The sequence below is a fragment of the Lathamus discolor genome, chromosome Z (assembly GCF_037157495.1).
Source record: "Lathamus discolor isolate bLatDis1 chromosome Z, bLatDis1.hap1, whole genome shotgun sequence".
NCBI lineage: Eukaryota > Metazoa > Chordata > Aves > Psittaciformes > Psittacidae > Lathamus > Lathamus discolor.
The window spans coordinates 82,531,125-82,675,303 of NC_088909.1; the positions used below are offsets into that span (position 1 = coordinate 82,531,125).

Below are 144,179 nucleotides of genomic sequence, written 5' to 3' on the forward strand. Positions count from 1 at the left end.
TTAGTGAACTTATTTCTCTCCTATGGTCAACAAGTACTTTTGCTAGCCCTTTTGTGAACCTACAGAACTTAAGTAATGTTTCAGCTTACAGTTCAAGTCCCTATTAAAAATCAAAAAAGTATTTTTTGTCTTCAGGAATTTTAAAATATTTTGGAGGATGAGCAGAAGGGAAAGTAAGAAACCAGTCTAAAAATCTTTTTATGAAAACTTAGCATTTTGTGTTTAACCTGTTGTGACCTCTTTTCCTAGGCATATCAAGGATGAGGGGGTCATTAAGAACAGCCAACATGGTTTTATGAGGGGGAAGTCATGTATGACCAACCTTATAGCCTTCTATGAGGAAGTGACTAGGTGGAGGGATGATGGTAGAGCGGTAGATGTGGTTTTCCTTGATTTCAGTAAGGCATTTGATACTGTCTCCCACAGCATCCTCATAGATAAGCTAAGGAAGTGTGGGCTTGACGATCAAGTAGTGAGGGGGATCGAGAACTGGTTGAAAGGAAGAAGGCAGAGAGTTGTGGTCAATGGCGCAGAATCTAGCTGGAGGTCTGTGACTAGTGGAGTTCCTCAGGGGTCGGTGCTGGGACCGGTGCTGTTTAATATTTTCATCAATGACCTGGATGAGGGAACTGAGTGCACCCTCAGCAAGTTTGCTGATGACACAAAACTGGGAGGAGTGGCTGACACACCAGAGGACTGTGCTGCCATTCAGCGAGACCTGGACAGGCTGGAGAGTTGGGCGGGGAGAAACTTGATGAAATTTAACAAGGGCAAGTGTAGAGTCTTGCATCTGGGGAAGAACAACCCCATGTACCAGTACAGGTTGGGGGTTGACCTGCTGGAAAGTAGCGAAGGGGAAAGGGACCTGGGGGTCCTGGTGGATAGGAGGATGACCATGAGCCAGCAATGTGCTCTTGTGGCCAAGAAGGCAAATGGCATCTTAGGGTGCATTAGAAAGGGAGTGGTTAGTAGGTCAAGAGAGGTTCTCCTCCCCCTCTACTCAGCCTTGGTGAGGCCGCATCTGGAATATTGCGTCCAGTTCTGGGCCCCTCTGCTCAAGAAGGACAGGGAATTGCTTGAAGGAGTCCAGCGCAGAGCCACAAAGATGATTAAGGGAGTGGAACATCTCCCTTATGAGGAGAGGCTGAGGGAGCTGGGTCTCTTCAGCTTGGAGGAGACTGAGGGGTGACCTCATCAGTGTTTACAAATATGTAAAGGGTAGGTGTCAGGATGATGGAGCTAGGCTTTTTTCAGTGATATCCAGTGATAGGACAAGGGGCAATGGGTGTAAACTGGAGCATAGGAAGTTCCACGTTAACATCAGGAAGAACTTCTTTACTGTAAGAGTGACAGAGCACTGGAACAGGTTGGCCAGGGAGGTTGTGGAGTCTCCTACATTGGAGATATTCAAGGCCCGCCTGGACAAGTTCCTCTGTGATGTACTGTAGGTTACCCTGCTCTTGCAGGGGGGTTGGACTAGATGATCTTTTGAGGTCCCTTCCAACCCTTGGGATTCTGTGATTCTGTGATTCCAGTCTGTGAGTTCAGCAAACCCTATTGTCCAAGAGTTTTAATGAAAAAATTTATGCTAACTTACGCATAATAGAGCTATCAATGCACTCCTTGGGTAGCTGACAGGACTGAGCATGTACCAACAGCTTAATAACTGCACACTCTTCAAGGCTTACTACTGCATCAGCTGTGCCTTTGCCTCACAGTGCACAGAAGCTGCGGCAGTGTTTGCCATGACAGACCCTGCCAGATCTCTCCGCTTCAACAATCACTGAACTGCCAGCTTTATGAATGAGCTGAGTGAGTGCAGAGTACAACCCCAGGGCCAGAAAAGTGGGGATGGAGGAACACCCTGGCACTACTATTCTAAAAGTAGTATACATGACAAGGAAAACAAAATTATATGTGGTTCTGAAAACAGAGCCAGTGCAGTACTTCACATTGAGGACCAGACACACTTAAGCAGGAAGCCATTTATACTGCTGAGCAAAAGGTTTTGCATTTTCTTTGTTTCTTTCAGAAGGTATGTGAGGGGAAAAGAAAGAATATTAACAGCATCTGAAAGGTATAAAAGCTGTTAGATGTTATGCATCTGGCCCACTTACATCGCTACCTACTTCCCATGAGAAGCAAATGCAACAAGAAAACCTCCTGCCACTTACTTCACTTTGCTTTCTCAGTGCCCAAGCTGCACCATTTCCAATTTTACAGTTTTCTGAAATTAAGGTAGAAAAGGAGTTAATTTCCCTCAATATGGATTGTAGCATTGTGCTTTTATTTGTGTACTGTGCGAAAGTTATTCCAGGTGATTTCCATGTCAATTTTTACTAGACAGGGAATCCAGTAAAAGGGGAAGTGGGCTTCCACCTTTAACATGGATTTCTACATACATTAACAAAAGATTTCCTCCTCTTTTCTTTGGTAAAGATTTTGGAAGGTTACATGTATTAACAATTTACCCAGCAACCTTTTCTTCATAGAGTAATGTGCTGAGATTACCAGGAAAAAATCCTGATATTGAAAAATGAAGTAAATTTATACAGAGAAAGAAAAAGATAACAATAAAAAATTACTCTGGGTAGAAACAAATTCAAATCGTAAGTAAAGTAACAGGACCAATTTCAGCAGAGGCAGAGGCATGAACTGGCAGTCATAAAGCAATTTTAATCTAATGATAATTGCATTTATTCTTGAAACTCAAAGGGAAATTAAAATATTTTGAAATTACTTAGATCTGATAAAACAAAACCTGCAGCTAAGAATTTGAATGTTTTCCATCATTCAAAACAATATACTCATATGGCTTACAGTTACTGACTAAAAAAGAGTCATCTTTAATTTTTAACAGAAATGTTCGGTCTTCTTAGTTCATTTTTACTCTCCAGGTGAACACTCATCTGTAAATAATGAGTTCTTGAAAAATAAATCAAACTGGGTCACTGCAAAGTCATCAGGGACTCTGGGGATTGGTAATATGATACTGTGCCTTTTACATCTAAACTGCCAGTTTAAATCCAGCCTAGGTCAGCAGTGACTGAAGCCTACTGCTCAGTGTTTCTTGTCATGCATAATGAGTTGGTAGACTTATTTCAAATTGCAGTGAAAAAATAACACTTACATATGGTCTTATGAAACTCACTGAAGACAGAATGGCTTCTGCAAAATAAACTATCCCATATTACAGAATCATAGAATGGTTGGTTGGAAGGGACCTCTGTAGGTGACTTTGTCCAACCCCTCTGCACAAAGAGGGACACCCAGAGTCAGCTGCCCAGGACCATGTCCAGATGGATTCTGAGTATCTCCAAGAAGAAAGACTCCAAAACCTTTTTGGGCAACCTGTGCCAGGGCTCAGTCACCCCCACAGAAAGAAGTTCCCTCATGTTCGCAGGGAACCTCGTGTTTCAGTCTGTGCCCACTGACTCTCATCCTGTCACTGGGCACCAGCAAAAAGAACCTGGCTCTGCCTTGTCTGCACCCTCCCTTCAGATACTAACTGTGATGAAGACACATACAGAGAAATACACTGTTCAGATAACAAGGAAATGCTCTGTTTATAAATCAGATCCTAAGCTTCCGTGTTTTCCACTCAATATATGCTCAGATCTAAGAAGTTCTAATTTTTTGGAGTAGCAACATTAACTGTAGATATGTAGTTCAAATGTTTACACTACCACATCTTAGTGCATCACAACCCTGATACCTCAAGATAATACTTAAAATAAACTGACTTATAGGTGGGCTGACTGCCTCCATAAGTAATTGTATTCATGCCCACTGAGGCCTACGGACATACATTTCCTGAAAGAAAAAGAAATGTTTATTTTATTGCTTAATCACTTCTATTGTAATTACGTAATGAACTACACATTTACTTCAAGGTATTATTTTACTACTTCCATTTTACTGTTCTTATTTTAACATGTAGTACGTCTCTTCTCTTGTCTCTGCAAATATGTCTATGCTATTTGAACGAGTTACTTTACAATCAGGACAGACCACAGTGGACCTCTCTACAGGAGACATTCCTGCCCTGTCATCCTTACTATAAAAAGATTTTTGTGAACTCCTAACACTAGACCGCAACTACAGAAACAAATTATCTCTTTATTAGGAAATCACCAACACCACATTCTTCAAAATTACTGGAATTTTATTTGCCTCAGGCTTATGACTTGCAACCAAAGACATTGTGCAAAGAAAGCAAAGATTAAGTACACTTTAGGGAAAGGTGATAATCCACATTGGTAACATAGAAGATCAGTCTGATGAAAGAAGCCATCCATTACACTATATAGATTGCAATATTCAATAGCATTTTTTTAACCCAACTTTTTTTAATCAAGGAGAAAAAGTTAAGCAAAGTTTACAGTAGACATAATTTTGATACAATTCAAAAAGCATTTTTCTGAAGATCATCAAGCGTAAAGTGTAAAAATGCATATGGGACAAAGTGGATGAAGGCTAACTACTGTACATTTATAAGCTATTAAACAAAGTTGCATATATGTACCACAGTGTAAAAATCCAATACAGAACAAATAAGAACTTTGAAAACTGCCTGATGAAAAATAAAATAACCAGTGGCTTTTAATGGCTTTTCCTGGTTATCAATGCTACAAAAGACTTTTTTTTTTTTTCTCTCTGATGCCACTGAAAAACATTCTATCAAATGATAAAACCAGGCACAATCAAACCATTACCAAGTTAAAACCAGCCCATAGAAATATACTATCAACCCACATTTTCCATCAAAAGCTTTTTTGCTGTTGTTTTGTTCTTAAATCTTTTACGGCCCATTTGGTCACAGTATGTTACATTTTTTGCTTTTTTACACCATGATATCATATGTTTGTCTGGCACTATCCTAAAGCTAATTTATAGAGAGTAAGGATACAGAAACAACCCAATGTCTATTTGACAAAATGTATTCACTGGGTGTAAAATAGGAGAAGGGAGAAGAGAAGGGGAAGGGGTCAGTTCTGCCAAGAAAATAAACCCTATGGATCACTCATCATCACTTCCGCTTGCTTCCGACTGGTCCTAGAGGTAAGAGACACAAGACAAGTCAGAAATTCTTTGCCAGCTATGCTGTGGAATTTGTTAAAGAAGGAAAAAAATGAAAAAAAGAAAGAAAAAAAGAAAGTAACAGGAAGAAAAATTACAATTAAACTGTCAAATCAAGATAGCCTTAAGAAAAGTATGATGTTATATAACATTTCTTTTTCATGACATTTCATTAAATTGCTGTCGACTTCTTTAGAGAAGGGAAGACACAGAGTCAGGAAACACCAGATCTTTCTTTCTATGCAGACATTTAACAACTTGGAAGAGCTCTGTTTTCATTTGTTGCAATAGTAGAAGCACCCACCAAAGGAAAAAAAAAAATGTCAAGCCATCAGTTTTTCATCTGTGGACAAAAGCAAACAGACCGTGAGGTTTAAAGATTCAATGAAAAGTAGATCAGCTCCAAGAAATGAGCTCTGAATTTCTTTGACTTCTTGTCTTTCAGCATTTTGACCAGATCTCATAAGCACACCCAGGTACAGTTAACACCCCTACCTAATTTTCTCACGATGATCACTACGATTAAACATTTGCTTAAGCATGAATAGTTGAGAACTCTTACAGCAAGCGGGACAGGGTAAAGACACAATCACTGTAACCACTTCCACACTCTCAGTGATCAAAACTTACATTTTCATCTTGATCCTCATCACTATCATCATCACTCACAACAGGCTTGGCTTTTGCTCGGCTTTGCCTCTTCTTGCCTTTTCCCTTCTCCCGAGTTTTTTCCTCCTTCTTATTTAACTTGATTTTGACTTTCACGGATTTTGCTGCAAATATTTTAAAAGACTACATTTAACTTTTCACTTTTAAATACTGTCTCTGTTTACAGAAATTCACTCCTGGTAGCAGCCTGATACTTCCCTCTGTCCTTTAACTGCACTCTGGAACAATGAAGAAGAGGTATTTGATATTATTTCTCTACTTCTGTACAGTTTTAAAAATCATCTGTATCAAACTATAAAGAATAAGTTGACCATGTGCATTCTTTTCATTCTCAGAATGCAGTGTCTACAGGTCCTGCGAGAAGATACACATCTAAAAATATTTTCTTCCTTGCACATAGAAATATTTATCTTTTGTACAAACAGACATTTTATTTAAATTACAGAAGTGCTATGTGGAGGTGACTGATTGGAAAATCATGAGTTGCATGCTTCGTAGACCTGTGTGACATATTTGGAAGGGGAGCTCAGGGCCAAATATTACAGTTTCTGTAATCAGACAGCTATGGTAGCTGGACTAATGGGCAGATCTACTGGGTGGCAGAAAAGGGAATAAAGGGATCTCTCATTTTCCATTGTATCATGTTTCTAAGTCTCCAGTGACTGACAGAGTGTCACCTCCTGCTTCTGAAACAATACGAGTTTCAACTAGGCCTTGTCAAACTGAAGAACATTTGCAACGTCTTCTGGTTCTTAACCAGTTAGTGAGTTTTGTATGTCACACCATGCCTGAACGATGAGCATGGAATGATGAACGATGGATAAAGACTGTTTCTAGCTTTTCCAGGAACTTCTATTTACAAATAACATGAACAAGACATATATTTCTACAAAGCATCTCCGTGTTTCTGGCTTAAAAATAGTTTACTGTACTCTAAGGGGTATAGGCGGAACATACAGCCAAAAGACTTAAGCTGACTGTTACCACCCGAAGTAGCAAACTTAGTAAGTTACTCTTGCCAACAGGAAATAGAACCTTATATCAGTCTCCATGCAGAAACTGTGGAAAACCTTGCCTTCCGTCCCTAGATGTACTCTTATTTCAGTACTGAGGAGGGGACTCACATTCTGATTCTGATTCTTCTTCTTCTTCTTCTTCTTCATCATCGTTACTTTCATCCTCGCTTTCTTCTTCTTTGGCAATCTTCTGTCGTGCACTTTTGAACACAGACTGAAGAACAATAGAATCCTCATAGATCTATGGTATGAATACAAACCTATGTCAGAACTGTAAAGTCAAGAAGTATCAAAAATTTACAGCACGGACCTTCATTTCCAATGCAAACCCACAGAGTATGCGGCCTTTTCAAATACTGAGTAACAATGCTTGTTGCATCAATTTTACAAGAAATGCCAACGTTAAATTTTCATGTTTTAAATTAAGAAATTTGTCAACAGAGAGCACAAAAAATTCAGCTTTTAAAATGTATTACATATAAAATGTCCAGTTAAGAGTGTTTTTATGATAATTTTTACTACCACAGGAACGATTGTGTGTTTTCATTAGATCATCACAGCTTTTAAAAACTGCCAAAGCAACAGACTTCACCAGAAAGCACCTTAATTTAAAAATGGGTCACAGTCTAGTGATACCGTCGATGACAGTCGCTAATTATCCATAGTTATTTTCTGAAATCTGAAGTGGCCACAAGGAAAATAATTTATCCCAAGCAGTTCAATCCTTCCTTCTCTCACATAGACAAAGTACTTGTTCTATTTTTAGCACCTGTTTTCAAACATTCTGTAGCTTGCCACATATCTCTGGTACCTCAGATCTTCTCTTTAAACTCAAGCAGGAAGGGACTCTCAATGGTGAGAGGACTACATTAGACCTGTAACACACTTCACGGATTAACATGCTAAAATCTTGTTGCCTTGCTGAGTATATGGTCCTTCGTAATCACCTTAACAAATGAGCTTGCACATTTCGTTGTGTAAAATGTCAGGAGCCAAGCCCTGGACAATTTAGCACTGAACAATTAAGAACAGTTAATAGAAGTGTATAGAGTCATGGAATCACAGAATGGTTTGGACTGGAAGGGACCTTAAAGCTCATCCAGTTCCAACCTCCTGCTACAGGCAGGGACACCTTCCACTAGACCAGGTTGCTCCAAGCCCCATCCAGCCTGGTCTTAAACACTTCCAGGGACGGGGGAGCCACAGCTTCTCTGGGCAACCTGTGCCAGTGTCTCACCATCCTCTCAGTGAAGAATTCTTTCCTAATACCTAACCTAAATCTCTTTCAGTTTTAAGCCATTCTCGCTTTTCCTGTCACTACATGTCCTTGTAAAAAGTCCCTCTATAGGTTTCTTGTAGGCTCCCTTTAGGCACTGGAAGCTGCTCCAAGGTCTCCCCAAGAGCCTTCTCTCCTCCAGGATGAAGCCCAACTCTCAGCCTGTCTTCACAGCAGAAGTGCTCCAGTCCTTTGAGTATCTTTGTGGTCTCTTCTGTACTCACTCGAGTATCTTCACACCCTTCTTGTGTAGGGGACACCAGAGCTGGACAGAGAACTGCAGGTGGGGTCTCATGAGAGCAGGGTAGAGGGGTAGAATCCCCTCCCTTGACCTGCTGGTCACACTCCTTTTGATGCAATCTCATCCACCAACACCTCCAGCAGCCCTTCTCCTCAGAGCTTCTCTCAATCCATTTTCCACCCAGCCTTTAGCTGTGCTTGGGACTGCCCTGAACCATATGAAGGATCTTGCACTTGGCCTTGCTGGACTTCATGACCACCATCACCTGAACCACCTTGGCTTTAATACTATTCCTTTGGCTATATTACATACTTGCTTGTATAAAAGGACATTGGGTATTTTTGAGAAAGATAATTGAAGTTTTTTGGCAGCCATTATATAATCTGTATGTTAAAACTGCTCTAATACTCGGCAGGTTCAACAAAATTAATTAGATAAAACTTTTTTTTTTTAATACTTCACATGAAATATGCAATCTCCCTTCACTTGACCACCATGTCTCACTGCAGGTTTTTCCCCATTCTGTAAGTACTGCTGTACATTTTCTTGCAAGATGTTTGAATGCTCTTGACCATGATAAAATTTCTTGACATATATGATCATGAATGTTTTGAAAAGTTTTTTCTCCTATTGTCTTACGACATTAGTGGGCTGTGAGACCCTACAGCTTCCTTCCTCTAAGTCAAGTGATTATTGATTTTTTCTTATGCCCACTTCTTTTCAAGTCAGCTATTGATAGAAGCCTCTCAGTTCCTCATGAGGACCATTTATTTTTCTTACACACAGGCTTAACATATTCCACTGCTCTTAGGAATGGCTCTTTCAGCTAACCTTTCTGTCCTTTCCCAGAACAAACACTTTTCTAAGGCAAAAAGAATTAAGGACACATACGACATTTCATTTTTTAATGCCGGTCACTACATATTTGAAGTATCACTGTGACCTAGACTTTTAAATAGGATCTCCTAGGGAAATAAAGAGGTTTTAAGAATTATTTAAACTTAATGTGGAATTGTTTGTAATATTCAGTATCTATTATGATCCAGAAAAAACCTTGCACTGCTTCAGGAAAAGCTAAGCAAATAAAAGTTTTCTTATTTTGACTGAAATCCAGTTCAAGCAGGTTTCAAAAAAATAAGTAGCAATGACAGTTAAATGGGAGAAGAAATGACAACAGAACTTCATTACAAATGACAGCCTGAATAACAAATCTTCTGTTTCAATACATGTAATATTTTTAACCCCTTACATGTCTTGTGTTTCATTTGACCATTACAATATGAAGAATGTATCAGATCACTGAGGTTGCACTGAGGACAAAATCCTCAAAAGGCATCCTCTCTCCCTGAAACCCTCATAAATTTCCAGCTCAGATGGAACTGCTCTGTGCCAAAGAAAAGCAGCATGCATCATACTAGTAGAACAACTCAAGTTTTACTTGAAGTCACTGTGTACTTAAACAAGTACCTGAATTAGCCTGCTGGTTTTGGGTGTGCATGCAAATAATCTAGTTTACTGAAGTGAACTGGTATATCAGAGGAAAGCTGGACACAAACTATTGCAAAGTACATGAAGTAGCCTTAAATACTGGACTGCTGCAGAAGTGTCCCACAATTCTCTGGAACACGAATGGTATGAGAACTTACTAGAAATAAACCTAAAAATGATACTTACAAGTTATCTGGGCTTCAAACTATAAATAAGTAATGCTAGTTCTGGTAATTAATGTTCGTACACTGGAACAGAAAATAATACTGCAACACTCTCATATAAATTTGATTATTTCCAAACAGAACAGCAGTATCTACTCAATGTTTCTACCCACTCAGGATTATTCCTGTCAATTCTACCACCTCTGCTTAACAGGAGTCCAGTTTCCCATTAGCAACTTGAGTCGTTCTCATGAGACTAATTTCATTATTATTCCTATTTAGCTACTACTTTGATTTTTACCTCCTCTACCAACTTTTACCATTCTCTAAAGTCTCAGTGACAGGTTTTGGTAGTATCATCTTTCCTTCTCCATTTTTTTTTATTAAGTGATTATCATTAGATATTTATATCTGTTTTACTGCCATGGGACTAAGCAGTAAACTGCAGCTTACACTTGGACAGGTAGCAAATTTTTTGTTGCACACTTCCTACCATTATTAATCTCCATATTAAAATATATTTTTAGCTGATGTGGTTGTTTCCATATAACTGAAGACAGTAAAAATACTGCATATATTGCAGAAAACATTTTATGTCTCCAGATAGCAAAAATAATCACAAAATGATGAGCTGTATTTAAGAATCCTCCATAATTAATTGCATTCTCATTTTAATTTTTAATTCTTTAATTTTAATATAAACTCTCCAGGTCAGCTTAGGGTCATCAGTCATGTTTAGGAATTTGAATTATGCATTAGTATTGGCAGCATCAGTCTTCGGCTTTTTTACTTAGGCTTCTTCTAACACAAATTCTTCCTCTTACACATTACAGGAGGTGACTTCATGTTCTCTATTTCAATTTAATATTGTGTTTGCATCACACGATTTGGACTTCATCTATGAAAACAATCATCCAAGACCATGTTTCATGGTATTGTGACAGCTTTCTTATCTGTCATCCAGATTTTGTAGTCAGTCCTTCCTTTTCTGCTAGTGACCTGTTCCGAATTCACAGCACTAAGTACATTCTTTCTGTAACACATCTGTTTGAGACGAGATATCTCACCTCCTAAACCTCTCATCTGGGGTTTATTACTACTGTCTCTTAAAATTAACACCTCTACACACACAGCCTTTTACCATAGATTTAAACAGTCTTAACAGCAGCTGCAACGACACAGATCGGAAAAAAAAAAAAAAAAGATCTCTCAATCACAATCAAGTAATTTTTACTGCATGCACAAACTGCAGCTGTGTCAAGTGAATTCTGGATGATTTTAGGAATCTGGTCATTTTTCTCTACTCAAAATAAGAATTAAACCACAGGATTTAGATATAGAATATAAAAATCCACAAGCACTGAAAACATTAGGTAGGGAAAACCTGTATGTTTAACACAAAGTGGTTCATTCAGACCTGCGATCCCTCCAAATTGAATGTCTGAGCATTGTGGCACAGCAACATGACATCTTTCTCCAAGTCTCCAAGACTTCGATATTTATGATTGCGAATTCTTTCCTGTTGCATTTGTGAAGGAAATGAAGTATGGATGGGCAGTGCAGAAAGAAAAACAACATCCAGAATACTAAATTAGTATTTGATTTCAACATATTAAAAGCTTTCTCTTAAAAAAAAAAAAAAAACCATCAAAGCAAACCAAAACAAAAACCCAAGCATCAAGACAAGTATCTGTTTAAAAACAAAAAAATAAAGTCTTAAAATGTATTGTTAATATACTACTCAAGAAAATACACCAGGATAATAGAGTAAAAAACTAAGCAATTGCTGCATGAACTGGAAGGTACAGAAGCAACAGAAATGGAGCTCTTGTGGTATATGGAGTTACAGTTTCTTCTTTTTAGCACAGAAAGAAAATAAGCTGTGACATGAATCAGTATCTGAGAGTTAAGACACTACCGAATATGCAACAAGTTGCATAAATCCAATCTGACAAACTGTATTTGGATCTGACTTAGCTGTTCCAAGACGTGATGCTAATTTAGGGGTGACTAAATTCCCCTAGAACCATTAAAACTTTTCAAACTGTGTGTTTTTATCAAAGATGTGCTTATACAGATTTGCAATTAGGTCTTTGCAAAAAAGACACTGAGATGCCATCTCTGGAGTGTCATTCACGTCACACGGCTTCATTTTAATTTGACTTTGAAATTATAGTAATATACTGCAATATACACTAAATAAAATTCCTAACAAGGTTTGTTACAATGTTTAAAATCTAAGCCACAAATACAGGTAAATGCAATATTCACATTCTTGTAGTTTTAATGCAACTTTATAGTCACCCTTTTATATAACACAGAAATGGAGGAATCTCCATTTCCAAAAAAGTTTACCTTTATTTTTTTGAAGTCGACTGGTTTCCTAATCAATTCATAATACTCTGGTAGTTCTTTCCTAGAAGGGAGCTGAATGAAGACTTCACTTAGCTGCCGTCCTGAACTGTTGATACAAACAAACCCATAATGTAAAGAATTACTAGAAGTTTCTCACAAAACACACACACATACAATCTAATCATATGAAAAAAAAATCTTTCAGAAAATCAGAAATGGAACCTTGCTCTGATTTTTTAATTAATACCCTTTGTGCTGTAGCTCTAATTTATCACCATCATAGGATCCTATGTGTAGAAGGCTTTATATAAGCAGGATCAGGACTTGAATCCGAATTCCATAGTAGTTCACAGTCTTGCATTTTTCAGTTTGTTTGAGTCTCGGCTAATTTTTAGCAAGTATCCCTCCTGTCACTGTAAGTTTACCTTCCTGGTCATTTTGTAGTTGTTTTGTACTTTTCTGTCATAGCAAACCATTTGTTCTTACTGATTTCCACTATACCAGACCCTGATTGCTATCAAACTTAACCAGATGTTACCACAAGAACAACAACAAAAAAAAGTAACTTTCATTAATGACTGCTGGGTTTCCGCAAAGATCACTGTAACTGTATTGAAAATCATACTGCCATTTGTACTTTTCCAGTCATCTGAAATAAAGTGATGGGTTATCTAAAAGCCCTTCATACTCTAGGAACATTGCCTATCACTTACAGGTGTTCAGAATTTCTAAGATTTCCAGATTTCCCATTGTTCATCCCTTACAGCTGTTTCTACAGTTCCAAATTGAGGTTTGCTTCTTTTTTTTTTCTTTAAATCTTCTTATTTGTGGCTTCCCAAATAATACATGGCTATAAGTCAACTGGAGAGGCAATGTGTTGATGGCACTTACAGGTTTTCTTTTTTTATCTTACGTGTATGTAATTTTTTTCACAAAGTAGCAGAAAAATGCTCTGCTGAGAAGAACTAATTCACGACACATAGCATTCACAACCAGTTCCCAGCCCACATTCACGTGATTCCTGTTCCCACAGATACTCAAAAAAGCTTTCTCTGTTTCCCCATTTTCTCATTTGCATCTTCAGATGGTAACTTCCTGGTCTCCACCTGAGCTTGTCCCATGCTGTAACCCCCCACAGTAATGTGCGATCTTATCAGACACATTAAACTAATACTAAATCGAAGGTTAACTGAGGCAGTTCTGTCATGGAGGGTAAGGATGACAAAAAGCACAGAACTGCTCTGCCTTTTATGTCATGAGTACCTACTATATGTTAAGCATTTCTTGATGTCTGATACAGCATCAGAGTTTGAGCAGATACTATTCTTCTTATGGACCTGAACCAATGAATAAGAATAAACAGAATTTCCTCATTTCCTACATTTTCAAGTAGCTGTTGATCACCTAATCCAAGATTTCTTACTGTTTTCGGTTTTGTCCCGGGATACTGCTGTTCCTCATATGCCCTGCATCAGAGGACAATAATGTAAACTTTCTGGTTGCAGCTTGCTAATCAGTGCTGTCCAACCAACACCCTGGGTGCCAACTGGCAGCTAGAGTATTATTCCATCCAACACAAACCTAGAAACCAAAAGCCTCTGTCTCGTCCTGACAAATTCTGTCTGACTTGCAGCAGCAGAAGCCATTCCCTTTGCCTGCTTAGCAGTTAACTGCCAGGCTGCCTCCTAGATTACAGCAAGATTGCGGCACATGTATGTACACACTTGTGCATGTTGCCCCTGCACGGTGAGAAAAAACAGCCCTGCACATCTCTGTCAGAGAACAGTGATCTACTCCATCCAGCTGTTGGCTTAGATACCCTGAAGACCACCTGCACCTCATACTCGAGGTAGTTACTATCGATTTCACCCAACAGATCCAATTTATTTGGGAAGCACCGTGTTTCTGAAATAGAGGAAGTCATAAAATGACCGGATAATTGTCATTCCAAGACTTACTATTTCTTTCATGCCAGCAAGTAATTGTGGAACTCAGGCCACTGCACCTTCCATCTTCTTTGGTACTGAGTCACACCAAAGAGATAGATTAATTACTTTCATACTTCCCCTGTCAAAGTGGGAGGTGTGCATACTATGGATTTAAACCCACCAATCTTGTTAATGATCTATGTGAGTGACTACTTCGTGCCATCTGACAGAACTTGTCTTCATCTCAGACTGTCCTCTCAAAGACAAACTGAAAGCAACATAACAAAAAGCAATCCATTAAGCACACACTACACAACCGACTAAATCAACATGTGTTTCTACTTATTTTCAAATCTAGGTCTGTATTTTACTTTCTTTTTTTTTTTTAATCCAAAGAAGTTTTGAGCCCTCACAGCTGAAACTGAGATCAATTAAATTTGTTCTGAACCTACAGAACTCTTAAGTACTCTGCGGAATCAGACCTCTAGTGTCCAAAAGGGGTACTCCTTATTTCTCATTTGCAAAGAAAGGATAAAATGTGAAAAAAAAATCTGTATCTACACAATATTAAGACTCCTTCTGAGCATTACAGAGAAGCCCAGGGGGAATTCAGCCATTCATTCATTATGTGATCAGCATTCACTTTGTACACATGCAAGGCACTGGTCCTCTGGAAAAGCAACAAAAAGCAAGGTAGCACCCTGTCATGCAATTACACACTATGCTGTAACAAACCTTCCTGAGGGAATTGCGTTAGGTTTCTAACTTTTGTTTGTTTTTTTGTTTTATCCTATTGTTCTGTGTGCTTGATTTTACAAACTTAGGTTATTTTAACAAATCTGTGCAATATACTGACATAAGATTAAGATGTAAGCTAATCCTTTGGAAAGTGTGACAACTTGCTTTCAAAAATGTGTGCAGTATGAATTTGGATTTTCTATACAGAAGGATTGAGATATCACTGCTGTGTTTTAAATTTCAGCAGCTTTCCTTTAATGGAAGAATCTATTTGAGAAAAATTACTAAACCACAGCTGATGGTATTGCTTCAACTATGCTTCAGAGCCTAACAACAAACAGAATGATTTAAATACAAAGAAAATACTCTAATTTTGATCAAATTTTAAAACATATTCAGCATATTTGTCCTATTAAAAAAGCTCCTGATGATTATAGAGCTTTCTATCTAATGGCTATGTAATTTTTTCCCCTTTATTTTTCACACACCACCCACCCTCAGGTCGCATTTTATATTAAAAATATAGCAGCAGTAAATTATTAAACAGCAATATCCTATTTTCAAGATAGAAATCTAGCCAACTGTGATTTGTTCACAGATTCTTTTAAACTAAGAATGTCATAGAAAACCTTCAAGCTTTTGCTTGAAACAATTAATTACCAAGAATCATTTAAGGCTGTGAAAGAAAAAGCATTAAGGGCATGAAATATTCAACAGACAGAAGACTACTGCCTGGTTTTGTCTACTCAGATCAATAACAGCTTATTCTGTTCTACCATTTTTATAGAAACTCCTCTCACAAAGAAATATTATCTTCTGCTCCCTTTGTATATGTGCATCTATACTGTAATGTGAACTTTTCCCACATAATCTCAAATGGTTGTGTCATGGATACAACAGGAGAAATTTGGCAATTATTAATGCAACTCTGATTTTAATCCCCATCCCCACTTTTGTAATTAGAAAATAATAACCAAAACAACTACCACATAAAAATCATGCGCAGTAAAAATCACTTACGGTTGCCTAGCAACTAGGAGGCTACGTGCTGAAGGGAAGAAGGACCAGAATAAATTAAGAGAGCCAACTGTGAAAGAACCGCTGAGTGACAGTTCATTGCTACTGCATCAGCTCCACATGCTAGTCCTAGGCGTGCACACACGAAAAATTCTTGCATGTTGTGTGAGTTAATAGTCATACAAAAATACAGCTGATTTTTAAGACATTTTTGCTTAGAAAAGTATTTGTGCTCAATGTTTCTGATTTTATGTCATTTTTGTCAAACTGCTTACAGGGTGCATACAAGCATACACTTCCACCCATTTAATCAGTATTACCTTCAGTGGAATTAAATGCAGGAACAATTAGACCTCATTTGTACAAGGGTCCTCCTGTGTTTGTTTTCCCTGGCAGTATGTGGCCAGAAGCAAGTTGCCACTGACTGGTCAAAAGCATTACTGCTATCGACACCCTTTCTCCTTTGGATTCAAAGACAAGAGACAACTATGAAGCTGAAACTGCAAGACGTTCTCACATTTCTGGCAAATTTCACACTTCTAACAAATACTGAAATTCAGTTTAGAGTGGGTGGAATGGAGAGTCCTGCCCTAGTCAGAGCACTCACAACCAGAACCCTGGTGTGCAATTACAACTCCTAATCAAATATAACTCACAAGGACGCTCCTTAAACAAAGGCGTACGCGTGGGAGGAGAACTAGAAGAGCTCACAGAGCAAGGTGGTTCCTTGGTATTTAACAACTTCCAACACTAACACAGCTATGTAGGGAGTTGATTCATTTTCATTAAATGTATTTAATAGTTATTGTTTTTTGGAACTGACTGCAGTAATACATGGTGGACCTGTCCCTATCACTGAAATGAAGTGGGTCAAAATACTTAAAAACATAATTCCTGGTTTTGACATAAGGCTGTGTATTCCATTACTCTGGTTTGGCTATAAATAAGAATTATTTGCTTTGCGTATTTGAATACTCAAGAGTACCAGTTGGCAGAATTAATTACTAGTTAGATTAGCAATGGCTAATTACATCACTCACCATTTTACAACAGCTAAAATCTGGCAATTTGAGAAACATGGGGAAACAGTCTGAATAAAATCCATTTAATATAAAGAAAAAAGAAATTCTCTCATTCAGCTATGTCCTGTAAGAATACTATGGCCACAAATATAAACATTTTGGCTTTAATGCTGGAGTGATTAAAATATTAAGCACCACAGAGAGGGGAAGTCTCTTGCTATGCAGGAAACACAGACAGGGCACAACAACCCCAACCTTAATTTTCTTATCAGCTTATTAAAATGTGGTCAATGGCCACATGCTACGGGGAGGAGGCTTTGTGAAGTTCGCCGGTACACCATGCGTGTCCTTACTGTAAGTCTCACAAACAGCAGAGAAAAGCTGGTCATAAATTAAAATCACTGTATATACTAAAGCTACCAGCATCTTGGGACTCCTGAACTTGGTTGTGGCTATCTAAACAAAGGTAATGCAAACTAGCAAACTGGCACCTAGATAGGAACAGTCAAACTCAACATAATGCCAAAGAGGACAGTGTACTGTAAGAAAGATGAAGGATTACAAGGTATGAAGTATCATTCTTTTTCTCCACTTAATTTTAACAATCAGAGAAGGGAAGCTACACTTACAGCTTGTATTCCTCTAAAGTAAGACACAAAGGAAAACTTTCAAAAGAGAACAAAGATAGTTTGGGGGACTAAGTCTGCATGTGCATGATGCAAAATCAATAGCTGGGGCTCAAATCTGGCATACAAATTCCTTATTACAAAAAGAACACCGAACTCTAGTAAAATTGCCACCATTTCCAAATGGCAACAAACAAAACTGACATACAAACTCATTTTGCTTTCTCATAACATACATATTAAACATATGATTCTGCGATTATCCATTTCTGTGGGCATTCCTAATCTTGGAGGAAAGACAAGTTAAATGCATCAGAACTGGAAAAAAAATGTGACAATAATGCTGGACTGATGCATTTCAACTTTCTGTCTTGTAAACAGCTGTTGTACACTGCAAGATTACAACAAAGTACAAGGCTGCAAAGGGACCTGCCATGGGTGGGCAGAGACATCTACTCACTCCGTCAGGTGATCCGATGCCAGAGGATTCTGACCATCTTTTCAATCTTACTTTTGCTTCATTACAGATTTATTCTCCTTTCTAAGACATTACAGGTGAAACCTAGATTAACTCAGCTTCACCTATGGTGGTGAAGCAGTGTAGAAAAAAAAAGGCTCTGCATCTGCAGTACTGCTCTGTATCTACAGCTGGCAAAATGTTTTACAGTATGATACTTAAAGCTGAGTAGTAAGAGCACAGGTGCAGTTTTAAGAAGATAGCACTGAATTCAGTAAGCATTTTTACTTCATAATGATCTGAGGTGCATATCCCACAATTCTTCAAATTGAGGTACAGCTGTTTGGTTCAAGATTAACAAAGATAAACACAAAGATATGATAAAGAAATGTCTATCAACATGAAGAAAAGCTCAAAGCACATCACCCAATACTATCATCTGAAGCAGAGCAGCCTGCAAGAAGCAAGTATTGTCATCTTGACAAGGACCTCAACTGCTCTCACACCAAAGGCATCCAAACAGTTGAACATTTTCACAGTGCCTCATATCTCTGTCCTTTTCTCCATTTTTACTATATCCTTTATTTCAAGGGGAACACCTCAGGTACCAGAATTCCAAGAAACTAATGCAGTTAGGCTGCCAGTCAAGTCAAATTTCAGCATAAACACTGAAGGTTTATCTCCTTTAGTGTGTTCCTAGTTCTCTAGGAAGAACTTTGGTTCTGTATAGCTTGTAGCTATAAATTGCTCTGTAAGAATTATTAAACTTATTGTTAATGGAATGTTGCATTAAAATCAGTACCATGTTCAGATGTGGGATGGGAAAAAAGTAAATACTAGAGTTGCTATACACTATGGCATAAAAGAGGAAAATCTGAAGAAAAAGCTTGAATTTGCACTGAGGATATGACAGAAATAAACAGTAATTTGACTTCATCCTATCTTCACTGTCCTGCATGGAGTTCTTTACTGGTGTTTGCAAGTAGTTACAGAATCACAGAATCCCAAGGGTTGGAAGGGACCTCAAAAGATCATCTAGTCCAACCCCCCCACAAGAGCAGGGTAAGTACATCACACAGGAACTTGTCCAGGCGGGCCTTGAATATCTCCAGTGTAGGAGACTCCACAACCCCCCTGGGCAACCTGTTCCAGTGCTCTGTCACTCTTACAGTGAAGAAGTTCTTCCTGATGTTAACGTGGAACTTCCTATGCTCCAGTTTACACCCATTGCCCCTTGTCCTATCACTGGATATCACTGAAAAAAGCCTAGCTCCATCATCCTGACACCTACCCTTCACATATTTGTAAACATTGATGAGGTCACCCCTCAGTCTCCTCTTCTCCAAGCAAAAGAGACCCAGCTCCCTCAGCCTCTCCTCATAAGGGAGATGTTCCACTCCCCTAATCATTGTGGCTCTGCGCTGGACTCCTTCAAGCAATTCCCTGTCCTTCTTGAACAGAGGGGCCCAGAACTGGATGCAATATTCCAGATGCGGCCTCACCAAGGCTGAGTAGAGGGGGAGGAGAACCTCTCTTGACCTACTAACCACTCCCTTTCTAATGCACCCTAAGATGCCATTTGCCTTCTTGGCCACAAGAGCACATTGCTGGCTAATGGTCATCCTCCTATCCACCAGGACCCCCAGGTCCCTTTCCCCTTCACTACTTTCCAGCAGGTCAACCCCCAACCTGTACTGGTACATGGGGTTGTTCTTCCCCAGATGCAAGACTCTACACTTGCCCTTTGTTAAATTTCATCAAGTTTCTCCCCGCCCTACCTCTGAATTTCCTTTACAAAGAATTATATGCTCCATGTCTCTACACTGAACATGTACCTCAAATTTTGCTAATTTGTCTGTTTATTCTTATTTGACATTTATACAATAACTGTGTAGATCAAACTTGAGTTTACTAGAGCTTATTCCTTGTATTACTGTATCCTCTAGCTTTCCAAGACACAGGCAACCCAGCCTATTTTGTTGGATGCTTTTTAAATAAGGAAGGGATTGTACTAGTCCCCGAATGCCTGCAAGGGAAGTCAAATATAAGACACTAATGAAGGCATATAAGGCCAGTCCTTTCCTGTGTCAACATCATATGGAATCAAAACACAAAAGCAGCCAACTGGAACTCTAGATTTTTGTGGGGGCTATGGAAAAATGTTTTTTTAAAAAGAAAGGTTTTAATCAGAGCACAGAAGTGATTCTGCATTTACAAGGAGCGTTTCTCCAAAGCCAGGGGAAGCATGAGAGAAAGCACACAGAGATTCTTGAAAAATTTTAACAATGCATTCTCTTGATTAATTTTTTTGTTTTATTTTCTTTTTGCCTGCTGGCTTTTTAACTGCAACAAAACTTACAAAAGATTTAAGAATTGGTTTTAACAAAGCAACTCAAGACAAAGTCAGTAAGATTTTGCATGGGTATTCCCTGATCACCTTTTGGGACAAAATCAGCTCTCTGTGGTCTGGATCAGCCCTCTGGACTTTCATAAAATACAGATTAAATACCCATTAGCACTGAAAATCTAAGCTAATGACAAAGATGATTTCAAGCATTCGAGTACCAAATACATGAAAAACCTTTTTTTTTTTTTTTCCCCAGATGAAGCTCGTGGCCTACTTTCTTTCAATAAACCTGTCCCTTTATACTTGCCCCAATTGTCTTTACACACACAAAAGCCCAGAGCTGAACAAACATGAAACCCCAACAAAGCTGAGGGGTTCCAATGCCTAAAACCCACTTAATCCTAAAGCTGAAAATCATTCAAAATGTTCATCAAACTCCAAAACAACTTTAACCCCATAGCTTTTATGATATTAAAGTTTCCTGATGCCCAAATTTGCTATTCTGTCACATCCCAGTTGTCATAGGATTGGGTGGTTTGATGAAAGCTCACAAAAAAAAAAAAAAATCAGAATAAAGAAACTTGGAACTCTTCTGTATAGCTCATCACACTGAAGAGCTCAGTTTAACAGTCATTGTTAATTCCTGACAGAATAGAGCTCCATACACTTCTTAGAGTGGGAACTAATTCTGTCTTGCACAAATGTGGGCTCCCGGGTGAGGCAACAGTATACTTCGTCATTAAGTAATAGCACAGTTGCTAACTTTGACACAGATTAGGTATGAACTTCCTGGGGCACAAGTGACAGGCAAAAATCCTCCAACTTCTCCAGTAATTATCAGTAGCTAAAACCTACTAGCAGAAGTAACTTTGCTTGCTATTTTAAAAAGGAGAAGTAGGCACATGATCAGAAATGCTTGGCTTCAGGAGAAATCTCAAAGCTGGGGATACAAAATGAAGAGATGATTCCTTGTAGCCCCAACTGAAATACGTGAACTTAAACACTGTTTCCTTCTCAGCTATTGTTAGTCCAGACTCACAGCAAGCTGCATACACTGAATTTGTAGTCAGTTCCTTGCTCATCATGTCCACTTCTGTGAATCCTGTTCTGATACAATAAACTTTTTGATGTACTCTATAGAGAGGCCAAAGATCACAGAATGCTTCAACAGCTGTGTGCCAAAAAAGTCAGGCATCACAGCTCTGTGTGCTTTGCCACGTACAGCCTAAATTAAACTTGTACAAGCAGACCCAGAACAGTAGTTGCAGAAAAGTAAGGAGAGCAACTTGCCATTTTAAGTGACAGACTGAAAGCTGTTTAAATGCAGGAATTATACTGTTACAACTGCGTGGGTCACCTAATGCAAATACTTTTTGATTCTCTCTGAATGCCCTTAATATTCATTTAGCTTGTAATTTCTCTTTATATGATTTAAGTTATTCAATGTACAGCAAAGAAGGGGTAAGTACACAAGAAGGCTTTCCTGATTTTTGGCAAATATAAGTTGAGTTAAAAAATATAATTTCCTCAAACAAGTCTGATTCAAGATGCTATTAACTAATTCCTCAGTTTCTTCCTCATGAAGTATAGATGATTTTCAGTTTGAAAACCTGCAAAACTGAAGTATTCACATTAGAAGCACTATTTTTGCTAAGGTCCAGAAGTTCAGCCTTTTGTCATGATAAAACCAGGAATTTCTTGACAAGCAGGCTTCCATCTCAGCTCTGGACAACTAACTATGCTCAGTTTTAACTTTGGCAGCTCAGAGGCTCATGATAAGAGTCTGGTATTTTTTGGACAGTCTTTCCGGTCATAGCGAGACCCATGTCAACCTGCATTAATAAATCTGTAGCTGTGTATTTGAAAAGATAAATCTTCACACACACTGCACCACTAAACTGAAGAAAAATTACACTCAAATTAAATGTTCTTAAGTACACTTCCTGAGCAGAATGACTCCATTTTTAAGCAGAAGCTCTGTGACTACTTTTTTGTGTTTTGAGTTTCAACAACTTCCTATCAGATGGATCTTTAAAAAAACCTCTATAAAAATTAAGACTTACAGGACCTGGCCCTAAGAGGAATTACTTTTCAGAAATACTCTCTCAGCAAACCCTTCTAACCACTGAAAACAAAAATGAAACCATTAAAAAATGTACAGAGAAATGTCATCAGAAGGAGACAGCACATGAAACAGAGACCATCTGCAAGCTCACCTATCCTTGTAGTTTATCACAGTATCAATGATTGCATTCATTTGTTTTGTCAGTTTGGGTGGGTTGGGTGACAGCTTCTCTGCAGGAGGTCTCCCTCTTCTTTTCTTTGCTTTCTCTCCCTCCTCCTTTCCAGAATCTTTATCCACATTTCTTCGTCTCTTCCTTTTTTTAAGCCGGACTTCCTCTTCCATTTCTTCCAAGTTGCCGTCTTCAATTGCCTGACAAACATGGATTCAAAAAGTATGATTTTTAAACAAGAGATATTACAAAGGGAAATAACAATCTCTATTAAAAACAAAACCCCAACTCCACAGGATGCAGATAATTCAATTAAAAATATTCAGCTTATTTCTAAACAAGAGAGCTTGTTTATACACACGAGTACAAGAAGAAACTGAGTTACTGGCAATCACAGAGACACTAAATTTTAAATTGTTCTGAGAAGCCCATTATCATCTAAATATATGAATGTTTATCTGAACCTTGAATTCCACACCAAATCAGTTTCACACACAATAATGGCCTGTGGTACTATGTCAGTAAATGTACAACAAACGTTCATTTGTTCATGTCAGTAGCAGTTCTGGCTTATGTCGCTCCATGCAAAACAGACTTTGATCTCACATGTTTTCCAACAGGACAGTCTAAACGGCACTCAGCTCCCAAAGGCAGATCACACACAGTTCTTCGTGCACACAAACAACACACAGATACTTTATGCAGTAACGACTCTTCTTTTCCAAATAGTTTAAGCAACTTCCAGATTGTCTTGAGGGTTAAAACCATTTCTAAAATGGTATAGTAACCAGCATAGTAACCAACAGATAGGCAGAAGCACTGACAGTACGGTGTTTTACTATAAAAAGCACTCATAACATGGGCTGCAAAAAAAAAAAGGCAAACAAAAACCAAAACTGCACACACAGTCACGAACAATGGACACTCATTTCAATTACCTGAATGTATGCTTTTAACCAGACCCAGCAGCACTATGCAGAGGGATAAAAAAAATTGCTACAAAAAGCCAAACTACGAATAAAGGGAACCTGCTCACACACTACAAGATCTATGTGAAAAAGCAAGAAGCTGAACTTTTCTTGATTTGGGCTGGCCAATAAAAGACAATAATCAGAAATACCGGGTCATAAGAGAACTGAAATTAAAGATACAAAAGTAAGGAAAAAAATCTTAAAACTAGGCTTTCTGATTAATGCTTTCTCAGAACATAACTGATGTTGATATTTGTCCCTTTTGCCTCTCAATATTGCCTTGAGTACATGCAAATGCTAATCAATCCTTTCTCGTAGCTGAAAGAGCTCTAATCATAAGCAATTACCTTCATTTCTCCACAGCACTAAACATGGCTAATATTTATGATCATGTGAGCATAACAATCAATATAAAAAGAGTGATTACAGCCCAGACATAATTTTTCTCAATTGTGCACAATGTCTCTTGAAAAAACATTTTGTGAACAAAACCTCATGCACAACACAAAACAACCTGGCATGTTAAAACCAGTGGGATTTATAAACCGGTTTCCTATGCATCCTCCGACGTGCAAATCCACAGAATAAACACGAACACAGAATCCTGAGGGACAGCCTGAAACTAGGCCTTAATAATCAAAAGACAATTTACATCATGCTTCTACAGCGTTCAGATAACCACTATGAAGGAAGCTTGAGATCTGACGAGTTAGGAAGAAAAAAGGAAAAAAAGAAATCTGCACACAAATTCATTAATATTAATTTGAATAAAGCTGGACACCCACTAAAAACCACTGCAGCTAAAGAAGATTAAGAAAAGGAAATTTCTCTGCATTATCTTAGAAGCAAGAAAAGCTAATAATAAATACAGCAAGGCTGTCAACAATTAATGTCACTGCTCCCCTTTAGTACTCAGTTGTACACTGAAATACAGAGAACACTGACTTCTGATGTGTTACACACCTACGCATGCCTGTGATGTAGTTCTACTGAATCTTCAAGACGGCAATGAAAAAGGATATTTACCTTACCACTATCAGCAGGCCGACTATCGGAAATCACAGTTAGTGGGGATAAAATTAACAAGCCAGCAAAGCAGCGAGCTGCTAGTCTCTTCATCAGCTGATCAGGAAAAAAAAGAGAGCTGGGGAAAGGCTATGTTTTCATATACAAGTAATGTTATTTTACTGAAAATTTAATACTGAAAAGATTGTGGATACTCAAATCTGCTGTTTCATTCTACCTACTACAAGGCCCGAAGCCTTCCTCCTCCAGCCTGCTTCAATATTGACAACTACTTATCATATTTCTCCCCTTATTATTCCAGGCATCCAAATTAGATTTTTAGCTGGGCAGTAACTGATTCTTGTTAGCATTTTAATTATAACAGCACAATTAGACAATTCCATGCACTATTTTAAAGCTGAAATAAATTGCATGCATTTTAAAAATGCATTTATTGTAGAAAATGCATTCTTATTGCTCCACAGTGAACAGATCCTGTTTTGGTTACTAACACTGATAAAAAAATCTACTCCGATTTGTAAGAAATTAAGAAGAAAAAAAAAAAAAACAAACAAAAAAACCCCACACCACCCACACCCTCCCCCACCAAAAAAAACCCCAACCCCCCCAAAAAACAGTTAACTTATTGTTTTGTAACTTTAGTAACATTTTGTGGTTCTTCACAGAAAACTGCTACTCAGTTGACTAAAATATATTAGTATTTTTGTTTGCTTTACCAAAAACCAAAGTGGTGCTGTCCTGAGAGTTTACTAACATCTTATTTTAGAATTCTGCATAAAATCCATGTTTGCATTCAGTAATATTTTGGAAAAAAAACCCGAGGACTAAAAAGATAAAAGTAAAAACTCTTTTCTTTTTTTTTTTTTAAATAACACATGCAGCAATGTAGTAAAGAAAAAAAAAACCCACCCTAAAATCCAAGTAAGCTAACATATACTCTTGCACTCTCAAAATTAGTGACCAGCAGATAGCAAATTAATTAACATACTACAGATCTGCAAAGAAATACATAACTGCCTACTTAGCTAGTAATGTATCAGTTACTATACCCAGCTTTCAAAATTTACAACCATGAATGTAAAGTCAATTTTCCTTATTTTTTAGTGACACCACTTGAAAATCAGTGTGACAATACCAGCAGTTCAAAACTCTTGCTATTGTGGCTCCTAACATTAGTTCTCAAGTGAAAATTTATATTTTGAATATAAACAGTAATATTTAAAACTAAACCTGTATGATTTATGCTTCCTTAAAATATGGCTTAAAATGGCTTAAAAAAACCTCGTATAAATCAATTATCAGAAGATAGATTAATGCTCTGTGCCTATGTCTAGAGATATGATCCATGCATGTGTGTATTAGCAATAAAGTATTTACTAAACTAATTCATCTGACTGAGCTCTTTGTTAGAAAAGCTTACTATTCTAGGCTGAAGTGCCACACCGAAAAGAATGCCCTTCCAAACCTTCACCAGTACGATAATGATACAAATCCCAGAAACAAATCTCTCAGTTCCAGATGATGGGCTGTGCAAGACTGCCAGATAGCACAGACATCTCCCATGCTCAAATGCCTCTGGATTAGTGAGGTGAACAGTAAGGGAGTTGAGGAAAACAGTACACAAATAAAAATTTAACACTTTCCTTCCCTTAAGGAAACGGGACATGAGTACAATAAAGTTTGGAGACTCCCTTTTTTGAAAGAAAGCTCTGAAAATTTAATGTCAAATTCTGCAAAGGATTGGGCACCTCATGAAAGACAGTGATGCCAGTGAAAGTGTGAGGACCCAGTGTTAAGCCTAATACTAACAAAATGTTCCTTCTTTTCTGAATTTATTGCTGCATCCTGGTCCACGTACAAAAAGCAATTTCCTTGCTAAAGAGTTAAGAGCACAAGAATTTTTAAGAAAGAACATAATGACCACAGATTAAAGAGACAAACTGCCTTCCTCCAAAAATAAGTTCCGTGTCAACCCCCCCAACCCAAAAATGGATTTTTTTAGGAGGCAAGTGTAAGTTACTTCTGAGACCACTGGCCTTCCTACGGCTGCTTGCAATTACATTTTCCTCTTCAGAAAGGAAATTAGGTGTCTCAAGTACTCTTAGAGAACACATATATAGCTATACCACCACAGAAACAAAGCAAAGATCAAATGGAAGCTGTTTTGTTTCTCCATTTGAAGACTGGGACATATAGATGTATCCTTCACTTCCGGGGAGCATAACACAGCGCCATAACTGAGCATCTTTTCAACAGAGAATTATGGACCTAAGTAACCACTAAAAGCTATAGCTCTGGGTTTTGTCTCATGAGTTCAACAATTGCTAGTTTTATATTAGTTTTGAATTCATTTTACAGGAATCGGGAGATCCAAGTGTGGTCAACACGGTGAATCAATAGGCGTGCTCAGCATAAAATCAGTTTTGGTGTCTAAAGCCTGTCTCTGAGATTGCAATGAGACAACATTGTAAGACAGTTATTTTCCTTTTGATTGGAGATTAACTACAGTATTGTTATTAGAGAAAGTTAAGGCATAGCAAAAGCTATTAATACAACTTATAGTCAAAGAAAGAGTACCCACAAAATAAAAGTGAAACCATGTAGTAAGTCTGCTTCATAATGCTGAAAGTATGTTCAGGTTAAATGGGAAACGAACAGAACACAAGATCTCTTCCTGTATCCCTCCCTGATTTTATCTTAATGAAATGAACATTAAGATGGCTTGGCCCCTTCCCTCCAGACATCAATGCACCATATACAGGATTAAAGCTTTTATCCTCAGTGTTTCCTTTCTGATTTGAGAAACCAACCTAACCTAGGAGCAGCAGAAAGAGGCTGCGGAGGGGTGAGGGGCTGGGTGGTGGAGAATCCAAACAAATTCTGTGCCAGAAACTATCGATTTCAAGCTCTTACTCTTTCTCACTCAACTGTTTTGTTGTGGCGGGCTTTGTTTGGTTTATTCCTAAATCTTCCCACCTTCTTTTTAGATGGCTAGATTACCCGCTGAACAACTCTTGCACGTGGAGTAATAGCCTGTTTCTGAACACAATGAAAAAACTCCCTCATTCAAGACCAGAGAAGAATATATTGTGGACTTCTGATACACTGCACATGAAAGTTGCCAGATGATAAACAAATATATTCTGAAACGGATGTTATAACAGCATATATACCACATATACCTATATTTCATGTATCTGAAATAGATGGCATCCTCCACATTTCAGATTGCCTTCAGATTGCTCAGAACCTTACAGCATATTGATGACTCAAAGAGTTAAGAGCGTTAACATTCTGGCATTGGAAATAGTTGCAGTTATCTTTGGAAGAATAATTAGAAGTAAAATTCACAGACTGAATGAATACAACTAAAGAAAGACACTGCAAGGCTATCACTTATGAAAATACTGCAAGCAAATAAATGGGGAAAAAAATAACAATCTTTACAGACACACAGTTATAAAGAAGTACACTTAATATGACCAAAGCTATCCTTCAAGACTAATTTAGCAGAACTAATTTTAGTTTGCAACTGTAACCTCAAATAACTAAATGACAACAAAACAGGAAATAACTATGATTGAGCCATGGCATGTGCGGATTTTTAAAAAGTTATTATTATATATATAGTTATCTATACATACTCAGTTTTTAAAGTATAAATTCAAATTTTCTGGAGAAAATTATCAATTATTTAATGTGCATGTATGAATATTCAGTGGATATAATCAAGACATATAAAAATGGCTATTTACTTTTGTATATTTGCTTTTATCTACAAGATTTATAAACAAAACTATTAAGTCATGAGTGGCTACACTTCTTCTGTACAGAAAGTCCTGATTTCTTCAAGTATCCCTTGCTAACAGTGAAACAGATCAAAAAATAAAGATGAATATGTCAAGAAATAAAGAATTCTAAGAACCTCTCAACAAGCTTGGTAAGGACAGCTGAAGTGCGTGCAGTTTTGATACTTGCAGGTGCTGGAGGCTTGCTTAAGTAAAATGGATGGGCAGAAAATCCAAGAAAACCTCTTGAAAGGAACTTAAGTAGGAAACATTATTTCATACTAATCGTGGAAAGGTTCTGTTTAGGGAAAGACAGCTCTGACTGCCAATAAGTCTTCCCTGGTACCTGTTGCAGAGTTTCCATTTGTGAATGATCTATTGCATGCATTTCTTACCAGCACAGAAAAAAAGCTGATGGAAGATACATGTTCTCTGGCTTCAGATTCACAAGTAATCCATCCTGAAGTAAAATCTATCATGACAAGATGCCTCATTTTTCCCCCTTTATCTTGTTCTGTATGACAGAGATGCATATGTTTGTTGCATGGACATGATTCTGGAGCATTTAGTGACTATTTTTTTCAGTGAGGAATAGTGGAAGAGGAATATTTTCTTCCTTTTTTATTTTTGTCAGCATTTTCGATGTGACTTATCCAGAATTCTGACTCAGGAAAACCTATTTCAGCAGTGTAGGGGACTGTATAGAAACACAGAATAATAGAATGGTCACGACTGGTAAGGACCTTAAGATTGTCAACCCCGCTGCCATGGGCAGGGACACTTCCCACTAGACCATGACAAGGGTGTTGTAAGACAATCAGTATTCCAGTTATGCTTTTTTTTCTTGACCAAGTACACATCTTCCTTAAAAGAGGGGGCAAGGAAAATTAATTCCATGAGAAAACTACCTTTGCTGAGGGGTGCCAAGGGAAGATTACTTTTCTCCCTTTTTCCTAAATTCCTTTAAAGTAATTAGCACAGAATTTAGTCAACAGCATAACATTTGGGGTCCTACAACAGATGTTCTATTTTCCTTGCCATCTCACCATTTAGAACGAAAATAAAATCGAGGCTGCTATGGCTCAGTTTTTACTGTGGGATTCACTTCCAGGTCTTCCTTCTTCGGTAAATAGTATTTTACTGGAGGGATATATCCCACTTCTGAGATAATTTTTTATTTCCATTTTTTTTAGGATTTGCTAAAACAGTTGATTAGAACTTACAAAAAATTTTAAGACAATTTAGTAAAGCTGCAGTGAAGTCATGAAAATACTCAACAATAAAGACCAGATCCCAAATAAATAAAAAAAAAAAAAACAAAAAACCACCATGAATTCTACAACATTCCTCTGATTTACTGTCTCCCAGTCTGATAAGGAGATCAAGAATACAAAAGCTGATCAGAAACACATTTATATCTGACCACTAATAAACACTTAAATAGGATGGCTTCCGAATCTTGAGCCAAGGATTTTCTGTTACTGTTTACCTTGTCTTTCATAAAATACTGTTGCAGTTGCCAAAGGAAGCAAACTACCTAAAGTCTTCCACTCATGACATGCTGAAGATAGGCTGAGTTCTTCAGGAAGTTTAGTCTGAAACTTTCCTGTTCTTTCATAGTTAATAAGTTATTACTTCCATATTTGTTTACATGCAAGAAGAGACATACTGCTTTCATTTGTGTGTTTCCATAAAAGCAGCAGTGCTCTGTGTATGTACACTGATCCTGCAAAAGGATAACTACTACTGCCTGTTGGGCCAGCTGCATGGAAAACATTGCTGTGAAGCTTCCCATCACCTACACAGGTGACTCTTATTCAAAAGTTTGATTAGGTGACAAAATGTCTCTTACTGCATATGACCTATCACCATTACTGTCAAGGCATGTCAGAGAACATAACAATACAGTGGACCAAGTATTGAAATATTTACTGCTTCTCTTTCTGCTGCCAAATGCCCCTAGCAACAATGATGTTTCAAACTTTCGATGCAGACTTTCTTTTTTTTTTTTTTTGTGGATTTTGTAAAGTATTTAATAGCTGCTTTTGTTTCAGTTTTGGAAGTTGATCTGAACGTTGACCTTCCACACAAAGAGTACTGTGGGCATCTTAACCACACGGCTGATTTTTTTCATGCAAAATTTAACATTTGAAACAATAATAATATAACAATGGCTGAAATCTAGAGTTTTAGCTCATGGTTGCCAGGCTATGTAAACATGGTACTTCAGAAAAGTACAGCCATTTCAAAGAAAATGCAATTTATTTTAGTCTAATGTTAACAATACTGCTCATATCTCTTATAAATACAGAAGGGTATTCATATGAGACTATTACACTAATGTTTTCTACGGGAGAATACATGCACAATTTCAATCAAAATTGTGTTAATAATATTTATTACTTTACATGCAACATCATATGGACGAAATCACAGACTAAAAAAAGAATCATATGAAAATACAGCAAGATGTTTTACTGATAGCTACTCCTCTGAAATATGTAGTCAGATTTCCTGACTTGAGGTCTTTCTAACACAAAAACTATTTTTGAAATGCTAAAAATTGCTTTATTAAGAGTATCTCTCAAATACCGAAGAGACATTTCAAAACACTTTGTTAGTTTCCAAATTAATACTCTCAATCCTGCCTCTAGATTCTGACAAACACGTCTTGCCAAAACAGAGAACCAAAGCTATCAGGTAGATAGCTTTAAATTCCCTCTCATACATCAAGAGCCATGAAAAGCCCCTTTCCTCTAAACTGCTTCACAAGTTTTCACACTACTACTTAAAAGTAGTCTTTTTTCCTTTTCTTGAATAGATTCTGAACAGAATTTCCTGAAAAGGGTGTGAAAGACAGTAACAGAACACAAGAATGGCTTGGTTTTGTGAGACCTTAAAGTCATGTCCAACTTCCTACAAGGAATCAGCTTCCCCATGCATAAAATTTGTCAGCCTCAACTTGCATATTAGAAAATGGTACTTGGGACATTCTGATGGTTGCTCGTCACAAAACAGACAACACCCCGAGATGGCGGACTTTTTAAGCTTTCAGTGACAAAGTCTTTTAGATGTGACTTGTTTTCCCTAGAACTTATCAAATTCAATTGGTCTTGCACTTCAACACTACAGAGCAAAGCTGAGATCAGAAAGCAATTTTCTTCAAACGCCCTGGGTAAATACTCAACTGTTAAACAGATTTGGCAGCAAGTCAGGAAACTTTGCAATTGTAACCAGAAATGCTACAGCGGAGTTAAGTAAGAGACAAAACCAGGGGTGGGGAGGCATTGTGTACATGAACTTTCTCCTCCTTCATGGAATCCCAGCCCCTAGTATAAACTATAAAAAACTCCATTACAACCAACAGATTAAAAGTGAAGGTAAAACAATTATCAAATCTAATGCTGATTTTCTGTACCGCTATTTCAGTATTTAATTAGACTAAGACTACATTTCACTACCAAAGTTTACCAAACCACGTCTTAAATATCTTCTTAGTATTGACACTAAAGTTGTATACATAAAATTGAAGGTTTACCAGAAAATACAAACTTAACTGAAAAGTGTTCAGTAATTCGTGACAAGTTGTATAAACAAGCTGACCCAGCTATACTATTTCTGGTGCCAGATTTTTTAACTGACTATTAGAGAGTGTCTACAAGCAAAAAGTTATGCAGTGTTCAAGCTGATGAGGAAACAGCTGAAAACACATCCAATGTTTTCCTGCTAGTAGTTTGATTTATTAAACAACACATTCACCTTACCAGCAAACAAAAACAAACAAAAAAAAAAATAAGTCACAGTTTTGTTTAAATGTATTAACCAGATATTCTGCAGGTGTGAAAACCACCACTGATTTTCTTTAAATTCAATAAACTGACCAAATGCTAGAATTTCACTTACAATTTTTGTATCAGCAAAACAAGTAGCCCACAATAGCTGATGTGCTTGCATGTCTGCACGAGGCAAATGACACTGTTCATTTTGGACTCAAGTGTGTTTCCCTGGCCAACATGGTAAGCTATTTCAAATAAACTCCACAACTAGGAAAGAAAACTTTATTCGTATCACCTATGCAGCAATTAAATTGAGTTAGAAGCTGAATCCAGGTGCAACTTCTTTAAGGGTCTTGTAACTACTCAAATCCTGATTCTTGAAGCCTCTCCTAAGCAATGGAGCCCTTAGTAGATGACCCCTCTATAAAACAATCTGATATGGGATCCAGCAAAGTATTCTGCAATCCTGTTACAAGTGGTGAAGGGACAGAACCTGCTAAAGCATGAAATACTTCAAGATTACAAAAGCTTCACAGGATCAGGAAGCAAATTCCTCCTTTCTGTTTTTGTGTGTGGTTTCTGTGGGCTTTTTTTTGGTTTGGTTTTTTTGTTTGTTTTGTTTGGGTTTTTTTGTTTGTTTTGTTTGGGGTTTTTGTTTTTGGGTTTTTTTTTTAGGAAATACGGTTGTCATGCCAACAACTACAGAACAGCAGGCTGCAGCGACAGCTAGTGATGAAGCCGTTTGTGTCTTACAGCTTCCCTGGAGGCTGTTACAGAATTACAGGTTGCTCAGGCCAGCAGCACAATCTTACTAAACACTGACTATGTTCACAGGTTTGGCTTCTGTAATTATTTTGTCTTCTCCTTCCAAACCCAGATACTTGACCTCCTAGCAAGGAGGGAGCTGATACACTTGGTCAGCATACATGCGTGCATACAAACCTTGAGATGTGTGGCAGAATCTGTGGGGATCTGCCATGACCTTAACTAAATATTTCAGTGTTGGGTGCATCACTAGAGGGATCAGGATCTAACTGAAAAGGAGCAGGCAGCTGATCACCACAGTCCAAGCTGTGGCTGCTGACTGAGGCAAAACTCCCCAGAAACGAAGAGATCTAATCAACTTCCGTAAGACATAGTGAAAAAGAGACAGCTGAGGACTGGATATCAGTATTACAAAACCAACTTACCATTCAGAAATGCAAAGTTTTACTCCAGAAAACCCCATGAGAACACAGCTATAAAGCTGTAAGAGGAGCCATAAAAAAAGAAGAAATGAAGAGCATCACTTGCTGCTAGTACACAGATCTCATTCTTCTGTACATTGCAATAAAATAGAAGTATTTATAGTTGTTTTGGAGAGCGCATGATACAGAACATCAGGTAAAAAGGGTATTTTATGAATTAATGTACTATTCTTAATTCAGAACTTGCCAGCTCTTCTCTTTTTTTTGCAGTTTTACTGACCTAAGTAGTTCACCGCATCCAAGTTAACACAAAATAATTAATTCATAATATTGTTGCAAGTTATAGTGACAAAACCACAAGTTACAAATGATCATAAATTATGTACCACGATTTTGTACGTTTCTATGAAGACTCCACTGAAAACGTACGAGACTATTACTGCTTCTTCTACACCTTCCAGAGAACGTACTACAGAAAAAGACAAACACATTCTCAAAGACATAAAAGTGATGGTCATGGGAGGCCAATAGGTGGGACAAGGAACTCTCATTTCTGTGTGTCTTTTACACACACATACAAACACATAGCAAATAAAGATGAAAAACCTCAGAAAACTTGACCAGGATTTCAGTATCCAGCCACTGTAGTTTTTATTCTGAACCTGCATAAGCAGTGGTACGTCATAAATATAATTCCTCTGAAGTCTAAAAGTACAAATAGTTCTTACAATTGCATTTGTTTCAACATACTCTCAAGTTCACCTGAAAATGTAAGTATGTATAAAATAGACTCACACTAGTGACTGCAATGCACTGTGAAGCAGTATGACTTGGCTTTAGCTTAGCTAATTTGAGAACATGCTTACTAACTACATAGGGAGAAAAAGGAAGACTAATTTTTCTCAACAGAATAACAAGCCATGTTGAAAAAGGTGCAGTATATGTATCATCTGGACTAGCAAGTTTTCTGACCTGGCCTCACTCAACAGTCTCAGAAGCAAACAGTGAAAACAACTGCTATCAAATACACAGAGAACTGGTAAGAAATTGTTTCCTCAATAGTCCTTAATGGCTCTTTATCAAATGGTGCAGCATTTTTCAGTGCTCTTAAGTATCTGCAGGAAGACAGAATCGGAAGTATGCCTACTAAATCTACAAAGAACACCAAGCTTGCCAGGAGTTCGCCTGAGGACAGGCTTAAAATTCAGAGTAATTTTGGAGAAGAAAACTTGGATATGTTTCAACAAGGGCATATGTTAAACCCTCTTACTAGGAAGGAAAGATCAACTACACAAAATATGATTCTGAAAATCTGGCCAGCAAGTAGATCCACAAAAAAGGATTAAGGGGTTATACTGGATCAAAAATATAACATGAGTCAAGACCTTTAGTATTAAAAAAATAAAATACTGAATTATAAGGCGTAAGTATCCTAGAAATTACGCAAGAGAACTCCACCTCCTCGTTCAAACGGCACTGCACCTGGAATTTTGTTGCCTAGCTTTTGGCCAAGCTTGTAGAAATGCGTCAGTCACACATAGAGCAGCCAGGGGAAATCAGTGAAAACAATCAAGAGATCTAGAAAACTGCAATTATGGGAGAAGACTGAATGAGCAGTGGTTGCTAATGTTAAGAATTGACTGAAGAGGGAAACATCTTTTCTAAGACATAAAGAAATGTTGAAAAAAGAAAAGCAGCAGCCTGTTCCGCATGACCAGAATGATCAGAACAAGAAGTAATTGGCTTAAAAGCCAAGAGGAAAATTCAGATGAAATATAAAGGAAAGCTGAATAGGTAAATACACTCCCCTTCGAAATTCACTATTATGGAAGGCTTGAAAGAACAGATGAGTATCTATTATAAAGGATACAGGAGTGGCTGATTCCACCCTAAGTAGGAAGACGGGTTAGATGATATTTCAGGGCTGGCATTTTTGACAGTGAAGTGCTTAACACAAACATCATAAGCAACTCAAGACAAAAAAAATATAAAAGCCAAAGCTAAAGTGTATGTTGCCATAGTGAGGGTATTCCATCATTAAAAATAATTAGCTTAAAATGACCTTGAGTAGATGTACACTATACTGCAATCAACTCCACTGCAGGAGTAACGGGTAATGGGTAAATGTCCGAGGTGAAAGTTTATGTTTCTAGGTCTTTCTTCTCCACTGACTACTTGAAAATATCAAGTATCAAACTACTGTAGTTTCATAAACTTGCTTAGACTTACAGCTGATGTATAACACAAAACTTGCTCCCAAAGCAGCAGCAGAAACTCAATTAGCATAGTTTTGCACAATGCACTCTCAAAATCATCGTTTATAACTGAAGTAGGTAAGACTTCTACGCATTTTTAGGAAGTTATACACAAAAACTACACTGTACATGTTGCATTAGGTCTGTAGTTACGTTAATGACAAAACTCACCACTATCGATGTAGACTAGTTTTGCACATACAGTATTTTACATGTACCTTTTGGAAATCATAACATTATCATAGAATCACAAAATGGTTTGGGTTGGAAGGTATCTTTAAAGATCATCCAGTTCCAAACCACTGCCATGGTCAGGGACACCTCCCACTAGAGCAGGTTGCTCAAAGCCCCGTCCAACCTGCTGTGAACACTGGCAGGCTTTCACTGGCCCATCCCTCCAGCCTATCAAGGTCCCTCTGGATGGCATCCCTTCCCTCCAGCGTACCAACCAAATCACACAGCATGGTATCATCAGCAAACTTGCTGAGGGTGCATTAGTCCCACTGTCCGTATCTCCAATGAAGTTGTTGACATACATTAAAAACAGATTTCCTGGTTTTGAAAAGACTTTCCAACAATCAACCCTCACCTCCTTACCACCTGTTACTGTCATTCTGAAAAGGTACATGCATTAGAGTTCATCAGATGTGTATTTCACAGAAGAATAGCTGAAATCCTCAAGTACAACAAAATCACAGATGTGGTGTGAGTTAAGTTTAGGATCTTTATTTAAATTCTTGTATGATTTATCAAGAGTCTTAATCTCAAAGGAGCTAAGAAATGCTCCGGACTTGGAAATGAAACGGCATGAGAGAAAAAAGATTGGTCAAAGTTTCCAAATTCTTAAGAGGTGTTTAAAAACCGTAACAAAATTAAGCTTCTGCAGCACAGAAAGCTGTAATATACCCAGATCATTGGTCTTATTTCACTGTGAAAGCATTCTTGATGTACCTTTAAGACAGCACTTACAGAATTAAGATGTAAGAAATATGTCAAGATTCATGGCGATAGAATAATTACATGAAAAAGCTATCCTGATTCAGCATTTAATAACACTGACTTAAGTTTCAGCAATGCAGCTTAAAATCTACTTATGCCTTCAACACAGCAGCAGAAGCTGAATAACAAGAATATTTAGGCCTTGACTATAATATTGTGCTTTTTCTTCCTGGTGCAACTGCAGTCTTCAAATAGGAAAAAGAAACAACACAAATGAATAAATTTCAACTGTAAAGGAAAAAAAAGGGCAACCTACCCGCAGCCACTGTTTCTCTGTAAGAGCATCACTGTAGTCCACATCCCTGCGTTGACGGGACCCTCTTCCGAATATCTTCTCTTCTTCTTCTTCACACGTAAGCCTTTCAACTTCAGCATCATCCTTAATAATCCAAGATGGTAATTCATCTTCCTCCATCAAGCGCGGCTTACGCTTGGGGTTTCTTGCATCCTCCCTGCGACGGTCCATGTCCATGCGCTGCAATGGCAGTTGGAAAAGGATAAAATGATTTCAAGGGCAAATATTAAGTGGACCATGGAAACCCCTGGCTATCTAATGATACTTGAAACTTTAAACCAAGTCATTTGCAGGTATTCCCCTTCCATAAGCTTATAAATACTTTTTAAATGCAACTATAAAAAGTAGCTACATTTTATGATTTTCAGTTCATTATTCCGTAACTAGCTTTTAGTGAGGTAACTGAGACAACTTAGCAGCAGCTAAATGATACAAGCACTTGTGTTAATTAAACACATCTTTTCCTTTTCAGCACAGGTTTTATGGTTTCTTTGTATTCATAAATGTGATCTGAAGGTAACTAATCATGCCTTTAGAACATTCCCATGAGGCGTTATGTAACTAGAAAGAATAACTGAAAACACACTAGGTTTGTGAGCCTGGATATCAGAAGGAAAAAAAGCTATTATTAGAAAAAGGGAATTGAGAGAAGAATTCAGAGAAAATCTTGCCTACACAGTGCCAGCCATGCTTAAAGCAAAGATGCTTAAAGCACTGAATTTTTCCTGATCTTACTGCTATACTAGGAAAAAAAAAAAAAAGAAACAACAAACCCAAACCATACAAAAATGTCAGGTAAGATTAGGTAAAGTGTTAAAAACATCTGAAAGTAATGTTAAGATGTTAAGCTGAAGTTGAAATTATCACATAAATTAATTTCAAGTGTGGTAAACAATCACCTCATACAACAGATATGGACACTGAGGACACATTTAAATTACCTACTGTAGATTTGTCAGTGAGGTGCTTTATAATCCTCTGAGGGAAACATCCACCTCTCTCTATCGACTATACGCTGACCTAGGCTTCTACGGTTCTGTGAATTCCATTTGCATTTTTTTAAGTAGCCCATATCAGGTAATATGAATAGCCTTTTAAATAGGCCTTTTGAAGTACTGAAACAGCAGTAAGCTGCTAAGCAGAGAAAATAAATAGGTGGTCACCAAGCACTTAGTTTCCATATTTGAAAAATTAACATAACTAGCCTGGCACCAGAATTGGCTGTAGCATCACAACGGGCTACCGCTTTGGCCCACAAACATTTGTGAAAAGCATTCTCAGATATGCACAAACCCCTTGTGTGCATGATGCTGCGCTTATACAGGATGCCAACTAGACATATCATCCTTTCATACATCCAGCCAAGACATAGATATGCATAAATTCAGAGATACTATCTATCTATAGAGGCAACTCAAATCCAGACAAATTTACCAACTGAGGTTTAACGACGGCACTGTTCAATATGCTCAATCTTCTCTCATCCTGACACTTCTCAAATACAAAGATGCCTGCAATACTACCTCAGGCACCTTACAAATGGTCTTTATTATCTTGTCTGGTGCCCAATCTGATTTCCAAATTCAGTGAAAAGCAGAATGCAAGATGCGCACCTTCAGTCTGCAGGTCCAACTACATTCAAGGCACAACTACAAATGCATGTGGGTTTTCACCATCCTTCATTACCTCAGACAATGATGAATGGGCTGTATAGCCTTTAGTGTTTTATAGAAGACTTCCATATTTCATCATTTAAAGAACATCTCATTCAAGCTGAATTAATTTCAAAAAATGTCTCATCACAGCCAGACATGTCGCTTGGTTTATTGTTAACTTGGCAACCAGCAAGCTGCACTGAGAGAAGGCTCAAATTGGATAGATGGGATAGATTTCTCTATTGTTTACCAGGGAACTTCAGTGAAGTCAGGGACATTGTATTATAGTAAGTACATGAAATGAATGCTGAACTTCTTTATTTTTTTTCCCTGATGACCGTGTTTATGTCTCTAAGACAAATACTGAACACTAAGGCAGTATATGTTAATAGCTGTTTTCTGAAATAAAAGCACTCAGGGAGAGAAACCAAACACATTCTCAGACTGAGACTAAAAGATACAACCATTTATTTATTCTTAGGATATTACTCAAACTACTTTTATCTCTGGAAAACCTCTGGTCCTGTACTCCCATATCTTACGAAGTATTTTTTACCTATTGTTATATACTTCATTGTCAAATAGTCCACTTGCACACATCCTCTTTCTGAACACTGTATTCAGCTCTACAGCTACATTTCAAGATCTACACCAAAAAATACTTCTAACATGTAAAGTGACCACAGAACAACCTCTGAAGGAACTTATCTACTCTCTTGCCTACTGTTTTGGAACTGTCTCCACTTTAAATAAGCAAAATACATGCTTTTACACCTCTAGGCTTGGTTAAACAAACAAACCAAAACACATAGTGAATGCGATGCCACAAATATCACTGAGGTAACGAGTATACAAACCTATCTTTGTGACCTTTATCTGACTAAGCAAGACCTGAAATACTGATAAAAGACAAACAACCCTGACTGTCAAACCTATTCGTCAGACTTTTCTAATCAATTTACTAAAATAATAATAAAAAAATTATTAACAATTAAGATTATTTTTAGCCATTAATATTTAACTTCACTGTTTCTATCAAGTATTTTCAAACCCCTGGCTTTCAAAGCATGCTAGCTTTGCATCCTCAAATTTTTATTACCTACTACTAACTCTTTACTCTCCCAGAAAAACTTTCATGTAAATTAGTATGAAAAGCATAAATTCAGCCCACACAGCGCTAAAACTGTCTTCACGCTAGGCCCTCAACTGTTTAACTGAATGGTTGTTAACAGCCTTCAAACTTGATCCAAAAAGATAACATTGCAGACCTTTGCTGCAAATAAACAAATTCATCAGGTGCTTTCAATCCACGGATTAGTTCTTTCCTTCTGGGTCTGAAGGTGAAGTACTGAGAAGCTTTTTACAGCAGCAGATATGCTTTCATAGAACTCAGGGTACTTTCAGCAAATAATCTGGCTGAAATTTATCATTTTGGATGAAAGGGCCACTTCTTGGTTTCCTTGCCTGCAAATCACTGAAGGAAAGTTTTAGAAGCCAGGTGTTTGTAAGCACTTCTTTTCTGTGCAGCCTAGCTTTAGGGATTTCAGCTCTTTCGAGGTAACAACCAGTGAAACTGCACAAGAGGGCTAAACTGTCAAGTCAGCAATGATGGAAGACACTGGCCACATGGGGGACACATAGCCTTTGCCAGCTGTGCACCTGAACCAACAGGTCCCACTTTGGTTTGTTGCCACTTCTGTAAAAAGGACCCCTGCACACTTGTGTACAGTGACATTTTACAGGCGAATCCCGGAGACATTAAAAACCTGTTGTACTATCAATGGTTGTTTCTGTGGATACTACCCAATATACTTTCATTCATACACACATGAGTATCTTTCTTATTTCGCTTTGCAGAACAAAGCAGCCCATGTAGTATTAGAGGGATGGTACTTAAAAGTATAATAAATAAATATAAATCCCTAAAAGTATTCTTCTATTGCTGTGTCAGTGACGCTCAAAGGTCTTCCAGCAATCCCCACACTGTACACATACTAAAAGGCAAGAGCCATGCCTATGCTGACATTTTAGTAATTATTCCTTCAGTACTGTAGCAACACTAACAAAAAGGGAAGTGCTAATAAAAGTGCACTGCTTTCATCTGAACCAGTCACTAGCTCTACTCCAGTAACTGTTCGACAGCTGTAGCAGCAGAGATGCAGCTAACTGGGCCTTTGCCAAAATCATCAGCAAACCCAGTTAGCTCACAAAGTCAGCCCACTAATCACTGATCAGTCTACTCATTTACTATCCTGTTAAGTCCCCACCTCTGTCCTTGCCAATATCATAGACCAGAAGTCAGAAGAAATGTTGAGAAATAAAAGTATATTGTAGTATTAGCAAGCCAAACTGGGACTATCAGCTTTGCACTGTAATTTCTCAGGTTGTGCCAGGCTCTTCCTCCAGACTGGCACTGTTCCACTACACTGTCTGCAAGGATCTCCGAAGTCTTTTTGTCCTGTGAAGAATTCTTTATTTAAGCAGACAACCATCGTTTCTTCAGAAAAACAATGCAAATAAACAAAACCTATTCCTCCAACGAAGTTTTCTAAAATTTGCATGACAAAAGGGTAAGGCCTTTGTCAAAAACACCACAGAAGATACTACACATACGATCATATAACCCTTACCATAAAGAGATCAAATTCCTCCTCTCGTCGAGCAATCATCTGATTCAGAGTCTCATCATCAGGAACTTCATCTTCCTCCTGGTTACACACATGGGTAAAGGTATTAGAAAGAAGCTACATGCAATTTGAAGTAATGGCCTCCATCAGGTCAGTCTCACTGACCTTCCTTCTGTCACAAAACCTGTGAAAATTACAAAATAAACCTAAAGCTTTTAAAGTATTCAGCAAGTCAGAAGTAACACAAAATGGACATAATCAGAGAGACAACTGTGACTTATTACCACCTTCATGAATTCAGAATGAGGAAATGAGCAAATACGCAATCAGGAAATTTTGGGTTGTGGTTTTCCTGGGTCAGAAGCACAGCTAGTGCTTCAGCTAAAATATATGCATTTCCGTTCTGCTGTTTTACAGTACTCCCTCAGAAATACCATTCTGCATCTTGAGGTCTTTGCTGTCAAAGCAAGAAGAATGAAAAAGTCTGGGTTAAATTAAAAAAAACAAATAAAAAAAACCACCACCACCAACAACAAAAAAACACACACACAAAAAACCAAACCCAAACAAAACATGTCATTACAGTGGAACAGACTGGTTCCTGCATAGGGCTTGCTGAACCTGTATTACAGTTTGCTGCAGACTTCAAATTTTTCATGAGAACTCATGCTTTGTACACTGTGAGAATACAGAATGCTGCATATGGCACCAAAAAAAAAAAAAATAAAGGTTATGTAGCTTTTGTGTTTTCCAGGAATAAACAGAAAATGCCTTTACCTATATCCACAAACCTCATTTTCCTTCTACTGGCAAGATTTCTAAACCTCAGAAAAAAACCATAGTTCTTATTAATGCAATTTGCAACAAATGCCTCTAGCTTCACGTACATGTAATTTAAATTTTAACATGGAAAAAGTGACTGGGAAAATGGTAGAGAGCTAGTTCTTCCCATTTCTAGTTAGTGCTCCTTCAATGTTCAAATAAGGAAATTACACAGTTACACACTGAGAGAAAAAAAGAGTACAGATCCTTGTTTTTATGATCAGTGAGGAATGTAACCCTCATGAAAGTTTTACATGCTTCCTGTCACTTCAAACAGAGCAACCTGTGACCTGAAAAAAATAAGGGATCCCACAGCAGAAGCCACAATGTCAGCATCATCTGTGGTTAGTCTGACTAATCCTGCTGCCAACCAGGAAGACTTGGCAGAAGAAAAATTAACACCCATTCCAAGAAAAAATGCCTCCAAGTTACTTCAAATGACCAGTCATACATTCCTATCATTCCAATATATCTTTCTAAATACACACAAATCACCTCCTTGCTTTATCTAGTACTGCTACCTCTCATTCGATACTCAAACTTTGTTTTCAGTGCTGTTGCAATGAAGAAGCAATGGCTCACCAGGGCTGAATGGTGCAAATTCAAACCCTCTTACTCCATTGGCATTTTCAGTGTTTGCTCAAAGTTTTGCATGGTCTCTGTTCACAAAGAAATTTTATTGGAAAGGTTCAGCTTCAGCCTGTTAGGAGTCAGACTGCAATACCAATGCTTGGTTTAAAGACTGATGCTAGGTTATGGCTATCAAACCTTTGTTAAATCTGCACTTGCTTCAGGACGGCAGATTAAGCGCATCTGAACAACACATAAGAAGCAGATTGCTCTGAAGCCATCTATGAAATAAAGCACGTCAAGTAGGCCTGAACCACAGTTCTAACTTTTGAAACATTTTCAGATAAATATTTTCGAGAGCTCTGAAAACATATTTATGTCAAATTTAAAAACATATCCACAGGCCTACTGAGAATTTCTATTGGTTTCAAGTTCATCTATCTACTCATATAAATGGTGTTTGCTGCTTGAGAACTACAGTTTTACTTGATAAAAAATGATACATCTAAATCATCCCATTCCCGAATTCACACCTTAAATAAAAGACAATTGCTGGTAAACTGTTTCTCAGCCGTCTTTAATTTCTTATGAAAAATACTAAAACAATACAAAATTCTATCTTAAAGATGTACTAGCTTTCTCTAAATTCACAAGACAAAAAAATTACACAAAAGGAAAGGTTTAACTACTGAAGAAGTAAACTCCTTGGTCTTTGAAACTTTACATAAGGAAGGATGCCTGTGAAACACAAACTATAGAATCTTCTTTTCTTTCAGCGTGTACCATATTCAGACATACAAGGCATATTCAGAGGCAAAATCAGGCTTGAAATCTTTGTGTCTTTAACCAGTACAGGACATTTTAACTAGTATAGGGGGGGAAAAATGTCACTGCAGAATGGATTTCTTTTGTGTATGTCTTCATATAATTGATACGTTAATACACTCTCTCTCAAATGCACCTGTCATACGAATACTGAATTCTGTTTACATTAAGAGAAGAGTCTTCAGTGACAAGCACAAGAAGGGACTTGCCATTCCACAATCACAGTTCCAGTGAAGAACGCAATGAAAGCACAGGCACATACAGTCAGTGATTCTATCACCTCACTTCCCACTATTATAAGGAAAGACTTGATAGCTGTTTTTATACAACTAATTGTTTCTTAAAGAGGAAGTGGTAACCAGAAGGCCAGGTTGGACAACAGTTATTTTCCTGGCTTGTCCTAACCTCAAAGCACGTCAAAGCAGATTTTTACTCTTACCCAGTACCTAAAAGAAGCATAGTAGGCAGTGTCTTTCATAATTGAACCTAAGGTAATACTAGTTGTTCAGCACGTCTGAAAATCAGATTACTTAGTTTAACATACAAACTGGATTTAGGAACTGTTTTAGAATCTGTTAAGGAAAAATTCTTTGTCTGAATAAAATTTTTTGCCAAAAATATTAAAGGGTGGAATTGGCTGAAGTTACACTAAATCATAACCATTACATCACAATCATTACATTATAACCCATCAGTGTGACAAGGAAAAAAAAAAAAAAAAGGAGAGAGAAAATACGAAGTTGTTTCTTTGACTGGACGGTAAGAATATGATAACACTTCTAATTCCAAAGGAGATTACAATCTTTATAACTGATGAAAAAAAATCACTTAGTACTTCCTAAAACATCCTCTTACTGATTATTTCTAACTACATTACCTCATTTTCTTCTTCGTGCTCTAATATAGCCTGTAGGAAGGCTCTCCTTTCATGGCTTGAAGATTTCTGATCAAACATTCCAGCCTGAATGACTTTTTGATCTACGTTCAGCTTATACTTTGCAGCAGCAAGTATCTTCTCTTCCACACTGTTCACAGTGCATAGTCGCAGGACCCGAACTTCATTCTGCTGACCAATTCGGTGAGCTCTGTCTTGGGCTTGTAAGTCCTATTAAGCAGAGAACACAGAGAGTGTTTTATATTTTAAGTGTGCTACTGCAATTGTTCTCTGCTTAAAGGATATTATAATGCTGGGGTTTTTTGGGGGGGTATAAAAAAAAGAAGTACTCGAAAGACAGTCTACACCATAGTTCACATGGTTCATGGTTCCACATTGTCTTCTTTCTCAAAACTTCATCAAGATGCAGGCAGAGGGAGAATTGAAAGGAAAAAACAGTGACATGCTCTGTACAGTGTAAATGCAGTAAGCTAAAAACTTGGTGAAAGCATGTGCAATGACTGAAAAAGGCTGATGTACCTATTTTTAACCCTTGTATTCAAAGATCATGGCTTGTCAAACCAGAATGAACCCTAACTAAAATATTTCTTGAGTGCAGTAAAAGAAAGCAACAAAATTACTAGGAAAAACCCATAAACAAACTGATCTACTAAAGGTTGTAGATTATTCTTAAATATGTTAGCTTAAAGTTATTTAATCTGTTGAATCGGCTTTTAAATTAGAATACTTGTGTGTGAAAAAAGCTTAAATATGATCCTACTGACTTAAAGTTCATTTATACAAGAATGAGAATCAAAGTATTTTTCTTTGGTCAGGTAATTGCACTTAGAAATAATGGAAGTGGAAAGGACAGAGGTGAAGAATTTCTTTTGTTAAATCAAAATTTTATCTATTTTCTTTGAGAAAAAGCGAAATCCATTGATTCCTATAAATGATAAATTTCTAATGATGCATTTCTACTTCAGCATAGTCAAATAATGAAGGGTACCTAACCTCAAAATACTATCACAGTTTTGTGCCACCTAACAACCCAGAAATTTCTTAATGTAGAGGAAAAAAAAAGAAAACTGGCAATTAATTTGCCTATTTTGGTCCGGCACCTTGCTTTTGATACCACTGTTAGCTCTTTCCTTCCCACAATTCCCTCCTCAAGCACGACATGTGATGCAGCTGCTGCAATCTAAAGGTTTATTTGAAGTATGCATTAAGAGTGAAGATGATGCCACAAGAAGAATTTATGTAATAATTCTCAGAAGTACAGGAAAATGGTAAACCAAGGAAAAAGAAGTTTTCATTTCTGTTTAGTCTCACTTCCCTTAGTTTCACATGTGGCTATTGACTACGATGTGATTTGTATATATTTGCACAACAGTTGAAAACACACAAACTATATACTTTCAGAAGTATCTAATTTACTGTCGTGGTTTAAGCCCAGCTGGTAACACAAAGCCACACAGCTCTGCTCCCTCACTCCCCGCTTCTTCCTTCCCTGCTCCCAGAGTGTCAAGCAAGAGAACTGAAAGAATGTAAATCTCATGGGTTGAGGTAAGAACAGTCCAGTAACTAAGGTATAATACAATATAGTAAGGTATATACACAACTAAGTCCAATATAACACTACTACTACCACCAATAATAATAATAATGGTAAAGGAAATAACAAGGGGAGAGAATATAAATCTAAAAGGAGAAAAGCAAAAGAAAACAATAAACACAAGTGATGCACAATACAATTGCTCACCACCCGCCGACCGATACCTAGCCCAGCCCGAGCAGCAATGTGGGCCTTCCAGTAACTCCCCCCACTTTATATACTGGGCATGACGTGCTGTGGTATAGAATACCCCTTTGGCTAGTTTGGGTCAGGTGTCCTGTCTCTGCTCCCTCCCAGCTTGTTATGCCCCTCCTCAGTGGCAGAACATGAGACTGAAAAGGTCCTTGATCAGAGTAAGCATTACTTAGCAACAACTAAAAACATCTGTGCGTTTGCAGCACTGTTCTCTGACTAAAGCCAAACACAAAGCACTGTACCAGCTACTAAGAAGGAGAAAAACAACTGTTACAGCTGAACCCAGGACATTAATATAAGGGAAAAAAAAAAAAAGAAAAGACATTAAGTGACAAAGACTTCAGTTACCTCTTCTGGCTTCCTGAAATAAGACAGAGTGGTTTGATACCACCTTTTCCTGATGATGTGTATTCACTATTACCCACCCACACCAACGCACAGTGCAAGGTCAGTGTTTCAGGCCAAGACTGCTGCACTGATACGTCCTGTAACTTCCTGAGACAGACAGTACTCTACACAGCCCTTACTAAAATATTCCAACCTACCTAATGAAGACTCAACGGGGAGCTACTTATTAATGTCCTAAGGTTAAAGAATAAGTACAGTTACATAAATGAAGCAGGTTATAAGGTTCCTATATAATATACATACACAGACACAGAATTACTTCAGTGACTGAAACCAAAAAACTTTGTGATTTCATCAGTTTGCCTTGCTAATTCTTCCCAAAGCAGCACTTTATGACTTCCCTGGACTTATTCCTTTCCCCCTTACCCCCCCACCTCCACCTCCCTGGCTATATCCCAAATTTAAAGAAGCAATCCAAAAAGCATCATGAATTATTTGCACATTTCATGAAGATAAGTAAATAGAAGTAACCTGGTGAGGATTCCAGTCACTATCAAAGATTATGACAGTGTCAGCAGCCTGGAGATTTAAGCCTAGCCCTCCAGCCCTTGTACTTAGCAAGAAGATAAAGTACTGTGACCCAGGTTCATTGAATTTCTTCAAAAGAGCAGCTCGATCCTCCGATTTTGTTGTGCCTGAAAAGAAATAAAAAACCCCACAAACCTATCACAAAGATGTGAATTGACATAATAGAAATACAATGTCTGTTACTAAACGTAAACGTGGAAGAGAAATTTTAGCTCGCTTGCTCTTTGCTATCTTTACCACATTTTCTGTAATACAGAATAAACACTGGCCATGAGCGTTTTGGTCCATCGGCTATCACTTCTAAGACTTGTAAATACCTCTTTTAAGTACTTCCCTTGACATTCCGAAAGTGGACTTTAAAATGCTGGATAACATTGTTATACCTTGTTAGGACTCACATAAATTCCAATTCAATATACACAAACAGAAGAAAGCTCTGGCTTGATTAATGTCTTCTGGCCACAAAGCACCTAATTATTTTTAGAAGTTACCTTCGTAGAGATTTATCAAGATGTCTGTGCTGGCCTTCAGAGTGATAATTAATACAAAAGGATTGAGAACTCTTTAAAACTTCTTATCTTAGAATAGTTAGGGTTGGAAAGGACCTCGAGATCATCTAATTCTTGATTGTGATGATGCATAATGGCAGAGTGAGAGCAGGCAAGGAATTCAAACATGGTGAAAACATAGACAAAGGTCTAAGTAAAACCCAAGCTCTGTGCGCTCTGCTGACTGGATGAATTCCATGTGCTTTGACAACAGCCTGTATGCATCACCTTAGCCTGGTCCACTGTTTGCCTTTTATTTGTTATACTTCTACCTGTAGTAGAAAGCCAAAGAAATTCCGCTATTTTTATTCAGGTATGCACTGAAGATGAAGCTTTTCTATTACTGTAGTGGGTTGACCCCAGCTGGCTGACAGACTTTCACTCAATCCCCTTATTCATCCATATGGGGAGAGAAAATCAGACAGAAAAGCTCCTCGGCTGACATAAAGTCAGCTTTATAAAAGAAAAAGCTCTGCATGCAAGCAAAGCAAAAAGAGAAATTTATTTTCTACTTCCCATCAATAGGTAGCTATCCAGCCACTTCCTGGAAAGCAGGGCCTCAGCAACTGCAATGATTGCTTGGGAAGACAAATGCTGTAATGAGGAATGTCCCTGCATCTTCTTTCATTTCCCTTAGCTTTTATTGCTAAGCATGTCCTTAGGTCAGTCTGGGTCATCTGTCCCAACCAGGTCATTGCTCACCCCCAAGCTACTGGCCTTCTGGGCAGTGGAGTCCTTTGGAGGTAAAGACACTCTGCAACCACTGCTCAGCAACAGCCAAAATACTGGAGTTTTACCACCAGTGTGTTATCAATCTTGCCTAGCAAATGCAAAGCACAAATGCAAAGCACAGCACTGCATCAGCTGCTAGAAGGAAAATTATCTTCATCCCAGCCAGACCAGTACAATCACACAGCCAAACTGCTGACCCACAGAAACCCATTCTCTTAAAAAGCACATGACTTGGGTAGGAAACACCTTTATGTGAGAAGACAGCTGGACAGAATCTACATACACATGCCAGCACAGAATGATGATAATGTATCATCACAAAACTAATTTAATGAATTACCTGCAAAACCTTAATGAAATGAAGGAACTGTATTTATTATACTGTATATTTCTATAGACATTATACATGAAAAAGAATTAATTTTAAAACACATGATGTAAGGCAATTTAAAACATTTTAACTGTAATATAACTAATCTTTCTTGAATGGAAGCATTAAAACACCTATAGGCCAGAGGCGCAAGGAGGGTTTTGCTAACATAGTGCTATATTCTTCTGCCAGTTTTGACAAAAACATCCTATGGCATGGTGAGAGAGCTCATTTTTGTCTGAGTTTCATTACTCCATTTTACATTTGAGGATAACAGCATTTCAACTTTTGTTTACCTTTTCTTCCAAATGAAGCATGAAGCAAAGAGTCAACTTGAAATGTTGTAAAAAGAATATTCAAAGGGCCTTAAACTCTCATTTTAGTCATGTTGTTCTTCAGATTTCTATTAATCATTGTTTTTCTATTAAAAAGTTAAGTCTGATAAATGCTGCTGGCCCTATGTAATTACTATAATGTGTAAGATAAACACATTAAGTAAAAATAATCAATATTTAAGGTCAGTATGAGGCAGAGATCATCAACATGGAAGAAGGCCAAAAAAAAATTTCTTTCAAACAGGTTTAAGCCTCACATAGGATACGCTATTTTTAGTTATTCTCCCTTCAGTAATACTCCACTATGTTTCTAAATAGTCTTTTCATTCAAAGGTAATAAAACATATCTACACATAGAGTAATTGAGGCTACTGACCCTGCTATGAAATTCAGGAAAACTACAAGTACTTTACTTGTCACTGAAATTCAGTTATCCTGTGGAGAATAGCGGTTGAAGTTTAATCAGGTACAAATTAATTAATTCCGCTAGAATCTAGGCAAAACATTGGCATTATCATCTCTCATCATGAGAATACTTTCAGCAGCTTGCACAGTGACAACTGATTGGACCCTTGGATTTCTAAACCTTGTCTGAAAAAGAGATCAACCCCTGAACATCAAATCTCTACATAATCTGCATTCCAGGAACAGACCTGAGTGTCCATCAAAACAATCCCTCAAACAAATGGTTTGCAGGTTAAACAGATAAAAGCGTCAAAAAGCCCGAACTAATGAAGCCTGCTACCTCCTAACTGATTATTTATCTCTCTGTTGTGTTTTTTTTTTTTCATTCAGCTTACCATCAAGACGTAGGTAAAGGAAATTTCGAAAGGCAAAGTAGTCTTCCATAATGGTCATGAGTGATGTCATTTGACAGAAAAGGAGCACACGATGGTTAGTAGCTCGTAATTTTGGTAGAATACGATCGAGCAGCTCAAACTTCCCTGAGGCGCGATAAAGTTCGGCTCTGTTGAAGAGAAAAAGCACAGTAAATGCCAGAATAAAATGTCATTTCAAAAAGTTTTTAATCATTATTATGTCAGAGTATAACAGAGACTTTAATTTACTTTAAATAAAAATTACTAATAGCACTTTTCTCTCTGTAAAAATGTTTACATTGATTAAAATGAAAAAATAAACACCCATGTGAACTCCCATTCTGAAAGGACTTTTCTTCAATTACAGAAAATGTGTGGACTTTCAACCACACAGAATACCTTCCATTATGAAACCCAATTCTGTTTCATTATTTATAAAAAAACCCCATTATTTCTCAGCTAGGTAAGCATTTTATCAGTTAAGACATTCACCTGCTAGTTTTGCTTTCAACTGGCATTTACTGCAGCTATAAGCTGTATTCATCAGGCACATGTTTGAAACAATTCCTTTTCCACTCAGTGACTACACACAAGAGAGTGAAATACTTCAAACAGAACTAATATACAGAAACAATGGGAGGAGTTTGACAAACGATATACTCTTTAGCCATGTAACTTTGGTAGTCCTGAACAGTGTTTAGTTGCTTTGATTAGCTGCTCTTGTCTTCTACACTATGAACTGCGAAACAGACACTTAGCACTGAAATTCAAGCTGTAACTGAGAAAATGAGTAAAACAGGATGTCTAAATCAGCACCACAGCGATACACCTTACAAAAATAGATTTCACATAACTTTTTTCTAACCTTGGGTCTGTGCTCTCAAATATACGTCTACAAGATACATGGCCTTCTGATATGCACACATATGTAATCAGCTAAACTATTACGGAGACAACTACTCTGGTATACTACAAAAGGAGACAAATAATCTGTTATCCTATTTCAGAAAACAAAACAAAACAAGCTATTAAGACCTGAACAGGAAGAGGGCAGGTGGTAGATGCACACCTTTCTTGTGTGTAGGGATAATGGCTGATACACCTGAAGGCTGTGCTGCCATTCAGCAGGACCCTGATAGGCTGGAGAATTGGGTGGAGAGAAATCTAATGAGGTTCAACAAGGGCAAGCATAGGGCACTGCACCTGGGGAAAAAGAACCCCAAGTACCAGTACAGGTTGGTGGATGACGTTCTGGAGTGCAGTTCAGCTGAGAAAGACCTGGGTGTATTAGTGGATGACAAGCTGACTATGAGCTGGCAGTGCGTCCTTACGGCCAGGATGGCAAACAGCATCCTGTGGTGCATCAGCACGAGTGTGGCCAGCAGGTCAAGGGAGGTGATCTTCTGCTTCTACTCGACCCTGGTGAGGCCACATCTGGAGTCCTGTGTCCAGTTCTGGGCTACTCAGCACAAGACAAGACAAGGAGGTACTGGAGAAGGTCCAGTGGAAGCTACAAAGACGATGAAGGGTCCAGAGCATCTCTCTTAGAGGAGAGATTGTGGGAGCTGTGCCTGCTCAGTCTAGAGAAGACTGAGAGGGAATCTGATTAATGCATGTAAGTATCTCAAAGGTGGGTGCCAGGAGGACGGTGCCAGACTCCTTTCAGTGGTGCCCAGTGACAGGACAAGGAGCAATGGCCATAAGCTGAAACACAAGAAATTTCACCTCAACATGAGGAAGAACTTCTTTATGCCCAGGGTAGCAACATAAGAACAAGCTGCCTGAGGAAGCTGTGGAGTCTCCCTTTCTGGAGATACTCAAAACCCACCAGGATGCATTTCCATGTAACCTGCTCTAGGTGGCTCTGCCTTAGACTAGATGATCTCCAGAGGTCCCATCTAGCCCTGACAATTCTGTGATTCCTAGGCAGGTGCATACAAAAATGCCAAGAAAAAATTTACATCTGATTCATTTCAAATAATGGGAGAAATGTTACTTTAATTCAGAATGAAGATGGTAAAGAGGGAAAAGCAGAAGACAAAAGTCACAAGAGAAGAAAATTCCAACTGCTATCTCTGAAGAGTCATTTCAATGAATTTCAGATGTTATCTAAGCTATTTCAAAATAGGGATATGGGATACACGAGTTTACAATTTTCTCTTCATGTCTTCCTGAAAGAGACGGAGGGTCATAAAAAGCTCATGTAACATTGCTAGTATTGTTATCTTTTGCTTTAGATATGTGCCTCTTCCTTTCTATAAACTGCTTGAGTCTGTTAGCATGTACCTTCCAGAAAAAGAATGTGATACATTAGTTCCAATACAACAACATGAACAGGAAGAAAAAATTAAGGAATTACCCATTGATGACACCATTTGAGTAGCCTAAATGTTCAGCAAAGGACTCCTGCAGAGTTATAAGCAATAAACAGATTATTACAAACTACACAGAACACAAAATTATACATTCTTACATGAGCTGAATTAAATATGTGAGTGTTAGCGTTTGAGTTTCTTTATGGTCATACTCTTTGAATCCACCTTGCAGCAAGTGTTCCGCTTTATGTCTTCTTTAGCTGCTATTACTTGAAATTTATGGTCTGCAGAAGCAACTCCTGCCAACGTACATTTTACCAGATTACAAATACAGCAGAACCTAAGTAATTTATACTAATTACTGGAAGAGTCATTTATAAATTACTCAATTTAATTAATTAGCATACAAGAAAGCAAAGAATGAAAACTACAGTAATACATCACAGTAAGTACTTAATTATTCATTCATAAATGTATCTGTATTACAAATATTTATGACACTTTCTATCTTTCCAGATATATTATTATATTTATGTATTTTGGGTCCTAATGAGAGATGCTACGTAGATAAGCTGAGAAAACAAGGTGGATAGATAGGACAATTCTGGTTGATATTGGGAAAGATTAGCAGCTTGCTAGTTACAAGTATCTTAGACATAGTACTTTGAACTAGTGTCTCTAGATTGCAAATTACGTCTAGGTAGAGACTAAGTTGCTCCGGAATATCTTAAATTAATAAAACAGAAAAAAACAACCTAAACAACAAACAAACAAAAAACACCAGAAAACAAAAGCAAACAAACAAAACCACAATTAAAAAAACCCACCAAACCACCACTTAATTTTCTTAAGACACTGCCTCCACAACAGTGGACTTCACTAGACTTCACTTCAAACTAGACTTCAGATTATCAATAAAAAGCTGGTGGTTCGTCCATTTATTTCTGAAAATGGATCATACTGATCGTGGTTTTCAAATGAGTTCTTTTCAGCAGAAATAAGGTGGACAGAGATGTCTTTTCCCATACACATAAGCTTCAACAGCAGTTTTCTATTATGTTAGCCATCTGAATAAAAACAAGCGTCAAAATCAAACCTGTCAGCCTTACCTCAATATGTTGAAACATGTATGGGTGATTGCATATCTTCCTCAATTGCATGATAGTGTTCATAAGAGTTTTTGCCCCACCTTTTCCCTAGGGGTACAAACAGTACAAATTAAATGACGCATCTAATTTCTTAGCTTATTAATGAAGCTTTTGAAAGATATTGTTAAATGCAGGCATAAAAATACTTTCACCCCAAACCTGACCACCACATCACCAATGAAATAAACCAAAACCAAAACACAAAAGAAACCCCAACAACAAAAAACCAGAAGCTACTATTCAGTTGTCTTGCTGTATAAATTATCTATCGTAAGTATGCTCTGTAAGACAAAAGGAAGACCTGGAAGTAATCCATGAAGTGCATTATGTATCTACCTACAGTTTTCACAATCGGAAGCAGAGCATCTGCTGTTCTGCATATTGCTTTATTGATACTGTTCATTATGAAACCTTGAAAATTCTGTAAGGTCTGAACTCTCTAACAGAAATCTGTTCTAGCCAGATGATTTTCAATCTATAGCATCTCTTTCTGTTTGTTAACTGGGTTTCTCTTCCTAGGCCAAGCAAAACACAGGGCCACAGGCAGCTAAAAAGCTAGAGATAACCAAATCTTGTGAGTCATATTAATATTTAACAAAATATATTCTCAAAATCTACCCTGCAGATGATCTTTTTCAGAACCAGGACAGACTTCAAGCAATAGTCAATGGTGCTAGCCTAAACTGTATGGTTAAAAACTAATTGCAAAAGGTGGATAAAGGTTTGAGAACACCCCAGCATATTAACATTGCCAAGCAGTTGCTGCTGTCAGATACTACTTTGCTTTGCTGTAATTTTATGAAAATGTAATCAAAGTGGCTGCAATATTCCAAGCTTACTGTATGACTAATTCAGATTTATTTCAAAAATGTCAGCCAAAGGAATTTAGCCATTTCCAACAATAAAACTAGAGAAAAGTACACTATTTGATCATATCATGTAATAGTAATACTCTACTCTTTCCTAGAGTACAGTGAAATAAATTCCATCTAGAGCACAGATTTTATGCTTGAAGGGGGTACTCCACACATTTAAAATTTGGGTTTGTTCTTCCCAAAATCCTCTCAAATTTGCTCCTAAATGCAGTTCATATTTTTTCTAAGAGTAATTTCCTACAAATTTCCAGCTTGATAAACTCTCTGTAGTCTTAGCTGGTTCCAGGCAAGAACTGCAGAAAGACAGGATTTTTTCCTAACACAGTTGTTTGATCACTGAAGCCAATCATTCCCAACAAGCCACCGTCCTCTGCTGACAACAGGTAGCATGGATAAAAAAGCTGACAAACCAGTTGAACAGAAAAAATAAAAATAAAAATCAAGAGAGGGTAGCAAGAAAGTAAAAATTTTAAGACTCTTGGCAAGAAGAGAAGGCCAGGCAGGTGTTCAGAAGACAGCAAACAAATTTATGTTGTTTATGAAACAATAAAACAGTTTATGCTCTTCGACCAGTTCAAAAGTTCTGATCTCGTGAATGAGAGGAAAAGGATCAGGAAGGGAAGGAAGTCTGCCTAAGATATAAAATTAAATTTTTAGGACAAAAGTAAAGACATCAAACCACAAAATGACATTAAAATAAAACTGAAGAATGTAAATTAATGTTTACGAAGTATTCAAACTATTAAGGTGAGTACCAACATCCAGTGATAAGAACGAGCTTTGTCTAGAGTTTGAATAAGCACCAGCAAGGAAAACAATCTGACTGCACGAAATGAGGGTAAAGTAAGATTCTGAACAAAAATATCACCCATTGTACCAATGCAACCTGCAAAAGGATGGCGGAAAGACAGGATGTGATTGCACTGCGTCAGTAATATACACATAACACAGTGCAGATACACTGTTAAACACCAGCTGTTCTGCAGCACCTCTTCAAAGTATTTCACATTTATTATAATGTGAAAAGTGTATACACAAGTAAGGTGATGAATGGCAACTTTTTTACTCTGTATTAACTGGATCAAGTCCCATGATTGCAAAATCAGTATTTACTAATATATACTCTAAATCTGACTATACAACTTTGAATCCTACTGTTCTCTCAAAAGAACTATGCCACTAACAGATCTTGCAAGTATGAATACAAGCTGGCTAAAACAAAGCTTATACTTATCTAATTGCTCTGAAAGACAAGATTAATGATTTTCTGTAGCCACCACTGCCACAATCATAATTATTCAGGTACCACATTGGATTAAACTCAGCCAAGGGAAATGCTGGCTCTTTTCAAACACTGCCTGTTTGCAGAAAGGGACTGTAATTATAGCAAATACAAGCAGGATCTTTTCCTTGTGAATAGACAGCATGAGCTGTAGTCTTGTAAAACAAAAGCCTGACAGATGTCTAATGATGTCTGATAGATATCACTTTTCCCATGACAGATACCGGCAGAAAGAGCCTACAGTTTCATAAAACAGAAATCGTACTGCTAGCATATTTAATAATACATTGTTTCCTACTTGTTTAGTCTTTCTTTCATACCTTCTTGTCTTTTTCAGAACCATCTGTGAGAAGGATTCCCTTGGCCTGCATGTGACGGTACAGGATCTTCTGAAGTGCTGACATATCACATTTGATCACATATTCCACCTAGTATAAAAAATACCAAGAAACCAACCATAAACACACTGACATAATAATGTTACGAGGATCTAATTAAAAGTTGTTATCCTAAAACACAAAACAAAACCCTGCTACTTTTTATGTGTACCCTACTACCGTATATGGTTTCACTGAGCAACAATCCAACTACAAGCACAGCAATGAATATCTCAAAAGATTACTTGTGAGAGTCACAACTACGAGACAGCTGTATCCTAAGAATGTAAGTGCAGAATCACTATGTTTTTCCTCATTCTGTAATTTTAACAATTTAAACCCATAATAAAAAACAATTTTATATATAACACACAATGAAAATATTTGTGTTTAATAACCTGTGGACTTTATTATAGCTCTAAAGCATTATAAAAATATCATCATTGTATACCTAACAAATACGCAGCCTTCATAGTGCCTACTTAGCATTATGCTTATCTAGACTGGATTAGAAATACACCATTTTCTCAACATCAACTAAAAATACACTGAATTAATCAAGTACTATATGATGCCCACATTCAGCTGGACTTCTTGTTCAGCTTTGTAAAACTTTATTTAGTAAAACATTTTTTGACTGCGCACTATCTTTAAATTCAGTAATACAAAGACTTCACACCCCAGTTTAATCCATTTTTTGTTATTACCCCATTTACAGATTAAAGTCACTATTTTTAGTAAGTTATGTAAAATAAAGCCAGTCACATAATAAAGCTGAAGTAATGGCTAGAAGAATTTCTAGTAGTGACTGAAAGAAAAAAGATGTAAGCTTCCTAATGTTTAATACATAAATGGAATAAAAATTATCTTTTTTTTATTATTATTATTCTCAGAAAGACAGGAGGATAAACTCCTCAAAGAAAAATGAGTATTTCTTCAATGGCTTCTTTACCAAGATTTGTAAGATCACATGAAACTTATTAGCAGGCTTTGGTCAAGAAGTTCAGTCCCCACAGTTGAACTAATTCCTTTTTTCGTTAAGATGGTGAAAACAAAAACAAACACGGTCCTCTGAGTACCAGTGTGGATGTAACTTCTACATCTCCCTCCTCCAACATCTACTAATGGATTTATGAAATACAGTGGCTCTAACTGTCAGAAATTTAAATAGAAGTAAGTATTTCAGTAATATTTTTAAATTTAAGTATGCTTCATTCTTGAACAAATGCTTCTAAGGATACTGAAAATCTGACATCTGAAGGAACAGTCACAACAGTAACAGTGTTCACAACATTATAAAGATGTAAAAGAAACTTTTAAAGGGCCTTTCCTTTGAGTACTGTCACTAAGCATCTATACAGAGTTCTTCATTCATTCAGCCTGTGTTAGTCAGTTCACAGTACAATTCAAAACAATTTCACCTAGGTGGAATTTAACCAGGGTTTTAGCCCAGTTGACCTAAGCAGCAAATTTTCCCCAGCACATCTTCACATTTACTTTTTTATTTAGTTGTTATTATTACTCTGGTAAAGGCAAATGGGAAAAGCAATGCGTGATCACAGAGAAGGACAGGGTGAGACAAAATCAGTTGCCCAGAGACAAAAACAATGACCTTTCAAATCAGAAGAGAATTTTATGTTCTGAATTAAAAAGCCACTGGTTCAAAAAATAATTGTGCAATTTCAATTAATGTAGGACCAAATTCTGCATGCTTTATAAAGCCCAGGAGTCCTTTACGAACTTCAGTGAACTGGCTAAGGTAGCAAAGGTTCCACCTGGTACAGGGAGGATGGGATAGGACAGACTCTAATCCTCTGTGTATGGCTGACTGACTTACAACTCACAAACACATATTATGGAAATAAGTTGCATGTCTCATACGGATGATTACAAACAGAATCAAAGTTGCAAGAGTGGTGAGGAATTCTGAGAATGCCAAAATTTCAGGTATTCAGGCCTCCCCAGCAGCCAACTTTTCACAAACCACGGCAGTAACAGATGCTAAAGAAACTGTCATCTGTAAAATAGATCTGAAAACCAAACATTAAATAATGCTTAAAAAAAGTATTAAACCCCTTCCACAACTCCTCTCATTGCAAACCTTTTCTGGCAGTTGAGATTCAACTTCTTTCTTCAACCTTCTCAGCAAGAAGGGTCGGAGCACTTTGTGGAGACGACGGATGATCAGAATAGTTTCTTCCTCATTTAAGTCCACCTACAGAAGTTTATAAAAGTCACTACAAGGCAACTCAGTGTTATCAGGAAATGTCTTCTCTCATATGAAAGGTTCAATATGGGCCATAGTTACTTGCATGTTACAAACAAACAGATTGTAAGTCAAAAAGGACACCGACATTAAAATTTTCTGGCATTATAATAAAGGTAGCTCTTAGTTACGTTAATTCCCTAAGTACCAGGGAGAGTTCAAACACTAATCCTTCTGTATAAGCTCCTTTCTGTTTTCATCAAAGTGTTTTGTTTCTGATGTTTAAGAAAAAAAAAACCCTGCCACAGTACCCTTTCTCCAGTCATAGCAAATGGAGCGTTGAACCACTGTTCAAAGGTGCTACAGCTCTTGAAAATGGTTGGAAGGAGGAAATTGAGAAGGGCCCAAAGTTCAGGCAATTTGTTCTGCAATGGAGTCCCAGTCAGCAGTATTCTCCTTGGGGCCACATAGTGAGTATTCAAGACCTGAGTCAGTTTGCAGTGATGGTTCTTCATTCGATGGCCTTCATCTACTATCATGTATTTCCATCGAATCTGCAAGAAAAAGAAGAAAATTTGCAAAGTCAGAGCAGGTCAGACTTCTTCAAATTCCTCTCACCACGTACAGAACAGAAATATTTCAAGTCTGAGACATTAGTCATTCTCATTTCTGAGAAAAGCCAAATCAAGCATTAGAGAAGTACCTTGAAGAAGCCTTGCAAGCTGCAAAAACAGAATAAACACTAGACATACTGAATCTGATGCTGAATTCCAACTTGAATTGCAACAGAAAAGAGCAGATTCCTCCTGCTTCTGGGAAAGAGATTAGAGTGACTGTCTCTTCAAGGCCAGAATATGGTTTACAGAGGAAGAAAGCAACCACATAAACTCCAAATAAACATGCCTGTAACAAGAACCTCACAGGATAAAAAAGCATTTCAAAGTAACTCCTTACAAAACAGCCCTGAACTTTGCTTTGTATTCAGCTAGTATTTTGTTCTTACTCAAGGACAAAGAACCATAATTACAATTGCCTCATCTCAGTTACTAGATCTTCAAATAACATTTCTACTTCTTAATGTGAAAACTTAAATGCAATCACAGGAGATGTTGAGAGTGTTTCAAGCTCTCCGCTGGTACTACAACATGGGCAGTCAACGTGCCATACTGACCATATGACTAGGAAAGTCTCAGTTTGTACTTTCATAAGTGCTAACTAACTGCATTTCTCAGGACAGGCTGAATGGCACAGTGCTTGTCCTTGCTGTCTCTTAACAAAGGCAAGCAAAAACTAGAGGGGAAGACAAACTGTACAGTCTCAAACTGTTCTCAAGTGTTCAGAATTCTGCTAAGAAAATACATTGCCTTTGTATCAGACAAAAAAAAAAAAAAGAGTGGTCTAAATATGCAGTATGTAAATAGAATGAAATAAAGTGAAAATTAAAAACAAAGGGACAGTAGGGCCATATGGTTTCTCCATACAGTAAAATACCTTCTTCGTCTGTTTTGTGTAGTACATGAAATAGGCTTAGAGTAAAGTAACTTTCTAATGAATTCACTACATTTGAGGCACACCTATTGACGTTTAGTGAGCCTTTAAGAACTGGGCCATGTGTAGTAAAGAGTCCGGATACTGAATTCATGATACAAGTAACTATTTAATCATTTGGGTAAAGTGACCATATAGCTGGAAAGGCTCTAAGAAGACTGAGTTTCAGGTTGGAAACACTGGAAAAATATTAGAACACACGGCTGCAGATTAGGTTAAATGCCATTAAGCAGAAGGGAGAAAAGTAATGTTTTTCTAAGGACACGCAGGTATACAGTACTGACAGAAGTGCACAATGGAATTTGTCTCCCAGCCACATTCAAGAAAATCCTGGTATTTATAAGGAGAAAAGCTGTGACTGAGAAGTCAATTAATAAACAGAGAAATAGAAAAGTAAATGAAAGATTTAACTTTCATTGAAAGGCAGAACAACAATTCAGGATTTCCCTGTAAAACAAAAAAGTGTTTTGTATTATGCACCATCTAAAGGTGTCTTGAAGGTCTTGCTGTTAAGAGATGGCAATCATTACCTTAGCAAGGATATGTTTGTCCTTTATTATGTACTCATAAGTAGTTAAAAGAACATTAAATTTTCCACTTCGAAGCTGAGGAACAAGTGAGCGGCGCATTGCAGGTGTGCCCTAAAAGAGAGAGAAGTGAGTAGTTACTCTTTTTTGAGCGATTTTTATGAATTAGCAGACACAGAACAATCACATGAACCAGTAATCCTACAGTACTAAAACCAGTATATCAATTCATTCTAGGCTTCTTCAGGGCACCTTCCATAAATGTTTCCTAGACTGTAAAGCTCTGCTCATGGGGCACTAGAGACATGTAGCTAGCAATCTAGTCTCCTTACAAACTGCTTGGCCATACCACTAACTACAGTAGCTAAGCAGCAAAGTATTCAGTGATGTATAAAATGTGAAGTAGTTTTCACTTTTATTACCCCCACCAGAAGCCTTGCAACACCATAATTACAATTTTATTCTGCATTTCACTGTGTGAAAGCAATTACTGTTCATTAGTCTTCTTAGTATGATTAACTCAGTGCTTATTAACTGATACACATGACAAAACTTCATGAGCAAACAGTTTAGAAATGCATTCAGAGACAGAGAAAACAATGGCTCTATTCTCATTCCTTCAACAATATAATCATATGAAAAGCAAATCAAACCTTGTAAGATATCTTCACCACAGAAGGAGCCCATTTGTCAAATTCGTATGTCCAATTTGATAAAGTCCTATCATAGAGATTATAGAGAAAAAGAAATATATTTTACCATTTGCAAGTCAAACTTTATAAATGTTTCTAAGTGACTGCCAACTTTTCAACACATTTCATGTAGTCAACCCCAGTAATTAACAGTGTATTTAAAAAAAATCACTTTATATACTGTAATAAAATGAAAGTATCTCTGAGAAGGGAATAAGCAGAAAAAAGTGTGAAACCCTCTTTCAGCTCATATTTAGGAACCTCTATGAAACTAATGCAGAGTAATATTTCACACATGCATCTTTGTATTTTGGAGCCTATTAAGGGTAAGAAAGAAAAAAATAGATCTGTAAGTTATTTTATACTGCTTATCACCCAACAACTGACATTACAACTTTTTAAATACAGTCTGCTGAAGTTAGTAACAACTGTTCATCAGTCTTCAATCTGAAAAGACCTACTCATAGTGCCACCTAGTGCCACTATGCAGGTCTCTTTTTGCACTGCGTTTCTGCTGTTTGATCACAACAAATATGATTTTATGGCTAAGCTAGGTGCTATCATGGTACAGCAGCAAAAAAACCGTTGAGGCTTGTTGGCTGCTTGCTTATTTTTTTCCTTACTGGACCTGTGATGGCAGCATTACTAGCCATTAAGAAAAGGCAGGGAAAAGTGACTTTTAAAATGTATAGGAGAATGAAATTTCAGCCCCTCTCTTTTAGAAACATAAGAAAAATCATTACAGAGTACTTAAATCTGATTTTACTGTGCCCATACGAAATCTGTCATAAATAACACTTTCCCTTTATTTTTAACTGTGTTTTATTTTATAGCTCTTCTCCCAGCTTTTTTTTTCATACTAGAACTCATCATTTATTTTTATACAATTAGGCACAGCTGTGGTATTTATGTTAGCCAATTAGTTACTACTGCAGCACAGTCAAAACAGAGGATACCTCAAAAGAAACCGAAAGAGATGGCCACGAATGAAACTTAACTCAATACTACAACATATTTGCATGATCAGGAAATATGGGGGACAAATTATATAATGAAAGCCCAGGAACTTCTGCACATCATTCAAATCACACACAAAAATAAGCAAACGATTCTTCAATATCCTACATCAGTTCTACAATGCCTGACAATTTTTATTTAAACCACGGCTCTCCAAATCACTAAAACCCATACCTCAGCTTTGCAGGAAGAAAAATGCATTAGAGGAAAAGTATAAAACAAGCATCATCTTGGAAAGCTAATTAAAAGTGAAAGTGAGCAGCACAGTAAACAACTGTAATCTGGATATATGACTGAAGTATGAAGAGTATCACAGCACTTAAAAGATACTCCAGTGTCATTAAAGCATGATTACTTTATATCAGATGGGCACCATCTGTTGAAAGAATAAAGCAACAAATTTTTAGTATCACATAAGTGAAAGTACAAGCGCATGCATGTGATATTAAAGAAACACCGGCTCCCTCTTGTGGCCTCAGAGTGAATTACAGTAAATTCACTACTTTGCTAAGAGTGGACAGTGTATCTAACGGAATCAAGGGCTTTATCAGCTTTCTGGTCACCTTTTTTAACGTCAGGCAATTACCTGGGAAGAAATGATCAAGAAAACACTGAATACATGCTCTGTGTAATCCCACTGTGCTCCTCATATTGTCATTACCTGAAAAACAAGTGTGTCTTCCAAATAAACCAGTGTGCAGTGCTTGGAACAGTAACAGCAGAAAGAGATCCTTTACTTACGAAAGGGGAACAATGATGAGATAGGGGCCGTTGAGTCTTTTGTGCTCCATCAGGTAAGTGATGAGTGCAATAGTCTGTATTGTTTTTCCTAGTCCCATTTCATCAGCTAAAATTCCATTCAGATTGTTATTATAAAGTGAAACCATCCATTCCAGTCCCTGAAGCTGAAATCAAGAACAACAATTTCAGTTATTTAAAGCCCACACAAATATTTAACAACAGACAAAGACTTCAGAATATATTAACTGCAACAATAACCGAGATTCTTAAGTCCCTGTCTATTTAGATGTCGGACTTCCTGTATTAATACTATATGCACAGGCACCCCCGCTTACCATAGCACCTCCTCCCCACCAAAAAAAAAAACCCACAACAAAAAAACAACAACAAACAAAACAAGGTAAATTTCTGGTAATGTATGCTACACAGAAATCTGTTTCACAGAGCCCATAAAAAGAGATCAAATCTCATGCATGGAGGTTTTTTTGCACTGCATACAAAGCAACACAGTCACTCACACTTAAGGCTGATAAATACTTAACATTGCAGGAGTTTGTTCTTCTATTTCAACACTGTCAATCATTAAACTTTCTGTGTAAATTTCATGCCATTTGTCTGCGTCACCAAACCCACCAAGTCTGCAAACCACGTACACCTCACACTTGCCAACTGCAACACTAGTATGTTAAAGGTCTTTCAGCACACATCCATATAGTGTCTGCTATCCATAGCTTCACATGTCAGACTAGGCCCCTTTGTCAAGTTAAACCTGGTACATAAATTCCTAGAGCTGGAAGGAAGCCAGATTACTGTAGCTAAGAAATGTCTACATAACAGAGTTGCTAAAAGCAACGGACTCAGATTATTCCCTTGTCACACAGACTTCCACGTATGTGTGTATTACACTACTCATGCAAGTTTCTAAGATTCAGACTTTTGGTGTGTCCCATGCATGGAGAGAGAAGTAAATTAAAAGCCCTGATAAAGTTCAGAGAGAAAACAGTACGTACTTGAAGAAACCTTCTGTTGTCCTTGTGAGAGAGTTTTCAAACCAATGTTGCCAATATACTGGCTTTAGGTGCATGCTGGCTAATTTATATTTAGGTATTAAATACTCAGGACAAAAGCTGACCAGAATTTGTTCTGCAACTCTATGTCCCATCTACAAAGCAGCTTCAGAACTGCTAACAGAAAAACTGTCTTTTCTACATCACTGAACTTTTCCCACTGACATAACCAAAGCCAAACCTCAATGCTCCTGACACAGAGCTCTTAAACAAGTGTGCCTGCTCTAACTGGTAATCCTTGTGAGTATCTGTAACTCCACAGACTGAATTATTTGCATAGCAAACCACAGATCTGAGTAATTTAAGAATATCTCTATGTTCCATAAGTAATTACAATTCAGAAAGTAAAGGAATTATCACAACCTTCATTTCCCATCCATGAGCACTTTAAACCAATATGGCCATCAAATTAGCACTGTTATACACTACGCATTTAGTGTAACAAGGAAATCTTCCCAGACAATGAATCAGGATTATGCAGTGAAGGAGTCTGCTGACTGTGTCTGTTGACTCCATGCTTCACTGGGTACAACATACTGACAATGAGGCAGCAAAAATAAAGAGGGTGACATAGCTGAGGAAGTGGCATATTTCTCTATATGGTTGGATTCTATCTTGTTTTAGTCACTGTATTATCAATGGTGACAGCAAGTTATTTAACTTATCATGTTCAAAACAGATACCTGAATATTGTATTTTTCCTCTTTTTTTTTTTCGCTGCAGGTTCACAGTTAAACACCTGTAAGTGCCAAGGATTCATAACAGAATTCAGATGCTGTTTTACTATGAACAAGTAGTATCAAGGGATTATTCAGTCTGGAACAGATCTCAAGCAGTCCCTAGGCCAATCCCCTGCCCAAAGTAGGTGCATCCTCGGAGCCAGGCTGCTCATGGCTTTATATGGTTAGCAATCAAAAACCTCATAGGCAAAACCCCTCTGAACCCCTGCTCCACAGTGACACTGTGCCTCTTCTGCACACCCAGTCTGAATTCCCTTGTTTCATCTTTTGTTTATAGTCTTCTGTTTTCTCACAATGTCCCACAGTGTAAAGCCCAACATAAAAATACTAGAATGGTTTTAAAAGAGAAATCCTCTTAACTCTTGAATTTTAAATTATTTAAACAAGCTACTGTAACAGCAGTGCTGAGGAGCATAGGAAGCAGTGGCTGTAATCATAATGCTCTGCATTTAGGAAACAGTCTTCCTCCAGTTCTCTGCACACAGGAACAGATATACCTCTTTATGACAACTTGGTGATTATTAGTCTTTATTTTATGTGGATGCAGAAATAAATGTTCTGACTGCAGAAAAGATGCATATTCTTGGAGTTTCCTAGAAAGCTGTGTAATAGCAGAAGTGCTGAAAATATGTACCAAGGGCATTTTCAATCATACATGCTTATGTCTGGCCTATGTCAGAATACAGAAGTTCCTGCCAACTAAATCCACTGAATGTCTGTAAAGAATGATACATCAACCGCTATAGTAAATTATTTTTCTTGTTTCTGAAGTTTGCTTCTCACTGCACTGAAACACTAGAATCTTTATTACAAAATAAAATCCTAAGCTTTTAAATATTGGAAGAAGAGAAATATTGTTAATTCAACACAAATGAAAACTATAAGCAAAACTGAAATTCCACATCAATGAGAAGGATAGCAAAACCAACATATTATTAGCCTGCAATTAAAAGAAAAAAAAAAGTTATGGTATAGGCAGAAAGGTGATATTATTATTCAAGCAGTTGCATGAAACATTATCTGTGATAGTCAACTGTCACTGCTTTGTCCATATAATCCCAAGTCATAACCTACTTGAGATCTTATGTTTCTTAACAAATTTTCAGTTTGCCACTTGAAATAGCACACTGAAATGCTGAGCATATGAGATGATTTCTCACCTGGTAATGTTTTAGAGTGCCATTAATAAGTAGAGAAGACTGCTTTTCCACTCTCTCTGTTATTGCATGAGCAACAGTGTAATAGGACTGAGACCCTCTAGCACTATACTGCATGCTATATTCATCATCCACATCTTGTTTGGCTGTCCTGGAAAGCAGAAAAAGAACTACAGTGAATTCCCACCACAAACAGGTTTTTTGACCACAGCTCATCTATGTATTTCTACATAGAAATAAATGAATTCCCAACTGTGGCAAGTACATCAAAAGGTACAAGCTACCTTATAAACAGTACACAATTAATACCAAATGATCGTGTTCCTCTTCCTGCAGATGTTAATGACAGAGAAGCTACCACAATTCACTGTAATCTAGAGCAAGCTGATGTTGGGAAACGCCATTGTAAGAAATCACAATTCCTAACAAAAAACAGCACCTAAAGAACACTCACTCAATGATTTGCTTTGCATCTTTCTCAGAAACTTCCTCGCTGTTAGGATCCAGGAGTATCTTCTCATCTGCTTCTAATCTGCTTGATTCTTCTTCGTCATCCTACAGAATACAGAAAAAGAACAGGGGTGCTGGGAAGTGCAACAGCTTCCTACATCGTATTTTCAATTGGTATTCACATATTGGTAGCTTTCGTTGATCAATACTTTATGACAGAAACTCGAATCACAAAGTTTCATTTACACCTATTCTACATCAGAACTGCACTGCAGTGTAATGGAAAGATAATTTTTGACACATATTTACCAAAAGGAAGTCTTGATACTTCAAAATAAGCATTTCCCCTTTAATGATCTTACTTTTAAAAGCCTTACTCTGTCTACTGTGTTCATCGAAAGTATTCCAATACCATGTATATCACATTCCAGATGTGTAATAATTTACTAAAGCTTAAAAACCTGTCAAATACGGCTGTTTTAGGCTTCTGGTTTCTTAACTTTTTCAAAACAGACCACATTTTTACTCTTCTAAAAATAACAATTTGTCTTCTGCCTACAGTTGTAATAGATAACCAAGAAACTTAAAATCTCACTTATGAAGCTGAACAGAAGGCTACTCTGACTTGTGCAAGTGTATTCTCCTAAGAAGAATTTCCCCAGCTCTAAAAAATGCTGCTGCTAAAGAGACTGTACTAAAACATGCAGGCACATCTTTTTTAACCTTCCTCCTAGAAATTAACATGTACCAGGCCCACCCATCCTTTCATCAACAGTGAAAGTCTTATAGAATTATGTTAGAAATAACTAGTCCTACAAATGTCTACTACCTTAACATCACACAGTCCCATCAGTTTCAGTGGTCATTTGGTTCTGTATTGTAAAGACTGCTAAACTTGAGAGAAACGAATTCTATACCTAGTTCTGCTAATAGCCTGTTGAGTGAACATGGTCCTCTCTACCCTTCAGCTTTCCTCTCCTTTAGAAAGTACTTGCCTGAAAAAAACTACGTAAGTATCAATACTGATTATTCACAGTACCTAATATTATGGCCCTACAGGTTTGTGATCTTTGTGTGTAAATTTAAGTCTTTTTAGAATTTTTGTAGTATTTAAAATGCTGAATCAAACAAGCCTACCCTGAACAGTCAGAACTTAAATCCCTGACATAATTCCAAATTTTTAATAAATATAACATGTAAATTAATAACTGTGTAATTCAGAATTGCCAATAAAACCTCCAGCGTATAAATGTTAAAAGATCACAAAATCATAGAATGACAGAATGATTTACGTTGGAAAGGACCTTGAAGATCATCTAGTTCTAAGCCCCCTGCTATGGGCAGGGACACTTTCCGCTAGACCAGCTTGCTGAAAGCCCTGTCCAACCTGGCTTTGAACACTGCCAGGGATGGGACAGCCACAGCTTCTCTGGGCAACCTGTGCAAGTGCCTCACCACCCTCATAGTTAAGAACTTCTTCATAGTATCTTTAACCTAAATCTCCCCTCTTTCAGTTTAAAGTCATTCCCCCTTGTCCTAACAATACATGCCCTTCTAAGAAGTCCCTCTCCAGATTTCTTCTAGGCCCCCTTTAGGCATTGGAAGGCTGCTCTAAGGTCTCCCCAGAGCCTTCTCTCCAGGCTGAACAAGCCCAGCTCTCTCAGCCTGTCTTTACAGAAGAGGTGCTCCAGCCCTCTGACCATCTTCATGGCCTCCTCTGGACTCACTTGAGCAAGTCCAAGCCTCTTGTGCTGAGGCCCCCAGAGCTGGATGCAGCACTGCAGGTTGGGTCTTACCAGAGCAGAGGGAAAGAATCGCCTCCCCTCACCTGCTGCTCACGCTCCTTTTTCTGCAGCCCAGGATGTGGTTGGTTTCTGGACCGTAAGCACAACTGCTGGGTCACGTTGAGCTCCTTATCAACCAACACCCCAAACAGTCCTCCTCAGGGCTGCTCTCAATCCAGTCTCCACCCAACCTGCAGCTGCTCCTGGTACTGCCCCAACCCATGTGCATGACCTTGCACTTGGCTTTGCTTAACTTCATGAGGTTCGCAATGGTCACCTCTCCAGCCTGTCAAGGTCTCTCTGGATTGATCCTTTCCTTCAGTGTGTTGACCATAGAACACAGCTTTGTGTCACCACATCACACAGCTTTGTGTTATGGGCAGATCTGATGAGGGTGCATCACTCCCACTGTTCATGTCTGTCTAAGTCTTGTACTGATAAAGACGTTGAACAGCAGCAGTCCTAATAATGACCCTAAAGACGTTAACTTCATTCAGCACAAAGCCACAATACAGCCTTAGTCTGACACATAATTTTAAATAGGAACCTGCTTATATTCTCTGGTTCATGACTATTAACACTCAGAGAAAAATATTTACTTTTCCTAAACCCAGTTACCAATTAGGCATACAGCATACAGAAAGGACAACTGCTATGAACTGAAAAGTATTAACAATACACTTATTTTTCCTGATTGTATTATTCTTAAAACATCTACATATGCACCTGCTATTGCCTTCCTTTCCTTCCTTATGAAAAAGAGGAAAATACCACATGAAGTACTTGGGTTTTACTGTATTACTTGTCACAGTATTTCTTTTTATAGACACATACCTCCTCCTCATATTCAGATCCACTTTCATCTTCACTGTCTGACCTGGGAGCAACTTCATAGCTGTACAAAGACAACAGAAGGATTACGAATTACAGATAATGAGAGGAGGGGTTAGATTCAACAGATCTACTCAGCTTACACACAGTAAATTAAAAGAAAGGAGGAACTAAGAGAAGCCCATTAAAAGTATCAATGTAAGTAGAAAAAGCAGCCTATTTGTATGCTAGCTACTTACCCAGGGTTCATTTCGAGCCAAGCATCCAGCTGACTTGCTTTTGGTGCTTCTGGGCCAAGAAGAACTTTGCCTGTTTCCGTATGAGTCACTTTGACTGGAAGATCACTCATCTGACTGCTCTCATCTATGGGCTAAAATTTCAAATGCAATTTTATTCCATACAGCAACTGAATTTTATGCTTGTAATACATAATTAAAACAGCTAACAGCACCTTCAAAATTCCAGATCTGAACAAGAAGTGAAGTTTCATTATTAGAAGCCGCGCCTTCCCATGTAACTATCAAGCAAACACTTGAGCCACAGTTTTCTGTATGTAACGCATTTTACATGACAGCCACAAATATACCACAGTATTCCAAGGAAATCAAAGACAGCAGCATGGAAAAGATTACATTACTGCTTTCTAGGAAACAAGACACAAGCTATGTATGCTTATGGGAATTTAATCCTGTTACTCACACCAATGGATATCTGTAACAAAAACCCATATATTGACCTTATGGCCTTTTCTCTTATATGGAAAAATAAGGACCTAACAATTTAGCTAACTTTTTCAGTAAAGAAGACTTATTCACAGATTTACGGTCCTGACTTCTTCAACTAAGCTGATAAAGCACCTGCAAAACCAAAATCTTGTACTTAGTCTGGTGCTCTAACAAAACCAGAACAGCATAATTACATTTTCTGTTATTTCTTTGCCCTGTTTCATCACAGATTTTCTATTTGAAAAACTTATCGCCTTCTACTACTGCTTCTGCTGAACAATCTTGTCCTAATATATATATATGTACATACATATATATATATGAACAAGAAAGAATAATTCTGAACAGCTATGAATACAGTGACTGACAGTGTATAAAACTTACCCCGTTTCCATAAATACTAAAGCTACAAGAATGTTATGTGCATTTTCCTCATGCAAGGATTTTGCCGTAACTCTTAAACTACATCATTAAAAATATCCCTTGCAAGTATAAAAAAGACCAAAAGTAGAACAATATATAATACATACAATTCTAAAGTCCTCATTTAAAACTAAAATGAACAGAAATATAGCATTAACAGAACAGCTCTTACTAAGGCAGCATATGCTGTGCTACTGAATAAAAAATCTTATTCAAAGAATGACACAGAAAATTTGCTTCTGAGTAAGACAGAACTTGAAGGTGTCTTAAGCCATCGTAATACTATAGTCTGTTCTGTGTCAGACTATCAATGTAATTACATGCAATGTCAACAATGTATTTTCTAAAGATAAGAAGCTAGAATGTATTGTGTTTACAACCTCATTTTAGAAAATAAACTGTATCTGCACATGAACTGCAAGAAAACAATTTAAAGACTATAACAAAGCTGAGATGGATTCTTCAGCATACTCAGTGATATGAGTATATTACTCAGTGTATTTTTCTTTTAGTCTTCAGCTTTCTGAAACAGGCTAGCATAAACATTAATCTAGATAATTTTTATTCCTGGTTATAAACAGCTCTTCTTAGAACCTTTGTGGTCACATTTTCTCTTTAAGCTACAGAAATGACACAGAGAAGAATCACTAGAAAGTTTAAAAACAGACAAACAAACAAATAAAACACCAAAAAACACCTTCTAAAATTCGTACCTCTCCATCAGGACCAAGACCAGATGCCATTCCCTCTGCATTTTCTTCAGCCTTCTACAACAAATGAGGAAGTGAAAAATATCGCAGTCAGATTACAAGTATAGAAAGAGTGTTTTGGACCTTGAGGTGCTTACAAACTGTGCTAATACAAATAAAATAGTAACTAATTTTCATGTGATTTATGTGAAGTGCTTTAACGTCAGTATCAGAGGTGGTACCAAGCACTACAGATTGCATATTCATGCATGCAATTTTATTTTGGGTGTGTACACAAGTTTTCCAGTCTGACAACTAACTAGAAGGGTATTTTCGGAGTTCTTTGCGCTATATCTCAATTAAGTCTAGGTCACAGTTACTTAAAGTGCAAAAACCACCCAAACATATTAAAGAACCCCTCAGTTCTTAATTGCAGTAAACTGATTTTTTTTTTTTCTCCCCAAGCACCACTCAGACTAGTAAGCCAGTATCTTCCTCAAAGCCTGTCCTCATTTACCTTGTAATAAAATGTCTTGATAATATGAAAAAATGAATGCTTCTGGTTTGGAACTTTCCTAAACAATGCTGATAATGAGCAAGAAAGGACAGAATACAACTCCTGTCACAGTGCTGGGTTGGTAGTGCTACAGCACAGTTCTGTTTTGGTTACCAGTGGTTAAGGATCAGACTAACAAGAGCAGATGTCTTAAATTGTGTTTTATAGATAAACAACTTCAAGCATCATTAATATGTGTGATAAATTTTGATAATCCAGTTGTTTGGTTGGGATTTTTTTTGTAGTATATTTAAGGAACAGCTGCACTTCCTAATATTGAAATGATCCTCAGTATCTACTTCAGATATGTATCTGTATCCCAGAGAAAACAAATGGACTAATCTGAAATTTTATTCTCATAAGAATATAGGGTTCACTTGGATATTACATAATGTGAGCCTGGCAGAGACAAGAAGTACTTCTTCACCACCATCTATTTCCTCATTGCCATTTCTAAGAGAAAATCCTGTGAACGCTCTTCTTTCATATATAGTTCAGCTAAACTGATATAGAAACAGGACTGTATCACAGACGTGGACTGTTGAAGGAATTAGTGTTTTTCATCAGAGCAGTGCATTTACTCCACACACGCTCATTCAGGATTATCTCTACTGTGAATTCTGTACATTAAATAAGGTCTGTTCTCACTGGTAATACAGTTAAGAACCCTGCTTAAGTTACATCTTAACTCTGCTGGCAGTGGCCCGTTCTGATGTTAAGAACATACTCTCAACAAGTACGGATGTTTTGGTGAGGAAGAGGAGAAAACATGGAGCACTTTTTATACCATTAATCTTCAGAATCATATTTTTTTCTATGCTGGTATTTATTAGCATATTTAGAGTGCTGCTTGTAAGCCATGTAAAATATAATGTTTATATTTTTATCAGTAATCAGCAGCAAATCAGGGATGGAAAGGGATTATAAAAATCCTCTTACCCGTTCTGCAAGAGATGAAAGTTACTCAGAGGTCCTCAAAATGGCAAATCATAACTCATGATTATTTCACATATGGATTTTTTTTTTTTTTTAAAGCAGTTTTCAGTTTTTGTAAGTCCCTCTCAAAGGGTCAAATATTTTATTTTTGAGAATTTTGAAGAGCCTCAATTAAATGTTAGGAATGCACAATGAAAAATACTACTGGCAGAAACCCCATTTGCTGTAATACTCCTACCCAAGTTATTTCTCTCCAGTTGTTTCCAGTGATTCACAAAAGGGCCTGAGCCAAGTGTAGAATGTAAAGGTCTAAAAGAGTTACCCTGTGTGAAACAGCCACATAACCAGACTTTTACTATTTTCTTCATACAATGTATTATGGATCCATTGGATCCTTTTCAAATACTTTATTAGTAATTTACATGTCTGGCCCAATTTTGCCTGTAGGAAGTTTATCATCAAAACAATGTTAACAGCACACAATTTTCTAATCCTACCTCCTTCCCACATTTCTCTAGATTTAATGAGAACAAATTTCTTATGTATTTTACTGGAGAGAGACGCATTCCCTTAGTGTTCAGAATCTGGCAGTGTAGATGATTTTACACACTTCGGTAAGTGTAAGATAATTAGGTATAGCTACATTTATCAACACTAAAATTGGATTTGAAAAAGTGATGGCCTAAGAATATCAGCTGTAACTACTTGCCTTCTTTCTCCTCCTTCTCTTCTTCTTCTCTTTGGCTGCTTGTGCCTGTTTATGCTCCCATACCAGGTTAGTCAAATTAGCCACATACTCATCTGTCTGCTGCAATAGGTAGGCCAGGCGTCTATCTTTCTTTTGGTCAATCAGCTTACGGTAGCCTTCTTCATCTTCAGCCTAGCAATACAAAACAGACATCAACCATGACAGAAATGCTTCCAAAGAAACACTAACCAATTGATGCAGTAATCATGTGTTATTCTAGCTAGGTCACTATGATCTGTGGAATGAAAAAACTAGATGGGTAAAGAACTTGTTAAAATGCATAGCCCAGAGGGTCATACATTTGTGTTAGTGGGTCACAGAATCATAGAATGGTTTGGACTGGAAGGGACCTTAAAGATCATTGAGTCCCAACCCTCCTGTCATTGCCAGGGATACCTTCCACTAGACCAAGTTGCTCAAAGTCCCGTCCAACCTGGCTTGAACGCTTCCAGGGATGGGGCATCCACCACTTCTCTGGGCAACCTGTGCCAGTGCCTCACCATCCCCATAGTGAAGAACTTCTTCCTAATGTTATATAGAAATGGCTATGCTAGAATTTATAGCTCTTTCACTTACAGGTTAAAAGTGTGGTATTCACTAACATCATCAGAATTACACATAATCCAGCTACAGCAGTTTAAGATTTACACTTTTTGCACAACAGATGTTTAATTCTGCAAAAGAAATACATTTGACTAAGACTGTATATAATATACGAAAAGGAAACAATACATAATTTCAGCTAAAATAACCATATTCTTTTCTCTGCTCCTTACCATTAGTCTCCTCATTCTTTCCTTCTCAATTCTCTCAGTTTCTTTCTTCTGCTCACGCTCAGTGTTGGCATGCCAAGTTGCCACAGCTTTAGAAAGCTTCTGAATTTTCCCAGCAACTGATCGGTGGTACTCTTTAAAATCTTTAGCATGCTGCAATATGCTATTCAGGTATTCCTAGAAAGAGAAACAAGTCAGTGCAAACACTTGGACGAAGCACAGGATTTGAAATTGGGAATACAGAAGTTTTAATGTTACTGTTTTCCAATTGCTTACCACAAGATTTGGAGGTGGTTTTTAATACTAGAAACTCCAAAGGTAAAGAAAGCATTTCATAGAGAAGACATACACAACAAAGCAAGCTGCATTTCTGTCACGGGGTAAACAGCTAGTAAGTTAAAATACCTGATGCTTCTGCCTACGCTTCCTCTCCTGCTCTATCTTCTGCTGTTTCTCAAGCTTTTCTGTCATCCTGGCCTCCCTCAAAGTCTGACGCTTGCTTCGTTTGTAAGCTTTGGAGTTCAGTGCTGTTTCCAGTGTTGTGTCACGTCGCATGCAAGCTACCACCTCTTGTCTTAGCTACCAGTAGGAAAAAATAAACACTTTTTAAATAAAATGATCATTTTGGAAGAATGAAACAGTAAAAGTCCAGAAGATGTCCCAACCTCCTCTTCCATTTACATTGCAGTTCTGAAAAGATCTAGCATCTATACAGTTGCAGCAACTACGTCTGCCTCTCTAAACAAATCTTCAGTTGCCACAGGATGGTCAAAATTGTTAATCACTCTCACTCATCATTTCTTCCTTGTTTACAAGATGCTGCAAATGACTATCTTGCTACAATGAAAGGGGCTTGCCAAAATGTTACACCATCGAAGTAAAGCACAAATGAACAACATACATACTTACTACAGCTGGACCTGGACACAGCTGACAACTCATTTCAGTGCCAGCTGCACAGGAGAAAACAGGAAGAAGTTACGGGAACACTGGAACAGTATTTCTACAGTCTCAGCAGTACAGCTGGGAGAGCCTGCTGCTTTTCATCTGATCTCTGACAAAACTTCACCACAAAAGTGTGCCAAGAGAAGAGGAAAGGAAAGACTTGGACACCATGGTACCACTACTGCCAAGGCTTCTGTCAGGAAGTATTTTTCTTGACCTGCCAAATCACTTCTTTGTTCTTCCAAATTAGCTGGAAAAACCAACGGCAAGAGGCCTGTAAGAGTTTGGCAGTGTGATTTCTTTTCTGAAATTCATTTGCTGATACATGTACTCAAGATCCAATTTATATCTTAGTTATCATCTTGTTACGCATAATTTTCAAAGTGCATGCCACAGTGGAAATACTGAAAACAGACCACAGAGAAATACAACAGCACTAACACACAATTCTTCCTAAAACAAGGGACCCATGATAAATACAGAGTATGCCAAGACAGAGGTGTCTATTGAAATTTGTGCTGAAAATCAGCTTGCAGCATGTCCAGCTCTTGTTTTGTCTTCATGCCAATGCCGTGTCCATTATCAAAGACACAGTTCTATGGTTATACTTTAGGCTGGAAGATAAAGCAGGAAGCAAAAAGAACACTTAGACATTTGTTTTAACAAAACAAAATAAAATGTAAGTTAAACATTTCCGTGACTTGCTTGTCAGTCAAGTCTGCTATCATGCTTAGGCTCAGTGCTGCTGCAAAGCCTCTTGCTAGTTTACCCTCTGCTACATAAACACACTTTTATGTGACTTCTATGAGAACCTTCCTGAAGCAAAAGGCATTACCTGGCGCTGGAAATTCAGTAACCTAAGTGCCTTCAACTCCACTGTAGCTTTGGTTCGCAGATCAGGGGGCAGAGAACCAGGTAAGTTCTCCAGTTCCTGGATTCTGTGAGCAATTCGAGCCTGAAGCCTAAGTAAACAGAAAACTGGGTTAAGACACCAGGAGAAATCTGTAAGTGGTTATCAAAATCATAAAGTAAAAATAAACAATTTAGCTGAGGTGTTTATTTGGCTTTTACTAATTGTTTCTGAACTAACAGGCTTTTCCAGAGATGACATTAGGTATTCTTTTCCACTTTGAAAATAAATTGTCAAATACTGAAAATTCCCCTTAGCCCTTCTTTTAATTTTAGCTAAAAGTCTATGAGTGAAAAGAAACTTGGGAATTTTGTTTTACTCATTCTATATAGGATTCTGCTTTCAAGCTTCTTTGATGGGTATTGTTTTATACACAGTGTAGTCAGTGACAGCACAGAAAAAACTTTCCTTCGTATCTGAAATTCTACTTTCTTATTTTATTGACAAATGAAAGGTTGATTAGTAAAGTATTCACACTTACATAGCTGTTTCTATTTCACTCTTCCTTTACAAGCTCCTTTTGCATTCATTTGCAAATTCAAGAGAGAGAGAAAGAGAGAATAGTGGACACGCCCAACAGAAGTTTTTGTGGGTTTATTTACAAGCAAGTACTTCTGTGAACTGCAAATTTTGCCAAGGCCCTAAAATAACACACCCCAAACTCGTAAGTAATCCAAAAACTGCCTCTAAGTTCAACTGTACAAATGCCCTCCATATCCCACATGCTTTAGGAAAACAAACCAACAAAATAACACAAACCACCTGCCCCCCCCCCCCAAAAAAAAAAAACCACAGTTAAACCAAACACATGCATTCCCCCAAACTGGAGAGTCCTCTCTCTCCCAAAATCAAAAACCTAAAGGCCCACAAAGAGGCCCTAAACTGCACAGGACTTTCAGTTTTTACTTTTTCTTTACTTTCACAAAGCACAAAACATTAGATGGCATCAAGAAAAGGTGTATACTGTCGGTTTCCTGCAATGAGGACTTCGGAACTGCCATGAGGGAAGAAAGCAAGCACTTTCTTATAGACCTTCTGTGCATACAGGGATCATTCTTCCCCATCCCTTTTGCCCCCTATCATCACTCCAAGTATTAGCACAGTGACATAAACTCCCATACACTCAACATGTCAGCCTCACAGCTGGAAAGCAGATCACACATTAGGCAAAATGGCTGCACACAATATACGGAGTCAGAACAAATCAAAATACTACTATCTCACACAAACTGCATGCATCATGACTACATACAATCTTAAAGGCAACTGGAATCACTTCTACAGTTAATTCCTTCCTAGAACTCCTAAACTTCCTACAAGGATGTTGGGTTTTTTTGTTTAATATATATATTGCCAGAAGGCTTCTGAAGTTCCTGGAACAAGAAGAAGAAAGTATCGCTGCATTACTGCAGAGAACTAAGTTAGTGTACTTCAGAGAGCAAAGAACTGAAGCAGAATTAGGTTTGGGTTTTTACACAGACTGCAAAGTAAAGCAAGGGTTACTTCCCACTATGAGAAAGTTCCATTAAAAGCTACAGGTACTTGTCCAGGTGCAGCTACTTGAAGTGTTTCTCACCATAGCTACCTTCTAGTCTTTAAAGAGTAATGCCTGCAGTTTGTGGGACTTTTGCTGTCTTCATGGAAAAGCAACAGTAGCTATTAGGTAAACAGAATCCAAAGAAAAAGGTCTCCTAGATGCTTTTTACAAGCACTTGAAGGATATAATCTCATCATTTCGAGGATATATTCAATTAATCTATGCAGTTCAGCTATTTATCTCCCTCCATCTAGAAAGCGGCTAGTGCATCTACACAGAGATCTCTTTGCAAAACAAGTGATGTACATCTCTTCCTCATTAACTAGGGGTTCACAAGAGAGGTTATGCTTGCATATTCAAACCCGTCTGGCATGGATGTCACACAATAAACCATGAAGATAGATAAGAAGAGACTTTGCAGATAACAGAAAGAAACCCCAGACAACCTACAGGACACCAGCAACTGTATTTTCTTTAATTAGCAACAAAAAGGTGGAAAAAGCCCTTACACATAATAGAACAACTTCAAATTATAAACATTATTAGTTTTAAGAGATCTCTTCAGTGAAATTAAAAAGCAGCACTTTATTTTAAAAGAAAGTGTTATGGAGAGTTTTACAAAGGCACAGGATGAATTTTTTGTTCTGACCAGATTTCAAGGAACACAGCAAGTTTAACAGCTCTCCATATATGAATAATTTAAACTTCTTATATTGATAAGAATTTAAAATATCTAAGTTTCTTTTTATCTACCTTTAGTCACACAGAGATTAACATCAATTACCATATAATGTCAAATCAACATATGCTGCAGACTGTTTCTTGGCACAACCACGTGAATTTGACAGCAACATTAACTGTCCATTTTCCTTCTCTTTTTTAATATACGCTGAAGCCTTTTTTATAATCATATTATAAGGCTTTTCAGGGAGAATAAGCAGGCTGCTGCTGTTTCATTACACTCAAAGCTTTTTCATATCCTGCAATATATTAATAGGTGTATTACTGCTTCTTCTTCTGTATTGGTCTATTTAACATGTGGTTAATGAACGGGATCGCTGTACTGTACTTCTAATTGCCTATTTGATCAATTGGAACAAATTCCGTAACTTACTAGTATCCAGGAAAGCAAAACCAAATTGCTACCACTGAAAAAAAAAAGTCATTTTGTAACATCAGAAGTAAAGTATTTCACATTTACAATATTGTTCTGTATGTAAGACATGGTCTAATACATAAATCATGTACATGAACCATTAAGAAACAGAAATACCTATGCAGTAACACTCTCCCCTGAAAGACTGCCACACGTTTGAGAAGTGTGTATTCAAGAGATGTGCCCCAGCACCTCGGCAATTAACTTTTTATCCTGTAGCTCATGAGTTAGCACTAAATTACTGTCTCCCCATCAGCACACTTCACAACTTTAATCCAGAAACCCATGTTCGAGGTCATTGTCCTAATTTAGCCCTGGCCAGAAACTAAACACCATGCAGCTGCTCACTCCCTCTCCCCCCAGGTCCAGTGGGATGGGAGAACAATCAGAAGGGTAAAAGTGAGAAAAACTTCTGGGCGAGATAAAAACAGTTTGATCATTAATTATTTTTTTTTTTCATTACTGTCAGGAAAAGAGAGAAAAAAAATAGAGAGGAAAATAAAATCCAGGAAAGACAAGTAATGCAAATGAAAACAACTGCTTACCACCAACTGAACGATGCTCAGCCACTCCTCAAGAAGGGTGCCCCTGCCCATGTCCCCCCACTTTTATTGCTGAGCATGACGAAATCTGGAACTTCTCGTTGGTCAGTTGAGGTCCGCTGTCCCGGCTGAGTCCCCTCCCAGTTTTTGTGCACCCCTAACCTACTCACTCGGCGCCTGATGAACAGAAAGGGCCTTGACTTTGTGTAAGCACTGCTCACTAATAACGAAAACATCCCTGTCTTATCAGCCCTGTTCTGAGCATAAATCCAAAACATCCCCCATACAATCTACTATGATTGTACCTAGCCAAAAGCAGTGGAACCACTGAGTAAACCTTATCTGACATTTTCAAGGAACTCCTAAATTAATGAGAATCAAAGCTCACACTTTTCCTCAATAAGGCAGCATACTCAAATTTTACCTTTTGGGTCTATCTGTATGTCTGAATTATCAATCCCTAAAATAACTATGTGATGATTCTGTCTTTTCATGAAAATGAGATTTAAACAGTTTTCTAAGTATTTCAAAGTATAACAGCCCTTTATTAGAAGTCAACTACTGAGAGATCTCAAGAGATAAACGTTTCACGAAGCTTTTTCTAGCTTCACTGGTTTTAGGACACAAATATCTACACTGGCTTTTTCTCTACCCCCTTTTTATGAAGAGAGAGTGAATATATCATGGTTCTGCATTAAACTTGAGTATACTAAGGTGAAGTCTAGTATCATCCAAAGCACAAAAGGTGTTCAACAGATTTTTTTAAAACTTTTGTCTGATGCTACTTATACGGTTTTAAATAATGAAAGTATTCCAGAAGTTCAAAGCATTCTGGTATACAGTGTTCAACATTAGAAAAGCTTGAACCCCTACCTACACACTACCATAAAAATATAAAACCCTCCTGCTGCACAATCTCTGTCAAACTTCCACCTCACTTACTCTGCCAAAAAGATCAGAGTATTTAGAACCTAACAGATATGCAACTGGTTCTCCATATTAGTAAAAGCAACACCACTATTTACTGTCACTCCTTCACTTTCCACCATTTATGCATACTAAGACATAATAGTTTTGCACAAATAGTGCAGGAGCAGGGCTGGAAAGACAGAAGGAGTAACAATTTCAGGCTAACTGATGCAGAAATGTTACATTATACTGGCCATGTGACTCTTGGCTCATGTCAGTACAATTCTTTACTCATAGCAACTGTGAAACCATATAATGGTGTGTTCTACAAGCATTCTGGAGAAGGTGGCAGGGAACAGTGACTGCTCATGCTGAAACAACTATGGCCATTCAGTCAGTCCTAAGGCAAAAAGGGTAAGACTGACAAAATGACCACAACATGCCAATACATTACTTGAGCATTATTTTATGATAAAATTAAGAGCTTTTCTGGGATCAAGGCCTGGATTCTGGACGTGGCACCACATTCTAAAATACTTCACGGTGTTTCACCTTCAGAAAGTGAAAGTCATTAAACCATTCTTCAGTAAGCTGAAGTATGTCAAGCACAGTTTTCTTCCCCTGACTGATAATAATCAGGAGCATATTTCAGGTGCAGGTCAAGATCCCTCTGCCAAACAGATTCCTACGGTCAACTGTTTAATAGTCTTGTGGATGGGAAGAGGGAAGAAGTCTAACTTTACATGAAATGTCATCCTCTACTTTATAATGAATACAATTCGCCATCTAATTCGGGCACTCAGAAGGCAACTTTCAAACATCATGCTTCCTGGCAAACTTTTTTATTTTTTTATAACATTGTCTGTGATCTCCTTAATATTCTCTCTACTCTGTGGCAGTCCACCCAATCCCATCATCACTAATAAAATTTGGTTTTCTGTGGCAACTAACTCACCAGCCTTTCAATCTTCACTGTTCCTTTCTAACTTCACTTTTGTTCTGAAAACGTTCTGCATCAAACTAGTTTCTCTGCTCACTACAAGGACCCTGATATCCTAATCTTCGGTGTCTAGAGCATCCAAATGATATGCTAAGACAGCAGAGTCCTTGAGGCTGTTTTGCAGTGATACTGCAAGTATGCTTTACTTCATGACCCTTCTACTGTTCTATAGTTCGTAACTTGAGATTGAAGTAAATCATGGTTTGGTCTGATGTTTCCACACTGCTCTTTGACAAACTCAAGGTTATATTATTGTCTCTACGGTAGTTAATTGCAAGCAGTTTCAGTTGAGTAAGTGAAAATCAGCAATGTGCACATGCATTTGAATCTTGTTATTTGCTTTTACCTATATTCACGTTCTTGGAGTATTTCAACAGGATCCAACCCTTGTGGCTTCTGGATAGGGCTGATGCGATTCTGCTTTTGCTGCAGCTGAATAATGGGTGAAGGCTGTCCAGGTGGTGGCTGTGGTACAGAAGGCCCAGGCATGGCGGCAGCTGGCTGGGCAGCAGCAGGGGCAGGAGAAGGCCTCCCACTTGGTGGTGCCGCAGGAAGCTTCTGCTGTGCATTAGAGACACTCATGTCTGGGGCTTGGCCTGCATCATAAAAAGTACTTATATGCAACGTGAAACATGGAAAGCAGGACAAAAATCAAGCCAGTTTCTGAAGACAGAACGTGAAGCTGAAGTAAACATTCAAAATCACTGAAAGAGGGAACCCGAGACAAATGACACTCTGTATTTAAAAAAATATACTACAATGCAACAGAATCACAACCTGACAAGTACCAGCAGGTCTGCTTTTACAACAGTATGAGAAATAGATAGCCGTATTAAAATTTCTACTCAGAAGTACCTGTCATCCATAAATGTCTTTTTTTTTTCACAATCTCCTATTAATTGTATTTAAGTTTTTCAAATACTAGGAGTTAAACTATTGTTTTATCTTACAGCATTCTAATCATGGAATCCCAGAATGGGTTCAGTTGGAAAGGACTGTAAGATCATAGAATCATCGAATCATAGAATAGTTAGGGTTGGAAAGGACCTTAAGATCACCTAGTTCCAACCCCCCTGCCATGGGCAGCGACACCTCACACTAAACCATGTCACCCAAGGCTCTGTCCAACTTGGCCTTGGACACTGCCAGGGATGGAGCATTCACAATGTCCTTGGGCAACCCATTCCAGTGCTTCACCACCCTCACAGTAAAGAATTTCTTCCTTATATCTAATCTAAACTTCCCCTGTTTAAGTTTTAACCTGTTACCCCTTGTCCTGTCACTACAGTCCCTAATGAAGAGTCCCTCCCCAGCATCCCCATAGCCCCTCTTCAGATACTGGAAGGCTGCTATGAGGTCTGCACGCAGCCTTCTCTTCTCCAGGCTGAACAGCCCCAACTTTCTCAGCCTGTCTTCATACAGGAGGTGCTCCAGTCCCCTGATCATCCTCGTGGCCCTCCTCTGGACTTGTTACAACAGTTCCATGTCCTTTTTATGTTGAGGACACCAGAACTGCACACAATACTACAAGTGAGGTCTCACGAGAGCAGAGTAGAGAGGGGTGGATCACCCCCTTTGATCATCTAGTTCCAACCCCCCTGCCATGGGCAGGGACACCTCACATTAGACCATGTCACCCAAGGCTCTGTCCAGCCTGGCCTTGACTACTGCCAGGTGTTCAGGTAATCATCTTGAAATTTAACACCTCAGTTAACATGAAAATTGTACCTGCCATTTACAAACACTAAGGGTCACAGATTTCAGTATGCCACTATGACAACAAGTCATGCATGCATTCAGATGTTCACAAACTGCCACTGACAACAGACATGCAACAATGAAGATGTCACATAATTTTCTGAGGAATTACACGAATTTAACTGCAAAGTACACCTGCAATCCTGTAATCAACCTTAATTCAAACCCAATATCCAGAAAGCTATGTAAAAAATTCCGTCAGAGATCACCATCTGTCATTCACACATCTGCACCAAACTCAAGAAAAGGAACTCGAGCACAAGCTGCAGAACTTGTATTTAGCAACACTGAATTTCAGCTTATTAAAATAAGGGAAGAAAGCAAGCCCACCAAACGCCTCTCTGCTGCCTCAGTTTTCTGTTCGATGCAAATAAAACTGTAAAACATACACTACCATAAACAACTACATAATGAATTAAATATAAATTTAAAGGAATAAGCGAAGATTTAAAAAATGCGTTAAATAAAACTTTCAAACAGACACAGCAAGGACAGACAGCTTTTTTCTTATTAAATAAACAGCAGTGAAAAAGGACAAACAATAAGCAGCTCATAGTTAAACAGGACAGACTGTTACTATTACGACGTCCTGTATTATTTAGATAAAAACTATCCATCCGGCAATTCTTCATCTCTGTCAGCATTTTTTAGTAGCAGCATTTGAGCTAGAAGGCACGGCGCCTAGCAAACTCAGACATATAACCTCTCAAGAAACACTTTCCTCCCTGTTTATTATCCTACCCAAATTCTAAGTGTTCTTTCAGAGTATTCCAAGAAAAGCAATTCTACATCTGATTACATGTTAGTATTTCATTTTCTTTTCATGTTGCCCTATGAAGCTAATGAATTTTTTTATGACAGCACCTATCATAGAGTCATCATTGTCCCCAGATTTACTCACAAGCAACAATGTAACATTTCTACTGTATGAGAAGCCTACATTATTTGCAAGCCTGCGATACTGTAATTTTACAGCCTGTAAACCCAGATCCAAATGATTTGTTTCAAAACCTGATTATCATGCAGGGGGAGAATGTTACATTCTTCATTAGAGATCAAATACTACACTGAACTTTCAAAGCAATCTACTTAATATGGTCAGAACATAATATATTAAGTAGATTTTATGGGTGTCTCTCAGGCAGCTTACATACTTCACTCTGATCAAAAAAAAAAAAGGTGCTTCATCTCCAGGCTGCTTAAGAATTGCAGTAATTTCATGTGATCAAGTAATTCGTGGATTAATAAATGGCTAGATTCTCCTTAATTCAAGTCATAGCCATAGTAAAGGTTACACTATTTTTCTACCTTTTTTTTTTTAAACCCTGCATCTTTTCCCCAACCTCTCCTACGCTGCTTAACCATATCCCTTCACACATGATGTAAAATTAGCATTATACCCTGCTGTACCTTCAGTCCAAGTTTTAGGGGTAATGGCAGCTGTATGTCCAGGCATTCCCGGAGCAGGGCCGGGTCCAGTTGCAGCACCACTCATTGTATGTAACCCAATCCCTGCAATTGGACAGAGAAAATAAACTTACTAATACACAAAGCATTTTGAAGTATTCAAAAAACATTCTTTTCCAGCATGCTTGTGTATTCAGGCAAGTAGTATTTTTCTTCATTAAATATGAATTTACGTAGACTTTATTGTGAAAACATACACATAATGAAGCATATTAAAATAATCATAGAATCATAGAATAGTTACAGTTTGAAAGGACCTTAAGATTATCTAGTTCTAAACCCCCTGCCATGGGCAGGGACACCTCACACTAAACCATCTCACCCAAGGCTCTGTCCTCTGTCTCCTAAAAAACCTTGCTCAGTAGCAAAACCATACCCACAGAAATTACAGACCAGTGAAATTAAGATCATTATTAAAAGAAAATAGTATCATCTTAACCCTCAATTTCTAATGCAAACTCAGCAGCGGAGGTGTTCACAAACAAATAGGTGAAGGGCATTTAATGTTTTTGGTCCTTTTCTTAGGACCAAAACATGCTTGCATTGTAATTCTATTACCATTAGGAGAAAAAATTAAAACCCTTTTCTTTCCTTATGTTTTTTACTTGAAAGAACACTATAAATGGTTTATTTTCACAACCTAAATAATCTCTCAGTGTGCTCCCTGTTTTCTTATCTACTTTTGTACAGTGACCAGAGTCTGAAAATTCACTCTGTGAAAAACAGTAAAATTGTGATCAGTAAAGTATAATTAACATTCAAAAAATGAAAAGTATAATCAGGATAGACACAGCATTGTACAGTGAAATCACTTTTATTTCAGTTTTTACAATATCCTATTAATAAGATGTGTCTTAAATACTTGCTCAAGCTTAAAACCAAAGTTCACTTAATACACCCGAATACAATCCCAAATTACAGCCCTGCACAGCACCCATTTCTTCATTTTCCACAAGCAAAACTTCAAGAATTACCTGCGCAATGACACAATGCCTAGATTCACTTACCAGACTGTCTGTTGAAGGCATTAGGAGGCTGCTGCTGTTGAATGCCAGGGAGTGTCCTCTTGCCCTGAACAGCAAGCTGAAGGTTTTCTGGTAAAGGCTGACCTCTAGCTAGCATTTTGTATGCTAGAATCTGAGCCCGCAGCTGATGCAGCTGTACAGGGCTGAAAGGTGAAGGACCTCTGTTAGGCTGACTCATAGCTTGCGGGTCTCCTGGCATAATGGGTCCTTGCTGGCTGGGAGTCATCTGGGGTGGAGTTGGACCTCCTCCAGACATCGGACTGGACACATGCTCTGGTGCTCCTAGCGGAGAAGGGTGTGGAGACATGTAACCTGGAACAGGTAAGAGGATCACAAACTTACCTCTCTGGTTAATCAAATCTAAATTCCATCATATTTAAGAGTACATTCAGTATACAATGTCTTTCTCAGGTAAGGATAGCTGACCTACATAGTATTACTTTCTGTAAGAACAAAAGTAAAATCTGAAGGTTCCTGGGCTACCAACATAGCCTCATGAGCCTTCTTTGAGAAGAGCTATGATTACATCACACAATAATTTCTAAAAATAACAATTACCTTTACATTTGGAGTAAGACAAGCTAAAATATAAAATACAATACGGAAGCATGAGGATGTGGTACTGCTTCACTACAATACTAGATAAATATTGCCTTGAGGAACACATGTTGTTAAGTCTGTCTGTTATACACCATATTACTGTGAGCTTATTTTGATGCACACACATCAAGTAATACCCCTTCACTGACAAAGGCCCTCTTTGCCAAAACTTGCCAACATACAAAAATAGAAACAGATAGTTCCAATTTCTATGTAATGGCTCTTTAATTTATACAGAATAAAGGTTTGAGCCGGACAAAGAATGTTTAATACCTTTTACCATCTCAGTGTTCAAAAACTTGGAACATCAACTGCAAGCACAAAAATCACCTCCTGAAGAAGCTGCTGAAGACTGTTACTCTATAAAGTTCTGGGAAAGCAAGCACAGTTCTGAAGCAAATAGTGCTTGTATCTTATTATAGCACTTGTGAATGCAGTTTAAGTTTTACTTTTAATTACATTAATACTTATTTCCTTGAGCTTCAGAAGAAATCCATGAAACAAGATGGCATAGTTTTTTGGTGAGATTACCAAGAGTATGTAGCTTGTTAGAGAAAAAAAATAAAGAGCAATCCTTTGGGTAATATACAACAGACAGATTGTAAAGAGGTCCCATGAAGAGTGAAAAAGACAATTATTTACCCATTTAAAGTACTCTGGCACTGTGGAGCACAAAAAATGCTTACCAAATTGAAAAGCCTAAAGAATTAAAAAAAGAAAAAAAGTAAATATAAACCAACAAAAAACCCCATGAATCAAGGAATCTGCTGTCTTACATATTCTTTAGTAAGCCATGGATCACTGAACACCAAAGTTCATAGTTCTGACACTAAATTTATCTTTTTCCACTCTTCCTGACACTTTAAAGTGAAACTACATCAATTTCATCTACACAGTCCAGATCTCAGAAATTTTGCCCTCTCTTTTGCTTCACTCTTCTTACTGATCCTTAAGGGCAACACAGGCAAAATCCCAAAGTAGTCTCAACTTTTCTGAGATGACAGCACCTGCAGGTTACTAGAACTTATAGAAGCAGGTAGATGAGAGTGCTAAAGAATTGGAACTCCATCAATGCTGAGGTCTTGGGATGAAAATCTTGTACAATAAAGGTTGTAAATGTCTGAGATAAAGGACAAAGAAGAGAGGACTTCAGTTCTTCTGGAAGAGGAAAATAAGGTAAAAGTACAATAGCAAAAAAATGGTTTTGAGATGGGAAAAGACTAGGTAAGACAAGACAGCAACAGACTGAGTTATCTAAAGACGATGAAGACAGGAAAAGAAGACTAATAAAAAAAAAAGCAAATCAAGAGAACAATAGGAAAGTCAGAGGAGTAGTTCAATGCAAAGGATGAAAAAGACCTTAAAAACTTGAAATTACTGAAGTTATTTACTAAGTCAATATAAAAATTGTCTACACATCCCCTGGTGGTGATAAAAGCAATTATAGATAAGGGTAAGTTTACACCACTTTTTCATCTTTTTCCACCAACTTACTTTTGCCTCGTCTTTTTTCAAGAAGGGAAGATACAAATCCATGCTACACACTGTTTTAAATGAAAAACCATTTTGCCACAACAAAAACCAAAATATAAACTGCATTATTGTTTTATATTATAAAATGGGGGGGGGGTGTGGGGGGTGGTTGGCCAGGGATGTTAAGGATAGCAGGAAGGGATTCTACAGGCACATAGCAAGTAAAAAACAGACTAGGGACAACATAGGCCCCCTGAGGAAGCTCTGTGGAAAACTAGCTACACAGGATTTGGAGAAGGCTGAGGTTCTTAATGACTTCTTTGCCTCGGTCTTCACTGGCAAAGGCTCTGACTGCACTACCCAGGTCTTAGAACGCAGACGCAGGGACTGTGAGAATGAAGACCTTGGGCCCACTGTAGGAGAGGATCTGGTTCGAGACCACCTTCAAAATCTGAACATGCACAAGTCCGTGGGACCTGATGAAATCCATCCGCGGGTCCTGAAGGAGCTGGCAAATGAAGTTGCTAAGCCACTGGCCATCATATCTGAAAAATCATGGCAGTCAGGTGAAGGTCCCGATGACTGGAAAAAGGGAAATATAACCCCCATTTTCAAGAAGGGGAAAATGGAAGACCCGGGGAATTACAGACCAGTCAGTCTCACCCCTGTGCCTGGCAAAATCTTGGAGCACATTCTCCTGGAAGGCATGCTAAGGCACATGAAAAACAACAAGGTGCTTGGTGACAGCCAGCATGGCTTCACTAAGGGGAAATCCTGCCTGACCAATCTGGTGGCCTTCTATGATGGGGCTACGGAACTGATGGACAAGGGTAAAGCAGTTGATGTCATCTACCTGGACTTGTGCAAAGCGTTTGACACTGTCCCACACCACATCCTTGCCTCTAAACTGGAGAGACATCAATTTGATGGATGGACCACTCGGTGGATAAAGAACTGGCTGGATGGCCACATGTGGAGTTATGGTCAATGGATCAATGTCAGGCTGGAGACCAGTAACGAGTGGTGTCCCTCAGGGATCGGTGCTGGGACTGGTCTTGTTTAACATCTTTGTCTCTGACATGGACAGTGGGATTGAGTGCGCCCTCAGCAAGTTTGCCGATGACACCAAGCTGTGTGGTCCGCTTGATATGCTGGAGGGAAGGGATGCCATGCAGAGGGACCCTGACATGCTTGTGAGGTGGGCTGATGCCAACCTCATGAAGTTCAACCATGACAACTGCAAGGTCCTACACCTGGGTGGGAGCAATCCCAGGCACAGCTACAGGTTGGGCAGAGAAGAGATTCAGAGCAGCCCTGCAGAGAAGGACTTGGGGGTGTTGGTCGATGAGAAAATTAACACAAGCCGGCTGCAGTGTGCACTTGCAGCCCAGAAAGCCAACCGTATCCTGGGCTGCATCAAAAGGAGCATGACCAGCAGGTCGAAGAACATGATCCTGCCCCTCTACTCTGCTCTTGTGAGACCTCACCTGGAGTATTGTGTGCAGTTCTGGTGTCCTCAACATAAAAAGGACATGGAACTGCTGGAGCAAGTCCAGAGGAGGGCCACGAGGATGATCAGGGGACTGGAGCAGCTCCCGTATGAAGACAGGTTGAGAAAGTTGGGGCTGTTCAGCCTGGAGAAAAGAAGGCTGCGTGGAGATCTCATAGCAGCCTTCCAGTACCTGAAGGGGGCCTGTAGGGATGCTGGGGAGGGACTCTTCATCAGGGACCGTAGGGACAGGACAAGGGGTAATGGGTTAAAACTTAAACAGGGGAAGTTTAGACTGGATATAAGGAGGAAATTCATTCCTGTTAGGGTGGTGAGACACTGGAATAGGTTGCCCAGGGTGGTTGTGAGTGCTCTATCCCTGGCGGTGTTCAAGGCCAGGTTACATGAAGCCTGGTGTGGGATGGTTTAGTGTGAGGTGTCCCTGCCCATGGCAGGGGGGTTGGAACTAGATGATCTTCCTTTCCAACCCTAACTATTCTATGATTCTGTGATTAAAGACAGACACCTTCCTGAAATATGCAAACAGGCTGCGAAAACTTAAAAAGGAAAAAAGCAGCTTACAGAAAGTTGAAGCAAGGACAGGCAGCCTGGGAAGAATACAGGGACATTGTTCAGGAAATTAGGGATTAGGTTAGGAAAGCTAAGGCCCAGTTAGAATTGAGTCTGGCCAGAGATGTCAGAGATACAAGAAGGGCTTCTATAGGTATGCTGCTAACAAGAGACAGGCTAGGGATAATGAGGGGCCTCTCCAGAAGCTATCAGGAGAACTGGCTACCCTGGATTTGGAAAAGGCTGAGGCTCTCAATGAATTATTTGCCCCAGTCTTCACCAGCAAATGTTCTGACCTCACCACCCAAGTACTGGAAGGCAGACGTACGGACTGTGAGAATGAAGACCTTGGGCCCACTGTAGGAGAGGATCTGGTTTGAGACCATCTTAAAAAACTGAACACGTACAAGTCCATGGGACCTGATGAATTCCATCCGCAAGTTCTGAAGGAGCTGGCAAATGAAGTTGCTCAGCCACTGGCCATCATATCTGAAAAATCATGGCAGTCAGGTGAAGGTCCCGATGACTGGAAAAAGGGAAATATAACTCCCATTTTCAAGAAGGGGAAAATGGACGACCCGGGGAATTACAGACCAGTCAGTCTCACCTCTGTGCCCGGCAAAATCTTGGAGCACATTCTCCTGGAAGGCATACTAAGGCACATGAAAAACAACAAGGTGCTTGGTGACAGCCAGCACGGCTTCACTAAGGGGAAATCCTGCCTGACCAATTTGGTGGCCTTCTATGATGGGGCTATGGAACTGATGAACAGGGGTAGAGCAGTTGGCATCATCTACCTGGACTTGTGAAAAAATTTGACGTGACATTCTTGTCTCTAAATTGGAGAGACATCAATCTGATGGATGGACCACTCAGTGGATAAAGAACTGGCTGGACGGCCGCATGTGGAGTTGTGGTCAATGGTTCAACGTCCAATTGGAGACCAGTAACAAGTGGTGTCCCCCAGGGGTCAGCGTTGGACCAATCCTGTTCAGAATCTTTGTCTGAACACCGACAATAGCTAAGCTATGGGTCATTTTTAAAGGTACCCTTTGGAAAATCTATTATGCCTTAACTGAAAGACAGAATTCTGAAGGTTGATGGTGCTTTAAGGAACAGTAGTTAAAACAGGGTATGGATGCAGGAATTACCATATCAGATTTACACTGGGGAACCAGAAACAGTTATTTAGCTCCACCGCATTTTGAATCTGGAGGAATTCCATTCACTTATAAGCACAGTGTGAGAAACAGTCTTTTATCATGGAAATTCTTTACTGTGAGATTGGTGAAGCACTGGTACAGGTTGCCCAAAGAAGTGGTAAATGCTCCCATTTTTTTCCAACCATTCTACGATTCTATTAGTGTGCTCTCAGCAAGTTTCACAGAATCACAGAATCCCAGAATCCCAAGGGTTGGAAGGGACCTCAAAAGATCATCTAGTCCAACCCCCCCACAAGAGCAGGGTAACCTACAGTACATCACACAGGAACTTGTCCAGGCGGGCCTTGAATATCTCCAGTGTAGGAGACTCCACAACCCCCCTGGGCAACCTGTTCCAGTGCTCTGTCACTCTTACAGTAAAGAAGTTCTTCCTGATGTTAATGTGGAACTTCCTATGCTCCAGTTTACACCCATTGCCCCTTGTCCTATCACTGGATATCACTGAAAAAAGCCTAGCTCCATCATCCTGACACCTACCCTTTACATATTTGTAAAGACTGATGAGGTCACCCCTCAGTCTCCTCTTCTCCAAGCTAAAGAGACCCAGCTCCCTCAGCCTCTCCTCATAAGGGAGATGTTCCACTCCCTTAATCATCTTTGTGGCTCTGCGCTGGACTCCTTCAAGCAATTCCCTGTCCTTCTTGAACAGAGGGGCCCAGAACTGGACGCAATATTCCAGATGCGGCCTCACCAAGGCTGAGTAGAGGGGGAGGAGAACCTCTCTTGACCTACTAACCACTCCCTTTCTAACGCACCCTAAGATGCCATTTGCCTTCTTGGCCGCAAGAGCACATTGCTGGCTCATGGTCATCCTCCTATCCACCAGGACCCCCAGGTCCCTTTCCCCTTCGCTACTTTCCAGCAGGTCAACCCCCAACCTGTACTGGTACATGGGGTTGTTCTTCCCCAGATGCAAGACTCTACACTTGCCCTTGTTAAATTTCATCAAGTTTCTCCCCGCCCAACTCTCCAGCCTGTCCAGGTCTCGCTGAATGGCAGCACAGTCCTCTGGTGTGTCAGCCACTCCTCCCAGTTTTGTGTCATCAGCAAACTTGCTGAGGGTGCACTCAGTTCCCTCATCCAGGTCGTTGATGAAAATATTAAACAGCACCGGTCCCAGCACCGACCCCTGAGGAACTCCACTAGTCGCAGACCTCCAGCTAGATTCTGCGCCATTGACCACAACTCTCTGCCTTCTTCCTTTCAACCAGTTCTCGATCCACCTCACTACTTGATCGTCAAGCCCACACTTCCTCAGCTTATCTATGAGGATGCTGTGGGAGACAGTATCAAATGCCTTACTGAAATCAAGAAAAACTACATCTACCGCTCTACCATCATCCCTCCACCTAGTCACTTCCTCATAGAAGGCTATAAGGTTGGTCATACATGACTTCCCCCTCATAAAACCATGTTGGTTGTTCTTAATGACCCCCTCATCCTTGATATGCCTAGTGATGGAGTCAAGAATAAGTTGTTCCATCACCTTTCCAGGGATGGAGGTAAGGCTGACCGGTCTATAATTACCCGGGTCCTCCTTCTTGCCCTTCTTATAGATTGGTGTGACCTTTGCCATCCGCCAATCCTCAGGCACCTCGCCCATTTCCCACAACTTACCAAAGATGATGGAAAGTGGCCTAGCAATGACCTCCGCCAGCTCCCTCAGCACCCGTGGGTGCATTCCATCCGGACCCATCGATTTACAGATGTCCAGATTGCATAGCTGATCCCTAACCCAATCCTCATCTACCAAAGCAAACTCCTCCTTTGTCCTGACTCCTTCTGGGGCTATAGAAATCCGGGGCCCTCGGGGAGAGTCTGCAGGAGTAAAGACAGAGGCAAAGAAGGCATTCAGCACCTCTGCCTTCTTTATATCCTCTGTCTCCAGGGCACCCACTTCGTTCAGCAGTGGGCCTATATTGCCTCTTGTGTTAGTTTTATTTGCTATGTATTTGAAGAAGCCCTTTCTATTGTCTTTAACCCGACTAGCAAGATTGAGTTCCAAGGAGGCCTTAGCTGTCCTAATTGCCTCCCTACATCCTCTAACAACTGTCCTATATTCCTCCCAAGCGGCCAGCCCCCTCCTTACATAATCCATAGATTCTCCTTTTCCACTTGAGTTTGCCCAGCAGCTCCTTGTTTAACCACGCTGGTCTCCTAGATCCCTTACTTGATTTCCTACTCATTGGGACGCTCCGATCCTGAGCTTGGAAGAAGCGGTCCTTGAATGCTAACCAACTATCTTGAGCCCCTTTACCGCCTAGTACACTTTCCCATGAGACTTCCCTTAGCAGTTGACTGAAGAGGCCAAAGTTCGCCCTTCGGAAATCCAGAACTGTGGCTTTGCTAGGTATTCTATTCCTCCCACACAGGATCCTAAACTCCACCATCTCATGGTCACTGCAGCCAAGGCTGCCATTGACCTTCACCACTTTGACCAAACCCTCCTTGTTGGCGAGTACTAAATCTAGCAGCGCTGCTCTCCTAGTTGGTACGTCCACCATTTGCATTAAGAAATTATCATCAATGCACTCGAGGAACCTCCTAGACTGTGAATGACTGGCTGTGTGAGTCTTCCAGCAAATATCAGGGTAGTTAAAGTCTCCCACGACGACTAAGGCATGTAGTCGCGAGGCTACTTCCAGTTGCCTGTAGAAAGCCTCATCAACTCCTTCATCCTGATCAGGAGGTCTGTAATAGACCCCCACAACTGTATCACCCGTGCCAGTGACATGAAGTTATGTGGTTCAGCTGATACGCTGGAGGGAAGAATTGCCATCCAGAGGGACCCTGACACGCTTGTAAGGTGGGCTGATACCAGTTCAACCATGCCAAGTGCAAGGTCCTACACCTGGGTGGGAGCAATCCCAGGCACAGCTAAAGGTTGCGCAGAGAAGAGATTCAGAGCAGCCCTGCAGAGAAGGACTTGGGGGTGCTGGTCGATGAGAAAATTAACACAAGCCGGCTGCAGTGTGCGCTCGCAGCCCAGAAAGCCAACCGTATCCTGGGCTGCATCAAAAGGACCGTGACCAGCAGGGCGAAGGAGGTGATCCTGCCCCTCTGCTCTGCTCTTGCAAGACCTCACCTGCAGTATTGTGCGCACTTCTGGTGTCCTCAACATAAAAAGGACATGGAACTGCTGGAGCAAGTCCAGAGGAGGGCCACGAGGATGATCAGGGGACTGGAGCACCTCTCTTGTGAAGACAGGCTGAGAAAGTTGGGGCTGTTCAGCCTGGAGAAGAGAAGCCTGTGTGGAGGCCTCAGAACAGCCTTCCAATATCTGAAGGGGGACCTCAAAGATGACAGAAAGGGGTTCTTCATTAGGGACTGTAGTGATAGGACAAGGGGTAATGGGTTAAAACTTAAACAGGGAAGTTTAGATTGGCTATAAGGAGGAAATTCTTTCCTGTTAGGGTGGTGAGGCACTGGAATCAGTTGCCCAGGGGGGTTGTGAGTATTCCATTCCTGCAGTGCTCAAGGCCAGGCTGGACACAGCCTTGAGCTGACATTGTCTACGGTGAGGTGTCCCTGCCTCAGGGTTGGGGAATTGGAACTAAACAATCTTCAGACCCTTTCCAACCATAACCATCTGTGATTCTGTAATCTTGCTATGAAGCTCTTCAAATGCATTTTTCCATGGCACACATAAATTTCCACAAGAAGTATTCAGCACATTTTTAAATACCTAGCATATTAATTCTTACTTGTTGAATTGCCAAGTATCTCTTCCCCTAGATTTTCCATAGAGAAATTTGTTTTCTATTCTGCATAAACCATTTTGTTTCATTTAACCTCCAGAACAGGTGATTGCCAAAAGAACTAAATAGTAAGGCTGAAGAACACTTGCAACAGAAGAGTTCTATGTGCTTGCAAAGGATTACACATAACTTTTAGTTTTGAAATATATACAGAGTAGAAAACACCCAACAGCCCCACGAAAGGAAGACCAAACAGCCCAACTCATCACTTAGCTGTGGTAATTCCCAAGCTTTATCGGTTTCTCCACTCTTTATCAGTTTTTTAGTCTTATCTAGGTGAGTTCAGAAGATCTCTAATGATGGTGATTGCTAATCACTCTCATTGTAAATTTTCTTTCCCTTGAGTCCCATCAGAATTTCACTTACATAACTCATAACCATTATTTTTTGAGCTTTTGCTATGCACTTCTGAGGAAAGCCTGATCCTGTCTTCATAATCCTTCAAAAGGTCATAGAAGAGGCTATATCAGAAACCTTTCTCAAGTTTTCGGCAGTTAAAAAGCAGTGTTTTCTTAGCTGTATGCATAATTAGCAATGCTCTTTTCATCCCACTTTGGTATCAACTTGCTCGACAGAAATACATCACGACATGTCAAAACAATGTATATTCGTTACAGTATTGACACTGGAAGAAATCCTAGTTATAACACTTTACCGAACACAAGTAATTTTGGAGAGCAGACTGTACAAGAACTTTCTGATCCAACTGCCTTTAATTTCACTTTAGTTAACAGAAAGAAAAAGAACATTTTCCTCATCTGTTTTAAAGCTGAAGGACCAGAGAGATAAAAATTGAGAGCTCTTTTTTTGACCACTTTTACTACTGTAATTAAACAGAGGAGAACACATACAAATTCTAAACCCTGGTAATACATAGATGGAAGGAGTCAAGGTTTTACCAGTCCAAACACCAGCTTATTCAACAGAGGTCTTTACTCCCCACTAAAATTTGACAAGACTTAAATAATGAATATCTGAGGATATGTGTCATAGAATCATAGAATGGTTTGTGTTGGAAGGAACCTTTAAAGATCATGTAGTTCCAACACCCTGACATGGTCACGGATGCCTTTCACTAGACCAGGTTCCTCAAAACCCCATCCAACCTGGCCTTGAACACTGCCACGGATGGGGCAGGCACAGCTTCTCTGGGCAACCTGTGCAAGTGCCTCACTTTATCACCCCCATTGTAAAGAACTTCTTCCTAATATCCCTAAATCTAAATCTCCCCTCTTTCAGTTTAAAGCCATCCCCCCTTGTCCTAACAACACAGGCTCTTCTAAGAAGTCCCACTCCAGATTTCTTCTAGGCCCCCTTTAAGTATTGAAAGGCTGCTCTTAAAGTCATCCTGGAGCCTTCACTTCTCCAGGCTGAACAAGCCCAACTCTCTCAGCCTGTCCTCATAGGACAGGTGCTCCAGCCCTCTGATCATCTTCATGGCCTCCTCTGGACTCACTCCAACAGGTCCATGTCCCTCTTGTGTTGGGGCCCCAGAGCTGGAAGCAGTACCTGCAGGTGGAGTCTCACAAGAGAAGGGGAGAACCACCTCCCTCAACCTCCTGGTTGCACTCCTTTTGATGCAGCCCAGCATACAGTTGGCTTCCTGGGCTGCAAGTGCAGACTGCCAGCAAATCTTCCTGCTAAAACTGATAGCAAGGGCACAGGTTTACTCAAAAATGTGACTGGATTAGGAAGATACAGATAGGATTGACGAAATTTAGTTGTGTAACTCATTTATGTTAATTATCACTTCAACCATCAATTAGTTTTTAAAAAAACATAAGGAATCAAATACATGCTCACAGTACACAGTAAAGAAGCATCATGTCTTAGAACACAGTGGAAAATGAATTTAGACTGGACCAAGGCTACAAACTTTCTTCAGGTAAGCAAAATACAATGTTTCCTTGTCAGTAGTTCAGCCAGGATTAACACATGTTCTTCTGAAAGTCTCAACAAAGAGGCCAAGCATGCACATCATTTACAACTAAGACTGTAGAAATAAAATGTTGAGAGGTCTTATGCTGGCAGACAAATGCATAAGGTGACAGATCTTTTCTCATTTTTAAAAGGGTAAAGCAAATCAGAAAAGGAAGTGCAGCTAACTTAAGAACAGTAGGGACAATGAATACTGTTTATGAAGTAGCCATAACTTATTGAATTCCGTAAGTTAAACTTAATTGAAGTATCTTCATAAGATGTTCAACAAACACTGCATTAATAAATACTGTAATTAAAAATATACACAAATCAAGTCCAAAAACCTTAAATCCCTGCTGCGCTTACAGTTTCACTTGCAATAGCAAGGAAAGACACCCAAACTTTTTAAACTGGTCTGTATTTCACTGCTATGTTACAGTAACTGCATTTAATTTTTTTCCAAATTCCAGAAAAAACACAGAAATTTTTTTAGCTCATTTATATCTTTTTATGATTTCAATTGTAAGAATTTTATTTTACATAAATATTTGAGTTGTCTTTGCAATTTCTACCATTCCTCTTAAAAAACCTAGACATAATTTTCATCTTCCGGATATCTCTATTTAAAAGTTTAATAACTTAAGAGTAAATGCCACACCTGAATATCAATACCAGGTTTATCGGAACAGCTCATTCACAGAGACTGACGACAGTTTCTAACACAATTAATTCAATTAAGAAAAAGATTACTATTTAAACAGCTAAATATGAGGTTGAAGTAATAGATTTCATTTAATCTATTAGCATTAACAGAAAGATATCAAGACTAAAGAGGGACCTCACTGTGCACAAGTTCAAGAAAAGAAAACTGGTCACCAGAAATAGTCAGGAATGTTACCCTTTCTCCAATTTGGCAAAAAATGTGGAAAAGAGTAACTGTTGAGGAGAAAGATACTGTAAATTATTGTCAGACTTCTGAAAACAATCCTATTGCAGTATGACCAAAATAAAAAACTGACTATCTGAGCTAGTAACAGATTCTTTCTACACGAGTAGCATCTCACTGAGCACCAAGGAAAAAAAAATCCAGAATCGAAATGAAGCTGCACACCTTTAGTAATTATTATTAGTTAAAAAAAATGCAAAAACCTCAGAACAGTAATTACAATTCAAACAGCAAACAGGCATTCATAAGCAAAATTATAAAGTTCTTGCAGATTTAGCTTACAAATGTTTCCAATTTGATCATAAAAATAAGTCACCTCACCTCATAAAGGATCCGTTATTACTTCTTAGTGCAGACTGCATGAATCATTACTTCCAAAATTCTGTATCTAGTAGTTCTTTGCAAGTTCAGTGGTCTTTATTTCAAGATTGTTCATTCACAGCTGCATGTTTTAGTTACATAAATTATATCTACAACTGCATGTGGAGTCCACCAATTTATTTCTAATTTATCATCCACATTCATAAGCACATGCTTTATAAAGATTCCTGCTTTTGTACTTAGAGACACTCTTTTGCAAGACCTTCTTTAAAAAAAATACTAAAAAGACTGCTACTGAAACATTTGACATTTAAATGAAATCTCATTTTGTGATTAGTTCCGACTGATCTGTAAACTGCAACAGGACTACTGCCTATGCACGTATCATCACAACTGTTGTACTCAAAGCAGCAAGAACAGCAGCATTTTATGACAACTATCTATCTCTCCATTCTCAAAGAATTAAAAGCACTGTCCTGTCCTCTAGCTTACCAGTTCTTCTCAGATCTTGGAGCCTGTTTAGAGGTTTGCAGATTTCTGACAATAAGAGACCATTATGGCTACAACAGTCTACGTAACCTGTCTAAAGACCAAAGACTCTTACCCTCTGAATTATCTCCGCCCTTTGGTCTATGGAACAGAAGAGAAAGAGCCAATGTAAACTTAAATTTCATGTGACAGAAATCCTACCACAAATACTTGGGTAAGCCTTGTCCCAAAGGTTATTTCTCTTTGTTAAGTAAGATGTAGATATTTTATAGTCTGAATTCACCTAATGTAAATTTGAAGGTACCAAAATTCACTGGACCATTGTGAGAGACTGACCTGAAATCAGACTCCACTGTCCTTTGTCTCAAAGATTGGTATGAGAAGCTGAGATGGGATTCCACCTATCTTTTGTCTCAGAGATGGGCAGAAGGAGTTGAGATAAGACTCTTCCACTGTCCACTGCCTGAGGGATGAGTGGGAAGAGCTTAAGACCTCCAGGATCGGTGTGAGGAACTGCCCATTATCCCAAGAACTGATGCAGACCTGTGCAGTTGAAGAGCTGGCTGCAAAACCAGGGAAACTGGTCCACCAGGAACCTGTAATACAAGACATGAAGAACAGAGGTACTCCCCCCAACTCATTATAAAAGGGAGAAAAGGTAATCATCAAGAGGCACATCGCCAGGGAGTCTTTGCCATGAAGATGACTCCAGGAAGACACCTCCGTGAGGACACACTCCACCGATGACTACTACGGACCCTGAGGGACACCGTCCGTGCGCCATGAGGGCAACTCCATCAGGAGACCTCCAGGGGTACCTTCAAGGGGACAACTCCGGAAGGACACCTCCACAAGGACACCCACCTCAGACAACTACTACAGACTCTTGGGGGACACTCTGCTCTGATACCGACGACGAACCCTGAGGGATTCCCACCACATCTGACAACAAATCTCTGGGACACCACTGGATCCACGCTGGCAACTGTCTCTCACCCTCTGCACCCCAAATCCTTGCTCCATTTTTTACCTGGGTTTTTTTTTTTCAATCTTATCGCTATCCACTTTATTACAATAATTTCCCCTTTATAATAATTGTCTTTTCTCAATAAACCAATTGATTGATTACGGTACTTGACCTCGTTTGCGTCTTATTTCACCCTTGGGATCATGAACTGAAACAGGGTCTAAAGCTAGGATTTTCTCCAATCGGACCCTCACAATCATCTAATACAATCCTTTGTACCACCTGGGAATGTGCAGGGTGAGCAAATAATCTTTTAATTCTCTCTCAGAAAGAATAAATGGAGTTTAACATTCTCCAGGAAAAAACAAAAAGACAAAAAACCACACACACACAAAACCCTGAAGTCTTCCAAGTTTCAAATCATTCTTTTCTTTCTCTTTGAAATAACGCACAATTTCAAAGAATCATTAAGGCTGGCAGGAACCTCTCCAGATCATCTAGCCCAAGTCCCTGTTCCAATAGGATCAGCTATACCTGGCTGCTCAGTAACATCCAACAAGGTTTTGGCTATCTCCGTGGATGTCAACTAGACAGCCTCTCTGGGCATCCTTCTGTACTGTTCAGCCATGTTTACAGTAAAAGCATGTTTTCTTATTTTCCAATGGAATTAAGTATGTTTCAGTTTTTGCCAATTGTCTCTTCTTCTGTCACTGATAATCACTGCAAAGAGTCTGCATACCTCTTCATCACTCTGTCCTATCACGTACTTCCAACCTTTCTCTTTTGCAGGCTACGCAGTTCCAGCTCACTCAGCCTTTCCTCATACAAAAGACGCTTCAAACATCTGATGATACCTTAAAACATTTCTCAACATCTTCCTGAACTGTAGATACTAGAATGGAATACAATACTGTGATATAGTCTTCAGCTAATCTATTAGAAAATGTGATACAACTCCTCAATTAATATGCTCCAGCTTCTCTATGCAGGTAATACATTCCATCTTGTGTTTGCGAACAGCGTATATGGCAATACCCATTTAAGTCTGCCAGAATAACCGGAACTCTTTCCAGCCTTTTGGCTTTGTGTGATACAGTCTCATACCACCTACATAATTAAATACTTTGCTCCTAGACATACAGCACTGTTGGATGTGCTAAAATGTATGCTAGGAAATAAGTGCATTCCGCAGCGCATCCTGATCAGCCTTTGTCATCAACTTCTTCTCTCTTTACTGTTAAGCCTCTGTGATACCTGTAAATTCTGTCAGTGCTGATTTTACACTTTTTCACAGATCACTAATAAATACATCGAACAGCACTGAACCAAAACAGCAACCTGTAAGATGAACTATAAATATCAACAGCTGGATTATTACCTTCTATTTAGTTAGTTTTATAATATGTCATTTAACTAGCTTAACATATTTAATATAGGTCACATTAATTTTACTTAGTGCTATCATTCTGTTACTGAATGTCACCCAGTAACAAGCTCCTCAACTTTTGTAAGCCTATAGGACAAAGTTCTGTCTATCATTACTACTGCTAGCTTTAATGATGCACAGAGAAACCCTATACCTGGGCCAGAATCTATTTTGCTGACAACTGTACAAATACCATAATGCACTAAGCACAGTACAACAACTGTTTTCACTTTGTAAATCACTTTAGCTTATGATCTCCACAAAAGAGTAGTAAATGTGCTTGACAAGTCTGACTTTATGCCATTCAGAGGGACCTGGAAAAGCTTAAGTGGGCCTACACAAACCTCGTGAGGTTAGAGCAATCCCCAGAACCAGCACAGGCAGAGGGATGAAGGGATTCAGAGCAGCCTGTGGAGAAAGACTTGGGGTACTGGTGGGTCAGCTGGCATGAGAAATCCAGCCATATGCTGGGCTGCATCAAAAGCAGCATGACCAGCAGGTCAAAGGAGGTGATTCTCCCCCTCTACTCTGCCCGCATGAGACCCCACCTGCAGTACTGCATCCAGCTCTGGGATCCCCAACACAGGAAGGTCCTGTTGGAGGAAGTCTAGAGGAGGGTCACAAGAATGATCATCATAGGGATGGAATACATCACCTAGGAGGAAGGACTGAGTCAGTTGGGATTGTCCAGTCTGGAGAAGAAATGGCTCTCGGGAGCCTTTAGAGAAACTTTCAAATACCCACAGGGGGCTGCACGGAAGATGGGAGCAGACATTTTAACAGGGCCTGAAGCAAGAGGACAAGAGGTAATGGTTTTAAACTAAAGAAGGGTAGATTCAGACTAGATGTAATCAAAGAAAGTTTTTATAATGGGTGTGGTGAAACACTGGAAAAGGTTGCCCAAGGAGGTGGTGGATACCCTATCCCTGGAAATATTCAAGGTCAGGCTGGACAGGGCTCTGAGCAACCCGATCTCATTGACGATGACCCTGCTCACTGTAGGAGTGTTGGACTAGATGATTTTTAAAGGTCCCTTCCAACTCAAACCATTCTGCTTATGCTTCCAAATTAATGGCAGAAATTCAGGGTCATCCATTCCCTGGGGTTGTAAACTTCTTCAGCTACCTTTCACCAAACATCCAAAAATCACAGGATTAACTACTTAATGCGTAGATTTACCCACTTCAATTTGAGGCCCGCAACAGTAAGTCATACAAAAAATAGACCTAGAACTAATGAGGTGCAATTTCTATTAGACATGCATGTTGTTAAAAACTGTACACACCTGCAACATAAGTTCAACTATAAGACATCCAAGAATCTATGAGGCAGTGAACCTTTTAGTAAGTCTTGGTTTCTAACACTGTACCAAACAAAACTGAAAATTTTGTCAGGATTAGAAGATTTACCATGCATCTTTCCATGGATTCTCAGAGAACTCACACTGTTCTCACCCTATGAGTGTGGGCATGAGTAAGCTCAGTCTCCTTTACATTGCCAGTTTCCACAAAAATCCTAGAAATAGGACTCACAGGACTCCAATCCCATGGTAAATCAGACTGAAAGTATTCAACAAGTTCAAAGGCTATGAAGAAACCTGGTTTTGTGTCTTAGATATGTACACTAATGGGGAAAAAATACAAAGTTAGCAGATGGGACTTTGCACAACATGTGTCAGAATATCTTCAAATGCCATCACCATTTTTTTGCAAAAAGATAACTGTATAAGAAGAAAAAAGGTGACATAGAGGTATAGCAAGCTAATTTCAGTTGGATTCCTCAGGTGTTGTTGGAAAATAATAGATTTTTGCAATATATAAAGCTCTGTCTGCTAAACTAATTAATACCAGTTAAATGCCAACATATTGAGTTGCTTACAGAATGCAAGCTCTTATGGTGCAAGCTAAATGACACAAAGAAGGCATATAGGAATGTGGTAAAAATAGTTTATATTTTCTAGCATTAAAAAATTTAGGAAGAACTTTGATCAGCTCTTGACCAAACCTTACAGATATTAATGATATTGCTTGGGTGGTTCTCTCTTATTGCTCCTTCACCATAGGATTAAAATACATTATATTTTAATGCATTTATATTTACTGTAGCCATATAAGATAGGGAAGAATTAAGTGGAATCTGTAATAGACTTGGCCCAATTACTTGTCCCAGCCACAGACCTGAGCCACAGCTTTGTTCTGCTACATGACTGATGGGTATTCCAGAATGTAAGGGGATTCAGCTATTCACCTTGCCTTGTGCTATCATTTCAGCCTTTCCAAAGAAAGCTGAAACAAAGTAACTGGAAATCTGTTACATGAAACTACTGATTCTTCCTGGAACAAAGGGGCCCCAAATCATATAGCATGCACAGTATGTATAAACCTTGACTATGCTGGTCCATTGGACTCTGAGGTGGGCCCATTCCAGGGTGGGGAGGTCGCATACTCTTCATGGAGCCACAATGAACATCTTCAACCATCCCTTTTTCATGCAAGCCATCAATAGACTGTGAAAACAAAATAAGCATTTATATGGAGATAGTATATAAATCCACTATAAAACTCCAAAGGACTTTAACTTAAAACCTAAACAAATAAATAGAGTACAAACTTCTCCTGGTAGTCATTCAAAACACATATATTGGGAATGTTTACCCCTGTAATCAGACATATGGGGAAGCACAGAGCACCATTAGACTGCCTGTCCCTTCCGTTGCCTTTTCGGTTTGGTTTTCGTTTCTTTTCCTTATGAAATGTTTGGCGAACCCAAGGAAGCAAACTGTCCAAGTACAAACATATGAATCCTAACGGCCTCATATTACAAAGCAGTGTAACGCACACCAACTTACGAAAGTACAGCCTGTGGCCTGGCTCAAGTTATTTTTAGTCCAAACTTTGCCCTTTCAGTCACTGCTCTACTGGAATGCCCCAAACACTTTCTGTTCAAAAACAAAGATGACACTGCAGGAGGTAACCACTTCTTTGCAGGCAAAAACAGGCACAGGCAGTCAAGGGAGGGAAGACATAGTTATAATCAAGTACTTGTGCTCCTTACAGTTCCTGTCATCTATTTCACTCCTCAAAACCTACAGTTCCCATAGCACTTGAAATGCAAAACAGGGCCAAGCGCCTTTTTCAGAGAGTGCAGAGAAGACAGCTTGGAGTCACAAAAACATGCTGAAGGCATGCAGGACACTGGAAAAGTTTCCAAAATAGAAACTAAAGGGCTCTGAAAGTGAAAATAGGGGAAAAGAAACATTAGAAAGATGATGTCTTATGAAAACTAAGAAGTTTTTTCCTGAAAGCAAAAATTACATCAGGTCCTTAACTAAGAAAGAGATTATGCTCTGCAAGGCTTTGTATTAAGAAAGATAGGCTGGCATCACTTCCTTATTTTCTCTCTACAGAAGTATGCAACTCTGTCCCTCTCTGTAACATGTGCACACATACTAAATGCTTTTGCAAACACTATTGTGAATGGAGAAGCTTGCAATCTGTTTTATCTAAATGCACACCTGTTCACTGAGAATTCTTGAAAACTTCCCCCACTGGAAACACAGGCAGTTAACAACAAGGGTGTGCAGGAAGCTACATCAAGTCACACAAAAAGATACTGTCACATTTCTTCCTTTTGAGCAATTTGTTGCACATGGATCAATTTAAGCAGAAGTAAACACAGGTCATCATTTCTACAAAGAAAAACATTACCCTAAATTTTAAATTATAACCCCTTGATACAAAATTTCCACTTACCATAGTGGGGAAAAAAAAAAATCAAATCTTACCAAATCTTACTGGAAGTATCTTTAGACACATGGGGGGGTCGGGGGGTGTTTATTCATGTTTTAAAGGATTTCACTATCATTTTTTCCTATGAGAAACTATGGGTTGAAAGGAAAAACGTTATAGGAAAGAAGAATTAATATGGATATTTTTATGTTTAATCAAATTGTTTAGTTGTCATGAAGATATAATAACATTTGTGAAAAGAACTTGCATCAGAAAAATACCTGTTACTACTACAGAAGCTATTTGTGATTACAAGAACTTGGGATATGGAGTAGAAATGTAGAGATAGATGACCAACACATCAAAAATAGTTCCTCTGTGTTAACCAAGTAAATCCCATTGCCTTTTTCTGAGGCATGAAGATACCTTTCTCTCCCTTTGCCACTAGTAAGAAAGATAATCAATGTGGAAGAGAACACTCAGTTCACATTCTACTTGCAGGAGCTGAAAATTATGGAAATTGAAACACCTGTATAGCCAGATGTGTTCCTATTTTACCATGGTTATGTGCCAAGGACAGTCTTTAGGGCCACAAAAAGGAGGAGCATACTGTGCAGGAAACTGGATCTGATTTCCAGAACAGAGCACTCTACCTGTACACATCTTCGGTGTGACTGCACTAACGGGTGGCAACTGTGCAACATCTGTGAATACAGACAGCTCCGATGGGACTTAAAAAGGACAAGGCATGCACACCTAGGGCGTCAGAAGTAACAGCACACAGAAGGTGGAAAAAGGAGCTGGCATTAACAACAAGCAGCAGTGAAAACAACAAATACGTGGTCTTTTCAAGATAAATTTGAAAATCGAACAGGAAAGTAAAGACATACAAGAAAGCATCAGCTGAATGAATGTTTCTATAGAATTGATCAGAAAAATTTTTTTTTGTAAGAGAAGTATTCTAAAAAAAGCAAACAAACAAAAAACCAACCAACAACAACAAATAAACCACACAAACACACACAAAAAAAACCCTGCAGCAAACTGTAATGCTTCAAGTTGAATGGAAGGGAGACTAAACACATCAAGAAAGCAGTTTGCTTCTCTTTGTTTGCAGATATTATGCTGTGAAAAAAATGAAGTTAAATTTATCTGGAACAGATTAGGAAAGATAGAACACAATCAGGTTGGTTTTTACTAGAAAAGCTACAAAAGATGAAGGTGGCATAAACTTCTTTGAAGACAAAATTAGTTTTAATGATCACAGTACTGCTAATTTATGCAAAGAGACTTGTGTTTCCAGGATTATTTTTGATCTAGAAATACCTCAACTGCCTATGGAAAAACCCTATAAAAGACAATTCAGCAAAGGACTACAAGAACTGAAAACCAGTTATTTTTCATAACTTCTTTGAATCACTGTAGTTACAACTTTATGTAACAGGTTAAAAACTACAGAAAGGATCTCAGACACAATGCAATTTCTGTAAATTGTTCAGTCCTGTATAAATTATTAGAGATATCTTTCGCAACGACATTGCTGGTTTGCAAAATGTAATACATACTATCAATAAAGCACTACTATCAAACTGAAGTACTTTTTTTTATTATTATTCTTATTCTAGTATGACAGAAACAGGAAGTTGAGATATTCAACTTTGAGTACACATTACTATTTCCATTGGGACCCTTAAGCAGGAACAAGCACAAAACAGGCCAGATATATAAACAGCGCTTACAAAAAACATAATGAGGGATGAGCTTCAACTGTATGCAAGCCCACACCTACAGACTTGGCAGACTTACAGACTTTACATAATGCCTAACGCATAAGGAACACTTTGCCTACGCTGCTTTTACTCTGAATTCAGTAACTAAGGCCTTCTGACAGACAGCACTGCATCACAGTTTGACCTATTTCCAGGTAAACTGCCAGATTACGGTATCTTTTTCTGCTTCCTTCACCTTCTTGAAACAAACAAACAAACAAAGCACCAGCCTTGAAATTAGAGACCAAGATCAAGTATCAGACTTGATTTGTTTTAGACTATGCATCCTCTAAAGCAGCAAAAATTACACAGACCAAAGAGCAGTGTGTCGTCACGTAACTGCACAGAATAGCTGAATGCTGAATGCATTACTGGTGGACAACCAGACCATGGTTGTTCTTGCAGCAGGGACTTGCCAAACAATTCTGTTATTCTCCTTTAAATCACCAAAACACAATTTCACATGAGATCTCCACTGATTTTTCCAGGCTGACACCACTACTTTCTTTCTTTTTTCACTAATGTAAATACATACAACAAAAATAATACGGGGAACCTGCTGCTGAATAGAAAGGTGTTACTTCCAGGATCATGACAGAATTTTAAGGCTTCCAGAATGTTTAATGTGCACAGATATGCTAACCAACAATATTTGAAATCTTGAAACCGTTTGCCTTCTGTTTTAATGAACAGTTGAGTAAACAAGTAATATATTTAGTAAAAAATACCATTTTTGTAGGAAGATAATTTCTTTCTATCACACGGTTTTTCTCTAATTCACCAAAGCCAGTAATGTTGCCCATGACATCATGGTAATTTTTTCCACAGCCAGTAACCATTTACAGAACGCCCTATTACAAACTGAGAAGTGATTATGCTTCAGGTAAAAATTAAATGGAAGAGAAAATAAACCAAGAGCTAACAGTACTCTTCCCATTCCTCAAGTGAGAACCATGCAAATTAAATAGATATACTGTTGCCATAACTAAAAGTTAAGCAGTTAAAATCACGTGACCCAGGCTGCGCACAAGAGCATACAGAAGGCCGTGTCAGTTCATACTCAAACCATCTTTCCCTAATGTTCTGCCTCCAGAGGAACTCGTATGTGGATGCCAAGGAGAAGATTAAGGCAACCATTTAACAACGTTTTCCTTTAATATCTTCCCAGCTTCCAAGTATTTTCACCTTACAAGACTCTCCGAGGCTGTTACAGTTTGTCCATTTAGCATGGTCTCCCCCTCAATAGACTTCTCAGCATTTCCCTTAAATATAGCTATCTTGCACGCAAGGCATACTTCAGAACAATTTGTAACTATATTTCCCTGGCAATTTGATCACCTAAAGATTACTTAAAGAGTTTTCAAGAAAAATAGCTGATTTACTCTTTCTTTCAAAACTGTTACAGAAATCAACAGTAGATTTTCCCATGGAAGACTCTTCTGGTTACTAAATGAATATACAGTCTTAAATTTTCATACTAACTGTTTTTAAGTTAACATACTTTAGGAATTATTATTTATTAATGTCAATTTGTATCAATCGATGTTTTCTGTACTGTTGGATACTTTGTGGGTTTTTCTTTTTAGTTTCATGCATTATATTATTCTTTGTAAGCCAGTCAAACATCTAATGTAGAATTAAGGTGTTTCCCTACTTAGTTTGTGAATTTTAAAAGAACCACATCCCACTGCATATGAAAGATGTGTACCCCAAAAGCAACTGCATAACTCGGACAGCGTGCAATCTCTCACTTCTACTGCATTTCATTAGGAAAAAAAGAAATGCATTATGTTCCATCACAACTGCTTTACACAACACTAAGCAGGAAAAAAACATTTACTCTGTCAAACTGCAGGTGGCTGACCATTTTTTTTTATTACATGGAACAACACTCAAGCAATATTTGCAAAACAGTCTAGAGGCACCCTTCCACAGCATTTCTTAAGGAGACCCTCCCTCAGTTGTCACAGTACACTGCTTCTGGGGTTGCACAGGAAAACAGACTAAAAAACTGATCTAGACTGAAAAATTAACCAAGACTTTTTTTTTTTTTTTTCAACCCAGATCAGCTCAGCAGACACATTTTCCACCTTAGTCACACACACACAAAGACATGCTGGAACTTGTGAACTGGCAACCTAGAGGACAAAAGACTGCTGCTACTAAAATAAAGACTTGTGAAATTACAGCCTTGTTCCATTAGCAGAATCAGGATACAGAAAAGGGAAAGTAATTTTACTGTAACCGCACTGACTGGTCACGTTTGAATTAGCTGCCCAGACTTTTCACATTCATGGCGCATTTTCCAAAGCATTTCAGTGCCACCTCAAAGGGAGAGCTTCTACTCTGGCTCACAGAACTCTTGAGACACTCCTAAAGTGAACTTAATGGGATTATATTTGTTGGTTTGTTTCTAATGCTAATGTAACATTAAGTGTCTGAAGAACACATGAAGTGAAACAATACAGGAGTTAAAAATTTACGGTATGGAGCATTCAACTGTTCTAAAGTTCCTGGTGCCACCCTCTTCTTCCACAGGTACAGCAGCTTTTAAAAATATAAAGAAAAGACAGAACTGAAGGATGTAAAAACTTTGGCTGTCTATGAAGTTTGGGGTATTCACTAGAGTATTGGAAGCTTGGGTTCTAAGCTTCCAACCCCACAAACAAGGAAATGCCAACTGCCATTTTTTTAAACTGTTTTAATGAATGAAAAGGATCCGTATGTGGATGGCAACATCAAGAAGTTGCCAACCTAGATGAAAATTAAAATATGTTTATATCACTTTTTTATTGTAAATTTTTTCCTATATGCATATAACAATTCCAAGTGGAATCAACAACAGTTATCAAAATGTTTTCGGTATCTTGGCCCCATAAGCTGTTACTGCATATTTCTGAGAGTACAACATCAGCGAAATTGAAACTACCCTAAGCTCTAAATCTAAACCAAACAAAAATGACAATACATAAAGAGACTTTTCTCACAAAGAAAATTCCACACAAGTATCTCCTAAAAGCAAAAAATATTAATGATAGTCTAAGCACATATGTAATTTTAAATGTATGCCAACAACCACTGGTGTCCAATCAGCCACATGTTCTACACTATGCAGTTTTAAATTCCTCAGTAAGATGGAGCCTTTATAAAATAAAGGAAACCAGGTTTTTCATCAACATGGAAGAGTAAACAAATTCTGAAGCACAAGCCCTTTAAGAGCTAAAATTATTAATTAGAAAAAAAGAGAAAAATTTCATGCAAAACTAAAAACAGCCCCTGAAGAACACAAGACACATCTAAACAGAGAAGGAAAAAAATAAAAAAGTTGTTAAAATGGTCTATCACAGGAATTTAATATAATAATTCGATGTCTTTTCCCCCTAGAAACGTCTATCTTAATGAGTAGTACAGCTTACAAATGAAGATTTGCAAACTACGAACTATAGTTCAAAATAGCCTGCTAGGAAAAAGGAAACTATTTAATCTGGTAAGTGCATCATCTTTAATAAAAGAAGTAAGAGTGCAGCTGCAGTTTTGCAGATGATACACAATGTGCAATAGCAGTTACGCAGGTCTAAATGCAGTGTAAGTAGTTTTTTTAATCAGTACAGAGAACTTGAGGAAGAAAAGGTCACTTATAATAAACTATTACCTTATGCATTTGGTGCATGCCTTCCTGTGGATAATCAGTAGGCCCCATTGCTGGCATTGGATGCGGGACACTGGGTGGACCAGGACTTGGCCCCATCATGCTGTGAACTGAGCCAGGAGATGGCCCTGGTCCTGGGCTCGGTCCCAGAATTGGTCCGGGTGAAGGTCCTGGTCCAGGGGAAGGACCAGGATGAGGCATGGCGCCAGGGTCTGTAGGTGTGGACATCTATTTTCTGTCTCCTTTTCAATTAGCAGAACAGCTCTAATAACAAAACAAAAACAAAACCAGAATTTCTATGACATTAGGGACATTGAAAAAAATACACTGGCAGTCATTACACACAGAGACACACATACATGCTGTCACCAGCAGAAAATGCTTAAATGATCCTAATGTTGCACATTAGTTCAACCACCATTCTAAAAGCTCACTAGAAGGATAAAGATTAGGAAGGATTCTGGTAATTCAGTCAGTTTCTGGATATCTGAATGTAATTCACAGAACAGAGAAACTGGTACACTATTATAAATACCTGCCAGAGACCATGGTAGTTCAACTGACTTTTCTATCACCAAATGTGTTAAGTGGGGTCACAGTATTATAAGGCAAGTAAGACTGGGCACCTCTGTAATGTGTGTCCAAAAATCTCTCCCTAAACAGGTGTGACTGCACTGAAATTCATACTTCTAACATACATCATAATGCTGCAAAACTAGTATGAAAAAGATTATTAAGAGTATTTTCTGACTTTTTTAAAAAGTTAGATACTAATGTAGGACCCTTCTGGTTACCTCCTATGCAATCATAATATCAAATGGGCAATAGGAAAGACAATTACTTTGGACTGAAGAGCTGCAATTCAATTGAGGGGTTCTGTCAATGCTACAAACCAGGAGAGTGCAGCTGAAGAGGATTACAGAACACTAATTGCCATGAGAACAAATGACAGGCTTTTACCTAGGCTGGAAAACTTTCTATTACTGTGTTTTTATTTTCGTGTTATTAGTAGAACAAACTGATGTGAGCTACACGCTTGAAATATTTTCCAGTTTTCTGAGAACTTCTATCATTCTTCTTCAGATATCTGAGAACTTTTATGAATGTCTAATACCAAAAACTGTTTACTGATGTCAGAGTACTGTAACACAGTGATGCAGCTGCCATATTTTTTACAAAATTTAGATTGTCAGTTGCTGCCAACAAGATCAATCATATCCCCACTCCCAAGAGCACCATTTTCATTATTTAAGAGAAAAAATACCATGTATTAAAAAAAAAAAACTGAACAAGAAAAACCCACGACCCACCCATCCCCCTCAAAAAAGCACCAATAAAAAAAAAACAGGAAAAAAAAAAAAGAAAAAAAAACGAACAAAAAACACTTACTTGATTCCCAGTGTCAACACAAGGAAGCACAACAGCGCTGACCGTTAGATGGACTTACTCTGTTCCCTTTATTTACTTTGGCTGTAGTTTTGTAGTAAGCCTACCTGTTCATGATTACACATTCCACAGTAATAAAGCCAATACATTGAAAAATGAGTCTTATTAAAGATCATTATAATTTGGTACATTACAAGGTAATTACAATGAAGTGGTACCTTAGAAGGACCTAGGATGATACCCTGTCCTAGCCTTTCTCCTTACAGAATTTACCACAGTAGTGTTCCACCTTCCATATCTGAGTTTATCACTATCCACAGTGAGCAGCAACTACTTTCTAACTTAAGTGGTGCAACCCTGTTATGACATTGCTTATATAAAGTCACACTGTAACACTGCAAACACCCTGGCTTGTAGCCAAATTAAGAAACAGACAGTCAAAAAAAAAACGTCAGCACCCTCCCAAAGTTCCAAACAAAACAAAAATGAGGCTGATCTGCAGGACATGTAAGAAAAAAAGTAGGCTGGTGCTTACTGCTTGCAGTAAGGGAATCCCAAGCTTACAGAATTGATCATCTTTCTTCTTTCACAAGCAAGAGTCTCTAGTTATCAGAACTCAAACAGAAGATAAAATGCTACTCCATCAAGACCATTTTCACTTATTTACCCTCCATTACCTAATTGTTCTTTCAGGATCAAAACCATCTTAGTAGCTTTTGCTTATAAATTTCCTTTTGTTATGTTTTAATAGCAACTAGTCTCTTCTGATTACAGGCAACAAATCAGAACAATGCTTAATTCATTTAAACTAAAATACCCTCACCTGAAATAAGCTGCCTTGGGATCCTGTTTCATTGCAAGGTAAAACAGGGAGATGCCTATGAAACTTCTCTGTTCAAAACGTCTAGTCACTAATTGGTCCCCTATAGTCCCATGACATTACCTCCAAAGGAATCAAGTTACCAAATGTTCACGACTGCACGTACTATGCCACAGCTTCCTATGGGAAGCATACAGTTTGGCTGAAGGACAACAGGCATTTCTATGTGAGTCAATCATTACATTGCGAAAGACACATTCTCAGAAGCTGACTCTCTGCACATTATAAGCCAAACTCAGTTCATTTAACAATGCAGGACCTAGCCCCACCACCACCATCCAGAAAAATTGATGCAGAACCGCAACACAATCAACTACAAAACTACTATGAGCATACAGTGTCCCAAAATACATAAAAAACTTCTACTTACACCTATGCATTAAAAAATGGTATTAAAATCCCCTCTATTCACCACTTTTGAGTTCAACTTGCTGTTCCCATAAAAGTTAACTGGCTCCAGTCTCAGCTCCACTAACTACACTGTCATTTACATATACATTATGTCCTATGTATATCCACACAAATTTGGAAAATTTGAAATTCTTTTCAATGGGCTACAAAGCATCCAATCTTTGAAAAACAGTAATTTCAAAGAGGGAAATGTTGCACCCCCTACACCAGATCAAGTCCCTTCATTATCTTTATTTAAGATAAATTCACCCAATCCTACAGAATTGTGAATTTTCTTAAACAGATTTGTATTCTGAGAATTCCGTATACCAAAGAACATACTTCAGACGGGAGAGCCTTGGAGGAAGTAATTTGTAACATCTGCATCAGCGGAACATAACACTTGTGGAAACACTACCTGAATGCAAGCAATATATCCTATCGGAAGACACCCACGGACATAAAGATACAAAGCAGTCTTCTCTGGCAAAACCGTCCACAAAATTTGAAAAAAAAAAAAAAAAAAAACAGGTACTGCCATATACCAAAACACATTACACATGGCTCTCCCAACTAAGGATCTGTTCATAGAACAGAACTGATAAAATGCCTATAACACATTTCAAAAATAGTTTATATTTACTCAGACTGAGATTGTATTAAAAAAACCCACAAAAGTTAGGCACTCCACTCTAACTAAAATTCAGTAAGAGCTAGGTATCTAATTCCTCTAAGTCCTTATGGAAGTCTCATTAAAATCAAAGCAAAAATCTACAAAGAAACAACAGGTACAAATGTGGCCAGGCTCAATCCAGATAACAATGGTATTAGTTTGGGTAAGTTCTGGTGCCTGTAATGAAATAAACAAAATGAAGCGAACTCCCTTCCAAAGCCAGTCTTGACCCATTTGTTTGAACTGCTTTTTAATGAGTAGTGACTGTCTGAATTACAACGGGAAGGTGATGGAGAAAGGGGGAAGAAAAAAAAAATAAATTCTTTTAACAGATTACAAAGACTTACATAAATAAAAATTTCCATTCGATTGTCCCAAATGGGAAGGATGATAAGGCTGCTGGCCCTGATTCTCAAATGCATTACATACCACCTAATTGTTTCTCAAGTGTCCAATCTTAAAATTTCCTCAAACCCCTCATGAGAGTAGTGTTATACACATGACTTCATTTAAGACATATCTCTTCTTGAACTGCAATCCCTTCTTAGGTTTATGTACACCAACATCACCAATCTCTTTTGTAAACAGTCCCAAATGAAACTAGTAGGATTGAATTAGTTGTGGTGAATCATGCAGTTCCTCCTATGGTCTCAGAGAATTTCTCCACCTCTGCTGGACACACCAGAATTGAGGCAGAGAGGGAAAAAAATTACCTATCATTGTCAAGGTAACTTTAGGCAGATGAAAATATAAGAAGCGCCACAAACCCAAGAGCTGAAGCTGAAGAGAGTGACTCCGCTCAATTATTTCTAGAACAAACAGCTTAGGACAATGAACATCTATATTACGAAGAATTTGAGGGAGTATTCTCTAAGCATAAATGCTGCTGCACTATCACTTTATTTGCACCTAGAAGGTTTTGCAGATGTAGTTAATTCACCGTACAATAGGGTCTCCATTGGCTCAGTATTTCAGGATGCACAGGACATGATATGTATCTTGGTATAAACCTGCTATAAACCTGAAGGTAACAAATGCACAGATTTCCTTCACATGAAGAAAGTGTGCATTATTAGATTCAAAACAAGAACACAGCAGGTTACAAATTACCTGCATTACTTTGGCATTCAAGACCAGCTGGTCACCCAAAAAGATCCAGAGATTACAGACTATTTTGACACAGGGCACACATTAAGTCTAACAACAGAGCAGGAAGTATTTATAATTCTCCTGGCTGTTTCCTTTTACCATCCAATGTAACTTCTGCCTTTCTATGACTAAGTCAAACTAAACAGAACTTCAGCCAGGATGCTCTGGCCAGATCCCCTGCCTTGGATAGGTAGTGAAAAGTAAGCAAGCTGCACCACTTAGATATGACGGAAAGGAAGCGTGGACCCACGCAACAGCTACATACACCCTGCAAAGCAGACTGTAACATTGCCTTCACAGAAGAATAGTCTACTTCCCCCACACATCTCCAGCTGAAATCATGGTGGCTTTGAAAAGCTATAGCTACATAAATATATCTTCGAAAAGCTATAAACTGTGATACACTACAGGCCAAAGGAGTTATCTGTATTATACTACCACAGAAAACATGAAACAATACTATCAGTTATTTTCTTAGTAGTATTTTCTTAATCTGCTAAACAACATCAAATTGAGATGTTTACAGTTTAAGAAGTGATTAATAATGACAGTATGACAGTAGCTCATCATAATTAAAACAACTTACAACACTTAGAAGCAAATCAAATGTTTCGTATTGTACAACCTCAAAGAACACTCTAATATTTATCAGGATTTAAATATTGTCATTTCATCAATGATTTAATCAATAAGTAGGTTTACATGAAACAACAAAAAAAATCAGTAAGAGTAAAATCTTAAACGAATATAAACCAGAATTACTCAGCTCACTTAAGAGAAGCCAACACACACTGCCAGATTCTGCCTTTGCATGGTCATGTGGTGTGTAACTTTACTGTAACTTCGAAACCTGAAGAGAATTCGCAGTTTAAACTACAAAACCACAGGATCAGAAACGCTACACCTTAATTGCTTATCCAGACACTTAGGCCAGAGACAAAAACCCCTGGACACCACTTTAGCTGCTTGTCTAGCTGTCTACCAAAGACTGCCTGCATGCACACCGGCAGAACTAGCAGAACAAGTGGTGTGCTTACTCCAGAAACCTCACTGTGAAGTCATGTAGCGTGAGGCTCCTTTTCACATGCCGACAGTTTACTTCAGAATGACAGTCCTAATACTCCCCACCTTCAAGCCTTTACAAATATTCTTGCAGAAATTCTTACTCCTACTGTGTAGCTGTTTCAGTTTTTCATAAAGCAGTTTCTCAACTACTCCAACTTACAGCCTACCCTGTTATGAAAAACTATAATCAGCAACAAGAAATGGCTGGCTAGCAGCTGGGGGTTGAATGTACTACAGACAGTCAACAGGCGTCACCACAAGTCACAGTTCTCAAAGTTAGGCTAAGCTATGCGACCAGACTTTTCAATGAGGAGACTACAGCATAGACATATGATCCTTTCTGATGGCTTTACTGCAGAAGGAAACAGCCTTCAGAAAAAGAGGAGGGCAGATAGCTGCAGTCAGAAATTTAATTGCAGACGATGCCCAAGATCAAGTCCATGTTTCCTATATATGTGAATTCCACTTACACATTTCAGGCACAGAAAACTAAGGCATGACAGCACCGACTGGTTACAGAAACTGGTTAAGTTTCCATACCATGACCTTTACAACAGGTGTTAATCACAGTTATTGAACATAATCTTCACATTAGATTCTGAAAAACAAAAGCCAAATGAGACACAGCCAGGAGGAAAGGAATTCGCTGTTATTACTACTGCCAGGCCTTGTCTTCACTTAAGTGGGAAAGAAGAGGAGAAAAAAAGGAGAAGACTGTTTTAAATACAAGTTACTTATGGTAAAATACTAGTGAATTTTTTTAAAAATTTATCATTTCTGTAACAACAAACTTATTTTCAGCATTTTTCCAAAGGTCCCAGCTCTAAATGATCCACCTAGGTGCTCAAACGCTGAAGTGATACATGGGAAACATTCTCTACCAAGTGGAGACAAACAGGAAGATGTTCACGCCTAAGAACTGATGTCTTCACATGTGTCAGAAACAAATAAAACAACTCTCAGAATTAGTCTATGTTTGCAAACTACCAAGGCCCTTTTTTGAGAAAGCTTTACTTCTCTCCCTTATTCATCCTTCCTTATTTTATGTTGCAAATAAGGCATAAGCTTTTCTCTCCTGCCATTTTCACAAGTGATCTTGCTGTCATAACATTGCTGCCACTTTCACAAGTGATCTTTATGTCATAACACTGCGTTTATACTTCAGCAGAGGATCAAACAAATAAAAAACTAAACGGATAAAGTTCAAAAGAGGTGGAGGTCAGGGGAACACTCTTTAACATACGGAATTTCGACTGCAGCAGAAAACACAAAAAAATGTAATGGGCATTTTAATAGGTAATTTGCTAAAATGTTCTTGGTCATACAAAGAATAGAAATTCTCCTTCTGAAAAGAATTACCAGTTCACAGCAATATTACTGATCAGGTCCACGAAAACTGGAAGTAAAACTGCAGACGTTTTTCAGAGTCACTACTGCGCATATTCTGACCTCAACTTCAAAAGTCCAACAAAAATTGCAAAAACATATCTGCAGATATTAATACAGACCTTTGTCAAGAATATATTTAATATAAGAATGCTAGCTGGAGCACATTTTCTCTTGTCAATTTTTAAGCCTCAGGTGTTTGTGAAAGCATTTTTCAAACTTGACAAGAAACGATCACAGGCTACTTCAGAAATGAACAAAAGAGAAGATCTAAGACTGCTTTGAACACACTCTTCTGGTGCATGTTCTATGAAACACCACAGAAAAAGCACTCCTAAAGCTGAGACATAACTCATGAAATACTGTATTTAATGAAGCTCTACTCTCACCTCTGTCAAGTCCACATATGCTGTATCATAACTTTAGATTTACTTTTAAACGCTCATTATGCACATAGTCATTCTATTACTGATAGACACGGACATGAAAGTATGCCTCCAATCCTATCCTTCTAGTACACTTTTTCCCTTAGAATAATAAAAGAACAATACAAACAAAGTCAAAGACAGTGACAGAGCAATTAGGTTCCCAAAGAGAAAATGCGCCTTTATTTGCACAACAATACTAACTTACACAGAAGATAAAGACCACCGAACATGCGACTGGTATACTACTAAAGGAATTAAAAATCTGGCACAATGTTGACTGTCTGGGTTTTAGGGTCTGCACTTAAAACCGAGCGACACTGAAGAAATCTAAAGCAAAACAGAAAAGAATGCAAGCGGAACAATGCCATGTCGTGGATCCGTTATAATTTATTTTTCTTTTTTACAGAAAGCATGCAGAACACTTAAAGTGGTAAGAAAAAAAATCCTGACAACTTCAACTCTTCAGTTATTTTACTTACCTATCTAAAACATTCGACGCCTTAAAAGAACAGCATTAATCTAAAGCTTGTTCACTCTGTATAGCAAACATAAGCACCAGATGCCAAGGAAAACCAGCTTCGGCGCGATCTATGCAGTCATGCTGACACTTAACCAGTCTCTCTACGCACTCTTTAAGGGGGAGAGGGAGTGAGAAGGGAGGGAAAGGGGGGAAAAAACACCCACCAAAAAACCCACAACGCAATCCGTTAACAATCAGTCAACTGTAACTTCAGTTCGAGTTTACAAGAGCTCTAACTTTTCCAGCCGTGTGCAGTTTGTTGTTCCACCATCATAAATTTGCGGGGCGAGGGGGAGGAGACAGAATAACTCCATTTCTCCCCGCACCATGGACATAATGAAAAGCCGCCGGGGCGGGGAGGGGGTAGAAGGGGGAAGTCGCGGCACTGTGCCGGGCCGCTCGCACGGCACGGAGCACGGGCAAAGGAGGGCCGCGGGCCGCCCGCTCCCCAGTGGCAGCGCTCTGCCTCGGCGGCGCCGCGCGGGTTTTCCGGCCCTGACGGGCGGCGCGCAGGCCTCGGCGCCGGGCCGCCCGCAGCCCCACACCCCCCGCCTGCACAGCAGAGGCGCCGGGGCAGGCGCGCACAGGCAGCACAGCCCAATTCTCCCCCTCCGGCTTTCTGCAAAGTTTTCGCTCTGCCGACAGCCTCTAAGCCGTCCGTGCCTGGACATCCAGCCCAGCTGCGTCTTTCCACCTCCCCTCCGCGAAGGAATGGCTGCGCCGCTCCCGTCCGCGGGCCGCGCAGGGCCCCGTACCTCCACGGCGGGGTGCTGGGAGATCCTCAGCGGTGGCAGGCGGGCAGGCGGCCAGGGCATGCCTCAGGGCTGGGCCGGGCCTGTCCCCCCCCTGCTCCTTCCCTCCGCCACCATGTCACGCCGACCAAACATGTCTGTGTGCCTGTGTGGCGGCGGTGACTTCCTTATCCCCCGACGCTCGCACAAGCAGAGGGACTAGAAAAGCCAACCCCCGCCTGCACCGGAGCTTGCCAACACCTCCTCTCCCCGCGGCGGCCAGGGGACTGGCTCCGCTGTTTCCTGCCCCGCCCGGGAGCTAGCTGCGGCAGCGACCCGCTGCCTTCCCCCGCCTCCTGCAGGGGAGAGAACTTTTCCAGGTGTCGGCTGCCGCCGCCCCCTTCTCCCGACGGGGCAGACGAGCCGCGTCTACCTGAGCATCCGCGTGTGCACGCATCCTCACTCCCGCCCGACCAGGGCCGGGGTGGGGGGGGGTTGTGGGGGGGGGCAGGGAGGATAAATTTCCGCGCACACCGGAAATAAAATGCTTTTTGCTTGGAAGGCGAATACAAAATTGCAAGCGCATGTTTTGTGCTACTCCGCTTCGCCGACTGCTGCAAGGTGGCGGGGGTGTTGGGGTGGGCGGCACAAATTCTGCTGGGAAAAAGAGCTGGGGGGAAAAGACACTAGCTATTTTGGGAAGTAAATCGAGACACCTTTATAGCCGGAGTGACTGCCCAGTTAAAAACCGAGACTGTGTTAAGCAACAGGAGCCGCAGCCTGTCGGGCGAAGTCCCAGCCCCCACCTCCTCCTCTCGCTCCGGTGTGTGTAGTGCGTGTGACAGGCTGGCACGGAGATTATCCGGATCATGGCCTCCCAGATCTGCCGGCGAACGCCGCTACTCTGGCAGGCAGGACCGCTCCCCCACGCACCATCCTTCCCCCTCCTCGTGCCTCCCGACTTCCCCTGCCTCGGCCGGGTCTGCGCGAGCGTGTGCCAAGGCGGAGAAAAAGCTGCACCGCCACACACTCTCCCGCCTCCGGACACCGTGCACTGCACCCTGCGACACGCGGCTGCCGCCGAAAAGCACCCCACGGGGCGGCCCACACCCGGGGGGACAGCAAGCGGGGCCGCCCCCGGCCCGCCGAGCTGCCCTGGCCAGGGGGTGTATAGGGGGTCTGTCGCTTCCCGGATCAATTTCCCTCCCAGTCGCGTCGCCTGGAGCCCCTGACGCGCTCGCTTGGCCGCAAAGACCCTGGGGTGCCAAGAGCTGGGTGTTGTTGCCGCTGACAAACGCTAGCTGCCCGGCGAACACGGCGGCTCCGACGGGCGGGCACGGTGCCCCTCCGCTCCCCCGTCCCTTCCGCGGTGCCGCTGACTCACAAGTCAGCCACCAGCGACGCCGCTGGGTTTTTTCCCCTCACACCCTCCCGCCCCGGAGATTTGCATCGTGATTATTCCAGAAATACCGGATCAAAACTTTCTTCTCTCCACCCACTGGGGGATATAAATATTCGGGAGGGCCAGGCGCCGGGGAATGTGGGGAGAGGAAGCAGGTGGCACGACAGCGCGCGGGGCCACCGAGGCTGTGCTTGGGGAAGAAGAGAGAAGGTGGGCAAGACGCTGCCGGCGTTCTCGCTGACAATAAAGGACGGCTCAGACACCTCCGTGCCAGGGACACGGAGCGGGGCGGGGGGCGGACCGAACTGCAAGTTGTATTTACCTTCCGCCCGCGAGGAGCGCCGTGCTGGATGTCGCTCCTCTCCCCCTCGGTGAGTCACCCGAGTGCGGAACCGGAGCGAGGGACTAGATTATGAACATGACTTCATTGATGACAGCCATTCCGTCCTCTTCCTAAACTGCTGCCCCTCCTCCGGCCCCCTCCCACCACCTCCCCTCACTAACGCCGCCGCTAAGAAAGCGGCATCTTCATTGGCCCTCTGGCGAGGGAGTGCCCGCCCCTCTGCACAGAAAGGGCGGCTCTATTGGCGCTGGCTAGCTGTCACTCAACCGGGAGGCTCAGGCCCGGGAGGAGGAGGTGTGGGGAGTGTTGTGGCAGCGAGTGTGTGCGTGAATGTCGAGGGTTGCACTCTTACGCTTGCTGTGCAGCGGTGGAGTAGCCTAGGCTGCTGCTCGGGCTTCTTCTGCGCCCTTTCACCTGTCCCCAGCCCTCGTGTGCTGCAGGGAGGGAATGTGCTCCCTCAGGAGGGGTACCTGCGGGAGTAGTTGGTGGAGAGGTGAAGGAGGTGCTTGAGCCCTGCTGTGCCGCTGCCCCAGCCTGCCGGGGCGAGCCCACGCCGTTGGGGGAGGCGGGGAGCCGTCTGCTCGGCGGGCGCTGGGGGCTCCGGTACCTGGCGGCTGGCCGAGATGGGGTGGATAATCCCTGCCTTAAAAGGGAGAGGGAGGCGGGTATGGCAGGGCGTTGTCGTTCGTCCCGAAACTTACTTAGCACTCTGCCCCCGGTTTCCGATGGTGGGTAGTGCTGTCGTGGACGAGGGGAGGCTGCTGAGAACATTCCAGCTGCAGCCGCCTGCCAGTCAGTCAGGCGGCCTCCGCTCCCAACGGCCGCTTGCGAGGGGGCACCGTTGGGGCTGGCGGGTGGCTGTTAAGCACAGCCCCTCGCTGAACACCAGGTCCGGAGGCGGCTGGTGAAGTAGTTGCCAGGTATGAGGCTGTGTGAAGAGCGCAGATGGCTCTTCCGTTTCTTAGGGGTAGGAAAGGTAAATAACGCAGTTATGTTGTTTTTCACTTTCTTTCCTCCTTTTTAGCTTTTTTTGACTGTTGGTTTGGAAGTACGCATTTCAGCTCCACATGCTAGTCTTGTATTTTTCCTTCCTTGTATTTTTTTACGCTGTAAATCATTTACCTGATCTGCAGCCGAGTGCTGCAGAGCTCCCATGTTGTTGGCAGAAGCTATAGCTGTTCATGTAACAAAGGACTAGGTACTTCGTTTAATTAATGGGCCCGCCAGCCTGAGGGTTTTTTTTTTTTTTTTTTGAACACCAGTAGTAGTCAACTAAAAAAAACAACAAAAATCAAAACTACCATACATGTTGTTATGTAAAATCATAGGTTAGAGAAGACCTTTAAGATCATCAAGGCCAACCTTTACCACAGGACTGACAAGACCACCACTAAACCATGACACTGAGAGCCTCATTTACAGCATTTACCCTCTCAGTGAAGAAATTTTTCCTAATACCCAATCTAAACCTCCCCTGGTGAAGCTTGAGGGCATTACCTTTTGTCCTATCACTTGTTATTTGGGAGAAGAGATGAACCCCCACCTCACTACAACGTCCTTTCAGGTAGTTACAGAGACCTATGTGGTTCCCCTGAACCTCCTCTTCTCCAGACTAAACAACCCCAGTTCCATCAGCTGCTCCTCATCAGACTTGTGCTCCAGACCCTTCACCAGTTTCATTGCACTTCTCTGGACCCACTCCAGCACCTCAATGTCTCTTTTGTAGAGAGAGGCCCAGAACTGAACACAGGATTTGAGGTGTAGATTTACCAGTGACAAATACAGGGGAATGATTACTGCCCTGGCCCTGGTGATACAGGCCAGGATGCCACTGGCTTTCATGGCTGCCTGGGCACAAGCTGGCTCATGTTCAGCTCCATCAGTCAGTGTCCCAGGTCCTTTTCCACTCAGCAGCTTTCCAACCACTCTTCACCAAGCCTGGAGCATTGCATGGGGGTGTTGTGGCCCAGGTGCAGGTCCCAGCACTTTGTTATGTTGAACCTCATACCATTGGCCAAAGCCCATCGATCCAGCTTGCCCAGATCCCTCTGCAGAGACTTCATATCCTCCAGCAGATCAACACTTCCGCCCAACATGGTGTTGCCTGCAGATTTACTGAGGGTGCACTCAATTCCCTCATCCAGATCATCAGTGGAGATATTAACAACACTGGCTCTAACACTGAGCCCTGAGGGACACCATTTGTGACTGGTCACCAACTAGATGTGGTACCATTTATTGTCACTCTTTGGGCTCGGCCATCCAGCCTGTTTCCAACCCATCAATGAATCCTCCTATCCAGGCCACAAGCAGCTGATTTCTCCAGGAGAATGCTATGGGACACAGTGTCAAATGCTTTACTTAAGTCCAAATGGAACTGTTGGAACAAGTCCAGAGGAGGGCCACAAGGATGATCAGGGGACTGGAGTACCTCCCATATGAAGATAGGCTGAGAAAGTTGGAGCTGTTCAGCCTGGAGAAGAGAAGGCTGCGTGGAGACCTCATAGCAGCCTTCCAGTGTCTGAAGGGGGCTTATAGCGATGCTGGGGATGGATTCTTACATTAGGGACTGTAGTGATAGGACAAGGGGTGGGTAATAGGTTAAAACTTAAATGGGGAAGCTTAGATTGGATATAAGGAGGAAGTTCTTTACTGTGAGGGTGGTGAGGCACTGGAATGGGCTGCCCAGGGAAGATGTGAATGCTCCATCCCTGGCAGTGTTTAAGGCCAGGTTGGACAGAGCCTTGGGTGACATGGTTTGGTGTGAGGTGTCCCTGCCCATGACGGGGGGGTTGGAACTAGGTGATCTTAAGGTCCTTTCCAACCCTAGCTATTCTATGATTCTATGATCCCTTTCCCCCTTCAAGCCTAGTTTAACATATGCAGATATGGGGTTTTTCTATCAGTCATATGGGCGATATTCGCAGTTCTGAAGTGACTGTAACTCTTTTACTGCGGACTTCACCTCATGCTGCGAAGTAAAAGTGTTAAGAGGAACTTCAGTATTAAAATCAATAGCTAGCACAGATGGTCAGGTGACAGTATTTAAGATGAAGCCTCTCTGCCTGGGCCTGGTGGAGTAGTTAAGGACCTGAAGCAATGTTGGGAGCACCAAATGCACCTTGTGGTCATTAAGTGACAGCTGTTGTTTACTTGCTGTTTAGCTTTGGGCTGTTTTTATTGGTTGAATAGGAGCAGTAATCACCAAGTTACAATGCTGGCTATACAGTGGTAATTACTACTGTTTCTGTAGTTTTTCAAAGTCTTACTACTTAATCCTTAGCTTCATCTTACTTGTTATGTGAAGTGCCTGCCAAAAATGCTGCAAGGTTAAGTGTGTAAGAAGTAGTGCTAACTGCACAGCATTAAGCATATGAAAAATAAATAAAAAAATTAAAGTGCTGTATTTTCAGTTCACCATTGTTTGTGAAAAATATGTACTTGGGAGCAAAATCAAAGAAGTGGAAACTCTCAAATCTGTGTATACAAAATAGCCAATATCATTATGTAAAACTTTTGATCCATGAGTAGTTTATAATTTTGGCTTTAGCTTTGTCTTAAACCGAGTTGCAACACAGTATTTTAGAGATAAAAGAATGCAGTTAACATTCTTGGAAAATTATGCTAATGGAATGAAGGCTGTAAAAGGATTCTTCCTTTTTTTCTTTTTTTTTACTTTATACTGTACTGTAATTACAATTAGTATTTTTTTTCCTTTTTCCCCCTTCACTGCTCACAGTAAATCTGAGGGCCCTTTGCCTTTCCTCTCTAGAAAAGAAAAATGGCATTAAATAATGGAGGGGAAGCTTCTTTGCAAGAGAGTTTATGTGCTTGTTTGACTCGGCAACGCTCAAACCATTCCAAACCAGGGCAAGCCATTCTTTTTGGTAGAAAGCAAACACAGAAGAAAAAAAGGAGGATAAAATTAATCTTCCAGGCAGAATTAAAAATGTTCATTTGACATTGGGGTAGTTAATGATTATGTTTGTTTTGGAAGGTGCGGTAGCTAGTTTCATTTTGGGGTGACAAAAATGCTGAGTGGGCGTGTTGCTGATGTCAGTCTGAAGGCTTTCTTTTTGTATTTTGATGAAGTACCGTTTATTCCTACTGTAACGTGTGTCAAAGGGGCTGGAAAACACCTGTTTGCTGTGGTGGTTTTTTTTGGTGCTTTTTGTGGGAATTTTTTGTTGTTGCTTTCCACCCTCCTCTGCTCCCCAATGCAGGCATGTTCAACTGATATGAAAATCTTTGCTGAACTCCTTTCTTTTGACTCACTCCTTTTCACTTTACAGCTTCTTTTTCATAACTTAACTAATTTTTTTGATCTGTGTAATGCTTTCTTCAAGTATATTTGTTCCTTCATCATTGCTGTTTAAGGCAGTTATGTGTATTGACTACAAAATAGAATTATAGTACCTAGGAAATATTATTTAAATAAGCTATTGCGCACCATTTATCCAAAATTTGAGAACCACTTACAGGTACTGTCTCCACTTCTTGAAATACGAACTTTGTTTTGCCTGGATCTAAGCCTGTTGAAGACTATGGGATCAAAATAAGGCTGAATTTGGCCTAAACTTTCTAACTGCTGTCAGAAATCTGCTGTATATGTGACTTACATTCTTCCTAAATCTGCATTTTCTCTCATACTTAACTTCATAGCACCAAAGATGTTATGTCATTGTCTTTGCAACCAGGAATTAAAAACACCACAGAAGAAAAGGTAACTGACTCTCTGAAGACAAAAGTTTGAGAGTTTTTTCTGTTTTCACAATATTACTTTGTGATGCTTTTGCCTGTTCCATATGTACTCAGGTTTTTGTGTGGGGTTTTTTTTCTTGTTGGGTGGGGTTTTTGTTGATTTTTTTTCTCCTTGAGCAGTATAATTTATTTGTAGTTTCTCAATCATGGCATTTTTTTCCCCTCTTTAATCTAATGCAATAGCAGCTATAAAATTAAATTGTAAAACTTACCAGTATGTTCTAAGTGAACCAAATAAAAACCTATTTTGTATCGAGTAGCAGAATATGTTGAGATTCTGTCCTCCCTAAAGGTGGAACTTCTGTGACAAGTCTAAGAACTTCTCTTTAGCTTTTGTATCTCAAAATTGTATTTTATCAATAAACAATGATGTTTATTGTGTGCGATGATAAAGGAAAACAAAACAGTAAAATGGGGAGGTGAATGGTCAATTAAGAGAGAGTTACTTCGCTATTTTGGTAAATGTATTTTCAGCACGTGAAGGAGGTTTCGTCATGTGAATACAATTTCTCTAGGTGAGTGACAGCTATCTGCTTAGTTGGACAGTGTGATCAGAAAAGCCAAAGGCAAATAGCAGACCCAGGATGTCTGAGTGCTCCAGAGACTATCAAGCACCTGAATAAATTGGTGCCATCTCTGCTGCCATTCAACTTGTGGAATAATGTCAAGATACATACAGCCTTAAGGTTGTTCTGTTCACGCTCAATTATGACCTTGTTAAAAGTTACAGGTAAGTAGGACTCTGGAGATATTTTTGTTTTATGTTTATACTTGTTCCTCTCTAAATCAGATGCATGAGCATGAAGCACAGCTGCTTGATAAGGTATGTGATTTAAGGTGTAGATTTTTGATTTCAGCTAGAATATGTTGGCCTTGTCAATATGCAGACTTTTACTGTTTTAGTATTCACACCCTGATTAGAGTATAATAATAGTTTCCTTCTGTTTAGCTTTAGTCGATTGGTCTTAAAGCCAAAATAAATCATTCACAATAGGGCACCCCTAAAATCAGCAATGCCAACAGAAGAAGTACTTCAGGTTATGCCACTGCTGTTACAAGAGTCACTGCATGCAGTGCAACGCTCTCAATTATGAGAAATTCAGATAGATCAGGTTAATTCTGACTGTTAAGATAAATGGTGTCAGCCAATCCATCAGATTTTGCCAAAGTAATGCTCCTACAGGCTGTGTCTTCAACATATTACAGAGAAGTTCATTCTTCACCACCAGAAATGAGGTGATAAATGAAGGCAACATTTAATCCAGCAAGACAGCTGAATCCAAAGAGGGGCATCCATCTATAAACAGGAATTAATTCAGAGGATTAGTAATTGAGTTAAATAATTTTAAATTCACATACTCTAGTTAAGTCAGGGCTATTTCTATGTTAAAAGACCTGTGTGCTGCTTTCAGAAACCCTAATGAGTTGTTCAGCCTTTATATATATATTTTCTAACTGTACCACACAAATTCAGTTACCTTGGCTTGCATGGGGATTGTATTCACTGTTGCACTGACTTTGCCTGCCATCTGTCTGAAAATTAGAACCTGTTCACCCTTTACCATGAGTCACGTATTCGTGTGAGTAATTGTGGTGTGGTTGAAAGTTTCAGAATTGGATAGTGATAATCGTACTTTCTGTCCAGTTTGCCTTGTGGAATAATTGTTAAGTTAGATGGCTGAGATAGGTATGAGCAGTTAGCCTTAGGCGGAGAAAATTCTCAGGACAGCTGTAGCTACATACTGTCTTCATACCACAGTAAATCTAGTGTTTATTTCAGAAACTTAGGTATAAATGCAGAAAAAAATGGCAATAGATGAAATTGTGGGACTTGGCAGTGAAGACTATTCTTTGCAGCTTTGCTAGACATCTCCTATGAGAAATTAAGAACTTCTGTGTTCCACTAGACTGAAATAGTGCTTCTTTTACTACAGCTCTTACACAAATTCTAATAAATTTGTATAAAATATTTAAATAGGGTACTACCCCGTGATTAGGATTATTCTCCTATCAGCCACATTACTAAATTGTTGAGTAGGACCAGGAGAAAAAAGCATGTTTCTCCAATTGGCCTACTAGTTTCTTAAATATTTGTGGAGATAACCTACTGGCAGAAGTTTGTGCTGTTCCAGTGTAACCTGTAATAGCTGAGGTATGGACATGGCACTGCTTCTGAGCCAAAAACGTTAAGCGGTGATTTTTGCCATGGGGTTTTGTGGTTGGCTAGGTATGTGGAGGAGGATGCAGTATTCTTCCAAAGATGCGGAAGAGCAGCTTGTTCCGAGGATCAGCTGGGGATCTGACTTCATTGAAGTTAAAAAGCTTTCCAGTTGAGAAGGTGTAGGATGGAACTGGATGTATATGCTGAAGGCTTAAAGAATGTTACTACTTCAAAGACAAAATTATTCATCTGAGTGAACGCTAAAGAGTAGTAATGCCGTACCCAAAGGAGAAAAGATATTGTTACTGCCCACTTCACAAAGTCATCCTGCTCTCTTGTTGAACTGAAAATACAGCCTACTGAAGGGACTCTACATCACAGTTGCTAGGACATGCCATTGTCCTGGTTGGTGGAGGGCAGAAGAGTCTATATGTTAGTAAGATCTTTAACTGTTGCAAACAGTTTGTTGTAATGCTTGTGAGTCAGAGCCCTACATCTCTTTAATGCTCAGGTGGACTGTAATATATGTGAGAGTCCATTGTCGCATTCAAAACTTCGTGTTTTGGCGCACCTGTTCAATTTTTAGGACTTTTAAAAGCTGTTATCAGTGTGAAAGTCTCTGTGTCTCAAACATAGATGTATCTAGCCTCACGCTTTTTTTGCTCCTAAGACACAATAATCAGAACCATATTTTAATGAAAAAAAATGTTAATAGGGTTACAAATCTGATTTGTTTTTTTTAATGGTTCTCGTGTCTAAAGGGTTAGAATTGGATGGTGATTTTGAACAACATGAAAATAACCTGTTTCTGACGAGTAGATACTCGGAGGAGTTAAGTTCTGTTTAACAGGCAGCATCAATAGTTTTCAAGTGCTTCTGTTAGCAACTGTCAAGAAACAAATTATTTTCTTTCACTTCCTCAAAACTGTAGAGTCTTCCTTAATTTCTGACAATTCACCACTTCTTAAAAATACTTGGGACTTTTCTGTGAAATCACTTTAATGATGACTTTTCCCTCTATTAGAGATATATATTGACCTGCTAAGAGCAATAATAAGTAGAGGAAAGAACCTTAGAAGTCAGGTCATTTCTTAGGGCAGGGAAATCTGGGAAAAAGTCAATTATCATTCATCTTAGGTAGTTGTTAGGATCACAACAGTTTTAAATTACCTGTAATTACTTGAAAAATGTAAGTTACTGAGGAGAAAGATGACACAGAATCTTAACATACCATTGTCTGAGAGAAAGGTAAGTTTAAAACCTCAGAATTCGTTTGTTGAGGTAAAAAGGTGAAAGTATGGAGATAAACAGACCATCAGGTGTCTGAGTTTGTAGTGAACAGATGTTTGTCTAGCAGGGGTTTAGTTTAGTGCACTTCATAATTTCAGTCAATATAAGAGTGTGTGTTTAAAAGAATCATCTCTGGTTGGAAGCTTGTGAAAGCAGTGTTTCTACTCCAGGGAAGCTTCTAAGCTAGGTAAACTTAACAATTCTTAGTTACAGAGAGTCTTTATAAATGTCTTGGAGGATGAAACCGAATAGATACGTCATTATTGTTTTGTGAGTAATGACTGCAATTTTATTGTCTTCTGTATTTGTTAATTTATTAATTGTTAATTAATTAATTGTCTTCTGTATTTGTTGGCCATTTGTATTTACCTCGTATTTAGCAGGACAAATGGATTTTTTCTAGGGGTTTCAGGGGTACAAATCCCATGTCTCAGTATCTGCTCATGATAACATTAAAGGCTATGGCTGTGCACCTTTTGCGCCTGACTGCCATATGCCTCCTCACTGTACCCAGCTCTGTGAACAAATCCTCAAGTAGACAAAGCTTATAGTACGGGTGCTTCTGGAAGCCATTTTTGTGAAAAATTGCACTTGAGCGTAAGTGTATGCTGAAGTTTCAGTTCATGTGTGTCGACAGCATTTAATGCTGTGAGTTACTATGTATGGTATACAGACTGGTAAGCAGCACATGTGTGATTATATTAAACTTGCTCAGAAGCCTTTCAAAAAGCACAGAGAACCTGCATTTTGCTGGTGAGCTTCCAAACCTCCACTAAGACTGGATACATAAAGAATAATTAGCAAGGAAGAAAACGAATTTTTGAGTGGGTAGATTCAAGCAGTCTGGGACAGAAGAGTAATAAAGCAACCATCCCCACAGTAGGGTCACATTTAATAGATAACTGGAAGCCCATGTAAGAGAGACCAAGAACAAGGAAACTAATATAATCAGTTACAAAGAAATACACTAATATAGCCCTAATTCTAAGGGATATAATAACAAAGCAAGCTAGCAACAGTGTAATTGGAGATGCAGTTGTAAGGTCAAAAAAAGGTGTGAAAGACATAGAAATCTCCAAAAGTCTCTTGCAAAGCATTCATTATCCAGGATCACAGTAAACAAAGGGAGCTGACTTGTTTGTACTTAGGAAAGAGTGGTGAATTATTGTTACCATACTGGGATTTATGATCCTAACCTTCTCTTGGAGAGAGTGATAATGGTTCTTTGCAATGGAAAAAAAGATTAATTAATTTGATTAATTAGGAATGATTAGAGGTCTATCTCTCTTCTCTCTTTTAGCTCTTCTTCCCACATCCCTTCTGCTACAGCCAGCTACTGTCCTGCCTGTTAGGCTGCTGAGAAGGGTCTATCTAAGGTTGCCACTTCTGTCATGGCATAGGGCAGCTAGGAGAAAATAAAGACTTACTACTTTTGTTACTCATGTTCAATTCTGCTGCAGCCTTGCATTCCTCAACGTTTTCGTCTGAAGCCAGGGTTATGCAAGTAGAAAGTAAAACTGACTCTTCAGGTTGTATAGGCTGCTGAAGCAAATTATTATTGCTGTCTTAGCCCACATAAAGCAGGTAGTCTGCTGTTCTAAGTTGGTGCCTGCTTTGGTTTGTCTGAAAGCTAGTCCTTTTCACTTGCAAGATGCTGAGCAGGCTGCATTTTAGAACCTAGGATAGAGCTGAATTCAGAGGAATCCAAATAGAGAATGCATAACCATGGCTCCTTCTGAAGCCACTACACTGAGGATTTTCCCAAATGGCCCCTGAGAGCCAAGGTATAGCACAAATCCTTACACAAGACCCAAACTGCAAGGTTAACCCTAAATGGACCAGCAGCATTTTAGGTTTTGAAACCATCCCAAAAGTTAAGTAGAAATTGCCCACTCAAAAACCAATTGGCTGGTTGGACGGACTCCAGGCTATCCTTGCTTGTTGCCTGGCAAGTTTTCCTGCAGAGCAGGTCTGTAAACCTGTGTTTGTCTCCACATGAAGAAGTTTGGAAGAAAGAGATCAGACTATCTAGAATTCCGGAATGTTTAGGGTTGGAAAGGACCTTAAGATCATATAGTTCCAAGCGCCCTGCCATGGCAGGGGCACCTCATGCTTGACCATGTTGCTGAAAGCCCCATCCAGCCTTGCTTTGAACACTGCCAGGGATGGAGCATTTACCACTTCTTTGTGCAACCCATTCCAGTGCCTCACCACCCTCACAGTAAAGAACTGCTTCCTCGTATCAAAACTGAACTTCCCCTGTTCAAGTTTAGACCCATTGGCCCTTGTCCTGTCACTACAGTTCCTGATCAAGAGTCCTTTTCCACCATCCTTGTAGGCCCCCTTCAGATACTGGAAGGCTGCTATGAGGTCTACATGCAGCTTCTCCAGGTAGAACAGCTCCAATTTTCTCAGAGTATCTTCATACGGGAGGTGCTTCAGCCCCCTTGTCATCGTCATGGCCCTCCTTTGGATTCACTCTGCGTCCTTATGCTAAGTAAGGTATTTCAGTCCATGAACCACTTCACAGGAAAGTTATCAAAGCCTCTTAATCTATTGAGGAAGAACCCAAATACACTGGAGAGAGTGAGTTTCACTGCTGTGTAGTCAGAGTGTAACATTTACAGGTCGTAGTACTGAATTAGTCTGTCAAGTCTAGAGATGAGGCTCCATTATCAGCATTGCTAGTATATCCATAGCTGTTCACTACTCCCTATTCTGTCGCTCACCAAACAAGCAAAGTTTTTGCCATTTGGATGTTTGAAGTATGCCAGCAGAGAAGGTTGCTCCTAATTACGCATTCTCTTTCCTGTACCTAATTTCTATGTTCTCTGTCTATTTCTTTTGTAAAAATTTACCTTAAAATTTGCAGATGTAAATGAAACCTGTTAACTTATTGCTGTGTTTCCAGCTGGTATGCATTGTCTGTCTGGAAGAAAAATGGAATTTTGTTTATTTGAGGGAGGAGCAAAGGAAAGGCAGTGAGCATCAGAGGAAGCACAAGAGGAGTTAAGAATAGGAGAGAGGCCATAATGGGAATGAGAAATAAGCAGAGCTAAAACTCATTGATGGGAAGACATTTGAGCCAAGGAATGTGGAATGAAGGTTCCTGGCAGCTAGTGGGAAGCACATTTGACTGAGCCAGCTCTTTTGCCTCCTGATGGCTGCTACAGCTTTTTCTGGTAGCTGGCTTATAACTTCAAAACTAATTTTTATGCATTGTTTCATGTGATAGGTGTTTTTTGAACATCTTGCAAAGAATCTTATTTTAGGTTAGAGTTTGATCTCAGGGTTAAAGTAGACAAGACTTTAAACAAGGAACTCTCTCACCATTCTACCTTGGCTTAGGTACACTTTGTTATTTTCTGTTATGATTGAAACAATGGTAACTGAGGACGTCATGCTTCAGAAAAGACATCAAAGTTCAGTAATTACCAAAGTGCCATTTTTCAGGCAGGATTATTCAACATGTGGGTGCATTGTTTCTTTTACATTATTTTACATGTCACTTGAGAAACATTCTGGCTATTAGCAGGCACTGGTGAGTGGAAAATTTATTGTGAAAAGCACCGTGGTAGTTACCACTAGCCCTGCAAGTGACCAGTACAACCCAATGATCAAAAAGGAATGGAGGTCTGCAGTTCTGCTGAGGTTTGTGTCTAATGAGGAGGCTTTGACAGAGACCCCTCTGGAAAAACAAGGCACTGATTTCAAGAATTGGCAAAGATGCCAGTGCAGCTGGGACTTGAAATGTCATGGGTAGAACCTTTCCTACTTTGTTTCTGAAAGTACACGTGTGATGTGGCTTTAACCCTCTTTGGAAATTCTGTCATTTTTAACTGAAGTAACAGCAAGTGAAGTGCTGCCAAAGCATTCTGGAACTATACTGCACATAGCTACCACATTTTTCTTTTCCTGAGAAAAACCGTTTTTATTTCTTTTGTACCTTGGGTTAAAGAAAGCAGCATTAATTTGCATTGGATGCTAAACTGAGTTAGTAAATTGTACCAACACTCCTGTTCAGATCCCTAACACTGGCCTTCTTATTATGTACTTCTGGCATATGGAGCTGTGTTGACGCATGATGGTAGAATTTCTGGCTCAGCATACCACGGCAAAGAATTTTCTTCCCCAGTGTTTCGTTATGTCTGCAAGTATACTGTGGAGAATAATCCTCTTGTGTTGCAAATGTAATCTGGCCAAGCACCCAAATTTTTGCTATATAGACAATCCCCACTTTGAAAGCACAAAGGCAGCATGCAGTTTCCCTAAAAGAAAGAACAAACTGGTGGCAGAAATACAATCAGCACCACAAGAGGTCAACTCTTTATCTAGTGATCTAACTGGTAGAAATGTTGAATCTTTACTGACATGGTGAGTTTCCCTTTCAGCTCAATAAACTGCATTCATTACCTGATCAAAAGAACAGGGATATTTTGAAGGCATTCTGTGAAAACAACCACTGTCAGCAAGAATTACAACAGGTAGGTTTAAATTTAGTTTCCATTTAGTAAAAAATTCTTTAAAATACAAGTCTTCCAAGAATAGATAGTGAAAATAAATAGTGATTTCTCCTTGTAACAACTTGCTGAATAACTTCATGGAGTGGAAATGTTTGTAGGAGGATGTACTTTGATTTCAAATACAAGCTTTGTAAACATGCTCAAATCACTGTGCAGATAGCGGCTTTGTTTGTCCCTAGGACCTACTCCAGATGGGTTATATATATAAATGGAGTACAAACCTCATGCTAGAGTTACAGTTATGCAATTAATGTTGTAAAGGTTTGTTAAGATACTCTGCATTTTTCTTTCCAATCCAATAGAAATTCTGGTGTCCATCTGATCCTAGACCATTTTTGGTGCCATCTCTAAAAGGCACATTACAAATCTGCTGCAGCATCAGGCTGTGCTGGTTTTGCCTTGCAGCTGGATTGCTGATTGGGTAAATATGTGACTACATCCAGTTCCAGAAGAGCCATTTTCTGTTTTAAATTGGTATGGCTCACCATGACTCACAAGCCGCTGTCTTCAAGATGCACCACCCACAATTACTTTTTGGCCAAAATTAAGTCTGAAAAGAGGGGACCAAAGAGTGGCCAAGTCACTTCTGTTGTGTGCCAACAAGTGTTTCGTTTGCTTATTGCCCCTCTCACCTTTGATCTGGATTATATCATACCAGGGAGCTGCTCCAGCTGGCCAGAGATTGGGGAATGTGAGCTGTAGTCAAGGATACCTGCAAAGCACTGGGAGCTGCAGCGAAGAGTCTTTGAAGAGAAGCACAGGGAAAGGCAAATTAGAGGGAAGGCAAGGGAAAAATAGAGGCAAGGAGCCAGTTTCTGATCTCAGCATCACTGATGTCACCAATGAGAATGTGGTCCACAGAATGCTGGGGAAATAATAGAAACTGGTAAGGGGGAAAGGTGACAGACAATCAGAGGTAACAAGAGATGGGATAATTAATCATGTCTCAACTGTAATCTTAATGATTGCTCTCTTTTAACACTTGTAATGCCTCGTACTCAGCCAAGAGCACAAAATTAATAAAATCTTTCCAGGAGACTGGCTTGTCTGTCATAGCAGCTCCAGCAGTGATTTTTACTGGTGGCACACTCAGCTGCAGATCCATCTGAAGAGCAACATGCACAGATCTAATGAAGTGGGAAAGCTTTAAATCTCCTCATGTTTCAGGGAAAGACCTATAGTAACAAACTTCTTTCTATTTAAGATCTATTTTCTTGTAATGTTCTATATATTTCCAAGTTTGCTTCTAAAGGAAAGTTTCTCTAAAGCTAGGTGACTATCGACAAACTTTTCTTTTAGAAAGAAAGTAATTTCAAATCAAATACCGTTTAGAAAACATTCTTTAAAAAATACGTAAAATCCAACAAACCCATAAAAAACTGACATTCCTGAAATATTTGCCTTTTGAAAATGCTTATGTGTTGGAATTCTATTACCAAGTCAAAATAGATGAAAATAAATGTTATGTTTGGTGAAAGGAGTTTTTAGTTATTTCACTAGACTATTTATTCTGAAAGTAGTTTTTAATCTTTTAAAAGAAAGTATGTATGAAGAACCCCTCATCTGCTTCCAAATATTCTTTAAGCTAAAAAAATTCAAATGAATTACTTGGTTATAATTGACTCCCTTCCACATTCTTTCATTTTAAAACAATATACCCCAGCAAAATTTTTTTTCTAAGTTAACCTACAGTCGTAAAACTAAGGCAGAGCCAACAGCCAGTTTCATGTGTCTAGATACAGGAATGGCTAATATAATTCAGTATTAAAAAATACATTTCAGTCACTGCCTTTCACTAAACAGGACAATATTCTCTAAAATAAGGCTCTGGAATTCTTTGTCCATTATTTGTATAGCAGCCTGATTTGGAGGAGTGGTGTGTCTTAAGTCCTACTGAACTGAGAAAAAGGAGGCGTTGTCTCTATTCCTGGTGTGAAGATACATGGAGGCCCGATCTAGCAACAACATGTGCGATGTTGATTTTCTGACCATTGCATTAGAAAGTGCAGTAGGTTTTGCTGCAAATTTTTTTGTGTGAATTTAAAGGAGCTTGTTTTCAACTTGAAGCTGACAAACTTTTGTCATGGTTGAAAAATAACCTCCCACAAAAAAAGCAAAGGCAATTAAACTTTCAACTAGTAACAGACTTAACTAAACCAGGTTCTGCATATTAAAATTATGGACCTACCCCTGCCCCAAGAAACAAAGCTGTCACCTGAAGTCAGCAGCTTACATTTAAAAGATATTTAAAATTCCAGATATCATTTCCAGATATTTGTGTTGCAGTTTGAATTCTCTTATCCTAGACTACACCAAGCACCCAAATTTGCAAATGGAAGCAGTCTTAATGCCCTCAGACTTGAGCCCACGTAGAACAGCTGCTCACACAGCACAGTCCTTGTGATTTCAGCACTGTTGCCAGCAGTGTGTAATGCTTGAGATGTTTACAAATTTCCACCTCGGAGCCTAAATGAAGCAGGTGTATGATTAGAGAACTCAGCTGACTGAGCTTTTTAAAAACTCATTTGAATATGTAACATATTAGTCTTCATATACCGTATAGACACCAATGTTTAATATTGCTGATGAGGCCATTCTTTCCTTCTAAATTGGAAAAAGCTTCAGTAGGGATAGATACCTATTAAGAAAAGTCATTAATGGAGTGAATAGATTTGTGTTATTCCCTGAAATGGAAGTAAAATAATGTTATTCAGCCAATATTTGTGTATAAATTTAAGAAATACCTGTAGAGTTTGTAAGTCAGTTCTGAAGTTGAAGGAATTCTACAACAGGAGATGTCTTGCTGTAGTAAGTTTACAAAATATCTTAATGGTGTTATTTTGGAAAAATAAATATAATTGTGCTTTACTTTTCACCAGTGAACTTACATTTCTTTTGAAGAAATAGATTTTATTTCCCTTTACAGCAGCTGGGGCTGTTATGCTCCATATATTCCTGGTATAACTTGTCTAAGAATTCATCCAAGTACAACCATTAGGGACAAAAATTTGCACTAAGCTGTTAGTATAAACTCCAGTGCCATATGTACAGCTAGTCATCTTCTTGCCAAGACATCTTGACTGGTCCACTGATGAAGGGTCTCCTCACAGTGATCCTCCTTGGAAGAGTAATCTGTGCTTTGTTGTATGCTCACTAGGGAGTTTGGGTAGAACCCAGGATGTGTTTGCAAGGCTTCCTTCCCTTCAAGCTTGATTGGTTTTATCATGTCTTAAACGAAAAGTCAATTCCTTGCCAAGAGAGCATTCTCCATTTTGCTGGGAGAATGTCTCATGGGAAGATCATATGCAGCGCACCTCTTTGCTTCCTTGTCTGCAGGTCATCCTGTCCTGTCTTGCAGTCCTCATAGCTGCTAGCCTGGAGATCAAATCTGTTCTGCACTGAGTTTGCCCAAACTAGATTCCTTCTCAGCTGATTCCAAATAAAAATATTAATTTTTCAAAATTGAGTCTGCAGTTTCACCCATAAATTTACAGCATTTACTAATACAAAGGGATGCTTAAGAAGATTGTATATTAATGATGCAGGGCCATAATTCATAGAATCATAGAATAGTTAGGGTTGGAAAGGACCTCAAGATCATCTAGTTCCAACCCCCCTGCCATGGGCAGGGACACTTCACACTAAACCATCCCACCCAAGGCTTCATCCAACCTGCCTTGAACACTGCCAGGGATGGAGCACTCACAACGTTCCTGGGCAACCCATTCCAGTGCCTCACCACCCTGACAGGAAAGAATTTCCTCCTTATATGCAATCCCACCCAGGTGTAGGACCTTGCACTTGTCATGGTTGAACTTCATAAAGTTGGTATCAGCCCACCCCACAAGTGTGTTGAGGTCCCTCTGGATGGCATCCCTTCCCTCCAGCATATCAACTGGACCACACAGCTTGGTGTCATCAGCAAACTTGCTGAGGGCACACTCAATCCCACTGTCCATGTCAGTGATGAAGATGTTAAACAAGACCGGTCCCAACACCGATCCCTGAGGGACATCACTCGTTACTGGTCTCCAGCCTGACATTGATCCATTGACCACAACTCCACATGTGGCCATCCAGCCAGTTCTTTATCCATCAAGTGGTCCATCCATCAAATTGATGTCTCTCCAGTTTAGAGACAAGGATGTGGTGTGGGACAGTGTCAAACACTTTGCACAAGTCCAGGTAGATGACATCAACCGCTTTACCCTTGTCCATCAGTTCCGTAGCCCCATCATAGAAGGCCACCAAATTGGTCAGGCAGGATTTCCCCTTAGTGAAGCCATGCTGGCTGTCACCAAGCACCTTGTTGTTTTTCATGTGCCTTAGCATGCCATCCAGGAGAATGTGCTCCAAGATTTTACCAGGCACAGGGGTGAGACTGACTGGTCTGTAATTCCCCAGGTCTTCCATTTTCCCCTTCTTGAAAATGGGGGTTATATTTCCCTTTTTCCAGTCATCTTTACCTGACTGCCATGATTTTTCAGATATGATGGCCAGTGGCTTAGCAACTTCATTTGCCAGCTCCTTCAGGACCCGCGGATGGATTTCATCAGGTCCCACGGACTTGTGCACAATCAGATTTTTAAGATGGTCTCAAACCAGATCCTCTCCTACAGTGGGCCCAAGGTCTTCATTCTCACAGTCCCTGCGTCTACTTTCTAGGACTTGGGTGGCGCGGTCAGAGCCTTTGGCAGTGAAGACCGAGGCAAAGAAGTCATTCAGAACCTCAGCCTTCTCCAAATCCTGTGTAGCCGGTTCTCCCAAGAGCTTCCTCAGGGGGCCTATGTTGTCCCTAGTCTGTTTTTTATTTGCTATGTGCCTGTAGAATCCCTTCCTGTTATCCTTAACATCCCTGGCCAAGTTTAATTCTATCTGTGCCTTAGCCTTCTTAATCTGGTCCCTAGCTTCCTGGACAACAGCCCTGTACTCTTCATAGACTGCTTGTCCTTGCTTCCAGTTTTTATAAGCCTCTTTTTTCCTTTGAATTTTCCTCAGCAGCTCCTTATCCATCCATGGAGGTCTCCTGGCCCTCCTGCTGCACTTCCTTTTAGTTGGAACACAACACTCCTGAGCTTGTAGCAGGTGATCCTTGAATATCAACCAACAGTCTTGGGCCCCCCTGCCCTCCAGGGCTATATCCCATGGAACCTTACTAAGCAGGTTCCTGAAAAGGCCAAAGTCTGCTCTCTTGAGGTCCATAGCAGTGAGCTTGCTGCACACTCTTCTTACTGTCCTGAGGATCTCAAATTCGACCATCTCGTGATCGCTGCATCCAAGGCTGCCCTGGAGCATCACATTTCCTGTTGGTGAGCACGAGGTCAAGCATGGCACCTCTCTTTGTTGGCTCCTCTATTACTTGCAGAAGGAAGTTGTCTTCCACACAATCGAGTAACCTCCTGGATTGCTTGTGCCGGGCCGTACCATCCCTGCAACAGACATGAGGGTGGTTGTAAGTCCCCCATGAGGACAAGGGCCTGCGAGTGTGAGGCTGTTTCTGTCTGTCTATAGAGTGCTTCATCCGCAGAGTCCTCTTGATCAGGTGGCCTGTAACAGATCCCCACAGTAACGTCTCCCATTGCTGTTTTCCCTTTAACCCTGACCCACAAACTCTCTGTAAACTGCTCACCTGTCCCCAGACAGAGTTCCATACTCTCCAGCCTATCCCTAACATAAACGGCAACTCCCCCTCCCCGTCTACCAGGCCTGTCCTTTCTAAAGAGCCTGTAACCTTCCATTCCAACACTCCAGTCATAGGAGCCATCCCACCATGATTCTGTGATGCCTATTGTATCATACCCCTGTAGATGTGCACACATCTCTAATTCCTCTTGTTTGTTCCCCATGCTACGGGCGTTTGTATAGAGGCATCTGAGCCGAGCTCCAAATGAAGCCGGCTCATTGGCTGGAGCGGCTGGAATATATCTACATCGCTCCGAGCATTTATTATAGGTGCTGGCAACTGAGTGGATGTGTTGGGATGGAATGATGCTCCCCTCCCCCAACACATCTAGTTTAAAACCTTAATTCAGGGCCTTAATTCTCAAATGGTCTGGTTTTAGACAAATGCTGTGGGAAATACTTTTCAGTCTCTTTTTAACATCCATTTTACATGCTACTCATTCGCAAAGGTTCCCAAATACACAGATTGCAGCAAGGAATAATGAGTATGTGTAAGGAGCTGCTAGGAAACCTTTGACATGAATGAGGGCAGGAGTCATGGTACTACTGACATTATAGTGGTAGAGTTGCTGTAATCTGTGGCAGATTGATTTATTGCACGTTTCAGAATACATGAAGATAAGTTCTTTGCATCGTACATGGTAAAGAGACCCTGAAATCCCTAATAAAAATGTTTCTGCTCTGCATTCTGCACTGAAGAATGACAACTGATGAATGTGAAGTATATGAAGACGGGCTGAGAAAGTTGGTGCTTTTCAGCCTGGAGAAGAGAAGGCTGCGTGGAGACCTCATAGCAGCCTTCCAGTACCTGAAGGGGGCCTATAGGGATGCTGGGGAGGGACTCTTCATCAGGGACTGCAGGGACAGGAGAAGGGGTAATGGGTTAAAACTTAAACGGGAAGTTTAGATTGGATATAAAGAGGAAATTCTTTCCTGCTAGGGTGGTGAGGCACTGGAATGGGTTGCTCAGGGACGTTGTGAATGCTCCATCCCTGGCAGTGTTCAAGGCCAGGTTGGATGAAGCCTTGGGTGAGATTGTTTAGTGTGAGGTGTCCCTGCCCATGGCAGGGGGGTTGGAACTAGATGATCTTGAGGTCCTTTCCAACCCTAACTATTCTATGATTCTATGATTCTATATACCAGAAATGTATTGAAATGTTGTACTCTGAGGCTACAATTGTATTTGGCCTGTTAGGGAAAAAAAGGAATTTGGCAATATCCAAACAAATATTTTTTCTGCCAACAATGCCTGCCATTCTCCAAAAGGCAGTCTGGTTGTTCATAGTATTCTCCTTTCATTTATCTGCTTGTACAATATTTTCTCACAATTTCTCTAATAAGAGTGAAGAAGTTGGTGCTTCAGACCCATCTTTTAGCTCATAGAATTGACAGGAAAGACATGATTCTCTCCCCAAACGAGAATGTTCTTTGTGCTTACAAACCAAAGTCACACAAGGCATGGGAAATTGCTGGGGAAAAGGCCCATGATTTCTTGATAAAGTTTTAAAAGAGCTGCTTGTTTCTTTCTCTGTTATTAATTAGGCTGATGTAAAAAGCTTGATTATAGCTATAAGCTATATAGCTTGAATAAAAATATAATATTCTTTTAAGTTGCCTAGATGCTATGCAATCTTAGGAACTGGAGTAATATAACAAGATGCAGGAGTGTATGCCAGTCTTGCTATGATGCTAATAGCAATATTAGCATAAAATAATAAATTCTAAATAATTTATCTTTTCAACACATTAAAATTATTTGATTAATTTATAGTTCTTCAATGCAGTCACTTAGCCATTCTTAAAGCTTCTCATAATTCAGATATTCTTAGGTAATATGGTGCAAATACTGGAAATATTTGGAGTTTATAAAAAGTGCCAAATTATGTCTATTTTTAATCTTCACCATTATGGTTTGAAATAAAACCAGTGAGGTATGCTTTAAATGCAAGCAAAAAGTCAAAGATGTTTCCAGTATAATGCAGATGCTCGTACAGCCTTTTGAACCCTCCAAGAACTGTGTTTATATATTAAATATTCATAGCTGAGCTACAAGCCCCATTTATTCCTGCTTTCTTCATTGTATAACAGGTTTGGTTGCAGGTAGAAGTTATCTGCTCAGACTGCCTTAGAGTTTTGGTGGCCTAGCATATGCTGTGTATCACTGAAGTGGTGAAAGGTAGTGTAGTGATAAAATGATGCTACTGCTGTTTTCCCACAATGATTTGTAAGTAGTTCCCTAATGTAAATAACTGTAATGCTTCACAGCTGGTGTGATTTGCCCGTAACAGGTTCACATTTTGTTCAGAAACTGTAATTCCATTTTTAAAAAAAAAGTTGGATTTGCACTCTGGTAAAAGAAATTACAAGATATCGTGCTGTGTGTTTCTCAGAACTTGAAGAATTTTTTAGAGAAAAAATGGGGTTTGGCTTTGAGACAGAGCTACACCTCCAAATATAATCAGGATGAGTTCTATGCTATTTTCCCCTAATGTCAGTAATTTCTTAGGATTTTTCACATAACAATTTCCTAAGCATTGTGAATGAAGGGGTTTTTATCCACCATGTCATTTAGCTTTTTCTGATAGCACCTGCCATTGCACAGTAAAAGGAAGTTTTTATAGCTGTGCACTTTTTTCTTTCTTTTCTTTTTAAAGGTTTAAAATTGGTTGTTTAACTTGGTGTGACTACAGCAAACACCAGTTTGCACAAGACTGAGTATTAATGATGCTGAGCACCATCTGAATACAAGTTGCTCAGCAGAAATCTTGGAAAAAAAGTCAACAGTCATTTTGTAAGACTGAGACTACAACTCCCACATTTTCAGCCACCAGAAGTAGTCCTCTGTGGGTTAGTATCTTTTCTGACAGATTCATGGACCTTAGTCTGGACATCGAGTTTAAAAATGAGTATGAAATCCGAAATACTCTTACAATTCTTAACTTCTGACAGGATATTATAAAATGAGCACTTTTGTGTCCGAGTAGTGCAGTTGGTAAATGATGATGTGCTGCTGAGGCCAGACCATTGTTATTTTTGAAGTATCAGCAGAACGCATATCAAGTCAGGGATCAGGCTTTCATTTGCCCTTCTTGAAAAATACAGACAGTGCTTCCTTGTTTATGGATATGAAGTGTGCAATACATTTTTTCCATTAGTATGTTGACACCTTTATTTCCTTGCTTTAGGAATGTCTGTTAACAGAAGAATGTCTGTTTCCTTCTTCCGAGAAGAAGGAAACAAAATCTTTCTTTCATCATTTGTCCTTCTCATTAGAAAAAACATAGAACAGACATTTAGTTTAAGATTTCAGGTACTCAACAGTATGAAGGTGCTGATACGAAGTGTCTGAGCACTTCTGTGCCAAGGTTTGCACAAGTACAGCACAGAGATGTAGTGTGTATAAAACGTATTCTCAACACTGCAGAGCCCTGAAGGCCAGAGCATGAAAAGCCATCTGGAAATAAAAGAAAGGAAGCAATATTGTGCTGAGAATCTAACAGGCCCATTCTCTTTCGTGAGGAAGTTGTTGAATGAGTGACCACGTGCTCAACAATAGACAATGCCTTAATAATTAAGGCTGGCTTAATGGTCAACATTTCTTAAAGTGCAAACTGTCATGGAAATATGGATCTAATCTTACAATCTTTCTCACAAGGAAATTTTTTTTAGCTGCAATATCAGTGCTCACCAGAGTAAATGTACTGAGACCAATTTTTGGTCTCGCACTGACTTTGTGCACCAAAGTTTTATCCACACTGACTGGCTAACATTAGGTTTTGCTTTAGCAGTGTCTGTAGAGGATGCTGGAATTCAGTCATATTTGTGTCTGCTTTTGAAAAAGAGAGCAGTGGGAGAAAGAGAGTCCTGTTGCCTGAAAAGCAGAAACATCTGCTGGAGTTATTAACAGGTTTTTTGGCTGAGTTCAGCAGCAGGGCACCTTGTGGTTGATAGATTTTTTTCCCCCAGCAATTGAAAACAGTGTAGTTAAAGCAAATTTCTTATTTCCAAAGAAGCAATCTAATGAGGCAAAACCTACTTATTAGAATGGGGTATCTATGCCACGACTCAACAGAAATAATATCCTCAGACTTGCTTGCAGCTACATGTATTGGGTTAGCTAAACCATGATTTTTAGAGTTCCAGTTACATTAATGTTTCTGTAAGTGATTCATTAACAGATGCTGACGAATGTTTAAAATGTCTCATCTTCTTCAGCCGCCAGAAAGATACTTGGGCTGAGAAGCTGTTTCTTGAGAAGCTCTGTGAGCAAATTCAAAGCTGACCAGAACTCAGATGTTCCTATTTTTACTGTGTGTTTCACCCTGCAGAGTGATTTAAATTGAGCTGGCAAACTGTATAGATTAAAACAGTCAGACTTTCATCTTGTTTCCATTGTTTATGACAGATTGGGTGGTGCCTAGAGGAAAGTGCGTGTATAAACAAGCTCTAAGGTAAAATTCTGGCAAGTCTGCAGGTGCTGAAAATTGGGCATGCATCATCCTGAAGTGCTTCCTCAACAAAGAAAAGCAGTCCTCGTAGCTGCTACCTCAGAGTTGTTACACATGATGTCTAAGGTTTTTGAAAAAAGAAGAGGTACAGGTGCCAGACTTGTTGTGCTTTCTCTGAACATTAGTTTACCCAGCGAAAATGAAATAAACTGTGCTAACGTGCACTTTCAATAGGAAAAATATGTTCTTTAGGTTGGGTTAATTGAAACATGTTAGCAAAATTTAGCTGAAACCCAGCCATTCTTTCTTCCGTACAAGTTCTTCACCTCTACTGGGATGATTTATTCCGCAATCTTCAGATTTGCAAGAGGTTGTTTTTCTTGTAATGTTGAAAAGTAGAATTTACTTCATGCACAGTGTCTCTCTGATCATGTGGCACAGTATAAAGGTGTGCTATGACTTGTATGTTGAACAGGTATTTCATTAGCTTTTGCAAATGTTAACCATAATGTTAATTTTGTTCTGTAGCAAAATTTCACTCAAAGATTGGGATAAATATGATATTAACTGACATTTTTGCCCTTTCCCTATCATTTTTATAAAATAAACAAGTGTTGTCCTTGTTTTGCAGGTTGGCAGTTGGAACAGAATAGCTAACTCTTCCACGTCTCTTAATGTGGAAGAGTTTAGGCACCTAGAAACTAAGTGCAATCCATGAGGGTGACAGGACCACAGCCACGGAGGCTGGTGGCACTTCTAGTCAGGTACAGCAGGTTGCTCAGGGCTGTGCCTGGTTGGATTTGGATATCTCCAGGGATGGAGACCACACATCATCTCTGGACAACCTGTTCCAGTGTTTTATTACCCTCACAGTATTTATTTATTTTTTTCCTTGTAGCTAGAAAGAATGTCTTTTATTTTGGTTTGTGCACACTGCCTCTTCTCCCTTTGCTGCATATTACTGAGAAGGCTGACTCCCATCTTCTTTATTCTCTCCCACTAGGTATTTTTGCACGTTTTTAAGACACTACCCCATCACCACCCCTCCAGCTCCTCCAGACTTTCTCTTCTCTTGGCAGAACAGTCCCAGCTCTCTCAGACTCTCTTTTCTATGAAAGGTGCTCCAGACCCTTCATCACATTTGTGGCCTGTCATTCAACTCACTCCAGGATGTTTGTGGTGGCCTAGACCTGGACCCAGCATCTGCATATGTATCGCCAGTGCTGAGCAGGGGGTGAGGGTCACATCCCTTGGCCTGTTGGCAGTGCTTTTCCTAATGCAACCCAGGGTACAGCTGGCCTTTTTTTTCCACAAAGGCACGTTGCTGGCTGTTGGTCAACTCATTGTACACCAGGACCTCCAGCACCTATTCTGATGAGCTGTGTGCAGGCCTCTTGTGTGGTGGACTCATGTATGTCCAGTCTGTAAGTAGGCACCTGAGTTTTTGTCAGAAGGTACTCTAGGTACCTGTCCATAACTAGGGTGCAGCTGGCTTGTCAGGTCTGAGCATTCTGCTTTCCAGGTCATGCCTGAGCCTGTTCAGAGGTTCTTCACAAAATCATGCTGTGCCTACAACTCCAAAGGGGCACAGTGCTGTGACTGTGTTTATATCATGCACCTGAATGTATACTGCTGTGAGTCATCCCAAAAGAGAGCAGCAGTGGTCTGATCATTCTTTAACATGGCTGGCAGTCCAGGTAACATCTTTCCTTTGCAACAGGACTTCCCAGAAAACAAGTAACTGGGCCTCTTGGCTTTTGGCAGTTCTGTGAAGCTCAAAATCACAGCTTCCAGAGAACCCGGCTTCAAATTAACTCATTTTATTTTTGGGCCAGTGCATACATGCTGTTGAACAGCCCTGGCATGATAGTACTTTTAAAAGCTCAGCTAGGCTGGGTGCT

The 144,179-nt window shown here is 39.4% G+C and overlaps 1 protein-coding gene across 4 annotated transcripts; it reads right to left on the bottom strand.

Annotated features, from left to right (window-relative positions):
• Nucleotides 1–4,144: 4,144 nt before the first annotated feature.
• SMARCA2 (SWI/SNF related, matrix associated, actin dependent regulator of chromatin, subfamily a, member 2) lies at nt 4,145–119,538 on the bottom strand. Of its 4 annotated transcripts, none has more exons than XM_065663726.1 (34): nt 119,393–119,538; nt 109,064–109,324; nt 102,297–102,420; nt 84,715–85,044; nt 83,651–83,752; nt 80,829–81,078; nt 75,264–75,390; nt 73,889–74,062; nt 73,487–73,660; nt 72,672–72,842; nt 70,495–70,548; nt 68,873–69,003; nt 68,637–68,697; nt 66,023–66,123; nt 65,572–65,719; nt 62,605–62,768; nt 60,808–60,874; nt 60,158–60,268; nt 58,391–58,633; nt 57,975–58,088; nt 55,817–55,924; nt 53,301–53,387; nt 52,236–52,282; nt 49,859–50,025; nt 47,017–47,180; nt 44,331–44,558; nt 41,240–41,317; nt 36,916–37,134; nt 22,640–22,857; nt 12,289–12,394; nt 11,351–11,452; nt 6,873–7,005; nt 5,710–5,852; nt 4,145–5,055 (listed from the first exon to the last, which is right to left on the bottom strand). In XM_065663726.1, exons 2-34 carry the CDS (start codon nt 109,286–109,288, stop codon nt 5,020–5,022), a joined length of 4,707 nt encoding a protein of 1,568 aa, XP_065519798.1. In that variant the 5' UTR covers nt 109,289–109,324; nt 119,393–119,538; the 3' UTR covers nt 4,145–5,019. The 4 variants fall into 4 exon arrangements, with proteins under 4 accessions (XP_065519798.1, XP_065519800.1, XP_065519799.1 ...); XM_065663728.1 differs by having other exon boundaries at nt 4,145–5,422; XM_065663727.1 differs by lacking the exon at nt 119,393–119,538 and adding an exon at nt 117,693–118,109.
• Nucleotides 119,539–144,179: the final 24,641 nt, after the last annotated feature.

Coding starts and splice junctions, on each gene's coding strand:
- SMARCA2 (XM_065663726.1), bottom strand. CDS start 109,288: ATGTCCACACCTACAGACCCTGGCGCCATGCCTCATCCTGGTCCTTCC. Junction 74,063..75,263: donor TACTGAATTTCCAGCGCCAG/GTAATGCCTTTT, acceptor TCCTACTGGTAG/CTAAGACAAGAGGTGGTAGC. Junction 58,634..60,157: donor ACAAACATATCCTTGCTAAG/GTAATGATTGCC, acceptor TTTTTCTTGCAG/ATTCGATGGAAATACATGAT.